At 38.3% G+C, this 144,179-nt stretch overlaps 1 protein-coding gene and 2 pseudogenes across 2 annotated transcripts; 2 read left to right on the plus strand and 1 right to left on the minus strand.

Moving 5' to 3' along the window:
• The first annotated feature begins 11,922 nt into the window (after nucleotides 1-11,922).
• Nucleotides 11,923-59,938, plus strand: LOC104098627 (uncharacterized). 2 transcript variants are annotated; one of them, XM_070188536.1, is made up of 3 exons: nucleotides 11,923-14,013; nucleotides 58,666-58,769; nucleotides 59,462-59,938. In XM_070188536.1, exons 1-2 carry the CDS (start codon nucleotides 12,456-12,458, stop codon nucleotides 58,758-58,760), a joined length of 1,653 nt encoding a protein of 550 aa, XP_070044637.1. In that variant the 5' UTR covers nucleotides 11,923-12,455; the 3' UTR covers nucleotides 58,761-58,769; nucleotides 59,462-59,938. The 2 variants fall into 2 exon arrangements, 1 of the variants encoding a protein (XP_070044637.1); XR_011412214.1 differs by lacking the exons at nucleotides 58,666-58,769; nucleotides 59,462-59,938 and adding an exon at nucleotides 14,910-15,244 and having other exon boundaries at nucleotides 11,923-14,219.
• On the plus strand, nucleotides 48,223-52,555 carry LOC138900822 (uncharacterized; annotated as a pseudogene).
• A 1,854-nt stretch (nucleotides 59,939-61,792) lies between the features above and the next one.
• Nucleotides 61,793-64,176, minus strand: LOC104098628 (subtilisin-like protease SBT3; annotated as a pseudogene).
• Between the last annotated feature and the right edge of the window lie 80,003 nt (nucleotides 64,177-144,179).

Here is a 144,179-nt window from a genome sequence, read left to right on the forward strand (position 1 = left end):
AAGGAAGTGCACGGCATCACCATTCGTGCTTTTACTCTCAACCTCACCATAATAAATAATAGGAACGGCACGACATCGCCCTTCATACTTTTAGCTCTCTCATTACATGGCACAACATGCAGTAAAAGAAAGTGCACGGTATCACCCTTCGTACTTTTACTCTTAACCTCACCACAAGCAACAGTAGAAATGGCACAGCATCACCCTTCGTGCATTATCACTAACTCACAAAATATTGCACGGCATCACCCTTCGTGCTTTGACACTCTCCCTCACCAAGACAATGAACAATAACAACAGGGAGATAGAAATATCAAGAACAAGCCTTACTTCAACATTGAGTTCCACATTACTAACCTCAACTTTGAATCAATATCCAATCAATACTAAATTCCGTAAAACATGATAAGAGTTGTTCAGCATAACGAATAGCTAGTCTAATCATGAAAAATATGATCAAAGAATACCACAATTTCAATAATAAGACTCACTCGCATGTCATGACTCGACAACAACGCATATGTACTTGTCACCTCACCTATCTGTTGTACTCAACATACCAACACGTAGCAAATAGGCACATAATACCTAATCCCTCAAGCCAAGGTTAACCACGATACTTACCTCGCTTCGAAGGCCACTCAATACTCAATCACAACTTTTTCTCTAGAATCCACCTCCAAACCACTCGTATCTATTCAAAAATGACTTAATAATATCAAATATTGTTAAAGGAATCAATTACATTGCATAAATTTAGATTTTTCAAACTTTCCCCCAAAAAGTCAAAAATCGACCTCAGGCCCGCTTGGTCAAAACTCGAGGTTCGGACCAAAATCCACTTACCCATTCATCCCCGAGCCCGAATATATAACTGGTTTTGGAATCAAATGAGGTCTAAATCCCCATTTTTTCAAATCGGTAGTTTCTACCCAAAAATCCCAATTCTACCATGAAACTCTAGATTTTTTGGTTTAAAATTCATGAAATATAATGGGTAATTGAAAGAAAGTGGTTTAGAATCACTTACCAATACTTTAGGGAAGAAAATGTCTCTTGAAAATCTCCTCTAGACCGCCTAGCTTTTAAACATTTGAAGGAATGGCTTAAGTCCCATTTTGGGACTGTTTTATGAACACGACAGTGTTTATCGTGCTCGCGAGGATACTGTCGCGTTCACCAAGGGCAGAGCTTGCCAAACTTACGCGATTGCGAAACTCCTATCGCGTTCGCGAAGGTTACGCCCCCTGACCTTCGTGTTTGCGAGTCCTTGCTCGCGTTCACGATGAAGAGTGACTGACCCCTTCACCCAAGTCCCAAATGCTACGTGTTCGTGATGAGCCAGTCGCGTTCGCGAAGGGTAAAACCCTCATCACTCGGCATTCGCGACCAGGCCTTGTCGTTCGCGAAGAGGAAAAACAAACCCTGACCAGCTTACCCTTCGCGTTCTCTAGAGTATCTTCGCGAACGCAAAGAAGAACACACCAGAACAGCTGCTGCAGCAAAAATACCAGATTTTCTAAGTCCAAACATCTCGTAGCCTATCTGAAATTCACCCGAGCCCTCGGGGCTCCAAACCAAAGCTGCACACAAGTCTAAAAATATCATACGAACTTGTTCGTGCGATCAAATCTCTAAAATAACACCTAGAATTACAAATTTAGTACCAAATCAAATGAAATTCTCAAGAACACTTTAAAATTTCTATTTTCACAACCGGACGTCCGAATCACGTCAAACGAACTCTGTTTCTCACCAAATTTCACAGATAAGTCATGAATTATATTGGAACTATACCGGACTCTGGAACTAAAATACGGACCCGGTATCAACAAGGACAAACATCAACCAATTCTTAAAACCATTAAATTTTCAGACTTTTAATTTTTATCAAAAATTCATAACTCGAGCTAGGGACCTCCGAATTCGATTCCGGGCATATGCCCAGGTCTCATATTTTGATACGGACCTACCGGGACTGTCAAATTATGAATCCAGACCCGTTTACCAAAAATATTGACCGAAGTCAATTCAAATGAAGATTTAGATAAAAAATCTTATTTTTATCAATTTTCAACATAAAAGCCTTCCGGAAGGACGTCCGGACTGTGCACGCAAATTGAGGAAGGCTAAATAATAATTTTTAATGATTCGGATCACTGAATTAGGTTCTAAAATAGAAGATGACCTATCGGGTCATCACACGGTCCCACCGATGCGCATCCCCGTTATCCCGAGGCCTAGTGGTGAGCTGCCTTCCCTGAGCCGTTCCGCAGCACCTAGTGTCTCTCTCTTTGTATTTGTATTCTGTCTATTTTATGTTCAGACATTATTTTGAATTTTGTATAGTCTACTAGATGCTCATATACTTATGACACCAGATCTTGGCACGCACTTTAGTAGAATTGTGGGTGGAAAATTATTATTTTGATTTTATTTAGACTTTTTATTTTTCTTAAATCTTGCAATTAAGGAAAGCTTTATTACTCGAAAATTTAGTAAAAGAGAAAATAGATGTTTAATCCACTAGTTGGCTTGCCTAACGGTGATGTTGGGCGCCATCACGACATATAGGTGAAATTGGGTCGTGACATGAGGTTAGGAAAGACAAAAAGAATGTCCATTGAGTTTCTCAACATTAGTAAATGAAATAACCGTCTATATTCCTATTTCTAATGACTACAAACTCTTGATATTTGTTATTTATTAGAACGTAAGTTTATATTCTTGTACAAATGTTTTATATAGGAGTTGTGTTAGATTGAAGGGTAAAATTGTCACTCAGTTTTTGATGGATAAATTTGTAAATCAACTTTTAGCTTGGGATGTTCCCACTTTTAATATAGTATGATGATCCGATGATATGATATATATATATATATATATATATATATATATATGATATGACGGTGATTACTTTTGGGTTAGGCTAAAAAAAAAAAAATTGTTCATTTTATTGTGAAAAGATAAACTTCTTTGTAGCTTGATGGTAGTGAAACAACCTATAAAATTTTAGTTAATGCGGAGCCTACTTATAACCTTATTATTGTTGTTACTAAATTAAACGATAAAACTAGTATGAGCAAAATATTTTAAGAAAGTTATATACTTACATTCGTGCCTAAAATTTGCCCAAACTTAATCAATTTAGAAGTAATTAAATTATCAAGACATCATTTAAATTATGAAAGAAAATTTATTGTGAAATTAATTGATTAAGTTATATAATTATTCTAATTCATTTGCACAAAAGCTTCCATATACAGTAAAAAGGAAAAGGATCTCACACTAGGCGCTCGTGACATGACTTCTACATTGGAAGAAAAACGTTTCTTTTGCCAAGTGGAAAATAGCACTTTAAGCTATAAAGCATTTAGATCAAAATAAACTACTACCTTGAATTTGAAACTGAGATATACAAACTTCTAAACAAGTTTATTGTTTCATTTTTTATCAATGCAAGTCTTTAACAATGCTTATGAAGTGAAAAGTAGAACACTTTTACATGCTTACTAATCGTGAACAAGTAATCTTAAATAGTCCAGCAGTTGAACATATTCAAAACATCATCATTTTAATTCAAAGATTTGCATTACAGAGCTTGGAAGTTACCTTATGTTGTAGAAAAATATGGAAAAAACATCAGCGCAAAATCCGGATAAATCCTTAATCAAACGCAGCAAATGACAGCAAATAGCAGCACGACCAGGAACAAATTCAACACCCGAAATGAACTCGAAAGTTAACCCAGAGAATCAGCAATGTGTTTTACACCAAAAACAAAAAGGAAACCAAGACTCTTGATGTTTCTTTTCCCTAAAACCTATTGCAAATGCTGAAAACTCTTTGTAAAATTGTCACTATCCGAAATTTTCACATTCGGGACCGTGATAGCTCCTAACATTTCACTTGCTAGGCAAGCCAACGTTAGAATAATTTTAATCATTTTTTTTAACAATTTAATTTAATTAATAATAAAGAAACTAATAACTGGAATAAAATCTGAAATAAAGTGAGTAAACCATAATAATAGCGATGTTTAAATACCATCCCAGAACTAGTGTCACAAGTATACGACCTACTCGAATAATACAAATAAGGGTTTGAATGAAAATAAAGCTACCTGACAAAATACACAACTAAAAAAAAGCAGATGGGGACTTCAGAGGTGCGAACGCCGTGCAGCTATACCTCAAGTCTCCTGTGGATAGCTGAATACGAGCAAATCTATTGTACGCCGCTGGGACCAACTCCGGTATCTGCACAAGAAGTGCAGAGTGTAGTATTAGTACAACCGACCCCATGTACCCAGTAAGTGCCAAACCTAACCTCGACGAAGTAGTGACGAGGCTAAGGAAGGTCAATTACATTAACCTCTACGCAATAATAATAATAACACAATATAGGAGAACATGAATAAAAATTAAACCGGTAAATCATATCAATAATCAAGCCAACTCGACAGTCATAACCAATTATTACTTAAATCACTTTCCGATGCGGCGTGCAACCCAATCCCACAATATATTCATATTCAATTATGTTGCTGAGTGCAACCCGAACCCACAATATATTTATTTTTATTTAATTCCATTGCGGCGTGCAACCAGCTCCTCCAATATATTTTCACTTTTAATCAATTCTGTTGTGGCGTGCAACCCGCTCCTCCAGTATATTCACTTTCATTTCTGTTGTGGCGTGCAACCCGCTCCTCCAGTATATTCACTTTCATTTCTGTTGTGACGTGCAACCCGCTCCTCAATAATATAATTTACCAATTATAATAAAAGAAATTATTCCAATAAATACAACAATTAATATAAAATTATAAGACAACAAGCATATAATAATTATTATTTATTTAGAAACAAGTGATGACAAGTAGCAATTGATTGTGAAAATTAAGGAGGAAATAAGCAAATTAATATTTAGTATGCTAAATGTCAAGTAACAATTAAGTCACATAAATCAAATAAGCATGTAGCAAATATATCATGGATTCAAGGCATAATATTGAGCAAGGAATATGAGAGAAATAATTAATATAATGACTAATTCATAATTTAAAATAATTTATGATTTTCAGATAAATGTGCAAACAATCAATTTGACGACGTATAGGCACTCGTCACCTCGCCTATACGTCGTTACACATGAAATTCACGTAACAATAATTCAAGGGTTCTATTCCCTCAAGTCAAGGTTAACCACGACACTTACCTCGCTTCGCAACCAAATTCAAGATTCCAATAAACCTTTGCCTCGCGAATTTGATATCCAAAAGCTTCAAATATAGTCACAAACAATTCAATATTCTCAACAGATCGTAGGAATTAATTCCATATGAAATTATTAATTTTTCGGATTAAAATTCAAAATTCATTTAAAAAAATGATAGTGGGACCCACGTCTCGAATCCCGAAAAAAACTCACAAAATCCGAACACTCGTTCCGATACGAGTTTAACCGTACAAAAATTAGCGAATTCCGACATCGGATTGGCTTTCAAATCATAATTTTTTTTTTTTGGAAGATTTTATAAAAATCTGATTTTTCTTCCATAAATTCACAGATTCATGATGTAAATGAGTATAGAATCATGAGATATAACTAATTTTGGCTAAAGAATACTTACCCAACTCAAACTCGTGAAAAATGCCTCCGAAATCGCCAAAAACCGAGGTCTAAAACTCTAAAGATGAACAAAAACGTCGGACTCTGGACATATATATTCTGTTCAGGCAAGTCGCATCTGTGAGATGCGACTTGTCTCAACATTTTCAAGCCAAAAATTGCGGTACCAGCTTTCAGTCAATCGATCATAACTTTATGTATAAATGTCCAAATAATGAATGGTTTATCTTTCTGGAAACTGGAATTAAAGGGCTACAACTTTTCGATTTTTATAATTCCCAGATTTCTTATAGATTGCGAGATATAAGTTTCCAAAGTCAGCCTTATGCATCAAAAATTTCTGGCGATGCACAGTGCCAGGCAAACAAAAACTGCATTATTAGCCTTTAGTTAATCGATCATAACTTTCTGTACAAATATTCAAATGATGAATGGTTTGTCTTTTTGGAAAATATAATCAAAGAGCTACAACTTTTCTGTTTTGATAATTTTCAGATTCCTTATACATTGCGATATATAAGCTTCCAAAGTCAGCTCTGCGCATCAGAAATTTCGCACACTGCTGTAAAAAACCAGCAGTTAAAAATGACCTAAAAATTATCCGAAACCACTCCGAAACTCACCCGAGCCCCTCGGGACCCCGTACGAATACACCAACAAGTCTCAAAATATATTATGGACCTACTCGATGTCTCAATTCACACACAACAACTGCGAAACTACAAATCGCGCGTCGATTCAGACTTATGAGTTTATAAAATTTTCAATTCTATAACTCGCGCCGAAACATGCCAAATCAATTCGTAATGAACTCAAATTTTGCATGCAAGTCAAAAATAATATAATGGAGCTGTTCTAATTTTCAGAATCAAATTCTGACCCCGATATCAATAAAATCAACTCCCGGTCAAACTTTCCAAAAATCTTCTATTTTCCAATTTTCGCCAAAATGCGCCGAATTGTCCTACAGACTTCCAAATCCAAATCCGAACATGCGCCTAAGTTCGAAATCACCATTAGAAGCTATTGGAATCATCAAAATTCTATTCTGAGGTCGTTTGCTCAAAAGTCAAATCTCCGGTCAAACTTTAGAAATTCAAGCTTTATAAAATAAAACCTTTAAATTTCTTTCAAAAACTAATGAAAAACATGTCTATGTACCTCGGAATAACTTCAAATTTTGTACATAAGTCATAAATATTGTTACGAAGCTGATCGAACTCTCAGAATCTAAATCGGGATCCGGTATCAACAAAAACCCAATTACGACCAAATTTAGGAATTCTTAAACCTTTAAATTTCTAGTTTCCGTTAAATGCCGATAATTTGAGCTAGGGACCTTCGAATTCGATTCCGGGCATACGCCGAAGTCCTAAATTATGATACGGACCTACCAGAACTGTCAAAACACTGATCCGGGTCCGTTGTCTCAAAATATTGACCGAAGTCAACTCTGACCGAAGTCAACTCAGTTGAATTTTAAAACTCTATTTCATATAAAAACTTTTTAAAAAAATTTACGGACTACGCACGCAAGTCAAGGAATGTTGAATAGTGCTTTTCGAGGTCTCAGAACACATAAATGAATATTTCAAATTAAAGATGACATATTGGGTCATCACATTCTCCACCTCTAAAACAAATGTTCGTCCTCGAGAGGAGTTAGAAAAATACCTGAGCTGGTGAAAAGGTGGGGATATCTACTCTGCATGTCCGGCTCGGACTCCCAGGTAACTGCCTCAATTGGCTGACCTCTCCATTGCACCCGAACTGAGGGATAACGTTTAGACCTCAACTGTCGGTCCTGCCGGGCTAGGATAGCTACCGGCTCCTCCTCATAAGTCAAATCTTTGTCCAATTACCTGAAATCTAACACATGGGACGGATCACCATGATATTTCCGGATCATAGATACATGGAACACTGGATGATGAACTGCTGATAAACTAGGTGGTAGTGCAAGCTTTTAGGCTACTTCACCCACCCGTTCAAGAATTTTAAAGGGTCCGATATACCTAGGGCTTAACTTGCCCCCATTTCCGAATCTCATTACACCTTTCATAGGTGAAACCTGGAGCAATACCTTTTCTCCAGTCATGAATGCAACATCATAAACCTTACGGTTGGCATAACTCTTTTGCCTAGACTGAGATGTGCTAAGTCGATCCTGGATAACCTTGACCTTATCTAAGGCATCCTGTACCAAATTAGTACCCAACAACCGAGACTCTCTGACGAGCCCAAAACACACACCTAAATATGCTCGCTAGTCGAATATAATAAAATATAATATTGTATCCACATGGATTGGCGTTAAACAGTATTATTGTAGCTTGTAACTAGATTGCTATACAAGATGATCAACAATTGAGATTATATGATTAAGAACTAATATTAACTAAGATTCTATATCTAATTGACTAATGACAACTGAACAAAATTAAGCAAATAAGATATCAATCGGAGAAAATATGGGTTGATTGGATAGGTGCAAGATAATTGTCTGGGATTTAACTCTCGTTAATTCACTTCTAATGTTCAAGTGAGTCTCTCGAATTCACTCGATTATTAGTTCAAACGTTTAGTAGAAAATCCTCTCTCGATTAAGTCTCAACCTCACAATATGAACCAATTTATGATCAGTGAAGATATGCACGAATTCGTAGTGGATTGGTCTTTAGGAGAACCTCTTACGATTATTCTCCTAAGTAGGTCTAAACAATAACTGAACTAGCCTCTTTGGATTACTAAGAAGAATCAATGAATTCAACCAAAATACCCACCTTCTTCCTTGTGCTTTGGCTTGAGTGAGGATTGAATGATGAATTCCTTGTGCTTTGGCTTCTCCACCTTCTCTCTAGCCTCCTTAGGTCTTAGATGTGTCAAAAGTCCCCAAAATACCATTTTTCCATATATTTATACCAAGTTGGATCGGGCCCAAATGATATCACCCTTTTCTAGCCGAAATAGGAAAACTTGCAAACTTATTGTATTTCATGTGTCGCACTGCGCGTCGCCCAGCACATCGCATTAGTGCTTTTTCCTGACATACCCCAAAAACCCAGTCTCTGAAGTTTGATCTGCAAATGTTTACACTGATGTGTTGCACTGTGCGTCGCCTAGTGCGCTGCACTAGTTGGGAATTTGGGAAAATGCAAAAAAAGCAAGATGTAGCCCATTGAATTATCTTTCCAATGATATATTGTGGAGCCCAAACGGAGTTCTGAGAGAAAAGTTATATGCCTTTTACTGGACACTACGCAATATATCTGCTCGATTCTTCGTTTCGTTCTTAAAGTGCGGTATCATCCGTTGATCCCCGAACACGATCCCAACTTAATCCTTGGACTTTTACTCAGACTTCAAAGATCTAGAATAGCTTGAATTCATTCCATAACATCTATATAGATCGGAATCAGTTCTACAAGGTATAAAACACACAATTAGTGCAAAATACTAGCGATTAAAGCTCCAACTCAATTAAAGTACAGTAAATTAGAGTGCGATAAGCGACTAAAACATGAGATTATAGCCTACCATCAATACCCAACACTTAAACCATTGCTCGTCCTTGAGCAATCAAACTATACTTCATGTAGACACGACCTTTTTAAACAACTCTCCTAATTCATTACACCCAGAATATTTAGAATAGACTAAGCACAATAGTGTAACATCTTCACCTCAAGCTTTGACTCAAAAGTACCATGCATTATTTACAACTTACTCACTTACTCTAACATAGAGGTCAAGCATTGCCTTTCCTTCGTGAATTAAGTGCCCTCACATAACAACAGAATGTAGTTCCACACACAATAGACATTAAGAACAACTAGGAACTCAAGATAGAAAGAATTCACTCACTCTCAGAAATAACATTCATATGCCAAAAAAGATTAACCATAGGCTTGCCCGTAGTGTACTACTCTACTAATTGAGCTCATTCAGTCAAGGATCAAGTAGGACTTTAATTGGTTGTAATATAGGCTGCGGGATGGGTACGATACATTTAGATAGAAGAGTGACTACACCTCCCTAAGCACTTTAATACATACAAGTAAACATTCAAAACTCCACACTTATGTCAAACCATACTCCACATTAACATCAATATGCATTAACTCCCTTCTTCTTTAAGCACAATTATATCAAGAGTTACCACTTATCAAAGATCATTTTTCACAATCATACAACTATATTTTTCATTCTTTTTCAATTCAAGTGGCTCTTACTTTTTCAAAATCGTGCACCTTTCTCCTTATTTAATTTGTTCCACTCATACAAATATCCCCCACCCCACACTTCAACTTGTACAACATTCATAATGATTTCAAGTGCTCAAGAGACGTACAAGGTTCAAATAGATGGTCAATTCAAACAAATGGGTAAGGCTTGTAATGTGGTTGCCAAAGAAACAGGATTATAGGCTCAAAGGGGTTAACTAAAATACGTAACAATTAGGTGGGTAAAAGCATATAAATCTGACTCAACAAAGAAACGCCTATATCACTTCCAAGACTGAATAAAATTACTATTTTGCTTTGTAAATACATGGGGCAAGTTCTAGACATCAAATGCAATGCACATAATCATACAAACCTCACACACACATGGAACATAACTCACTCAGGATTGGAATCATCAAGACACTCTAGTTAAAGTAGTTAAGCAAAATTAAGATCATACAATTTAAGGTATTTATACAAGAGTCAAAAATTGAGCTTAAGCGTCACAACTAAAGTACTCCATATTCTAAAGGAATAATAAAGTTAAAGGATATTGCTTCCAATTCAAATCATAACACAGGGTTTCCTACTCCTAACAAAAATAAAAACTAACTACACCCGATTTAAACAAAACCCTTGGAAAAGAACCGTGTCACAAAGAAAAACCAAGGGGGAATTATTATACTACCTAACAAAATAAAAGCTTTTTGTATTTCACTTTCGACTTAAATCCCTCAAGAAACCTGTCGAATGATATCCATCGTCAGGAAAAGTCAAAAAAATTTAAATTTTGATGTTTGTTTTTTCAATTTTTACAAAACAAAAACTAAAACTAACATACATATAACATACAACATATAATTATCCCCCTACCCCACACTTTAAGTTGTGGCATGTTCCCATGACACACAACTAAAAGTATAAGGTAAAGAAAACATCCTTGAATTTTCTTCTTTTTCGAGCTCTTATGAACTCCACCCCTAATTCTGAATTCATTCCTCGTTTTCGCTCCTTGGGATTTTTTATGGAGCTCATTAAGCCCAATTCTTCTAAGGATACCTGGAAGACCCGCTCTTTTCTTTCTTTCTTGTCCTCATCTTAAGCGGTGATTGCTCGTTCATGATGATCCTTACTTGTTTCTGCATTCTTTTATAGGATCAATCCATATATATTCCTGTAAATCCCCCAAAACAAAATCCACACGATCAAGGTTAGAATAAGAAAACAAAGAAGAAAGGTCAAGTGAATATTCCTCTTGTATGTCCAAGACTATTTGTTTCCCATTCTCTTCTACCAAATGTTGCAAATGTGGAAAGGTGGATGGGGGTTTGAACTCTTCTTCCGTTGCTTCACACTCAACCATAACCTTATTCTCAATCATCTCAGTTGAATCAGAGTCCTCTTATGCCGTGAAAATCTCCCTCTGTAGATGCTCATCCTCTTGAAAAGGCTCATTCTCGCAGGGTATCTCCTCCATATATTCTCTATCACAACGCAATGAGCTTTCTAAAAGTGTATTTACTATTTGGTTTACTTGCATTGTTAGGTTGTTTATGGCTTCATCATCTTGTTTAAATCTCTCTACCGGTTTATTGATGAACTTATACATAAGCTCTTCCGAACTACCATTCTCCCCTTGAAGTGATTGTCTCACTTCGCTTCCATTCCAGTTATAATAAAGGTATTCATCCCACCCATCTAGAGTCAAGATTGTGCGCATATGAATCCTCATACCTGTATGGACTAGAAACAGAGCGAGACTGTTCAATATATGAACCATAGGAGGAATACATACCTGCTTGACAGTCAACCCATAGATGATTTCCACCGCATTTGAAACACATAGCAGACCGTTGATAATATTCAGCTCCTAACTCTTCAACCGTTTTCTTAGGCTAGTTGCACTCCATCTTCACAATATTTAGAGTTCAATATCTATAGTATCTTCTCCAAATTATTAGGAAACTACAAAACAAATCTTGAAAAGAAGTTAACCAATAAAGAAAACAAAATAGAAAAGGAAAATAAAAAGAATTAAAAACCTAAAACCTAATTTCTGAATTAGCACTACAAACACATAACCATGAAATCAAATTGTCCATAGCAGTTGTGAACAGTAATGCCGCCACTGTTCAAGCGCTATAACTCCGCCGTCCGGTGGTTAAAATTCACAAGATTGGTCTCAAACGAAGCTCTTACCCTTTGTGCACAATCCCCAATTGGTTTCATCCTCAAAATCGTACCAATTTCTATAAATTTGATGATTAGCGTCACAGTTACTGTAGCGCTATAGCAGCTTCCATGGTTGCCATCGTCTCTCCCCAGCTCCAAGCTGTGGGAGAGTCCATTCAAAACAATAATGAAACACATCCTAATCATAATCCAAAACAATCATATGCATCGCAGCTCATACCAAAACAATCTACCGCAAAATTGTCAAAGGTCGAGCTATATCCGGTAACGTTTGAGCATGGAGAACCAACTATAGCATTTACCATGGATGAGGTTAATGCGTTTACAAGAGAAGAAGGACTGCATCAAGCAGTTTTAATGAAGTTTTCATACGGAAAATCTGAGCTACAGGAATTTTGAAAAATGTTTTTGTCGCAATTCGATGTTCAAGGTCGCTGCAATATTGGACTGCTGGAGTATCGTCATCTGTTGGTTAGATTTGATCTCTACAACGATTATGTTCAGTTATTATCAAGATCAACCGGATATGTCAAGGCAAAAGGTAATGAATTCTTTTTCAGAACTTTTCCATGGACGTTAGGATTCAATCCAAAAGAGGAAACGTCCATGGCAGTTGTGTGGATCTCTTTTCCAGGTTTGCCGCCTAATATTTTTGCGAAGAGGTCGTTATTGTCTATTGCTTCTGCTATGGGTAAAGCTCTTGCTGTGGACATGGAAACACAAGAGAGAACTAGACCTAGTGCAACGAGGGTAAGGGTTATACTTGATCTTTTGGACAAACATCTTAAAAAGGTTAAGCTACTTATTGTGGATAGAATTTTGGGTAAAACTATCATGCATTACCAGGAGGTGGTGTATGATAATCTTCCTACATATTGCACTTATTGCAAGCATCCAGGACATGATGAAAATGTTTGTCGAGTGATGAAGGAACAAGCAGGAAAGGAGGTGAGGGCAGAGGAAGTAACAGTTGGCAGTAATCTGCCTGTTGTAGAGGTGACCAATTCTGACAAGTTACAAGGTGATGCTAGGGACTATCTGAATGCCAAAAGAATGAATCAAATAGCTATGGAAATAGCAGGTGGTAAGCTGGTTGATGAAGCAACAAAAAAGGTTTTGGTCGAGCAGCAGGTTTTGCAAAATGAAGGAGGAAAACAAATTGTTAATTTGAACAATGAGAAAGTGATGAGTCGAGAAGCTAATGGTATATCAGTATGTGAGACCTCAACGATTGATAAGGGTCCATCTAAACCTACACGAGATGTTCCTGCTACAACAGCCTTATCAAGGATCTTTAATGTTGTGAACCCAGTTGTGCAAGCTTTTGATAAGACAAAGGATCGAGTTGCTAGTGGTTTGTCAACTGATGCAGGCCTACCAAGTTATGCACTTTTGAATAAGGAGGACTTAGCTGGGCCAGGAGTGTCCAGTAGTACTCAGGCTGCTGGTGCATTGAATACAAATGGGAAATCTAAGGTGCAAGGTATTGTCACTACTACTACTGCTTTGAATAGGGATGCTGCAAGGGTTAATGCAATGGAAAAACATGGGCATCTTCAGCAGATGATGGATGCTAGTGCATTAGCTGCAGCAGTTCAAAATAATGCAAAAGTAGCAGGTGCACAAGTTGATACATCTGCCAATGTTGAATCATCTTTACAAGCAGCTCGTATAGATGTTGTTGTCACTATTGGATCAGATGTTGCAGGGGTTGGCCAAACTTCTAATGACCAACGAAAATCTGAGGATCAACAGGTTACTAAAGTAGCCTCTAAAGCTAATGATGCTAACAGGGAAGGACAGGAAAGTGGCAAGAGAGATGTTGTTACTGGAGACTGTGGAACTGCTGAAGGTTCAAACTTAGAGGATGCTGATGCATTGAAGACAAATGGTGATCGAGCTACTGCTGGGGTTGTGCAACCTACAGCTGCACATGCTGATTTAATTGAAAAATCATCAGGTCCAACATCATCTCTTCAACTATTGGATCAATCAAAAATAATAGATTGGACAGTAGTAAACCGTACACAATCCTACAAGGATTCCAACGTCAACAACCTCAATCCAACGAGATTTTTTAGCACCTTAGCAACGTGAGATTTTGCGATTCTAAGGGAATACGGTACAATCTTTATCAAGAGTATCATCGAATTTTCCCTACTCCAGGTATGTTAAGTGTATCCCTTCTTTCTTTTGGCATGATCCAAATAATACAAATGGAACGAGTAAAATACGCAACTTTCATAAATGATTATATTCATAGAAATACTAGGGGTGTCTATATTCTTGATTCCCCATGTGTCTTATTACTCTATCATCTATTCATGGGTCTCGAAAAATACGTAATTTGATAAATTTATTTTATGACATTAATCAAAGGTATAATGGTCCTATGACGTTCCGAGAGATTTTATTGAAGTATTTCATATGCATTTTATTCATTTACACATGCACATTGACCCATGACCAGATGGAGTTATATATGTATATATATGTATATTATATGTATATGGGATATAGGAAAAGGTTACGGCGTTATATACGCACCACCACCTGATCAGCTGGTATATGTTGATGATTTTGCCCACAGTGGCCGAGATGATATGATGGGATGCCCTCAGAGGCTTGATGATATTATAAACGCATATACCTATGCATAGTATGACATTTATACGCATATGCATGAAATTATATAAAATGAAATGATTCACAGAGCTATGCAGACATACATGTTGAGTCTTTTACTTTATGTTTCTCCCATGTCTATTATTTACTGATTTTCATTCCTTACATACTCGGTACATTATTTTTACTGACGTCCCTTTTGCCTGGGGACGCTGCATTTCATGCCCTCAGGTCCCGATAGACAGGTCAAGAGCCCTCCAAGTAGGCTATCAGCTCAGCGGAAGATGTTGGTGCGCTCCATTTTCTCCGGAGTTGCTTGTTTGGTCAGTATGATTTAGACATGTATTGTTTTGTATGACGGGATTCTGTTCCGACCTTTATGACAATTATGTATTCTTAGAGGCTTGTAGACAGATGCCATGTACGTAAAAAATTGTATGGCCTTGTCAGCCTATGTTCAGTGTACGAGTGGTTATTTTGGTCTTATAGGCCCGTATGTCTTATGTATAAATTGGTATTACATGTTGTATTCTACTTATATCACGGCAGCCTTTTTGGCTGAGTTATCTATGATATTATGATATGAAAAGATACGTTATGTTGGTACTCGGTTGAGTAAGGTACCGGGTGCCCGTCGCGGTCCATCGGTTTGGGTCGTGACAAAAGTGGTATAAGAGCAGTTCTGTCCTTGGGAGTCTACAAGCCGTGTCTAGTAGAGTCTTGTTTATGGGTGTGTCGTGCACCACACTTATAAGAAGAAGGCTACAGGGCATTTAGTACTGTCACTCTTTCTTCTTACTCTAGATCATGTGGTAGAGCTCAGTTATAAGAACTCGATTTCCTAAACTCTATCCTATTCATAATACTACGACGCCTACATCCAGAAAGGCAGTTGGTAAGAGATTGAATTTGGCTATGGAAGAGTTGAGTCAGAGGAACTCGATTTTGCATGATGCTTATGATGGATAAATGTAAGGTCTTCAGCAGATCATGTGTGTACTAAGACGTGTAAGCCTTTTGATAAGGGGCCTTAAGGCAGGAATATCTATCCACCCCTATGGTGAAAAGCAATGAGAGATTCAGAAGATAGATACAAGTTTCAACAAGTAAAAGAAGCAAGATGAAGAAGGGTACGGGGTGCCCAACTAATGAAGATTATTAGTATTTACAATTCAGGCAGAGAAATATAAGCCTTTTGAGTTACCTGCAACAATAACAGAGGTATGTATAATTGGCCACACCCATCTCAGTTATACCCTATTGGGGGCTAACAAGTGTAGTTTAAGAAAAGGACGGGATATCAGGATCCGGCTGGGGTTGGAGTAACCCAAAATGGTGAATGGATTATTTGTGTTAGTTGACATTTCCGAAGGATATTACAAAGGTGCTAATAGATCTCCTTGTGAGACACCCAGATGGTACATTCTAAAATAGTACAACTAGATATGAGTACTACAAAGATAAGCACTGAAATCCTGGAAAGGATAAATATTACCTTAGTGTGGCTCCCGTCCTTAGTAGGGAAAGGATGTTAGGAAACCCAAACAACCAGTAGATGGAGCAAGGGGAGCTAAAAGCAAAAGAATGTCTTGTTCGAGTTTTCAGAATAAAGTGATAGACATAAATGTTAGGGGGAAATAAGAAGAGAGTTAATGAAGCATTATGAGTAAGATATGATACATGGATGACAACGGTAGATCAAAAAGATGACTGTATTACCGAGTCTATAGTCAAGTGAAGGAAAGGACGAGAGGTGACAGGCTTTGAGACAACAAAAGAGTATAGGCCATAAAGTCATATCCTCATTTTGAGAAATAAGTCTGTGACTCCAACGCGACTACCAGAAGGAAAAGTTAGACCTAGAGTAACAGAAATCAGTATGGACTGGTGAACAAGATAAACTAAACATGAATTAGGGACTGAGTGATTTGATAATAGTCGGCATCATGAGAGATTCAGGGATTGCATTCCGATAATAATAGAATAGAGGCATAAGAATAACCCTTAAAGGTCATTCAGGAAGACGATACCCTAAAGCAAGCAATGTGAGCAAAGTTAAGCGTAAGGGAAATTTGTTATCCTTGGTACAGAAAGATTACCACGAGGCGAGTAAGGGCCATCGATGATGTGAAAAGATGTCAAAGATGAAGAGGTAAAATATCTATACGTAGATCATTGTAGCACTAAATCTTAGTGCTCCCCTAAAGGGGGGAATATAGTGTGATGTGGCATTAAGTCAGAATTAATTGGTTCTAGTAACTATGGAATGGTAAAGGAAGAATTCAATAAAAAAATGAGAAAGGGATGAGACTGCACTCATTCAAATCCTACAGATATGCTATGATTCTAGAACACTATGCAAGCACGGCATCAAGGAGAGGAAGTAAGGGTTCATACCTTAGATATTATTGATAGATAAGGAACCAGTGCGAGACGTAAGTTAAGACAAAGGAAATAACCCAAGAAAGATTATGCGAAATATTGATATGAGAATGGGCCAACGAGTAGTTAGTAGTTGATTCAGGAATAGCCTAGTTATGGCTAAACAAGAGGACACAGACAAATCAACAAATTGTGCAAGACGAACATAGTGAACCCCAACATGGGGAATTCAGTCTCGCAGATACGACATCGTGACCCTTGGGAAATATTTAGACAAGAGTTGGGGTAGTTAAAGGTACCGTATGAATGTTATGGAAATAAAAAATAGTCTCACTGGGAAGACAGTCAAAACTTCAGTTCAGGAGCAACCCTACAAGCACAAGTGCATGGAAATAAGTAACTACGGATTATTATAGGGGAGGAAGAACATCAAAAATTCCGTCAAGTATACGATGTAATAAGCTCGCAACTTTACAAGAGTCACAGGGTCCTCACTAAGTACGACAACGAAAGACTAGTTGAGGAAATAAGGAAGAAGGCTTCAACCTAAGCATAGTAACTTGAAGAAGAAATGGTCTTGTAATAACAGTCTCACTATAACATTGTATGCACTCCATAAGAAAGTGGCACCTATAGGAACTAATGAGCAGGAAATGAAACCAAAAGTAATACTTGAGATCGTATGAGTTGCACGAAAATTCTGGCATGCGTGGGAACTAAGATAAGCTAAGTAGGCACGCAACAAGCGGCAGAACGACCAGAAGAAGTAATAGCTTACGTTTAAAAAAAGCTGAGAAGGAACAAAAGGAATTATTCGATCAATTATCCAAAGTTAGATCCACTTAAGACTTCGGAGTATTATCCATGTAGCATATATGTTGACAATCATACAGCCGTAGAAGACCCCGGTATAAGTTAAAAGAGAGAATTGAGACCAGGGCATAAACAAAGGATTAAATTATTACAAGATTGTATCCTGGATATTCCATAGCGTCCATGAAGGGTTAAAGAAATAACTAATACCATGAGCCGGAAGACAGTTTAAGAGTACATAAAGGTTGATCAAAAGGAAGAGGAAACTAAAGAATTACATCAACCAAATAAATCAGGAATCTGATTATTGGCCCAGACAATTATAGAAATCATGATTGAGAACCTTGCAGGATCATCCTTAATATCAGAGGCATAATAGATAGTACAACAAAACCACCATATTCTATAACGGCCCTACGATAGAGCCAGTTAGAAGAGCACCAGCCTCGTAAAAAGTCAGCATGGAGCTACCACCAGATTGTGTATGCACCAAAGGTGCAAGTATTATAAGAGAGCTTCAAGTTAGGGATGTGAATTATACCTGTGTGAAATTGAGGTATCATGAAGGAGATAGAAGATGTGATGCGAGACTTTAAGGTAAGTAAGGTAAAGGTGAACAACGTACGAGATACTCAAATGCAGAAGGTTGTGAATAGTCCATACTTCGGATAAAAGGTTAGAAGTGTGGGGATTCAATATCCAGGAATGATAGCGGCATCATCAGTGGTATATCTTGCAGCCTATGGTTTCTAGGTATCGAGAGGTCTAGTTAAGAGAGTAAAAGAAGAGTTAGAGATGATGTGATCTCTCGCTTGATGTTCCAGAATAACACAAGGAAATCTATGGTGCAAGCAAGTTGAAGGAAGGTTGCGAATAATATAAATAGATATATATAGGTCGCAAGCTAAAGTATGGTAGAGCGACAAGGTTTTAGAAAGACAGGAGTAAGGATAAGAAAAGGCAAGTAAGAAGGTGACGAAAATGGATAAGTCATCGGGGTTACTCCCATGAAAACAAGAGAGCTGATGGTTTCTCTAAAGTTATAGATAGCTTAGTATAGCCTGAATAAACTCAAATAAGTCTAAGACTAGTAGCATTTAGAAGAAATGGAATGCTGCCCTGATAATAGAATGAGGGTATAATTGTGACAATTAAAGGATGACGTTTGGGTCTTCGATTGAGTAATGATTTGAAGAAGAAAAAAAAGGGATTTCATGAATTGTACATGATTAAAATACCCACGTAAGGTAAATCACATTGGGATTCTATGAAATATGATTATGGAAGTATAGTATAGTATCGCCCCCAGGTGGATCAGGAAAATCACCTTAAATGTTCTATGATGCAACGTGAACCCTAGCGATTACGTAAGAGGTTTCAAGTTACTAGTGGTAGATTGTAGATCAATATTGAGGTGAATCAACAATGGATGGACAAAAGTCACAAAGTATGAGATGAGATTGGGCCATCAGTCTTAAGATGAACAGTAATGGATAAGCGTTAAAGGACTTAGATTTATACATATGGGATGAGCAACGAGAATAACCTGGAGTATGGTAGCAGGCCTAGTAACAATGAATCGAAGTAAGAGTTATGGTATATTATAACCTACCTAGATGCAGTAAAGTCACACGGATGGATAACCGGGGCTATGAAATAAGATATAGCAATAGCTGTAAGTTCAACAAAGTACCGAGCGAAGGACTTCAGTATACCTATAGATGCCCAGAGGGACATCTTGTCAAGTTCTGTATATGTTCACAAAGTGAGGCCTAGAGATTAGCTAAAAGCTGAAGGAAAGAGTCGCATAGGCGCATTTACAAGGTTAGAGTCGTACAAGCTGCATGATAGAAGGTAGCAACAGTTATGAGATTCGAAGGATTCCGACCACAAGTCGTGGTGTGACAAAGAGGCCTAAAGGGAGGGGATGCCCTGGCCTTTGGAGGTATTCACAAAACAGTTGCCTAGATGGCAGGGAGAGTACTAAAGTATTCGAAAGATATAAGTTATGATAATGATAAGTGCATCAGTCAACATTCGAGGACGAATGTTCCAAAGAGAGAAATGATGTTACACCCCATGTTTTCGTACGTGAAAGTATGCCATAAGTGAATTGATGAAAGCTCGGGAACGAGATATTACATCCCGTATTTTTGTACGTTAAAATTTCGTCATAAGTTAATCGACGTGAATTCGGTAATGAGGTTATTTTGAAATTATAAGCATTATGCTATTTCAAACACGTGATGAGTAAATTCATGAAGGAGAAAGGGTAAGCAAATCGAAGAAAATAAATTTTGTCGAAGTTTGATATTTTGGGATAAAATACGGCCCGAGCTAAAATACCCTGTATTTATGGACTAATACCATATAAGGTACCACATGGCCATGATAGTGAGGTGTATAAAGTGTGTTAAAAGTGAGTAGTATTTTAAGTAATTTATGATAATTCTAATTATGTGGGTAATTGGTTAATTATTAGTTTAATAGGAGATTAACCATATAATTAAGGAATTAAGTGGATAAATGTTGGATAAGCCTAAAGGGCTCAACGTGGCAGCAAATCAAATTGGGAGATAAATGACTCTTTGGTTTGCAAACTAAGTGGCATAATTAGAATAATGGTTGGCTAAGTCATCCACATAATGTGGGGCCCACATCATCTCAAACATTAAGATTTTGTAAGTAAGATTCTGTAAGTAACATGAGTAATTCATATATGCATCTGCATATATCACGTAAGCACATAAGACCTTCAACCAATTCCTGCAAGGATTCCAATGCCAGCAACCTCAATCCAACGAGATTTCTTAGCACCTTAGCAACGTAAGATTTTGCGATTCTAAGGGAGTACGGTTCAATATTTCTCAAGAATATCATGCGAATTTTCCCTACTCCAGGTGTGTTAAGGCCATCTCTTCTTTCTTTTGGCATGATACAAATGATACGAATGAAACGAGCAAAATACGCAACTTTCATAAATGACTCTATTCATAGAAATACTAGGGGTGTCTATATTCTTGATTCCCCATGTGTCTTATTACTCTATCATTTGTTCATGGGTCTCAGAAAATACATAAGTTGATAAATTTATTTTATGACATTAATCAAAGGTATAATGGTCCTATGACGTTCCGAAAGATTTTAATAAAGTATTTCATATGCATTTCATTCATTTATACATGTACATTGAACCATGACCAGATGGCATTATATACGCATATATATGTATATTATATGTATATGGGATATGAGAAAAAGTTATGACGTTATATACGCACCACCACCTGATCAGCTGGTATACGTTGATGATTTTGCCCACAGTGGCCGAGATGATATGATGGGATGCCCTCAGAGGCTTGATGATGTTATGAACGCATATACCTATGCATAGTATGGCATTTATATGCATATGCATGACATTATAAAAAATGAAATAATTCATAGAGCTATGCAGACGTACATGTTGAGTCTTTTACTCCATGTTTTTCTCATGTCTATTATTTACTGATTTTCATTCCTTACATACTCGGTACATTATTTGTACCGACATTCCTTTTGCCTGGGGACGCTGCGTTTCATGCCCGCAGGTCCCGATAGACAGGTCGAAAGCCCTCCAAGTAGGCTATCAGCTCAGCGGAAGATGTTGGTGTGCTCCATTTGCTCCGGAGTTACTTATTTGGTCAGTATGATTTAGACATATATTATTTAGTATGGAGGGATTCTGTCCCGACCTTTATGACAATTATGCATTCTTAGAGGCTTGTAGACATACGTCATGTACGTAAAAGATTATATGGCCTTGTCGGCCTATGTTCAGTGTACGAGTGGTTATTTTGGTCTTATAGGCCCGTATGTCTTATGTATAAGTTGGTATTACATATTGTATTCTACTTATCTCACGGTAGCCTTTCTGGATTAGTTATCTATGATAGTATGATATGAAAAGATATGTTATGTTGGTACTCGGTTGAGTAAGGTACCGGGTGCCCGTCGCGGCCCTTCGGTTTGGGTCGTGACAACAAGTTATGCCTCTCTCGATTACATGAACAAGTGAATATAGATGTAATAATTAAATTACCCAAAATAATTCAATACATAAAAACTAGAGTTAATATCCACAAACAATCATCAAAACACCAAATCCATCAATCCCTAAAGAGAACTACTCCATAGATATGGAGTATTTCAACATAAATATAAAGAAAAGCATTAAATTATCCAAACTCTTGTCTTGAGTAAGGATTGAATGATGCATTCCTTGTGCTTTAGCTTCTCCACCTTCTCTCTAGCCTCCTTAGGTCTTAGATGTGCCAAAAGTCCCCAAAATACCATTTTTCCATGTATTTATACCAAGTAGGGTCGGGCCCAAACGAAATCACCCTTTTCTAGCCGAAATAGGAAATCTTGCAATCTTATTGTATTTCATGTGTCGCCCAGTGCGTCGCATTAGTGCTTTTACCCGACAGACCCCAAAAACCCAGTCTCTAAAGTTTGACATTTTCTGCAGATCTTTACACTGATGCGTCGCACTGTTCGCTGCACTAGTTAGGAATTTGGGAAACTGCAAAACAAGAAAGTTGTAGCCCATTGAATTAGCTTTCCAAAGATATATATTGGAGCCCAAACGAAGTTCTGAGTGAAATGTTATGTGCATTTTACTGGACATTGCGCAATATGCCTGCTCGATTCTTCGTTTCGTTCTTAAAGTGCGGTATCATCCGTTGATCCCCGAACACGATCCCAACTTAATCCTTGGGTTTTTACTCAGACTTCAAAGCTCCAGAATAAATTGAATTCATTCCATAACATCTACATAGATCGGAATCAGTCCTACAAGGCATAAAACACACAATTAGTATAAAACACTAGCGATTAAAGCTCCAATTCAATTAAAGTGCAGTAAATTAGAGTGCAATAAGCGACTAAAACATGAGATTATAGCCTACCATCACTCTCCCAGTTCAAACCAGCCAACTGGCTAACGGTATCGCCTCCTGTATAATGCTTCATACGGAGCCATCTGAATGCTTGACTGGTAGTTGTTCTTATAGGCAAACTCTTCAAGTTGAAAGAATTAATCCCAAGAACCTCCAAAATCTATAATATAAGAGCGAAGCATATCTTCCAATATCTGAATAGTGCGCTCTTATTGTCTGTCTGTCTGTGGATGAAATGTTGTACTCAACTCAACCCACGTGCCTAACTCACGCTGCACATCCCTCCAGAAGTGCGAGGTGACCTGCGTACCTCAATATGAAATAATTGACACGGGCACACCGTAAAGGCGGGCAATCTCACGAATGTAAATTTCAGCTAACCTCTCTGAAGAATAGGTAATTGCCACTGGAATGAAATGTGCTGACTTGGTCGACCTGTTCACAATGACCCATACTGTGTCAAACTTCTTCTGAGTCCCTGGGAGTCCAACAACAAAATCCATAGTGATACGCTCCCAATTCCACTCAGGAATTTCTAACTTCTGAAGCAAACCACCAGGTCTCTGATGCTCGTACTTAACTTGCTGACAATTCAAACACCAAGATACATATGCAACTATATCCTTTTTCATTATTCTCCACCAATAATGTTGCTGCAAACTGTGGACTTCCTCAAGAATCAATTCACGAAGCCCATCCACATTAGGAACACAAATATGACCCTGCATCCGCAGAACTCCATCATCTCCCACAACAACTTGCTTGGAACCACTATGCCACACCGTGTTCTTAAGGACAAGCAAATGAGGATCATCATATTGTCGCTCTCTGATGCGCTAATATAAAGAAGACCGAGCGATTGTGCAAGCTAGAACCTGACTGGGCTACGAAACATCTAATCTCATAAAACTGATTGGCCAAAGTCTGAACATCTGTAGCTAGCGGCCTCTCACCAACTGGAATATACGCAAGGTTGCCCATACTCACAACCTTTCTACTCAAAGCATCGGCCACCACATTGTCCATTCCTAGGTGATACAAAATGGTGATATCATAGTCTTTCAACGGCTCCAACCATCTTCTCTGCCTCAAATTGAGATCTTTTTGTTTGAATAGATACTGTAGACTATGATGATCTGTGAATACTTCACATGACACGCCGTAAAGGTAGTGCCTCCAAATCTTCAGCGCATGAACAATGGCTGCTAATTCTAAGTCATGAACATGATAATTCATCTCGTGAACAATCAGCTGTCGTGATGCATATTCAATCACCCTTCCATATTGCATCAATACTGCACCGAATCCAATACGAGATACATCACAATACACCGTGTACGATCCTGAACCTGTGGGCAACACCAACACTGGCACCGTAGTCAAAGAAGTCTTGAGCTTCTGGAAGCTCAACTCACACTCGTCTGACCATCTGAATGGAGCACCCTTCTGGGTCAGTCTGGTCAATGGGTTTGCTATAGATGAAAACCCTTCCACAAACCGGCGATAATAACCTGCCAGACCCAGAAAACTCTGAATCTCTATAGCTGAAGTAGGTCTAGGCCAGTTCTGAACTGCCTCAATATTCTTAGGGTCCACTTTTATGCCTCTGGCGATACAACATGCCCCAAAAAGGCTACTGAGTCTAAACAAAACTCACATTTTGAAAATTTGGCATATAATTGATTATCCCTCAAAGTCTGAAGCATAATCCGAAGATGTTGCTCATGCTCCTCTCGACTGTTAGAGTAAATAAAGATGTTATCAATGAATACAACCACAAAGGAATCCCGATAGGGCTTTAACACCCGGTTCATCAAATCCATAAATGTTGTTGGGGCATTTGTCAGCCCAAATGACATCACTAGAAATTCATAATGCACATATCGAGTCCGAAAAGCTATCTTAGGGACATCAGATGCCCTAATCTTCAACTGATGATAGCCAGACCTCAAGTCAATCTTCGAAATTACCTTGGCAACGGATACTTGTTCTTGATAGTAGCCTTGTTCAACTGCCAATAATATATACACATCCGTATTTAACCATCTTTCTTCTCCACAAACAACATTAGTGCACCCCAGGGCGAGACACTAGGTTTAATGAATCACTGATTAAGCAATTCTTGTAACTGCTCCTTCAATTCTTTCAACTCTAGTGGGGCCATACGGTATGGTGGAATAGTAATGGGCTGAGTGCACGGGGCCAAATCAATACAGAAGTCAATATCTCTGTCGGGTGGCATCCCCGACAAATCTGTAGGAAATACTTCTGGAAATTCACGAACAACTGGTACTGAGTCCATAAAAGGAACATCCGCACTGGGATCGCAAATATAAGCAAAATAGCTAGACACCCCTTCTCGACCATACGTTGAGACTTCATATAAGAAATAACCCTGCTGGTAGAATGACCAAGAGTTCCTTTCCACTCTAATCGAGGTAACCCCGGCATGGCTAAGGTCACCGTCTTGGCATGACAATCCAATATAGCATGATAAGGTGACAACAATCCATACCCAATATGACATCAAAATATACCATGTCGAGAAGTAGAAGATCCACACTAGTCTCAAGGCTCCCAATAGTAACCACACACGAACGATAGACATGATCTACCATAACAGAATCTCCCACCAGCGTGGACACATATACAGACGCACTAACAGTATCACGAAGCATAACCATATATGAAGAAAAGTAGGAGGACACATAGGAGTAAATAGATCCTGGATCAAATAGAACTGAGGCATCTCTATGGCAAACTGGAACAATACATATGATCACGACGTCGGATGACTCGGCCTCAGGCCTAGCTAGAAAAGCATAGAATCGGGGCTAGGCCCCACCAGTCTAAATTATATCTCTAGGACAGGCCATAGCTCGCTGGCCTCCACCTCTAACAGTCTGACCTCCACCTCTAGCAGTCTGACCTCAACCTCTAACAGAATGACCCCTGCCCATAGTTGGTCGGGCGAGCGGTAGAGCAATCGGTGCCAGTATGATGCCATGAGAATTTTGCTGAGATCTATTGCTCAACAACCTAGGGCAATGCCTCTTGACATGACCAATATTCCCACACTCATAACACTCATCCTGCTGTCGTGGCTGCTAAAGCTGACCCGAACGGGTCGAATAGCCGCCATAGTGACTCTGGAGTGGTGGTGCACTAATAGGAGCTGAATGTGCACTAAATGCTGGCTGTCCAGGGTAAGGAACATAAGGACCTTGACTCCCTGAAGCACCATGAGAAGTCTGAAGTGCTGAGTAAAATGTCCTGGGAGGATGACCCCTACCATATGTACTCCTACCTCTAGATAAGGCGCCTTTGAAATTATCGGAATGACGGGGCCTCTTATCTGACACTGGCCCTCTCTCCTGTGAAAGAACTATCTCGATCCACCTAGCGACGTTAGCAGCCGTCTGAAAATAAATCTCTCGGTCTCCTTGGCCATCTGTAGCTTGATAGGTTGAACGAGTCCATCAATGAACCTCCTCACCCTCTCTCTCGGTAGGAAGCAGAAGAAGAGCATGACGGGCTAGATCCATAAAATGGGTCTCATACTGAGTGACTGACATACTGCCCTGCTGGAGACGCTCAAACTGCTTGTGGTAATTCTCCCTCAGTGTGATAGGAAGGAACTTCTCCAGAAATAGCTGCAAGAACTGCTCCCAGGTAAGTGCAGGCGAACCAACTGGTCTAGTAAATACATAATCTTTCCACCACCTATTGGCGAAACCAGTCATCTGAAACACAGCAAAATCAACCCCATTGTTTTCGACTATCCCCATGTTCTGCAATACTTCATAGCAGCGGTCAAGAAAATCCTGTGGGTCCTCAGAAGGTGTACCACTGAAATGGATTGGAAATAACTTGATAAACTTGTCCAACCTCAACAAAGCCTCAGAAGATAAAGCAAGCCTTTCACCAGCCTGTGTTGCAATAACTAGTTGAACTACCCCAACTGGATGGGCTACTGGAGCCTGATACTGGGGAGTTGTCTACCCCGGAGCGGGAGTAGTGGGAGTTTGTGCTCCTCCCCTAGCCTGTGAGACGACTGGTGGCACTGGAAATGTACCATTTTGTGCCACACCTTCCATAAGACTCACCAAACGGACTAGAGCGTCGTGAAGTACTGGAGTAGCTATGAATCCTTCCAGAACCTGAACTGGTCCAACAGGTACCGTCTGAGCTGGAACCTCCGCTTCTAAATCCACCTGAGGTTCTATAACAGGTGATGTTGCTCGAGCTCTAGATTGAGCTCTGCCTCTACCTCGGCCTCTGGCACGACCTCGGCTTCGGCCTCTGCCCCTAGTCGTAGCTGTCACTTGGGGCTCTGGCTCCTGTCCGACTGTAGACGCAGTACGTGTTCTCGCCATCTGTGAGAGGACAAGAATAGAAGAGTTCAATCGTCAATGATAGAATAAAATTGCACGTCGGAGTATAATAGAAGTGAAATTATTCCTAAACTCCATAGCCTCTGGAAGATAAGTATAGACGTCTCCGTACCGATCCGTCAGACTCTACTAAACTTGCTCGTGACTCGTGAGACCTATGTAACCTAGTGCTCTAATACCAACTTGTCACGACCCGCAATTCTCGCCTTCGGGACCGTGATGATGCCTAACAATGCAGTTGCTAGGCAAGCCAATGTTAAAATAATTTTAATCATTTTTTTAACAATTTAATTTAATTAATAATAAAGAAACTAATAACTGAAATAAAATCTGAAATAAAGTGAGTAAACCATAATAATAGTGATGTCTAAATACCATCCCAGAACTGGTGTCACAAGTGTACTAGCTACTAGAATAATACAAATAAGGGTCTGAATGAAAATAAAGTTGTCTGACAAAAATACACATCTAAAATAAAGTAGATGGGGATTTCAGAGCTGCGTACGTCGTGCGGCTATACCTCAAGTCTCCTATGGATAGCTGAATCCGAACAAATCTGCTGTACGCCACTGGGACCATCTCCGGTATCTGCACAAGAAGTGCAAAGTGTAGTATGAGTACAACCGACCCCATGTATCCAGTAAGTGTTGAGCCTAACCTTGACGAAGTAGTGACAAGGCTAAGGCAGGTCACTTACATTAACCTATACGCAATAATAATAATAACAATAATAATAATAATAATAATAATAATAACAACAACAATATAGGGGAACATGAATAGAAATTAAACCGGTAAATCATATCAACAATCAAGCCAACCCGATCCCACAATATATTCATTTTTATTTAATTCCGTTGCGGCGTGCAACCCGCTCCTCCAATATATTTTCACTTTCAATCAATTCTGTTGTGGCGTGCAACCCGCTCCTCCAATATATTCACTTTCATTTCTGTTGTGGCGTGCAACCAACTCCTCCAATATATTCACTTTCATTTCTGTTGCGGCGTGCAACCCGCTCCTCAATAATATAATTTACCAATTCTTATAAAAGAAATCGTTCAATAAATGCCACAATTAATATGAAATTGTAAGACAACAAGCATATAATAATTATGATTTATTTAGAGAGAAGTGATGACAAGTAGCAATTAATTGTGGAAATTAAAGAGGAAATAGGCAATTTAATATTTGGTATGCTAAATGTCAAGTAAAAATTAAGTCACATAAATCAAATAAACGTGTAGCAAATATAGCATGGATTCAAGGCATAATATTAAGCAAGAAATATGAGAGAACTAATTAATATAATAATTAATTCATGATTTAAAATAATTTATGATTTTCAGATAAATGTGCAAACAATCAATTTGACGATGTATAGGCACTCGTCACCTCGCTTATACGTCGTTACACATGAAATTCACGTAACAATAATTCAAGGATTCTATTCTCTCAAGTCAAGGTTAACCACGATACTTACCTCGCTTCGCAACCAAATTCAAGATTCCAATAAACATTTGCCTTGCGAATTGATGTCCGAAAGTTTCAAATCTAGTCATAAACAATTCAATATTCTCAACAAGAATCGTAGGTATTAACTCCATATGAATTTACTAATTTTTTGAATTAAAATCCGAAATTCATTTCAAAAACCGGCAGTGGGACCCACGTCTCGAATCCTGAAAAAACTCACAAAATTCGAACACCCGCTCCGATACGAGTTCAACTATGCAAAAATTATCGAATTTCGATATCAGATTGTCTTTCAAATCTTAAATTTTCGTTTTTGGAAGATTTTATAAAAATCTGATTTTTCTTCCATAAATTCAAGGATTCATGATGTAAATGAGTATGGAATCATGAAATATAACTAATTTCGGATAAAGAATACTTACCCAACTCAAACTCGTAAAAAATGCCTCTGAAATCGCCCAAAACCGAGGTCTAAAACTCTAAAAATGAACAAAAATGTGGGACTCCGGACCTATATATGTTGTCCAGGCAAGTCGCATATGTGATATGCGACTTGTCTCAAAATTTTCAAGCCAAAAATTGTGGTACGAGCCTTCAGTCAATTGATCATAACATTTAGTACAAATATCCAAATGATGAATGATTTATCTTTCTGGAAACTAAACTCAAAGGGCTACAACTTTCATGTTTTGATAATTTCTAGATTTCTTATATATTACGATATATAAGCTTCCAAAGTCAGCCCCGTGCATCAAAAATTTCTGGCGATGCACACTACTAGGCAAACAAAAACTACATTGCTAGCCTTCAGTCAATCAATCATAACTTTCTGTACAAATGTCCAAATGATGAATGATTTGACTTTTTGGAAACTAGAATCAAATGGCTACAACTTTAATGTTTTGATAATTTCCAGATTCCTTATAAATTGCGTGATATAAGCTTCCAAAATTAGTTGTACGCATCAAAAATTTCGCACACTGCTATCAAAAACTAGCAGTTGAAAATGACCTAAAAATGGTCCGAAACCACTCCGAAACTCACCCGAGCCCCTCGGGACCCCGCCCGAATACACCAACAAGTCTCAAAACATATTATAGACCTACTCGAGGTCTCAAATCACACACAACAATGGCGAAACTTCAAATCGCGCGTCGATTCGGACTTATGAGTTGATGAAATTTTCAATTCAATAACTCGCGTCGAAACATGCCAAATCAATTCGGAATGAATTTAAATTTTTCATGCATGTCATAAATGACATAATGGAGCTGTTCCAATTTTCAGAATCGAATTCCGACCCCGATATCAATAAAGTCAACTCCCGGTCAAACTTTCCAAAACTTTTCTATTTTCCAACTTTCGCCAAAATGCGCCGAATTGTTCTACGGACTTCCAAATCCAAATCCAAACATGCGCCTAAGTCCGAAATCACCATACAAAGCTATTGGAATAATCAAAATTTTATTCCGGGGTCATTTTCTAAAAAGTCAAATCTCCGGTCAAACTTTAAAAATTCGAGCTTTATAAAATCAAACCTTTTATTTTTTTCAAACACTAACGGAAAATATACCTACGTACCTCGGAATAGCTTCAAATTTTGTACATAAGTCATAAATATTGTTATGAAGTTGATCGAACTGTCGGAATCTAAATCGGGACCCGGTATCAATAAAAACCCAATTATGACCAAATTTAGAATTTCTTATACCTTTAAATTTCTAGTTTCCATTAAATGCCGATAATTTAAGCTAGGGACCTTCGAATTCGATTCCGGGCATACGCCCAAGTCTCAAATTACGATACGGACCTACTGAAACTGTCAAAATACTGATTCGGGTTCGTTGGCTCAAAACATTGACCGAAGTCAACTTAGTTGAGTTTTAAAGCTCTATTTCACATTATAATCAATATTTCATATAAAAACTTTTCAAAAAAATTTACAGACTGCGCACGTAAGTCAAAAAATGCTGAATAGTACTTTTTGAGATCTCAAAACATAGAAATAAATATTTAAAATTAAAGATGACATAGTGGGTCATCACAAAAATGCTCTCAAATTTTTCTATCTTAAAGATGTGTCAAGTGTGTCCTTAAAGTGAGGAAAGACCTCTACTTTTATAGGAGAGGAAGCAAGACATTTGTCATTGAAAAATTTAGAAAAGGGTCAAAAATACCCCTAATATTTTAGAAATAGTTTAAATTTGCCCTCTTTCCACCTATTAGTCTAAAAATACCATCAACGTTTATTTTTGGCTTGAAAATGCCCCTCATTTTCAGAAATATGAGATGGCATGTATGGATATTTTAGTTAAATAGGTGGTATTGATTTATTGGTCCACATGGATATTAGACCCACCCATAATTAACTTGACCCATTCGGAGTAAAGCCAAAATTGGGACCCTTTTCTCCTTATTGAAAATTGGCGGATATCTCACACTGTTAAATTTTCTGACGAATAGTAATAGGGTGCAAGTTTGGGATGGAGAAGAAAATGGGGGGAAAATAATACTTCAAAGTCACGAAAATGGGTAAGGATTCACCATTGACAACCATGTAAAATCTTCATTACCTTCAAGAAACCTAGTTAGCAGAAAAAGAAAATCACCAGCATATTCTCCATTATCTTGGAGACGACCTTATCCCTTAACAGAATGGGTATTCTAATACACAATTGTATCAAACTTGCGGTGACCATATTAAATACTAACACACCTACACCTTGCAACTTGCATAGAAACCAAATAATTTGGCGGAAACACATCAAACCCAAATCCTATTTTCCTCAATAATCCATGAACCTGCATTCCTCGCTTAACAAAAAAAACTCTTGAACACGCTTTCAAAAATATTGATAACAAATACTCTTCCACAAAATACCCAATTTTCAAGCATAAAACAGAAAATTTCAAAAGTATTATAGGGGTCACGTGAAATTGACTTCATTATCACATTTTCCAGAAATGAGTTTTTTTGGTTTAACTTTGAACAAAAGAAATTATCAGATAAGAAGAGAAAACGGGCAAATTCAAATATTTTTTGTTTCCCCACTTTCTTCCCCATCCCAAACTTGTACCCTATTACTGTACGGAAAATTTACCGGTGCAAGATGTCCGCCAATTTCCAGTAAGGTAAAAAGGGTCGGAATTTGGATTTACTTCAGATGGGTTGGGTTGATTATAGGTGGGTCTAATATTCATGTGGACCAATAAATCAGTACCACTTATTTAATTAACAACCCACATATTCCATCCCATACTTCTGTTAAACTTAGGGGCATTTTCAATCTGAAAATAAACGTTAGGGGTATATTTAGATCAATAGGTGGAAGGAGAACAAACTTAAATTATTTCCAATATGTTAGGGGCATTTTTGAACCTTTCCGTTAAAAATTAGTCCAATACTATTCAAAGGACAAAGTTTTCACCAAAAATCTGTTCAATACTATTCAAAGGATAATTCTTTGATAAAAGATTTGTCCAAAGAACTGCATTCCTACCAAATGTGGACAGTACTTTGGATTATTGTAACTCCAAAACAGTCTCCAAACAGTATAAAGCAAACCAAACATGTACCCTACTTCATCATTCACCTTCTACCCTTCACAAGCTAATATTAAACCATTCCAGCTGATTCAAATTAGTGTAAGACAGAAAATTCAGCATTCAATTACCCCGAAAAATAATCCATACCAGTGCAACCAATCAGAGAAAACCACCCTTTAAATAAGCAAAAAATATGTATTAACAAGGAAGTAATTAATTACAAATATACTAATTGAACGATGACGTAATCAAAAATAAATTAAACGAGACAGAACGCAAGACTAAGAAACTAAAATCAATCATAAAGAAAATAGAAGATTAACGATGGGAAGAAAGGGATTAGGATTTTAGCAATTACAGAATTCAAGTCCCCAAGATAGTGGTGGGATGCCAACTCGATAGCAATGTGAACTTCGAGCATGATTTTGTTGTTGATTAATCGTGGCCGCAAACTTAGTGAGCCGAATATCAGTCGCGATATCATCAACAACAAAGTCGTGCTTTGAGTTTGAGGTTGGCCTAAACAGAGGCGTGGTGGTGGTCGGAGCTTGATGAATTGCAAAAGAAAAAGGGGATAGGGATTTAGATTTGTCTAGATTAAGGGAGATTGGTGAGGATTTCGGGGATTTGGGGTTTGGATACGGGTAGATGATGAAGAGATGGGGAGATTGATGTAGGTTTGAGGGTGTTTGGTGGTGGCCAGATGCCGCCGCCTCCGTGGAAGAGGTGGCGGAGGCGGCAAACTAAGGAGAGAGGGATGAGGGAGGCTAGGTTTAGGTTTTGGGGTAAAATGAGGCAAAATTTCTGATTTTTCTAGCTTTATATATGAAATGAAAAATTAAATCAGGGCCATTGGATTGAAGAAGATCTAGTGGCTAGGATTGACCCTCTGTGACTTTACCAAAATGACATAGTTTGGGTTTAAAACTACGTCGTTTGAACACTATCCTGGCAGCCATTTAATTGGCATTGAAATTGCACTCTTAGCCACCTAACCATTCCAATTTTAGCCCATTTCCTTTAATCCTATCTTATTAAACTACAATCTAATTAACCTAAATACCAACCAATAAAACAAAACCTAATAAAACTAATTACCTAACAATTGAATTAATCATATGAGAAATCAATTTGATTAACTTATCAAATAATTAATCAATTAGAAGAGAACACACAAAAAGACAATATTTTTTTGGTAATTCTGTGACAAGTAAAAATGAAATAAAAAATAATTAAAAATCAAGAGAGAGAAAAGAAAGAAATGAATAAAGAAAATAAATACTTATAAATTTTGGAGATGTTAAAATAGCGCAAAATTAGGTATTCACAGCGAGAGTTCCTGAACGGTTTCTGACACTTGAAATGACGCAAGTCTTCTCGCATTTAATGACCCAAACAAGTGTTATTCCGCGGAAAATATTTCCGCTTGTTTTCGACATAATCATGACCATGATTTTTGCCGTCTATAAACTTCTCCACTACTCATCACTTTTACCCTTCACTTTGACAAATCCTTCTTCTTCTTTGAATCTCCTTAGAAGCCTACTGTAAAATTCATCTTTCTCAGTACAATTTCACTGCTCAAATTTCTTATAATCAACATGCCTTCTAACTCCGATGTCCTCTGAAACACTAACCTTCTATTCGTTGGAGGCCCTAATAAGAACAAAACGAAGGAGGTCGAGGTTGACTCCGAATCTCCTACCGTAAATATCATTATTCGTCTCCAACTTGACTCCCAGCTGGATTTTCAAGTCCAAAAAGAACCTATTAATCTCAAAAGAGATAGACACCAGCTTGTTCGCATGTACTCTTCTTTCATACGTCCTGCTAGCATTCCCGTCATGAAGAAAGATTGTGATTGGAAGGACATCGACATCATTGGCCCAAACGAGGTAGAAATGGTCACCTTCTCCAAACCAAGGTTCATGTATGTTTATACATACCCCTTCACTATGGGATTTTGTAAAGAAATTGACGCCTATAATTTCAGAATTCTACCATCGATATCAAATATGCTTGGCTCAAGTAGGTCCATCAATTGGGCGTACTGTGGCTTGCCTTCGAAAATTGTCCTCCGAGACCAGAGAAACCCTCACTCTCGCACACATGAGCAATCTCTACTCTCCGAAGATCTTTCATGGAGGTGTGTTGAAGCTAAGAAAATGCGGCCCGCCCTTCTCACTAGTTTTGATGATGACAACGACCGTGGCTGGATGAAATGGTTTGTTGTTATTGCTATCAGGGATATTCTCTCGACAACAATGCCTGCTATTACTGAATCATGGAACCTTTTTCGTAAGTGTTCGGATATCTTTTTCTTTTAGTGTTTTGAAAAAACTTTTCTCCTTTGTAAACTTTGTATTTTTCTCATTTCAGCTACTCATTGGGAACTACCACAGGTTAAGAACCAGGCCAAATAGGTACAGAAAAATTTGTACATTTCCACATCGAACTCTCGAAAGTTGAAATAAATGGCTCCCAGATTTAATTGGAAAGCCAAAAATCATGGTAAGTAAAAGTTTTTTCTTCCTTCTTCAATCTTTCAATATGACTGTTCTCTTTTCCGCAATACATAGGTTTTCCGAAAGGATTTCCCTTTGCCTCCCCCCCAGGTTCTCGATGGTTCATCATCGTGTATTATAAAATGTCATCGATGGAAGAGAGCTCGTGAATCCTCTCTCGTTTTAGATGAGGGATACTCCTCCCGGGGTCCCCAGCCCAAACACAAGAAACCAAAAAGGAAACGTACCTCCTCGGCTGGGACTCGGGAGAAGACTAAAAATGAAACACCAGCCAGACCAGCCACAGTGGTCCTTGTTGATGAAGGAACTGATGATGAACCAGTTCCTCTTCAAAGAAGAAAAATATCTTCATCAGCTCAACAGGATGCTCAACAGAGTGAGCTGAAAACTCCAACACCGGAAGAAGCTCAAGGACTCTTCACATAAATGGGATTGGCCGAAAATGCTTCATCTTATTTTCGAATCCCCATCGTTGCTTCTGCCCAAAGGAGTTCAATCCTTGACATTTCTCCGCCATCATCTTCTAAGCATGTTGTAACCGCATCACCTTTTACACCAGCTGCTACCTCTCCACTAGCTCCTTCCGAATTTATAGAAGATGTTCCTTCCCCACGGTTAGCCGTCTATTAAAATTTGGGGAACACTTACCCGGAACCCACTTAGAACCCTAACAGAAAATGGATTTTCATTCTCACTGTTTCAAATGAGTGCCACGTACTTTCCAAGCCAGTGGAGCTTGACAACTATCTGAAGTCGCTGGCCACAGAAAAAGATTGGAGAAAGATGAACTCTCTTTCGTCTGAGTGTATGCTAAACAATATTATGCACTGTTTGGCACAGGTATCAATCTAACTTTCTTTTATCCCCCATTTTATTTACCATAACCATAACTCTAACCTCTTCAGGCCAATCCTCTTGCTTCTGAGGGCCTGCAAAGGTTTATTTTGGATAAACATGAACTTACTACGAAAAGAAGTCAACTCTAGGCCGAACAGAACCAGCTTGCTGAGCGCCTCCTTGTTTCGGAAGCAAGAATTGCCCAAATGGGCAAGCTCGAGGATCAGATGAAGCAATACGAGCAAGATAGAATGATCCACGACCAAGAAGCCACTCAATTACATGAAGATCTTAAGGAGGCGAAGGCTAAGTGGGATGAACTGCATGATGCCGTGACTGTTGTGGCCGAGTGTGAGTCCGCCTTTATGGAGCAAATCAATAACTTAGAGGCTAACTTACGCTCCAAAATCGAAGAGGCTACCGTTACTGAGGAAAGGAGAGCTAGAATGAAAGAAAGACTCAAAAAGGTTATGGAGCAGAACCAGCTTCATGCAACAACCAACATCGAGCTTGATTCCAGAATCGGCATTATGAGAGCCGAAAATGACAAACTCCAATCAAAAATTGAGAAACTCCAAGATAAACTCTAAGACCAGGAAGATTCTATCCTCTTCGAGAAAACCTACGCCATTTATCACATGAAGAGAAAAACCTTGGAGGAGTACGAAGAAGGCATTGCAAACATCGATGATTGCATTGCTAAAGCTCTTGAATTGGAGATAATTGCTCTCGAGAACCTCCTTGATCGGCCCGCTGCCTCTGATTCTTCAAAAACTAGCTCTAAATATTCGAAAATCGAAGAAAAAGCTGAAGAAGAAGAAGAAGAAGAAGAAGAAGAAGAAGAAGAAGAAGAAGAAGAAGAGGAGGAGGAAGAAGAAGACAAGTGTGAAGGCCTCGAACCGGAAACGGAACAACCTTCTCCCGAAAAGAAAAATGAAGACTCTTCTCTCCCTTCAGCCTCTGGCAGCAAAAATAATTGATGTTTAAATTTTTCTTTACTTTTGTAATATGCCAAACTTCTTTATTGAGTTTGGCATTTTGCGTAATGAAAGAAATTTGTTTTCTTAAGTCTTGTGCAAGAAATATTCTTTTTTTCTTCTCTAACAGATAAAGCTCAGGAATTTTTCTTACACCCGACAACGTTTGATCGCAGGCATTCACACTTCCAAAATCCTTTGACTATGAGGGTTTATAAGAGAGGGCCCTTATGTTTATAGTGCTCTTGAAAATGATGTCTCCTGTTCATTCTGGCACAAGCATTTGAAGTTTTAATTAACTTTCAAACGGAAAATAATTAAACATAACATGTGGACAAGAAATAGGATAAAAACAAAAGGACTTTGATTTATTCCTTCTATCTTTAAAAGTACATTTTCATAAACATTCTTTTCTTAAATAAATAAAGCTTCCAATACACGTGGCTAACTTGTACAACTTATTTCTACGGTTTTGATCATGCAATCCCCGGTCCTATTAAAATATAGATCCCGATTCTAACAATCCCCAGTCTTCGCGAAAATTTTAGTGCCTCAATATGTAATAGACCCCATAGTGTTCAAATGCGAAGTATGAGAATTCAAATACTGGAAGTCTTGTTTTCGACGATGATCCTTTCTTCATAGTACGCTTTACATTGTTGCCACATTAAAAACCTTGCCAGAAAAATCCAATTGGGACAAAAACTGGACGAAGGGAAAAAGAGTATAGCGCATACTTTCCGCAAAGATCTTCAGCAGTAGTACCTTTTGAGGTGAGTCACGTTCTAATTTCTTGGCAATTTAACTCCATCTTAATTCTCCAATTGATATGAGCATTTTCCGGTTATAGTAGAAATCTGATAAGGTCCTTCCCACATTGGTCCCAGCTTCCCGGCATTGACTTCTCGAGTACTTTGAGTTACCTTTATCAAAACCAAATCTCTGACTTTAAAATATTGAATATTTGCTTTGCTCTTGTAATATATTTCCATTCTTTGTTTTTGTGCCACCATCCTCACATACGCCAGATCTGATGCTGAAAATTCAGTTTAACCAGCAATGCTTCATTATTTGCCTCTTCGTTTGCTCGGTAATACCTAAAGGTCAGTTCCCCAACCTCCACCGGATTAAAGTTTCTGCATTGTATACAAGTGAAAAGGGTGTTTCACCCGTGCTCGATTTCGTCGTTGTTCGATATGCAACACACCTGGTAGCTCATCTGGCCACTTGCCTTTTGAATACAAGTATGGAAAATACGGTATATAATAGTCTGAGACCAAATACAGTAAATGAGAGGATAGGGAAGGAGATGCAAGGTCTGCGAAATACGGCAGCTACCTCAGAATCTCCAGAAGATTAACTGTGCGAGAGAATTAGCACCCGCTATGTCCGAAAATAACTAGATTTGCACAGAAAGTACATGGTGTAGTATGAGTACAACCAACTCAGCAAGTAATAATAATAACTAAGGAACTGGAGATAATGACGAGCTACACAGTTATAGTTCACTTTCAGTAATTCCAGCAAAGAATAGGCATGCTTTCAAATCCAACAGTTTAAGTCAAATCAATTTTATACAGTTCAAGTTCATGTAATCCGGATATAAAATCATTCAGAGAGTTCACAATAATAACAGATAGAAACTAAGTGCATCAACAAATGAAAAACAAGTACAGCCTTTCAGGACAACAATCACTCACTGGGCTCCCAGCCCTCAGCACTCACTGGGCTCCCATCCCTCAACACTCACACTCAATGGGTACCCGCACTCATTGGGGCCGTACAGACTCCTGAGGGGCTCCTACAGCCCAAGCGCTATAATCTTCATGGACAACTCACGTGCTGCACGGCCAAATCACGTGCTATAGTATAATATATGGATCCGCACGGTCAACTCACATGCTATAGTATAATATAAGGATCTGCACGGACAACTCACGTGTTGCACGACCAACTCGCGTGCTATAGTATAATATATGTATCCGCACGGCCAACTCACGTGCTATAGTAATATATCTCACAATCAGGCCCTCGGCCTTGCTCAGTCATAAATCTCTCCAGTCTCTCGGGCTCTCAGAAATCATGAAAATCAGCCCAAACAACAATGATATGATGCATCAATAATGAACAATAGAGACTGAGATAAAATAATCATGTAAATTATGACTAAGTACAAACAACAATTAAGCAAATAGTTCAACATGTACATGACCTCTGTGGGTCCCAACAGTACTAACATATAGCCTAAACATGATTTCTAGTCAAATTTCCACAACACATAGAGAGCACATAGCTAACAACAAGTTATTCAACTTCACAGTCTCACGGGGCGGATCAATTCACAATCCCCTCGGTGCACGCCCATACGCCCGTTACCTAGCATGTGCGTCACCTCCAAAGTAATCACATGATTCCAAATTCTGGGGTTTCATACCCTCAGGACCAGATTTAAAACTATTACTTACCTCAAACCGTGAAATTATTTACTCTGCAATGTTTTTTCCTCGTGAATTGGCCTCCAAACGCCTCGAATCTAGCCACAAATAATTTGATTCAGTCAATAAAATTTATTGAAATTAATTCCATAAGCAAATGCAAGTTTTTCGCAAAAATCCGAAATTACACTCCAAAAATCGCCCGTGGGGCCCACATCTCGGAACCCAACAAAAATTACAAAATCCGAAATCTTATTCCATCACGAGTCTACCCATACCAATTTTTCCAAAATCCGACCTCAACTGGACCTCCAAATCTTCAAATCTATTTTTCAAATCCCTAAGTTCAAATCCCCGATTTACACCTCAAAAACATGTAATCTAGTCGAATTATTCGATGATAATTCAATATTATGGAGTACAAATGATCACAAGGGACTTACCTCGAGTTTTCTCGTGAAAACCTCGCTCAAAAATCGCCCAACCCGAGCTTGAAATGCCCCAAAATGGCAAAAGCTCGGAACCCCTCTGTTTTTGTACTGCCCAGTGGTTTTCGCACCCGCAGTGATTTCTTCGCACTTGCGGCTTCGTACCCACGATAAAATTCTTAGCACAACCCGCGGCAAAATTTTTCGCACCCACGGTGCCTGGCCAGCCCATGCATTTTCTGCTTCCGCGACTAATTCCTCGCATCCGTGAGCTCGCACCTGCGGCCCTTTTTCGCGTAGGTGCGATCATACCAGATGCCGAGATGCTTCAGCTCCTCCTCCAAATCCAAATTCGATCTGTTAGGCATTCGAAAAACTCACCCGAGGCCCCCAGGGACCTCAACCAAATATACCATCAAGTCCTAAAATATTATACGAACTTAGTCAAATTCTTAAATCACATCAAATAACATCAAAACGACGAATCGCACCTCAAATCAAAATCTATGAACTTTGAACTTTCAAATTCTATATCTTGTGCCGAAACAGATCAAATCAATTCGGAATGACTTCAAATTTTGCACACAAGTCATAAATGACATAACTGACCTATTCAAATTTTCAGAATCGGATTCCGACCTCGATATCAAAAAGTCAACCCCCCGATCAAAGTTTCCAAAAATTCAACTTTCGGCATTTCAAGCTTAATTCCACTACGGACCTCCAAATAATTTTACGGACATACTCCTAAGTCCGAAATCACCATACGGAGATATTAAAATTATCAAAATTCAAATCCGAGGTCGTTTACACATAAGCCCATATTCGGTCACTTTTCTAACTTAAAATTTTTAATTATGAGACTAAGTATCTCATTTCACTCCGAATTCCTTTCGGACCCGAGCTAACTAATCCGGCAAGTTATAAAATAACTGTAAAGTATAAATTGAGTAATAAATGGGGGAACAGGGTTATAATACTCAAAATGACCGGCCGGGTCGTTACAAGAGGAAAGGTAGGATCCAAACTCAGCTTATGGACAACCATTTCCAATGGAATACCTGTCATGTCTGAATGCGACCATGCAAAACAATCGACATTAGCTTTTAGAAAATTAATAATTTTTAACCTGAGTTTGGGGCTCAACCCTGTTCCTAAGTGGAAATTTCTTTCTAAAAACTCCGTAAATAAGGCCACTTGTTCGAGTTCTTCAGCAATTGATTTGGTCGCGTATGTTTCCTCCGGTACCTAAAAAGATCTCGGTACCTGCTAAAAATCTTATGACTCCTCTTCTCCAATATCTTCAATCGGAGTGGAAGAGGGCACCGACTCCAATAGTTGATATTTTCCTATTTCGTTCCCCTTGCTACTAGACAAGGTAACTGTGTTTATCTCTCTTACAGCCGACTGACCTCTGATCTGCTTGACCCCTTTCGGAGTGGGAAATTTTAGCAGTTGATGATATGGTGATGGTGCAGCCTTCATTTTATGTATCCAAACAGAGTGGTCTTTGTTACGCCTTCGGCATGCGTTGGCAAAAGGATCTCTCCTCGGGTTGTGACACTCGTTAGGTTAAACCCAGCCAGAATCTTTGTTGCCGGAACTTTGTTTCTGGTTAACTTTGTTTGCTCCAAAACTCTCCATTGTATGATGTTGGCTGAACTACCTGGATCAACCAACATATGTTTAATTTTCAAATCTAAAACATTAAGAGATATTACCAGAGCATTGTTGTGTGGTAGAATAAGTACATCAACATCTTTCTCTGTAACGGTGATGTCGTCTTCTGAAACTTCACGAACCCTCTTGCCATGAGTTATTGATATCTTCGCCTTCTTTACTGCCGAAAATGTCACCCCATTTACTTCGTCACCACCAAATATCATGTTAATCGTCATGCGAGGTGACCCTGCAGACGGTTTTGATAGTTTAGCAACATCTCTGCTTTACCCATAATTATTCTTGGCCCGATCACTTAGAAATCTCTGAGGTGGCTATTCTTGAACAATGCTGCCACCTCTTCCCGAAGGTATCAACAGTCCCCAATCCTGTGACCATGAGTTCCATGGAACTCACACCATAGATTAGGATCCCTTTGGCTAGAATCCGATCGGATTGATTTCAGAAACCTAGACTTCTTAATATTCTTCATAGTCGACACCAACTCTACCAAGCTGATGTTAAAATCATAGTCAGATAACTGGGGATATGCTGAATCTCGTGACCCTGAAGATTCCTTCTCCCGTAAAGCTCTATTATTCTGAGCAAGATTCGCTCTTCTATTGGTAGCAAACTTGTCTCATGACTGAAATCCTTTACTTCCATGCCCCTCAACCCTTTCATAAGGATGAAAGCGACTCCTAGAAGACCTCCAATCTACATCGAAATTAGTTTTGAATTTTTTCTAATTGCGATTACGACTACATCCTTTGAAAGACATCAACGAACTCAATTGATCATCTTCTATTCTAATCTTTGGCTTATAGCGATTATGGACACCCATGTGGTTGCCTAAAATTCTAACAAGCTTTCCTTCAATTTTCTGGAGGCATCAGAGCTCAAGAGGTTGAGACCTTTTATCAATGCTTCAACTGCCCACCCATGCGGTACCGCAGGCAACAACATCCTTTTCTTCTGAAATCGGATCACGAACTCTCGTAATAGTTGGATTCTCCTTCGGCGATTCTGAATATGTACGCCTTTCTAGCTTGGACATTCCTTGCCCTAGCATGATCTTAAATGAAAGAATCTACAAGCATTTTAAAAGGGTTAATGGAATGCTCAAGTAAAAGGGAATACCATGTTAAATCACCCTTCGTTAGGGTTTCTCAAAAATTCTTGAGTAAGACAGATTCGATCTCGTGTTAGGCCAAGTGATTTCCCTTCACAGCCATAGTTTAGGTCGTGATATGCTCCTGTGGATCCGAAGTCCCATCATACTTCAGAATATCCGTCATCTTAAACCTTTTCAGAATCAACTTTTGGGCCGCACTTGGTTTGAACAGCAACTGCATATATTCTTGGAATCTGCCAGCGGCGCTCCCGAGATCTGATCCATCCGAGCATGAAATTATTTAGTGTTTTGGTCCATTCTTTCATTAATCTCCCTCATGAATATCATGAGTTCAGTTTTGAAAGGATCGTTAGCATTGCTGTCATTCCCGGATCCACTACCGGCACCACCCGCTTTATTTTTATTAAACCTGAATCCCTCTCTCGGAGCAACGTTATCGGTTCTTTGCATTGTTTGATTCCCAGGCACGCTGGGAGGAATCCGAACGGCTCCATTGGGGTTATTAGAAGCAACCGAAAATGCCTGCTTCAATTATGTCATCACTCGGTCTTGCCTTGAGAGATGCTTCATAATTTTCCTTTGTTGCTCTCTCAGGATTTTGACTGTTTCCCGAACATGTTCATCATTCGCATCATTAGGAGTTGAACTTCTCACATGGTGAGGATTTTGCTCTTCGTGAACCGAAGTTGCCTCATCTCCATCGTTGCGAGTTTCACTAATTGAATCTTCCTACTGGAACACATCCTCTCGCTCATTGTGTGTTCCAACATTGTAGGCATTGTTCACATCATAGCTGCCATATCTGATTTTTATTTTGCTAAGAAAGGGATCAAAATTTGTTAGAAACATATGAATATATCAAAGAAATTAAACAATTGTCTATGCCCCACGGTGGGCGCACAACCTTTGTTTACACGTAAAACAGTACAGTTGAATTTGTAACATGGTTTATAGATACGTGAATTAATTTGACCTAGAAATATGAAATAAATAAGAATAGAAATAAGATTATAAAATAAACTTGGAGGAAATACGAGCATGGATATGAATCTAGCTTCTCCGGTAGCAAAAACAATAACAATATTAAGAACAAAGTAAAAGAGCAATTTTATAGAATGAGAACTGATTTTTGCTTTTGTGTACATAATGTTTCGTGTCCTACTATGGATCCTAATTCTCCTATCTTTAGCCCTATTTAGGGAGACAAGATACCCAGATCAAGCTCCTCTTGAATGAGAATAAAATCGCCATTGATGGCTGCATAACGGTTGATCATAAATACAGAGATTCCTTGTAGCGGTTGCTCATTGAATGTTGTGCTTTTAAACCGATGCCTTACTTTCAAATTTTTGTTTTCGGATTCGATGCCTTCGGGATTCGCTCAGCACCAGTCACATGCTTGTATTTGGTGCCAATTATTTGCTCACTCACATCTTACCTGTCTTTTGTTGCACGTGTCATCTCGTCATTCGTCCAACTATCGCTAACTAATTTTACCACAACAACCTTCATTCGCAGCATAACAAGTGAAAGTGAGATTTTCATTAAAAAATACAAGTGTAAAAAAAAGGTTCAGTAAAGGTTCCCAAAGATTGAGTTTTAAAGCTTGTACATAAGAATATGCTCTAAGAATGACATGACTGAATGTTTTAAGACAAGTCGGGTTTTTATCTAGAGTTAAGCAAATTTTAACATTCCGAACCCATATTGTTCATGTAAATAAAGAAAATTTGAATGTTATTTCTTTAGTTCGTATTTTATACTCTCTTTGTTTCACTTGACATGATAATATTCTACTGATTGAGAAATCAATGGTTTTCTCTTCTAGTACACTTTTTTTCCTACTGTTTAAGAAATATTTTTAATTATAAAAAGTAGTGACTCAATTAAAGACGGTTTTGCAAAAATCGAAGATGTCTAATAAAAATAAATATGTTGTATTTCTTTTTTTGGTAATTATCTTTTTGTATTAATCACCAAGAATTATATCTTTACAAAGCCATAGCTAACTAGACTTGTTAGCTATCATAAAGAAAAACAACTCTATCTGTACTGTACACAAGCTCTAATTTTCTATAAGATGAAACTATGGATCAGATTTCTAAGTCCAGTTGGAGCTCGAATACTGCAGACACACGCAATTTCTTTAGCTATCGAATCCCATTTTCTACTGCTTTTCTAAAATATTCTCATATTTCTATCGATCCAGATATTGTGTACAACTTCTGTAGAGACCCTTTTGAAAATCTGGGCTTTTTGTGATGTCCTTTGGCTCTATTGATCACTTCTTGCACAGGTTATTTTCTGACAGTCATATTGAAGGTTTGATCTTGTATCCATTGTATTAATCTATTCAACATGTCTTTTAGCAAACTCACACTCCATAAACAAGTGCTCACTTGTTTCATCAAAGTTCTGGCACATAGCGCATTTGAATTAACCACAACTCCCCATCTAGTTAGCCTGTCAGCAGTTACTAATTTGCCTTGCATTTGCAGCAGCCATAGAGTGAACCTGGCTTTTGGCCTAGCAGGGTTCTGGAAGACCAAGGATTTCCATGGAACTCTAGGTTGATCTCGAACATATATCTGTCTCGTGATACTCTTTCCAGCAATGTGTTGATATTGGACTTGATTCAGTACATTCTTTGCTTCCATAATTTTTCTTACCATCCAACATGCCTATTGTGGTACATGCATACCCTTCAGTTGCTTCCCTTTAATGTAGTACGTGTGAACATTTTATCCTCAACTTATCTTCTTTGTGAGCTAGATCCCAACATATATTAGTTGTTGCAGCTTTATTCCATATATGCAAGTTGATCAAATTCAGTCCTCCAACACTCTTGGGAGTGCATACTCTATCCCATGCTACTAATACTTTTCGTGTAATTATGTTACTTCTAGACCATAAGTAGCTCCTGCAGTATGCATCAATAAGTTTGAGTACTTTAGCAGGCAGCACAAGCCCAATATGCTCGGATTCCAAACAAAATTAATTGTATTAGTTGAGCCCTTCCTGCATAGGATAGCTTCTTAGCCATCCAAGATGAGATTTTTATAACTATCTTTTCAATTAGAGGTTGCTACTGAATCAGGGATAACTTCTTTGTAGAGAGTGGAATACCAAGATACTTGAACGACAATTCACCACTAGAGAACCCCAAAAGCTGAAGAATTCTATCATTTTCTGCGATATCCCTCCTAAATATATAGAACTCTTTTCAAGATTTGCTTGCAATCTTGAAGCTGCAGAGAATTGTATGAAACACTGATGTAAAGCCTTGACAGAGGGAAGATCACCCCTAACAAAGAGAATAAAGTCATCTGCAAAAGATAGGTGTGTAATACCTAACTTTGCACACCTATGATGATAGTAAACTCCTATTTTTTTATTAGCCCGAGTAAGTTTCTACTAAGATATTCCATTACTATAACAAAAAGAAAAGGGGACCTAAGATCCCCTTGCTTGAGCCCTTTAGCAGCATCAAAAGGTTATGATGACTCCCTATTAACTAGGATGATATATCTAACAGTCTTTACACATTTCATGACCCATGCTGTAAACTTAGAAGGGAATCCCAACTTTGCCATTACTTGCTCCAAGTAGACCCATCCTACAGAGGCATAAGCCTTTTGGAGGTCAATTCTAATCATGAACCGGGAGAAATATGTTTTCTTTGTATAGGATATAACTAGTTTATGAGCTAGAATAATGTTATCACCTATTTTCCTCCGATGAACCTAGCCTATGCATTACGTACTATATCTGGAACAACCTTTTGAATCTTTGCTACTAACACCTTGGATATTTACTTGTATAGAATAATGCAACAAGCAATTGACCTGTATTCTTTGACAGTAGTTGGTTCTCAGTTTTTGGTATTAGAGTAATAGATGTGCAATTTATAGCCTTGTAAATCTTGCTACTAGTAAAGAAATTATGTGCTGCCCCTATTACCTCCTCCTTGATAATGTGCCAAGATTTCGTAAAGAAAGTGGCATTATATCCGTCTATACCTGGTGTTTTGTCATCCCCAATAGACTCTAAGTCTGCCCGAATTTACCTCTCTGTTACTTCATGATGTGTGGCTATAATTCATAGTTTAGCATATTATTTGCCTTGCATTTTTATACGTTTTAATGACAAAGTACACCTTATTTGCATGTAATAGGGTCTATTTTATGTGTAGGTGAATTGGAGATGAAAGTAGAAGAAAAAGGAGACCTACAAGTCAAAAGCGTGTGCGGGAGCATTGAATGAGAGAACCTGGTGATGCCAGGCTTGAAGCTGGTGTTGCAAGGCAAAGGCCAAGCTGAAGCTGGCTTTAGGCTGGCGTTGCAAGGCAAAGGCCAGGCTGAAGCTGGCATTAGGTTGGCGTTGCAAGGCAAAGGCCAGGCTGAAGCTGGCGTTAGGCTAGCAACGCCAGGCCTGGGGCCAGGTCCAATCCGAGTTTTGAAGACTTAATTCATTTTCGGGTTTGATTAGGACTTGGCCTACACGTTTAGGTCTTTTCCTACACATATAAATAGACCTAAAAACGCCACTTGGATGGAATTGTTGGCGACCGGAGGCAAGAATATCACGTGGACAACTTTTGGAGGAGAAAATCATCGAGTTCTTCATCCCTTTATTATTTCTTTGTAGTTTGTTTATGCAACATACTTGAAAAATTGTTACTACGATCATGTGTGGCTAAAACCCACAGTTTTGGGGTTGTAATTTAGCCATGAATATTGTTATTTTACGTTGACTTAACCTTGATTACAATTCAATAATATATATTATTTCTTCAATTCTGTGATTAATTGCTTAATTGTCTGGCCAACAGTTAGGTTCTATTTACTATCTATGCTATGCTTGGGAAAGCCGTGTTTAGATTAGAGAAGAATTGAAGAGAGCACGATCTTAACTCTTGGGGGGGGGGGGGATTTGTGGTTAGGATAGGAATATACCTAGTCACCGTGCTTAATTAAATATCGTAATCTTAATGCATTTTTGATAGATTGATTCCATAGGAATATAGGCGTTAATCTATTTTGAATAGGCGAGTAGTACTTCGGGAGAAGGCTGTGAGAGCAATAGTTCGATTAATTAGCAACCATGAGTGAATTGTATGAAATGGAGGGTTAACTAGAACACAATAGGATTGGTGAATCGATCACAACCCTGGAATATTTGTCTCTACTGAATACACCACAATTATTTTGCTACTTGATAATTTAGTTATTAATTAGAATGATAGTTTAGTATAATCACATCATTGAACTCGATTTTGGCTTGACTGAATAACAATCTTGGTAAATTTAGTGGGTAGTTGATACAAGTCTCTGTGGGTTCGATACTCGACTTATCATTTTATTACTTGTACGACCACGTAAACTTACGTGTGCGTTTGGGAGCAATGGGAGCAACAAGTTTTTGGCGTCATTGCCGGGGACTTGAATATAGACTACTTTCTAGTTTTTTCTTTAATTGTTTATTTCGTCAAGTCTAACGTTACTTGATTGTTGCTCTGGTCTCAGGAACTTTGATTGAATGCGTAGGGTCAGAAGCCAGGACAGACTTCAAGGCTTTGACCCCGAACCTGAGAAAACATTTCATAAGAGGTTGAGGGAAGCAAGGGATACAAATAATCTTCAAGCACTCATTCAATTTCATGTGAACGTGGCAGAGGAGCAACACATGGCTGTTCAGGAGGTGGCAATGCCCAGCATTGCTAATGTCACCTCCAGCATCGTGAAGCCCAGAATCACTGGGCACTTTGAGCTGAAACAGAGCATGATCCAGCTACTTCATGCGAATGGGCAATTTATGGGTCTTCCACATGAGGATCCACAACAGCATATAGCTCACACTTTCATAGAAGGGCTACATCCTGAAACAAAAATTATGGTAGATGCTGCAGCTGGAGTTCAAGTGTTAGAGAAAAGCTTTGACGAGATATATGCATTATTGAAGAAATTCTCCAAAAGCAATCCGGATTGGCAAGGATAAATGGGCAGACACACGGTGCAAATATCTGCAGGGGTTCTCGAGTTAGATGTCATCTCGGCATTATCAGCGCAAATTTCTACACTGACCAACCAAGTCAATCAGATGACCTTGGTTATTAACAAGCAGCAAGCTCAACCAGTGCAACTGGTTCAAGTGTTTTGTGAAGTATGTGGAGAGGGTCACATGAGTGACTTATGCCCAGTAAAACCAGAGTCTGTCTGCTTTGTGGGTAATGCAAATAGGGGTCAGGCGAACCAATATGGGAACACTTACAATCCCAACTGTAGAAACTAACCAAACTTCTCTTGGGGTGGAAATCAAGGTGCTCAAAATCAATACCGACCACAAGCACCTCAACAACAATATAGACCACCTCAGACTGAACAACATGCAATCTCAACAAGTTATATTGAGGAAATGATGAAAATATTGATGGCTGACCAGCAAGCCCACACCGCAAAGATGATAAAGAAAGTGATGGTTGACCAGCAGGCCCAAGCCACAACAATGAGAAATTTGGAGCGCCAAGTGGGACAACTGGCTAGTGCCCAAAATACTAGACCAGTTGGAGCTCTTCCAAGTGACACTGAAGCTAATCCTAAGGCATCCATTAATGTCGTGTCATTGAGGAATGGGAGACAATTAGAAGAAGTCTAGTCGAAAAAGAGAAAACATGTGACTTTTAATGAGAGCCCAGCCACTATAGAATCAAAATCAGAAAAATCAAAGGAGTGAGAGAAGCCAGCTGAAGAGGCGGTGGCTGAGCAACCCCCACCATTGGTTGCGAGGCCACCACCTCCATTTCCACAAAGATTGTAGAAAGTGAAGGATAATGCAGCGTATAAAAAGTTTCTTGATATTTTGAAGCAGGTGCAAATTAATATTCAATTGGTAGACATCTTGCAAGAAGTGCCCAAATATGCAAAATATATCAAGGACATAGTGGTAAATAAAAGAAGGCTGACCGAGTTCGAAACTGTGGCACTCACTGAGGAATGTAGCTTAAGAATTCAAAGCAAGCTACCTCAGAAATTGAAGGATCCGGGTAGTTTCATTATCCAAATCTCGATTGGTAAGCATGCAGTCGGGCGAGCCTTATGTGATCTTGGAGTGAGCATCAATTTGATGTCGCTATCTGTGTCCAGACAGTTGGGGTTGGGTGAACCATGCCCAACAACGGTAATCTTACAGTTGGTTGATCACTCTCTTGCTCATCCTGAAGGAGTAATTGAAGATGTGTTAGTTCAAGTGGGTTCTTTCATATTCCCTGCTGATTTAATTATCTTGGACTACGAGCCTGATCAGGAAGTCCCATTTATTTTGGGGCGTCCATTTTTAGACACGGGTCAAGCTATTATTGATGTTTGCAAAGGAAAGATAACGATGAGAGTAGGCGATCGAGTGGAGGTATTCAATGTATATAAAGTACTCAGATTACCAGCCCACTATGAAGAGCTATCCATGATTTCTGTGATGGAAAGTGATGCTAAATCATTAGTGCCTTATATGAGCCCTATAGATCCTCTTGAACGAGCTTTGATTGGGGATGAAGAAGACATCGAAGATGAATTGACGGGAGAAATTGAGCAAATACTTGATATCTCCTGCAATTATGTCCATGGGTTTGAAAAATTTGAGGAGTTGGATAGGCATATCACTCTAACCCCTCCTAAGCCATCTATTGAAGAAGCTCCAAAGCTAGAACTTAAGCCCCTACCAGTACATCTGCGCTATGCTTATTTGGGGAACTCTGAGATATTGTCCGTGATTATCTCATCCAGTTTGACTAATACACAAGAAGAAAAATTGCTCAAAGTACTTCACGAGAATAAAAAGGCTATTGGGTGGACAATTGCTAACATCAAGGGAATCAATCCATCATTTTTCATGCATAAAATCTTCTTGGAAGATGGACACCGCCCTAGTGTTGAGCAGCAAAGGAGTTTAAATCCAATTATGAAGGAGGTCGTAAAAAAGGAAGTAATTAAGTTGCTCGATGCAGGTATCATCTTTCCTATTTCTTACAGCAATTGGGTAAGCCCAGTTTAATGTGTGCCCAAAAAGGGGGGATGACTGGGATTGCGAATGAGAAAAATAAGCTAATTCCTACTTGCACTGTGATGGGGTGGAGAGTATGTATCGATTATAGAAGGCTCAACAAAGCAACCCGCAAGGACCACTTTCCACTTCCATTCATTAACCAAATGTTGGACAGATTAGCGGGGCATGAATATTATTGCTTCCTTGATGGTTATTCAGGATACAATCAGATTGTCATATGCCCAGAGGATCAGGAGAAGACCACTTTTACTTGTCCTTATGGCACTTTCACCTTCAAGCGAATGCCGTTTGGTCTTTGTAATGCACCAGCTACTTTCCAGAGATGCATGATGGCTATTTTCACTGATATGGTGGAAATATTTGTGGAAGTTTTTATGGATGATTTTTTGATCTTTGGGTCTTCTTATGATGATTGTTTGAAGAATTTGAGCAAGGTGTTGGTCCGTTGTGAAGAAACAAATCTGGTATTGAATGGAAAAAATGCCATTTTATGGTGTAGGAAGGCATTGTGTTGGGTCACAGAGTGTCTAGGAGCGGCATTGAAGTTGATAAGGTGAAGGTGGAGGCGGTTGAAAAATTACCTCCACCTATTTCTGTGAAGGGTGTCTGAAGTTTCTTGGGACACGCGAGATTCTATCGACGCTTTATTAAAGATTTTTCTAAAATTGCTACTCCTTTGTGCAGGTTGCTTGAAAAAGATATAACTTTCAATTTTGATGACGCCTGCCTCAAGGCATTTGAAGAACTCAAAAAGAAGTTGGTGGATGCTCCCATTATTGTGGCACCAGATTGGTCCTTACCATTTGAACTTATGTGTGATGCGAGTGACCATGCTATTGGGGCAGTACTAGGCCAGAGGAAAGACAAGCTATTTTATTCCATCTACTATGCGAGTAAGACTCTTGATGATGCACAACTGAATTACATCACCACTGAAAAGAAGTTGTTAGCCGTTGTGTGGGCCTTTGAGAAATTTCGGGCATACTTGGTGAGAACAAAAGTCATAGTCCATATCGATCATGCAGCAATCAGGTATTTATTTACAAAAAAGGAATCTAAGGCTAGATTGATGCGCTGGGTTTTGTTGTTGCAGGAATTTGATGTAGAAATACGAGATCGAAAGGGCACAGAGAACCAAGTAGCTGATCATCTATCAAGGCTGGAAAATCACGACCACATGTAGGAGGGAGGCCAAATTAAAGAAGTATTTCCTGATGAGCATCTTTTTGCTATCACCCAAGACCCTCCCCCATGGTACGCAGACTATGTGAATTATCTTGTGAGTGGGGTACTTCCTCCTGAAATTGAATCTGAAGCTAGAAAGAGGTTTCTACATGATGTGAACATCTACTATTGGGATGAGCCATATTTGTACAAGCAATGTGCTGATCAGTTGATGAGGAGATGCGTTCCAGAAAAGGAGGTAGAATTAGTGTTGTATGATTGTGATGCATCACCTTATGGGGGCCATCATGGAGGAGATAGAACAGCTGCAAAGGTATTACAATCCAGTTTCTTTTGGCCAACTTTATTCAAGGATGCCCATGCATTTGTTAAGAAGTGTGACCAGTGTCAGAGAATAGAAACAATCACTATGAGGCATGAGATGCCTTTGAATAACATCCTGGAGTTTGAGATTTTTGATGTATGGGGGATAGATTTTATGTGATCATTCCCATTGTCCAGGGGAAACAAATACATTTTGCTAGCAGTTGACTGCGTGTCAAAATAGGTAGAGGCGATCGCATTGCCAACAAATGATGCCATGGTGGTAGCTGTGTTTGTGAAAAATAATATATTTTCGAGGTTTGGGACTCCACATGCTTTGATTACTGATGAAGGGACACACTTTTGCAATCGGTTGTTGAATAACCTTCTAGCTAAATATGGAGTCCGCCATAGAGTTGCGACAACATATCATCCTCAAACAAGTGGACAAGTTGAGGTGTCTAATAGAGAAATAAAGCAAATCTTAGAGAAGACGGTGAGTGTGAATAGAAAAGAATGTGCTACAAAGTTAGATGATGCCTTGTGGGCATATAGAACTGCATACAAAACGGCAATTGGGACGTCGCCGTAGAGGCTAGCTTATGAGAAGGCATGTCACTTGCCTGTTGAACTTGAACACAAAGCATATTGGGCCATTAAGAAGTTAAATATGGACCTTGAAGCCGCGGGCGAGAAAAGACTTTTGCAGTTGAATGAGTTAGATGAGTTCAGGCTGCACTCTTATGTAAATGCTAAGCTTTACAAAGAAAAGACAAAAAGATGACATGACAAGCATATCAAGCCGCGTCACGTCGAGCCAGGCCAACAGGTATTATTGTTCAATTCTAGACTAAAGCTATTTCCTGGGAAGTTAAAATCGAGATGGTCATGCCCGTTTGAGGTAGTGAGAGTAACTCCTTATGGTGCAATTGAGCTGCGAACTTTGAATGGTGAAAGAAATTTTTTGGTGAATGGACACAGAGTAAAGCATTATTGGCGAGGAATAATTGATCGTGAGAAGACCAAGGTTGTACTCGTTAATGAGTAAGCGAGATTCTGAGTCATGCCGCGACGTTAAATCAGGCGCTTGTTGGGAGGCAACCCAGCTTTACTGCTTTCTTTTATTTTTGTTTTTATTATATTATTTTGTAGTGTTTGTTTTAATTTTATAGGATTATAATCATAGGAGGCAAAGCTATTGGAAGAGTGCAAAAGCGAGTTAGATGGTGAGAACTAAGTGTGGAGTGCCACACAAAAGATCATACATGGGGAAAGTCTGAGTACCTGTGAGCCATTATTGCTTCGTCCTTTGGCCTTTCAGGGAGTTTCTTGTCCACCTTCATTATTGTTTTGCTTATTTTTGCATTGGGGACACTGCACTCTTCTAAGTGTGGGGTGGGAGAATTTTCTAGATAATTAGTAGTGGATGTAGAAAAATGTTAATTTTTTTTCCCGAAGTTGTGTATTATTTAAGAAAAAAAAAAGTAGAAAAGTTTGACTTCTCCCGACGATGGATCTCATTTGACATGTCTCTTGAGGGATTTAAGTTGAAAGAAAAAAAAAACAAAAAGATTTTCTTTTGTTAGGTAGTGTAATAATTCCCCCTTGGTTTTTTTTTGTATCGCGGTTCTTTTTCAAGGGTTTTATTTGAACCCGGTGTAGGTAGTTTTATTTTTTAGGAGTAGGAGACACTGTGAGATGAAGTGAATTGGAGCAATATCTCTTGACTTTGTTATGCCTTGAGAATAGTGAGTACTTTGGTTGTGACGCTTAGGCCTAATTTTTGACTCTTGTATAAGTAGCTTAAATCGTATGATCTTAACTTTGCTTAACTTCTTTGACTAGAATCTCTTGATAAGTCCAATCCTGAGTGAGTTATGTGCCATGTGTGTGTGAGGTTTGTGTGTAATTCTGTGCATTGTATTTGATGTCTAGAACTTGCCCCGTGTGTTTGCAAAGCGAAATAGTAGTTTTGTTCAGTCTTGGAAGTGATATGGGTGTTTCTTTTTTGAATCAGTTATATAATTTACCCGCCTTATTGTTATGTATCGTAGTTAATCCCTTTGAGCCTGTAATCTTGTTTCTTTGGTAACCACATTACAAGCCTTACCCATTTGTTTGAATTAACCATCTATTTGAACCTTTTCACCTTTCATGAGCACTTGAATTGTTATGAACTTTGTAAAAGTTAAAGTGGGGGGTGGTTGGTTTGGCTTTTGAGTGAAACTAATGAAATAAAGAGAAAGGTGCACTGTTTTGAAAAAAATAAAATAAGAAAAGCCACTTGAATTGAAAAAGAAAGAAAAGAAAAAAAGAAGTCATATTGTTGTAAAAAATATTCCTTGATAGTGGTAACTCTTGATGTAATTGTGCTTAAAGAAGTATAGAGTTAATATACATTGATGTGAAGGTGGAGTTATGGTTTGACATAAGTGTGGGGTTAAATATTAAAGTGTATGTATTAAAGTACTTAGGGAGGTGTAGTCACTCTTATATCCAAATGTATCCTACCCGACCCACATCCTACATTACAACCAATAAAAGTCCTACTTGATCTTAGATTGAATGAGCTCGATTAGTCGAGTATTACGCTACGGGCAAGCCTATGATGCATCTTTTGTAGCATATGAATGTTATTTCTGAGAGTGAGTGAATTCTTTCTAACTTGAGTTCCTGATTGTTCTTAAAATTTTATTGTGTGTGGAACTACTCTCTTTTGTTGTGTGAGGACACTTGATTCATGAAGGAAAGGTAATATCATTGACCTCTATGTTAGAGTAAGTGAGTGAATTGTGAGATAAAACATGGTACTTGTGAGTCAAATCTTGAGGTGAAGATGTTACACCCTTGTGCTTAGTCTATTTTAAAGATTCTTGGCATAATGAGTTAAGGGAATTACTTAATAGGTTGTGTCTATAAGTGTAGTTTGATTGCTCGAGGACGAGCAATATTTAAGTGTGGGGTATTGATGTGTGGCTATAATTCATAGTTTAGCACAGTATTTGCCTTGCATTTTTATACGTTTTAATGGTAAAGTACACCTTATTTGCATGTAATAGGGTCCATTTTATGTGTAGGTGAATTGGAGATAAAAGTAGAAGAAAAAAGAGACCTACAAGTCAAAAGCATGTGCGAGAGCATTGAATGAGAGAACCTGGCGACGCCAGGCTTGAAGCTGGCTTTAGGCTGGCATTGCAAGGCAAAGGCCAGGCTGAAGCTGGCTTTAGGCTGGCGTTGCAAGGCAAAGGCCAGGCTGAAGCTGGCGTTAGGCTGGCGTTGCAAGGCAAAGGCCAGGCTGAAGCTGGCGTTAGGCTGGCGTTGCAAGGCAAAGGCCAGGCTGAAGCTGGCGTTAGGCTGGCGATGCCAGGCCTGGGGCCAGGTCCAATCCGAGTTTTGAAGACTTAATTCGTTTCCGGGTTTGACTAGGACTTGGCCTACATGTTTAGGTCTTTTCCTACACATATAAATAGATCTAAAAACGCCACTTGGAGGGAGTTTTTGGTGACCGGAGGAAAGAACATCACGTGGACAACTTTTAGAGGATAAAATCATCGAGTTCTTCATCCCTTTATCTTTTCTTAGTAGTTTATTTATGCAAAATACTTGGAAAATTGTTACTACGATCATGAGTGGCTAAAACCCATAGTTCTGGGGTTGTGATTTAGCTATGAATATTGTTGTTTTACGTTGACTTAACCTTGATTACAAGTCACTAATATATGTTATTTTTTTAATTCTGTAATTAATTGCTTAATTGTCTCGCCAGCAGTTAGGTTCTATTTACTATCTATGCTATGCTTGGGAAAGCCGTATTTAGATTAGAGAATAATTGAAGAGAGCACAATCTTAACTCTTAGAGGGAGGGGGGGGGGAGATTTGTGGTTAGGATAGGAATATACCTAGTCACTGTGCTTAATTAAATATTGTAATCTTAATGCGTTTTTGATAGATTGATTTCATAGGAATATAGGCATTAATCTATTTTAAATAGGCGAGTAGTACTTCGGGAGATGGCTATGAGAGCAATAATTCGATTAATTAGCAATCATGAGTGAATTGTATGAAAGAGAGAGTTAACTAGAACACAATATGATTGGTGAATCGATCACAACCCTGCAATATTTGTTGAATACACCACAATTATTTTGCTACTTGATAATTTAGTTATTAATTAGAATGATAGTTTAGTATAATCACATCCTTGAACTCGATTTTGGCTTGACTGACTAACAATCTTGGTAAATTTAGTGGGTAGTTGATACAAATTTCTGTGGGTTCGACACTCGACTTATCATTTTATTACTTGTACGACCACGTATACTTGCGTGTGCGTTTGGGAGCAACACTTCATTACATAGTTCAAGCCTCTGCTAGTGGGTGAGGATCTTGCCATTCTTCATTTTAAGTTTGTTAACTGCTGATAGTACTTGGGAAGTTGCTCCTATCAAGCTCCGGTAAAACTGAATAATTTCTTCTATGATATCTTCTTCTTTAGTAAGCCTGGATCCATCTAAGGCACTAAGCTCCCTTATTTGTTTCCTATGACTTCTTTCTTTGACCACAACAGTGAAATTCTTGGTTTTAGAATCACCAAGTTGTATCCATTTAGCTCTGAATTTTTGCTGCATGATAATTTCCTCCACCATTGACCATTTCTCTAGATCCTTGAGAGTAGTTTTTTCCTGATCTCTTAGCTTGTCATCCCATTGATGGTTCATATGTTCTTGGATTACCTTTAAGTCAGCTTTGGCTTTATCAATCTTCTGAGAAATAGCTTCGAACTCCTCCTTGTTCAATCGTTTAAGTTCTGTCTTGAGGACCTTCAACTTCATCCATACATTCCTCATTTTTTCACTTGCTAACTTCCTTTGCCATATATCTTTTACTATAGGTAGAAAAGTGCTATGACCAGCCCAAATACTGTAAATCTAAGAGGGACTATAACATTTTGTGTGAGCGGCATCAAGAGTGATTAACATAGGTGAATGATCAGAGATATTAGGTACATCGTACTCCAGCACTACTTGTCCCCAGTGCATCATCCATTCATAGTTACCAAATGCTCTGTCCAGTCTGCAGCAGATTCTATCAAGTCCATGTTGTTTATTTGTCCAAGTATAATACACCCCTTCCAAGATAGTTTATTCACCAGTAAATCATGTATGCATTCTGAGAAATCTTTTATTTTCGAGAATAGAACAGGGTTCCCAAAGATCCTATTTTATGGATATAAGGGTGCATCGAAATCTCCACAAATAAGCCAAGGTACAGATACTCCTTGCGCCACTTCTTTCAAAGCCTCCCAAAGGTCTTTTCTTTGTTCACATGTATTGAATCCATAGATGATAGATAACATACAGTCAATTCCATCATTCATGCCTTTAACCTGACAATGAATCATTTGAGAGGTTTCCTTATTAAAACCTTAGATGACAGATAACATACAGTCAAACATACAGTCAATTCCATCATTCCTGCTTTTAACCTGACAATGAATCATTTGAGAGGTCTCCTTAATCTTGTCTACTATATATCTTCTTGTATCCCACATAATCCAAATCCTGCAATTGCTAGCAATTTGATAATTAGTCAGTAGTCCCCAGCCAATTTGAAGTTGCTATCATTCAGTTTTGTGCTTGCTTGCACTTCTTTCCGCTACTTATCATATTTGTGGAACTCTGTGGACTTGTATTTAATTGTAGCACCCTTTGTTGCTGTTTCTGTGAAGGAACAATGCCTTGTTGCAGCTGACCTTGGCCATCTGTCTGATGGCAAATGGGGCGGTGCAGGTGTGGGTGCGGGGCAGTGCGGGTTTAAAGCTATGCGGTGCGGGTTTTTGGTTGCGCGGGGCGGGTGCAGGTGCGGGGCGGGTTGAGGTAAATTTTAAAAAAACTGATGCGCGGTGGGGCGGGTGCAGGGTCTATGCGGGTTTACACGGGTTTAAGCAACTTTTCTGATTGGCCTATTCTGCAAATTATCCAGCAACACAAAAACTAGATATAAGATTAAAAATGCGGTAAACTTTCTAATCAAAAGAGTGAAAGCTATTTAAAATTCTTAACCAAATTTAGTATTTCAAATTATCTTAGAGAAATGGGGTTCATTAGTGGAAACATTTCGAAACTTTTTTCAGCCAATGATTACAATATTAATTTTTTAACACCACATTCAGTAAATGAAAGAAGTGTATGAAACCGTTGGTTCTTCTTGTATTCTTTTTCTGCCTGATATATATGCCTACTTCAGTTTTATATTTTTTAAACGGCTTTTTTTAATTATTCAATGTGTATAGACAAAGAGTAGAATACTTGCTTGCAATTTCGTGATCAGATTAGAGAAAAAATTAATATATCGTGAATGATAAGATAAAGAGGTGGAGAAAAGGGGATAATAATATAGAGAGAGTTAATATCAATAGAAATAGTAATAATATAAAATACTACTTTACAATGAATAATAATACATTAAAAGGGCGATTTGCGGTTTTTACAATGAGCTGAAAAAACTTATTTTTTTTCTAATTGACTAATTCAGTACATGATCAATAAAAGATCTTGCATTTTTTTTTATTGAACTGAAAATTCCATCCAAAATCTCAAAAGAAAAAAAAATAACAAAATGAAGAAAAAAAAACTTATGCAGGGCGGGGCGTGTGGACGCGGGTGGAAATGCTATACTGGACGGTGCGGGCAGGTTGAAATCCTTGCGGGTTTGCCCCCGGAATCGCACCGTTTGCCATCCCTGCCTGTTGGACAGATTGTTGCTCTTGCATCTGACTAGGGCCTGCTTGCTCACTGATTCCTGCATTCTTTGACACCCATTGTTGCTCTATTCTCTTTGGACCTCTCCTTCTTCTTGCTTGCTCCAACTGTGGTTCCTTTTCCTTTTTTCCAGCTGGCCAATTACTTGGCATTTTTCACAGAATAATTGTTTCCAATCATACAAGATGGCATGCTGAAATGTTCTTCCATTTGGATCCATTACCGTAATCTCATCAGGTAAAGTCGTTGTAACATTAATTTCTATCAGTATTATTGCATAGGACACTCTTTTCTGCTTTGCTGTGTACTCATAAGCACGCATTGGAATTCCTAGCGCACTGGCAATCATGCTCAAAGATTTAGGCCCCCAGCAGTTCATGGGAAGTTGGGGAAAGTTGACCCACAATGGTATTTCAGTCGGAAATTCTTCATTGAAATTAAAATCCGCTGTCCAAGGCTTTAGAATAATGAGTCTATTGTTAATGGAATAGGGCCCTGAATAGAGGATCTCTTGCTTCATCATGCATGAACAAAGCTATATTGCTCCAATTAAAATCAATATATCTCCTCATAGAGTTATACCCTGGCATATCATTTTTCCATTTCAGCTTCAACTTCATCTTTGTCTAATTGAATTACAATTTGACCATTAACAACTGCAGGAGGGATGTAGGATAAAGCCATACCATTTTCAGCTGCTTGCAAATAGGTTCACCCATGGTTGAGTTGGCTGATTTGTCTTTGCAGGTAGTGCTTCAGTCCTAATCACTGTTCCATTGTAATTTTTACTCTCAATTTTTGCTCTTGGTTTCGCAATTACTTCCATAGCTTGCTGTTTCGTACTCACTTGCTCTCTGCTCCACTCATGGCTTCTATATTATTGGGTTTATCCTTCATGTTCTCATTTGTTTGTTCCTTATTGATTTCAGCTGGCTTCTTACCTTTAGATCCTTGTTCAGTTACAAGATGAATTTTCTTTGCCGCTCCGATCGTAGACGAAGTAGATCCGAGCTCCTTAGAATTCTTCTGCTCACTCGATTGTGCATTTGTGTTGTTCTCCGATTGCAATTTAGATGCTGCAGATTGTTGTATACTAGTTCCAATTGAGCTTCCGAAGGAGACAATCGGTAGCTTCTTTGGCTGGGGCAACGCCCTCGTTTTCCTTCTCCCGTCATGACGACCACCACGGAGTTGGTTTAGCTACCATGCGCCGGGAGCATGAGAGAGTTTTTCGATAGAGATTTTTTAACAGGTTCTGCTTACATGTTGTATTTCTACTCAGATTTATTTTTTTGTGATTGGAAATACGTGCTACAGAAACTAGAAATTCCCTATGTACTTCTTTCATAATTGATTAAGTAGGTGCTTTGATGAGTTTGATTGTGAAACTCAAGTAATCGGTCGTAGAAATTTTTTATCCATAAATCAGGAAGTTAGCATATATACCAACTAACAGAGTAATAATAATGTAATTTTAACTCATAATTGTGTATATGATATCACATACGCTTAGAAGCCAAGTTAGGGAATATCATTGAATTATCAGTTCTGTCCTGTCAAAGGATTAAACTTTAGACTTGCGACAACAATGGGACTCCTAACCACATGTTTACCTCCCTTTTCCACCCAGCTTAAAGAACCATTAAAACCAAAAATCATTCACTAGTTTTGGACATTCTCCCCTCAACTTGTAGCTTTTGCTTTTCATACTTTTCTTTGAAAACAAACTTTTCAGGGACACCACTAACTTTAAGTCCAGGCGTTGGAGTTACCTTGGATGTATATACTGACACACCATCTCCTACGTTAGTGACTGTTGTTCTCTGGAATTCTTGTATTCTCGTGGGATCTGACTCGTTAGTATTCTTGTTGAAATAGCCAATGAAATATGGATGGTTTAGGTCTAACGATGGGTTGGAGCAAAATTAAGAGGAGGACCTAGAGATGGCTTTTGCCTGTTTGGATGTGAAATTAAGAGCTTCTTTCATAGTTGGGGATTATAACTTCCAAAAAATTTCCGGTTAAGTGTAAATCCTCACGTCCATATACATTTTATGTACAGGCAAAGCAGATCTTCTATCTCCTAGTACTTCCAAGTTGTGCTCAGAGAAAACATACCTGTGGAATATGACATCCAAATAGGCAGTCATTCTTAACTGCAGCAGGTGCAGGAATATTACCAGCAATATTTTCCACCGGTGCCTGGTCTTGCAGTACATCTTGCCGAGCTGAGCTTGACCGGCTTAACTCTTTAAATGTCTATGGAACATTATTACATAATTCAAGAAAACTTATTCCTTTTAAATAATTATGTTCCACGTGTATACTCAAAATCTTGAGGCCATCCCACTCAGGGATTAGATAAAAGCAAATTAACTAGCATACAAGATACACACATAGCCTGTCTAGTAGTCTGTCAATTCTTTTCCATTACATTGAGGAAGGAAAAACTGAAAAGAAGAGTAAATAAACTTACCTCCAGTTATGAATGATGAATTTATGAGATGCCATACTTTAAAATCTGAGCTTGTGATGGGATACTGTTGCATCATGCAGTTGACGAACTCGAGTCTTTTACATATATAGAAGAGAGGAGAAGAGAACTGAAGTCTTGAGTTAACTTCTAGAATTTGTAGGTCTAAGGTGAACTAAGAGATCAATATAGTTTTCTAAGGTGAATTAAGAGATCAATATAGTTTTCTTTAACACTCTGATTTCCTCTCCGCTGCCCTCAACCTAAACAGTAGATATCAATCATTGCTAAAATCCTAATGGTGATCTTAGAGTCGTTAAATTTAATTAAAGGGGATGGCAGTGTGTTTAATTCGGCCCATTAATTGGAGGGGTCAAAGTCTATTTTGCTGCTTCATTGAGCCAGATCAACACCAGCAGATTAGTAGGGGTTTTTCCTCCTAATTAGGGGCTACTAATTTGGCTACTCATTCACAGTAGTTTTCTCTTCAATTGAAATAATTTCGGAGAGATGTAATTTTTCTGGTGATACAACCTGAAAAGACATGCTTATGTTTTACTACACTCAACATGATTGAATGATAATTTCCTTATTAACAAGAGATACTCAAGGGGCATAGGTGCCTTGTCTTGGATAAATATTTCCTCACATCTAATAGAAATATCTTTTTCTATGCTCTAAATTCATAATCTATCAACTACGTGTTATGACGAGTTAGATTGAATAATAAACGCAAGTAATCGTCATAGATAAACTTTAATCCATTAATCTGAAAATTCTTTTTCGAACTGACAGGGAAACAATATTGTGAACCATAGAATTATACTTCACAAACATGTTTTACATATCACGTTCTCAAAAGACATGCTTAGTGAATATGCAGTAATCAATGCTATCCTGACAAAGGATCAAACTTAAGATTTGTGGCGACAATGGGGCTCCTAACCACATGTTTATCTCCCTTTTCCACCCAGCTTAAAGAACCATGAACCAGAAAATCATTCATTAGTTTTGGACATTCTACCCTCAGTTTGTAGCTTTGCTTCTCATACTTCTCTTTGAAAACCAATTTTTCAGGAACAACACTAACTTTAAGTCCAGGCATTGCAGTAAGCTTGGCTGTATATTCTGACACACCATCTCCTAGATTAGTTGCTGTCCTCTTGAATTCTTGTATCCTTGTAGGATCCAACTCGCTGCTACTCCAATTGAAATAAGCAATGAAAGATGGATAGTTTAGGTCCAATGATGGGTTGGAGCAAGTATAAGAGGAGGACCTAGTGATGGTATTTATCTGTTTGGATGTGAAATTAAGAGCACAAAGAAGATTAACGTAATCTTCTGGTGTCGTATCATAGATGAGTCCAGGATTTAGTGCCTTATTAGGATTGATATGTCCAGCACCCATAGCAAGAGGTGTGGCAGCAGCATTCTCTTGACCAATGTCTTGAATTGGGTTTTGTGTGTTATCCAACACATCTGCTGTGGTCATCATGGCCGATCGGACGGCAGCAGGGCTCCATTCACGGTGTACCCCTTTCAGAAGAGCAGCTACACCAGCAGCATGTGGGCATGCCATTGATGTACCAGAAGCAAGGTTGAAGATATTGTAAAGTTCGGTCCCTGGACTCACCGATGATATTGGAGACCATGAAGCTAGTGTTAAGTCACCAGGAGCGATCAAGTCAGGTTTGAGGATGAAGGGGCACCTTTTTGATGGCCCCCTCGAACTATAATGTGCTACCACTGGCGCTGTTTCGACACCAATTAGTGTGCCTTGAAGTCCAATCCTTGCTTTTGGTGTAGAACTGCTGTTGATGTACTTCAAAACTTGATCACCATCTTGGAAATTCAAAAAAATAGCTGGGAAATCTGTTTTGAGGTATTGAATGTCTTTTGTTATGAAGATACCACCAGCAGCTTTCGAATATCTCACATTTGCAACTTGGTACTCAGTTAATGCCACTCTGTCATTGCAGACCACAAATTTGTCTGTAACATTTTGCAATTCCTTCGTATCTAAGCACGTCTTGACAAGGATAACAGAAATTTCCCTTGAAGAATTCCCAGGGTAGAGCGATAAACCAGTGACTGAAACTCCATTTCCAAGAGTTAATTTCCTGATAACATCACGGTCAACTGTACTAGCAGCAACAGTTAGAAACCAAGGTGCCTCATTGCGCAACGATTGATAGAAAGGCCCTTCATTTCCTGCAGCAGTGGAAACAAATATGCCTTTCTCCATCGCAGCAAATGAAGCAATAGAAATAGGATCTTCATATAGTGGAACTGGAAAAACTGAGCCTAATGACAAGGACAAGACATCCACACCATGCATCCGCAATTGCCTGATCCATTGCAGCCAGAATATCCGAGAAGGTACCATCTCCATCCCAGAGAGCCTTGTACACGGCCACATGAGCCTTTGGTGCCATGCCTATAGCAGTGCCAGGGGCATAGCCAAAGTAAGATGCACCCTCTACAGGACTTCCTGCAGCAGTAGAGGAAGTGTGAGTTCCATGTCCCTCTGTATCACGGGCACAATTCACTGTCATAGTAAGATTTTTCCCCCTAGCAAGTAGGCCTTTGTTGAAGTAACGCGCTCCAATGAGTTTCTTGTTGCACAAAGAAGAATTAAACTGAGTGCCACCTTCACATAATCCTTTCCACCTTGATGGAACTTCATTCATGCCGTCATCATCATAGCTTTTACTCTCTGGCCAAACCCCTGTATCAACTAAACCAATGATAACATCTTTGCCATAGTGCGACTTTGGCCATGCACCAGACATTGAGTTGAATCCAAGGAATTGGGATGTGCGGCTAGTCTGAATTTTAACTGTCATGTCCTTCATTGAAGAAACATAGCCTGGAAGATTTTTGATGGCATCATGCTCGGAAGGAGAAAGACTTGCACTAAACCCATGCATGGCATTAGTGTAAGAATAGACTAGTTTTGAGGAAGACTTAGTGTTTCTGCTACTGGTACTGTCTAATACAGAAGCAAGAGTAGTGAAGTACCAAGTATGAGGGCTAGAAAAAGCTTTTGGCATGGCTGATGCGTCCATATGGACGATATAAGTGTCTGACTGATCGGCCATTAATGATGGAAGTAAGAGAATTAAGATGGGAAATAACCAATGACACAAGGTGATAGGATTATTAGCCATATTTTTTAGCAATAGCTGGAGGAGGGGTGATTACTTTAACATAAGAGCTGTTTGCTTATATAGAGGGAGGTGTAGGAAGCCAATTACAAGTCAAGCCTTGACGTAATTTAATTATTTCTACGCCTTTAGTGTTAGTTTACTTATTGACTCCAGCTCCGTCCGAGCTTAATTTGTGTCTCCAAAATGTTAATTTCAATTTCTTTTTATTGAGTTAACATCCTTTTATGAATTTGGACTAATTCTGAATTTGTCTACGTTATCCATGCATGGGGACCATGCTAATCCCCCCGTTGTTCAATATTTACGATATCTCCAAAGAACTTTTCGAATTAACATCAAATTGCATTATAATAGTTGAGTTTCGAACAAATGTTTACTGAGTTAATGTCAAGTTATTGCAAAGTAGCGTAGTTCTCCTTACAAACACAGATGGGTTTATGATATATAAATGAAGTGAAAAGAAAGTGGAAACAGAATTGTTTATTAAATATAACATAAAGTATTATGTATCTCATAAAAATAATTGATTAAAGATACTTTTAAAATCATTGTCAAGTGAAGTTGTTTAAGTATGTAACTGTTTAGACACGGAAGGAGTACAAGCTACTCGAAAGATAATCCGTAATCTAGGAAGGATATTAAAAGAAAATGTAAATTTAAAATTAGCCAGTTCTTTGTGGCTTCCACTTTACCAAATCTTTTGTTGTATAACGTTTATATGTTTGATCTTTGCTTGTTATGAATTGTATGCAAATTTAGGGGGAAGTCTGATTAGTAACAGAACAGCAGTCGCTGGTTATGAATTCTTGGAATAAAGTTGGGTAACTAAAATTACAAAAGGGATTTTCTCATGGTTCTTAGCCTACTGAAAGAATAAAACGAGGTTAGTAAAACAGACGGAACAAAAAGAAGAGGGATAGTTCTTTTTGGATATTCCAATAAAATTGGAACCTTATCAAAAATAAAAATAATAATTATAAAGGATGTTGGTACACAAAGCTCTAGCTAGATATATGAATGTCATTTTGCATTTCTAAACTTAAGTTTAGAGTACACAATAGCAAAGAGAAGTTAGCCTGAGTAGAGGACCGAAAAATTGAAACCTTGTATTTAATGTTAAGTAAAGCGCGCAAATTTAAAATAGCTACAACAAGTGCAGCTAGGGTTAGTGCACCTGTTGTCTATATGCCAAAATATAAGTATATTTAAATTAGGTTGAACAAAAATATACATTTTATCACGATTCAAAATTCCACTAAAGCCAACATGCAATATAGATTCGAACCAACAAAAATAAAATATAATATGACTTAAATAATATAAATAGCAAAACTAAAGCTTCAACAATAGCTAATACAATGATACCATAACTTCAAATTTCCAAAACCAGGTAGTACGTCATGTGCTCTAAATATGAATACAAGGAAATGCCTCAATAATACAACATTGTCTCAATATATAAGTAACAGTATGAAGATAGAGGAAGGGGTCTGCGGGCGATCATACAACACTACCTTGAATCCTCTCTATCAGCAACAATGCTCACTCCTGAGATCCGCTATTGCCAGTGCCCGGATCTACACAAAAAATATCCAGAAGCGTAGTATGAGTAAGGAAAAATATGTACTAAGTAAGTATCAAGACTAACCTCGGTGAAGTAGTGACGAGGTTCAAGTCATGTGATACTCACTTGTCAAAGAACCTGTGCAGTTATAATAACTCGCAACAAGAAAAATGATCAAAGAGACAATATCATCAACAATCAAATCAGAGATACTCAACATGAATGATTCAATATTGGCTAAAAAGTCATCAACAAATAACAAAGGCATTGAGTAGCATGTTAGAATTCAGCATATAAGCACATAAAATACATAACAAGGTATAAAGGATTCACTTGCATGATCAAAACTTCCACCTTTATGCTCAAAACTCACCATCATTGGATTTTATATCAGAATCAACCAACATCAGTCAATTTAGCACAATCCGCATGTACGTGTCACGACCTAAAATCTCAACTAAGGGGTCGTGATGGTGCCTAACACCGCTTGTTAGGCAAACCATCATATAACATAAATAAAGGGACAATATTTGGCATAAAATTGCATGAAATCATAAATAAAGGACAAAGCTCGATAATGTATAACACAACCAAATCAACAACCGTCTAATACCTCCCAGAACTAGAGTCACTGAGTACACGAGCTTCTATAGAGTTACTAAATACAATGTCTGAAATAATAAATACACTGTTTGATACGAATAAATAGTAGTAAGTCTAAAAGATGGGCGACATCAAGGCCTGTAGACGAGAGTGCAACAGTAGCTCGAGTCTCCACAACAAGTGAGCTAGTCCGTCCTCTGTGTGCCACTAGGTCCGATACCAAAATTTGCATAAGAAGATAAAATGTGTAGTATGAGTAAAACCAACCCAATGTACTCCATAAGTTTCGAGCCTAACCCCGATAAGATAGTGACGAGGCTAAGACAAGACTGTCACGCTGCAAATACGGGAAGGTGAGACCAGCACCTGATGCCTTACTTGACAGAGCATACCAACTGAAACTTATGTTATATGACATATATGACTGCTTAGGCCGACAAGGCCACCATGTTGACATATGTACACAAAGGCATGTCTAGAAGCCTCTACAGAATACAACTGTATTATGTTTGGTACAGGGCCTCGAACTACCCATACTGTCTGAATATACAATAAAAACTGTAGACTTGGTAACTCCGGATGATGTGGAGCTTACCAATCAAGCTGTATACTGGTGTGCCTACTGCTGAGTCCTATCTCTCTGACTGTTAGAACCTGTAGGTAAAAAATGCACTGCCCCTGACAAAAGGGGTGTCAATACAAAATAATTCATCGAGCATGTAAGGAAACCGAATAACTGAAACTGAATTGATATACATGACTGAATGTTGTAATCTTAGGGATAAATGGTAATCTGGAAACATACTTACCTCTCACTGACTCATATCATATAAGTAATACCAAAAAATTATCTGGCCTCATATAGGGCTCGATGTATATATGTATAGCCCCATAGGCAACTGTATAGCCCCATATGCAATTGAATAGCCCCGTAGGCAACTGTATAGCCCTGAAGGTATGGCGCGAATCTGTCTAGCTCTGTAGGCATATAGTAATACATTAAATGATATATGTATACTCTCTATTTCTCAACTAGACATGGAACGATGCTAAACTAAATAGGAATTCCCAACAAGGGATAGTTACGTCACGAGTAAGATTGAATAACCCAATATGGGATCTTTACAAATGAGTTTTCTTGGTCATGCTATGTTAAGCTTATTCTATAATAAAATGGGCAACATCTCCCATGTCTCTTTTACAATCCTCAAGTCCCAAATAACAACAACAATAACAATAACGAGAAACTACACATTTAGCTTTTCAACCAACTTAAATGACACGTCTAGTGACAAGCTCGGGTTACAATTAGTAAAGCTACACTTTAAATCTTTCTTTCTTTCAAGGTACATAGCAATAATATTAACAACATACTCAAGTCTTACTTCATGATTTTTAGCCATAAGACAACATAAAACCAACTCCAAAACAGTCCAGCAAATACAACAAGCGATAAGAAAACTATTGTTAAGCTATGAAAACTAGAAATCGACACAAAAGGCGACAAGCTCTTCTACAATAATTTGGATAGCACCTCCCCTATTTTTTTCACTTTCCTCCAACCCAAACAATAAAAAACTACATATCCAGCGCATAACAGACACACACACACACACACATATATATATATATATATATATATATATATATATATATATATATATATATATATATATATAACACTAGAAATCGACACAAAAGGCGACAGGCTCTTCTATAATAATTTCGATAGCACCTCCCCTATTTTTTCACTTTCCTCCAACCCAAACAATCAAAAACTACATATCCAATGTATAACATATATATATATATATATATATATATAATATTTAAACCATATATCCATCATGAAAACACCATGAAATAGCCCAACACACCCCAATCACTTCATAAATAACTACCAAGTATTATCTTGCACTTTTCGATCCATACAACTTAGCTACGACTTAGATACACTTCAAATACAAGTGGGAGAAGAAGAATCTTACCTCACACAACAAGACCAAGCCTTTTCTTATGCTGCCGCAACATGGAAGAACAACCAACACAAACACAACGTGATAGAACTATGTTCTACTAGCACCACGAGATTCACGACGCTTGATTTATGTTATTTACCTTTGATTTTGCGCTTGAACTATGTGCTTGAATATTTAGGATCTGTTGGTGTCGAAAATGAAATGAGATAAGGAAGCCCCCGATAAATAAATCAAAAGGAGTTTCCCACCACCTATGTGGGCCCCAAAAGGGGCTGCCTGCACAGTCTTGCAAAAATGTGAATATCTCTCTACTCCGACAACGTATCGACGAGCGGTTTAATACGTTAGAAATTATACTCGTAGACCTTTAATTTGGTGGATGGATTAACCTGTAACTTCTGGTACATTGGGAGAAAAACTTAGTGACATCAGGCCCAATTTTCAATAAACATATGAGCATAACTTGCGATAACTTTTGCCGACTTTTATTTTATAACTCGCTTGACTTGAATACTTATCATATGAATATTATAAGATTAAAGTAACTCATCACAAGACCTTATTTGCATGTTAACAACTCCTAGTATTACCCCAAAAGTTTGGGTTATAACATTGGCCCGTACCTCAATATACGATTCATAAGTCGCTCCATAAGTCAGGAAATTTTGCTGAAACATATTCTTTTCGATTCAAGTAACTTATAACCTCTTCCAACATATAGTTTACACTTAATAAACATGGTATAAATACTTATAATCTTCAAATGCACTCTTATCCCCAGGCTCATATCTACTAGCTTACAACACAACTTAACGTATGATAATACGGGATGTAACATCCTCCCCCCTTAGGAACATTTGTCTTGTAAACTAGACTATAGCAAACCTGCCACGCAGCCAGAAAATATACCACATGCCACACAAGGCCATAAACAAGCTATAATATCTCATTGGACTCACATGGCCATCAAATATCAAATGGAATCTGCATAAGGAATAACTCACTTCATGAAAAAGTAACTCTATCTCTGTAGTTGCTATAATACCTCAACACTAGGGGCTACCTTCTGTCCGGAAGAAATAAAGATACTTGGATTTAATCTCTTCCTCAGATTACCACGTCATCTTTTCAACGTTTTTATTTCTCTATAATACCTTTACAGGAGTCACATCCTTTGTCCTCAACTTGTGGACTAGCCGATCTAGTATGGCCATTGGAACCTCTCCATAAGATAAGTTTTCTATAATCTAAATATCATTAACTAGGACAACCCAAGTAGGGTTTCTAATACACTTCCGCCTCATAGATATATGAAATATCGGATGGACATATTCTAGATCTGAAGGTAATTCTAGCTCGTAGGCCACTTGACCTATCCACCAAATGATTCTATAGGGAATAATGTATTCGGGCTAAGCTTTTCCTTCCCACTGAATCTCATGATGCACTTCATAGGTGAAACATTTAAGAATACCCAATCATCAACCTGAAACTCGAAGTCTCATCATCGCATAACTGAATATGACTTCTGATGACTCTGAGCGGTCAATAACCGCTCCTCGATAAGCTTCACCTTTAGCTCAGTTACCAATATAGAGCTTCTATGTCTCAGTATTGCACTTTAGATTATAATTCCTAATATTTTTGGATAGTTATCAATCACCTGGTTGTAATAACTGCCTACTGACAATTAGGACACTAAGCCGCAACTTTGCAAAATGTTCTTCTTTATGTCATTCCATCGATACATTCCTTTAATACCATGATACATTTTTATTGATCCAAGATTAATAGAGTATTTGCGAATAATGGACCTATGTCATATCCTATCCCGTGATCCTATTATATTTGGAATGCACTATCAGCCTTGGTGCCTGAAAACCCTATTTCTATCGATCTCAAAAGCTGTGGTCTCCTCTTGTTGAATATCTTCTTTGATTTTCCTAAAACAGGATCCTCATACTGTCGCTCCTTGACTAATAACACAAGGGATGATTCTTTTAGGTTCTGGCTCTTATCATCTGAATCTTTCAACTGGATTCCCAACTAGATAATTGATGCATCTCTTAGCCAACTTCTTTCCTTGGCCCCCAGATCAATCAGATCGCTAGTCACTAGATGGTTGGTTGCACTGGTTATAACAATAACCTTATCCAAACGGTATAGGATTATCTATATTGAAATTCTTTAAAATACTTAAGCCATCACCTCTATCATCAACTTAGCTCTGTTTAACTAAAGGTGTGCTTGAAGCTCTTATGGTTTATAGAATCTCAACATGTACACTCTATAGATAACACCATCGTATCTGAAGCGCATGTACCACTACGGTTAACTCTAGTTCGCGGTTCAAATAACCCTTTTCGTACATTCTCACTACTATTGGTCATAAATGATTTCCCTTTCTTGCTACCTCTGCCACTTGCACCATGTATATACTAATTTATTATATTTTTCTCCCATTTTTAAACCTCTGGTATGTACATAATCTCAAACATTTCTCCCTATTCCAGTTCTCCATGTCAATATACAATAGATGATGATTCGTTAACTTATTCCCTTATTTGGCACATATAAGATTCTAATGAACTTGACGTTGTAAGATGATGTTCCACAATATATGCATTCGAACATTGTACTTAGACCAAAAGCTTTTTCCTTGTCTCATGGTTAACACCTTTCGTCAATGGCCCTTGGGAAAGATTCCCTTGTTCTCGTTAAGCTTGTGAGCTCATTACATTATTTACCCCGTAGAATCTATGGTCAATTCGAATCATCTATCATCATCCTTACTTGCCCTTCACTTCGTCTTTTTTCTTATCTATGAACACAACTCTTTAATGACTGCCTTGTATCCTAGGCTAATTAGCCCCTTTTCGATCCTTCGTATGCTTATATTAAGCTTTACCCACCATTGCTCCTACTAGAATACCTTTTGAGAGTTGTGAATGTATGTGTTGTGGGATCAATACTTCGCACAATTAGATCCAATTCATAGTTTTGTATGATCTAATGACTCGTTTGAGTTTCCTTGTCTAGCCATAATTAGGTCTTCCATCAACCAATTGCTTAGTCGTTTTACCTTTACATCTCTTTTCTGGGTGACTTGGGGTGGTGTCTCTTGTCTCAATTTACTCCTCACACTAGCTTCCTAAGTATTGGAGGTTTGGCATTTCCAGCCGAAAAGTCCTTACTGTCTCTTCTCTACCATTGGTTCTTACACATTATTCCAGAGTAATCACATATTTGTGAAATCTAAATAACTACAATCTCATTCACTTCTATTCTTTTTGTTGTAATCCTTATGCATGTCTATCATTAAGCGAAACACATTTCTGCCTTGATACTTCATCATATCACTCAATACGCACTCGCTGACTATTCTCATGTTTCTTACAACCATCCTTCAAATATCCTGAAAACTCTTGCCGTCACTTGTCCCCAAGAAGATGTTCTCATCTAGAAGGTGTTGGAATTATAACATGTTGCATAATGCATCCAAAGGTCCTATCAACCCAATGCCTATGGCATACTTTAACTTACTAGTATCAATACATGTAATCCTTAATGAAAAGTGGTAATACAACTCTTTTACATATGGACGAAGGGCCTATGTGACCTCTTACTACTGCTTGGACGATCCAATCCTTGTAAATGACTTGGGAACCACTCTGGGTATGTCACCTTGCATGATTTTCTTAAACGTATTAATGGTCACCCGAGAGTCATCACAAGATTCTATTGTCCTAACCTATCTCCCCTCAATGATATTCTGGGGACAATCCCCCAATTCATCTTAGGCAGGATGCTTCAATTTGGGTCGTGCATATGTAGCGTATTCCTTCCATTTTTCTCTAGTTGATGAAGGCCACCGTGAAGCAGTTAGATTTTTTAGTTTGTTGAATATTCCAATGATGCCTTCCTCACCCTATCCTTACAACTTATCTTCAACTTATAATTCTCCCGCAAACCTGGACTTTCTTATAATTGTCGGGGTAACATGATATCGTAGGTTCGAGAACTATCTAGCTTATTTATGTGGGAGGAGAAAACAAATTGTATATCTATCACCATATTAGGTGAGGGCTCCAAATCTTATCAATCTGCTAGCGTACAAGTATGATCCTAATTATCGTTTGGACTGGAAGTTCCATTTTGGTTTCTACTTTCATATCCACAACTTATCTCCATTGGACTATCCTAACCCCACAATGATACTATGGAACCGACTACTAAAAGTGAGGTGTCAACACTACAGAACACGAAATAGGTCGATACTAATTTTGCGAGACGTAGATGTCTCAAAAAAGAAACCATTAACATACCTGCACGCATCAAGTCTCCTCAAACAGCACCGGAGCTCGAGGCTCAATCTACACTCCTATCTCTATCTCTACGACTCAACCTCAGACATCTCCGAATCATGTTACCTTTAACTCCGCATAAACAACAGCCCCCTATACTCATACTATCATGCCCCAAACTCATCCATGAATAAAGAGGAGATGCACTCCATTAATCAAACACTGAAAATATTTCATTAACAACTCCCAATTAATTTTCATTAGCAGCTTCCTTCATAATTTCTAAAATATTACAAGTTTATAGATACAATAAAAAACATGTTTGCTAAATACCAAAATCTTAGTTCGATTCCCCACATCAAACACCACCCACAACCTGTCTACGAAGCCTCTAAGTATAACAGAAGAGAAGTATGGAAGTGCCGGCAACAAGGCCCTGGCTATACCTCAAAACACAATTTACACCTCGAATAACATTAGGCCCGGAATAGAGTAGGGCTCACCAAAACCTGCTGAATAGAGAGTAACTGCTAACGAGGACCAAAGTTGCCCGCTGATGAACCACCTGCATCTATTGAAGATGCAGCGCCCCCGACAAAAGGGACGTTAGTACATATAGAATAGTACTAGTATGTAAAGCTAACTGTCCTCTTTCAAAATAGAATGCCAATGTAAGAAAGGAAAAACCTTAGAAACAACAATCAACAATCAATGATATCCAAATGCCAAGTTAAAATATAATAATTTCCAAAATATGAAGATAATATTATTTTTGGTTGGGAGATCTTTAGCACCGATATACCACTGTTCACAATACCATTGTACTTTTAGTACGGAGTCCGATCACGACCCGATCGGCTAGGCCGTCTCATCCGAGACATCATCCATAGTCACAATCTCGATCACAATTTCAATTATAATTTTTAGCACAATCACAACCATGTGTGCGGCATGGCGTCCGATCACGACCCGATCGGCTAGGCCATCTCACCACAATGCCGTATGGATCAACATTATCCTTTTCTATCAATCATCTCATCCCAATTAAGGAAAATAATGTTATCACATCAATATCATCCCAAATAAGGGGAATAATTTGATCACATCAATCTCATCCCAAATAAGGGAAATGATCACCACTCCTACACCGACACGTGTAATTTCGGGGTTAGGTTATTTCAACCTACCCTTCCTCGGTGACTATTGATACTCCCAAAAATATTTTTGATTTGCATACAAAGGAAACAACAATACAAATGCATTTACCTCATAACCTTTCACACCATTTATAGCCTCATTGACATTTTCATCCACTACAACATCATTATTTTATTGGCTCTCTTGGCCATACATATGATTCTTCATTTATGGCATAATGGCCATATTTCATATTCCACAGATTCATATCTTTCCTTCTCATGGGTCATCATAAAAAATATTAACAAATAGAATATTCTGGAAATCGCAACTTTAAGTTCATTGGTAATGAAGACTTTAAACATAATAGATTTGTTTTCAAGAAATGGAGTAAAATGATTGGCAATCGAAGCACAAGTTAAAATCATAAACGAGTAACACATCATTTATTCTTGAAATACTTTTCCCCCAAAAGGAAAATACATAATTTTCACTCACGAATATGTAAGAACGCAAAACACGTTGAAAATACTCATAAAGCATAGCATTAGTTAAAACAACCACATTGGGGCATGACTTGAGGACATAACCTTTTAGACAAATCTACTTTTAAAGTAATTTTGGAACATTTGAATCAAGGCTCATTTCATAATCTTTCTCACATCATCTCATTTCATGGGCACCTCTAGCCACAAGTATAGCTTTCATTCTTGGCACAATGGTCACACTTTATATCTTCAACTCACTTCTTTCATTTTTGACCTACCTTGGCACCATGAAACCTTAAATTCCTTTGCAAAATTTTACGGCGCCTTACACATATGACACGGACCGGCATGCGCCCAACCACACTGACTGCAAAGTGGCCGGGGTGGCCTCACTCGACTTGTACCACCCTAACCCTGGGATATCAATGCATGCGAACTCTGTCTCAGCCTTACCTGGGAACTCTGATCATGTGTACTCTGCCGCAAAGTTCTAGCATGCTAACCATACAACTGCAACTTACCACTACTCGGTAATCCTCTGTAGTCACCAACTATCCTGGCCCTCTTGGCCTGCCCATCACCCTCATCTAGGTTGAATCTTGTAAATATTGGCGGTCCCTGCCCAATGAACTCCCGAGGTTGTGGGCTCTCTGACCCTTCAAGGGATCTATCACTATCAGATACTCTAGAGTGACGCGACGCCTTGGAGGCAACCAACTGTGTCAATGTTGACGGTCAATTTTGACATTCCTTTTTAAAATTAATTTATTTATACTTAATAATTTACAATGAATGCTTTGAAGGAATTTTCTATCAATAAATACCTATTTTACAAAATTAACTAAGTATTAGTTTTGAAATTAATAATCTAGTATTAGTATTATGTAATTATAGATATACTTACTATTTTAAGATTATTAAAATAATTTTACTAAACATCACATATGCTTTATAATTAAATTAACGGATTACTCCTTAATTTCCAATTTACTAGATTATTATGCTAATAACTCAAAACTAGTGTTATAATTTAGAAAATTAAGTATTTTATAAATAATTAATTATAATAATAAGTAGCATATTTGATAGTTAAAATTTTATTATATTTTATTAAAAATAATTAAATTTATTAAAATTAATTTTGAAAGGGTTAAAAGTCAAAGGGCTATGGTTACATTTCTTTAATTAAATGAAGAGTGGCTATTTTCTAAATCAAAAGCTACCGAAATACAAGCCCAATCCACTAACAACCCAGTCCAGGTCCACCCTCATTTGCCACCTTGGCGATCCACGACCTCCTCTCTGGACCAATCTGCTAGCGCCACGTCACCCGTCACCCAACATCACAAAACAAGCACAACAAATCAAAGTCGTCTGTTTTTTAAATCGACGGCTCACAATTTATTTCTATTTTCCCCTTTAATTTTAAAATACATTCAGATCTCATCTCCACCATAAAAAAATACAACAATCCAACGGCAACAAAATTTTCCCAGAAAAACCTTTTAAACATCAAAATACCAGGATAGATCAACGGCCCAGATTAACCCCCTCATTCTTAATTCGGAGAAGCCCCCAATATCTTAACCCTAATTCATTTGCAACTCTCACAGTTGCCTCTCTTTCCTCTTTCGTCCTCTCTTCTCTCAAATCTCCATGAACATCAATCAACAAAATTTTTGCACAAATCCATGCAAGGTCATGAAATCACTTATCAAATCGTCATTTCCTACTTCCTTATCCACAAATACCGTTGACTTTCATTTTTGTTCGCCAAATCTGAAATGCCGGAACCTCGACCTTAAAATCAAATCACCATTTCGTCTTTGTTCTCAAATCCAACTGGCAGAGTCAATCGCCTCGTCCCTCGGCTATGAAATCTGAGATTTTATTTCCATTTTCCTTGATTGAGTTTCAAAACCCCTAATTCGAAACCCTAGACTAATCGGTGCAAGGTCGAATCCTCAGGGATTCTTTGTACTCTATCAAAATTGGTGGCATGCATGGCTATTTTACAGTATCATCATCATTATTCGTGGTCCAGAGATCAAGCGCAGAGACCTTTAGACATTGGGACTTTATCCGGTGGATTCCTATTCTCAATGGACAGTCCTCCTCTCTCAGGTAAAAACTATTATTATTCTCACCACTGTTATCTCTATTTTCACTTGAGTATGCTCACATCATCCACTATTCGTCATCTTCCATTATCCTAGTTTGAATGTGGAACCTTAAGCCATTAAATGGCACTATAAATAGAGCTTTAAATTCTCTCACCTAACAGACCTAACAAGAGCCTAAAATCTAATATGAGCTATCAAAAACCTTAAGATTTCAAAGCTTAGGTTCTCTCTGATTGATTTTTGTTCTCTTTTTGTTTTCCGAGTTTTTTCACTGCTAAAAAGCTTGAAGTTTTGACTCCTATACGGCTAAGTTGAATCCCTGTTTGGTCTGCTGCATATAAGGAGGTTGGTATACCTCCACTCCCTTTCTTTTGACTGTTTTATTCAAAACCATGAATCTACTATTGTTTTTCTATTGACTACTTTAGTTTATAATGTTGCCATTAGTTTATGACTGCTTGTTCTAGATCATAATGATTTATTACTAATTTATAATTGACTACTATGCTTTTATGAGTCTTGAACCAGTTTGATTGAATTATTATGTGACTTAGCTGACTGTTACTCCTAGTCGAATGGCCTATACCATTAAGCTCTTTAATGTGCCTTGATAGTTTCCTCTACTTGTTCTAACTTCTGATTCCTCTAGTGATCTGTTGTGATCTTCGTGCCTATTACTCTAATCTTGTTTAGTAAAATTACTATGATATCACTATTTTGTATCATCCGGGGAAGCCTAATGTGGTGGCCGATGCTTTGAGTCGCCGGGCGGAGAGTTTGGGGAGTTTAGCATATCTTCCGGCAGCAGAGAGACATTTGGCATTGGATATTCAGGTCTTAGCAGGCCATCTTATGAGATTGGATATTTCGGAGTCGAGTCGGGTGTTGGCTTGCGTGGTCTCAAGGTCTTCTCTTTATGACCGTATCAGGGATCGTCAGTATGATGACACCCACTTGTTTGTTCTTCAAGACAGGGTTCAGAGAGGTGATGCTAGGGATGTGACCATCGGTGATGACGGCGTGTTGAGGATGCAGGGCCGGATATGTGTGCTTAATGTAAATGGGCTTCGGGAGTTGATTCTTGAGGAGACCCACAGCTCACAGTATTCCATCCATCCGGGTGCCGCGAAGATGTACTAGGATTTGAGACAGCACTATTGGTGGAGGCGGATGAAGAATGATATAGATGGGTTTGTGGCTCGGTGTCTCAATTGTCAGCAGGTTAAGTATGAACATTAGAGACCGGGTGGCTTGCTTCTGAGGTTAGAGATCCCAGAGTGGAAGTGGGAGCATATCACCATGTACTTCGTAGTTGGGCTCCCACAGACTTCGAGGAAGTTCGATTCTATTTGGGTTATTGTAGATCGACTGACCAAGTCCGCGCACTTCAATCCAGTTGGCACTACTTACTCTTCAGAATGGTTAGCTGAGATTTATATTCGAGAGATTGTTCGCCTGCATGGTTTCCCAGTTTCCATCATTTCAGATAGAGGTACTCAGTTTACGTTGCAGTTTTGGAGGGCCGTGCAACGGGAGTTAGGTACTCAAGTTGAGTTGAGCACAACTTTTCACCCTCAAACGGACGGGCAGTCTGAGCGCACTATTCAGATATTGGAGGACATGTTGCGTGCTTGTGTCATTGACTTTGGGGGTTCATGGGACCAGTTCTTGCCGCTCGCGGAGTTTGCATATAACAACAGTTATCAGTCGAGTATTCAGATGGCTCCGTACGAGGTTTTAAATGGGAGAAGGTGTAGATCTCCGGTAGGATGGTTTGAGCCGGGTAAGTGTTACACCCCATATTTTCTTACGTGAAAGTACGCCATAAATAAATTGATGGAAGCTTGGAAATGAGATGTTACATCTCGCATTTTCGTACATTAAGGTTTCGTCGTAAGTTAATCATTATAAGTTCGGGAATGAGATTATTTTGAGATTATAAGCAGTATGCTATTTCAAACAAGTGTTGAGTAAATTCGTGAAGATGAGAGGTTAAGCAAATGGAAGAAAATGAATTTCGTCGAAATTTGACATTTTGGGATAAAATATGGCCTGAGCTAAAATACCCGGTATTTATGGACTAGTACCATACAAGGTACCACATGGCCATGATAGTAAGGTGTATAAAGTGTATTAAAAGTGAGTAGTAATTTGAGATAATTCTTATTATGTGGGTAATTGATTAATTACTGTATTAATGAGGGATTAATAAGTTGATTAAGCAAAGGGTGAATCTTTGGATAATTAAAGAACCCCAACGTAGGCAGAACCCCTTCCCATGTAATGACTCTTACAAGAGAGTGAAAGGTGGCACATTTAAGGGTGTTATGTGACACTAAGCTTGAAATGTGGGACCCACACCCATTAAAGCATAAGACCCCTCTAAATTCAAGAGAGGCGCGCGCTTATATAAAAAATGGTTAGCTACGGTCTTCAACAATAGTTCAAACACAAATTTCCTTATCATGCTAAGCAACGTGATTGAGCTACAAAAATTGTACGAGACTATGTAATGTTATAGCAACGGGATTGCAATCTTTCTCAAGAATATCATACAGATTATTCCCTACTTTGATCCTCCATTACGTGTTGTTGCAATTGACGTGTGTTAGAGGGATTGTCAAGAGAATCAACTCAGGTATGTTAAGGCTATCCCTTCTTTCTTTTGGCATGATCTATACGACACAAATGAAACGGGCAAATGCACAATGTCCATAAATGGCTCTATTCATAAAAATATTAGAGTTGCTTATGTTCTTGATTCCCCATGTGTCATATTATTCTATCATCTATTCATGGGTCTCAGAAAATACGTAAGTTGATAAAGTTTATTTCATGATATTAATCAAAGGTATAGCGGTCTTATGACACTCTGAAAGATTTTATTGATGTACTTCTCATGCATTACATTCATTTACATTGACCCATGGCTAGATAGTGTTATATACGCGTATATTATATGTATATGGGATATGGGAAAAGGTTACGACGTTATATACGCACCACCACCTGATCAGCTGGTATACGTTGACGATTTGCCCACAGTGGTCGAGATGATATGATGGGATGCCCTCAGAGGCTGGATGATGTTAGGAACACATACCTAAGCATGGTATGATATTTCTATGCATATGCATGACATTGTAAATATTAATGATTCACAGAGTTATTTAGACATATATGTCGAGTCTTTTACTCCATATTTTTCTCATGTCTATTGTTTACTGATTTTCATTCCTTACATACTCGGTACATTATTTGTACTGACGTCCCTTTTGCCTGGGGACGCTGCGTTTCATGCCTGCAGGTCCCGTTAGACAGGATGAGAGTCCTCCAAGTAGGCTATCAGCTCAGCGGAAGGTGTTGGTGAGCTCCATTTGCTCCGGAGTTGCTATTTGGTCAGTATGATTAGAACATGTGTTGATTGGTATGGCGGGGCTCTGTCCCAACCTTTATGACGTTATGTACTATTAGAAGCTTGTAGAGAGGTATCATGTATATGAAAGATTGTATGGCCTTGTCGGTCTATGTTCAGTGTAAGAGTGCTTATTTTGGCCTATTAAGTATAAGTTGGTATTTCATGTTGTATTCTACTTATCTCACGACAGCCTCTCCATCTCCGTTATCAATGATAGTATGATACGAAAAAATACATTATGTTGGTACTCGATAGAGTAAGGTACCAGGTGTCCGTCGCGGCCCATCGGTTTGGATCGTGACAAAAGGGGTATCAGAGCAGTTCTGTCCTAGGGAGTCTACAAGCAGTGTGTAGTAGAGTCTTATTTTATGGGTGTGTTGTGCACAAAACTTATAAGTAGGAGGCTACATGGCATTTAAGACTGTCACTCTTTCTTCTTACTCTAGATCGTTTGGTAGAGCTCAGTTGTAAGAACTCAATTTCCTAAATTCTATCTTATTCATAATACGACGATGCCTACAACCAGAAAGAAGGTAAGAGATATAGTTGTGGAGGAGTTGAGTCATTGGAATTCGATTTTTGCATCGTGTTTATGATGGCTAAATATGAGGTATTCAGCAGAATATGTGTACAAAGACATGTAAGCTTCTTGATAAGGAGCCTTAAGGCAAGAATATCTATCCACCATATGGTGAAAAGCATTGAGAGATTCAAAAGATAGACACAAGCTTTAACAAGTAAAAGAAGAAAGGTGAAGAAGGGTACGAGGCGCCTAGTTAATGAAAATTATCAGTATTTACAATTTAGGTCGACAAAATATAAGCATTCTGAGTTACCTTCAACACTAACAGAGGTATGTACAATCGGCCACACCTATCTCAGTGGGGTTAGAGTAACCCAAAATTGTGGTTGAATTGCTAGCATTAGTTGACATTTCCGAAGAATATTGCAAATATGCTAATAGATCTCCTTGTGAGATGCCCAGATGGTGCACTCTAAAATAGTACAACTAGATAGGAGTACTACAAAGATAGGCACTGGAAGCCAGGAAGGGATAAATATTATCTTAGTGTGACTCGCATCCCTAGTAGAGCGAGAACTTTAAGCAACCCGAAGAGCCACTGGATGGAGCAAAGGGGAGCGAAAAGCAAAAGAATGTCTTGTTCGAGTTTTCAAAATAAAGTGATAGACATATATATTAGCGGAAAATAAGAAAAGAGTTAATGAAGCATTATGAGTAAGCTGTGATGCATGGATGACAACGGTAGGTCCAAAGATGACAGTATTATAGAGCATATAGACAAAGAAAGGAAAACACGAGAGGTAACAGGCCTTGAGGCAACAAAACAATATAGGTCATAAAGTGACATCCTCTTTTCGAGAAATAAGTTCGTGACTCTAACGCGACTACCAGAAGGAAAGGTTAGACCCCAGAAATCAGTATGGACTGGTGAACAAGATAATCTAAACATGAATTAGGGACTGAGTTATTTGATAACAATCGGCATCATGACAATTTCAGATTACGTTCCGGCAATGATAGAATGGACGACAGAAGAATACCCTTTAAAGGTCATTCAGGAAGACACTTCCCTAAAGCAAGCAAGGTGAGCAAAGTTAAGCTTAAGGGTCTGTATATGCCAGTTACACTAAGTGTCACCCTCGCGAGTAAGGAATTTCGGTATCCTTGGTACATAAGGATTACCGCGAGGCGAGTAAGGATCATCGATGATGAGAAGGTAAAACATCTATACGTAGATCATCGTAGCACTAAATCTTAGTGCTCCCCTAAAGGAGGGAATATGGAGTGATGTGGTATTAAGTCAGAATTAAGTGGTTCTAGTAATTATGGAATGGTAAAGGAAGAATGCGATAAAAATGAAAAAAGGAATGAGCCTGCACTTACCCAAATCCTACAGATATGCTACGATTCTAGAACATTATGCTAGCACGACGTCAAGGAGAGGAAATAAGGGTTTCTGCCCGAGATGTTATTGATAAATAAGGGGCCAGTGCGATTCATAAGTTAAGACAAAGGAAATAACCCAAGAAAGATTACGCGAAATGTTGATATGAGAATGGGCCAATGAGCAGTTAGTGGTTGATTCAGGAAGAGTCTAGTTATGGCTAGACAAGAGGTTACAGACAAATCAACAGATCATGCAAGATAAACATAGTGAACCCCAACATGGGAATTCAGCCTCGCAGATACGACATCGTGACCGTTGAGAAATATTCAGAAAAGAGTTGGGGTAGTTAAAGATATTGTATGAGTGTTATGGAAATAAAAAAGAGTCCCACTAGGAAGACAGTCAAAACTTTAGTTCAGAAAGCAACTTGTGCGAGCACATGAGTGTGGAGGTAAGTAACTAAGGACAATTATAGGTGAGTACGAACATCAAAAATTCTGTCGGGTAAGCGATATAACAATCTTGTAACTTTACAAGAGCTAGAAGGTCTCCCTAAGTACTACAATGAAAGACTAGCTGAAGAGGTAAGGAAGAAGGCTTCAACCTAAGCTCAGTGACCTAAAGAGGGAATGGTCTTATAATAACAATCTCACAACAACATTGTATGCACTCCATAAGAAAGTGGCACCTACCGTGGCTAATGAATGAGAAGTAAAATTAGGAGTAATATTCGTGTCCATATGAATTTCACAAAATGCCGACATACATGGGAATTAAGATAAGCTAAGTATGCACGCAACAAGGGGGCAGAAAGACCAGAAACAGTAATTGCTTGCGTTTAAAGAAAGCTGAGATGGAACGAAAGGAATTATTCGATCAATGATCCAATGTTAGTTACGTTACGAATGCACTTAAGATTTCAGTGTATTATCCATGCAGCATATATGTTGACAATCATAAGGTCGTAGAAGACTACGGTATGAGTTAAAAGAAAGAATTGAGTCCAGGTCATAGACAAAGGATTGAATCGTTAGAAGATTGTATCATGGATATTCGATAGCGCCGATGAAAGACTAAAGTAATAACTAATACCAGTAGCTGTAAATCAGAAGATAGCTTAAGCCTACATAAAGGATGATCAGAATGAAGAGGAAACTAAAGAGTTACATCAATGAAGTAAATTAGGAGTCTGATTATTGGAACAAAAAGGTTATAGACATCGTGATTAAGAACAGTGCAGAGTCACTCTTAATATCAGAGCTACAAGAGAGATAGCGCAGTAGCCATATTCTATGATGGCTCTATGATAAAGCCAGCTAGAAGAGTACCAACCTTATAAGAAGTCAGTATGAAGCTCCCACCAGATTGTGCATGCACCTTTGGTGCAAGTGTTATAATAAAAGCTTCAAGTTGTGGATGTGAATTGTAGCTATGTGGAAGGGAGGTCATGAAAGACATAGAAGATATGACGCAAGATTTTAAGGCAAAGGTAAACAACATACAAGATACTCAAATGCAGAAGGTTGTGAACAATTCAAACTTCGGATAGAAGGCTAGAAGCATGGGGATTTAGTATCCAGGAATGATAGCGGCGTCGTCAGTGGCATATCTTCCAGTCTATGGTTTTCAGGTACCGAGAGGCCTAGTTAAGAGAGTAAAGAAGAGTTTGAGATGATGTGAAGATGTTCCATAATAACATAAGAAAATTTATGGCGCAAGTAAGTTGAAGGAAGGTTGCGAGTAGTATAAATAGATATGTGTAGGTCGCAAGCTAAAGTATGGTAAAGCGATAAGGTTTTAGGAAGAAAGGAGTAAGGATAAGAAAAGGCAAGCGCGAAAGTGACGAGAATGGACCTCGGGATTAAGCCCATGTGTCATGACCCAAACCGATAGGCCGCAACGGGCACCCGGTACCTTACTCAGTTGAGTACCTACGTAACCTATATTTCGTATCATACTATCATAGGTAAATGAGCCAGAGAGGCTGTCGTAAGATAAGTAGAATAAAACATGGGGAAAATACTCCACCTTGGATGACCCAACATATAATCCAAACTTATACGTATGACATACGGGGCCTATAAGGCCAAAACAATTACTCGTACACTGAACATAGGCCGACAAGGCCATACAATATTACATATACATAACATCTGTCTACAAGCCTCTAAGAGTAGATAGTTGTCAAAATGGTCTGGACCGAGGCCCGCCATACCAAACAATACACATCTAAATCATACTGACCAAACAAGCAATTCCGGAGCAAATGGAGTACACCAACATCTTCCGCTGAGCTAGATCGCCTACTTGGAGGACTTTCAACCTGTCTATCAAGACCTGCGGGTATGAAACGCAGTGTCCCCATGCAAAAGGGACGTCAGTACAAATAATGTACCGAGTATGTAAGGAATGAAAATCAGTCAATAATAGACATAAGAGAAACATGGAGTAAAAGACTCGACATGTACGCCTGCATAGCTCTGTGAATTATTTTATTTTTATAATGTCATGAATATGAGTATAAATGTCATACCATGCATAGGTATATGGGTTCATAATATCATCAAGCCTCTGAGGGCATCCCATCATATCATTTCGGCCACTGTTGGCAAATCATCAACGTATACCAGCTGATCAGGTGGTGGTGCGTAAATAACGTCGTAACCTTTTCCAGTATCGCATATACATATATACACGTATATAACGCCATTTGGTCATGGTTTAATGTACATGTGTAAATGAATGCAATGCATGAGAAGTATGTCAATAAAATCTTTCGGAATGTCATAAGGCCATTATGTCTCTGATTAATATCATGAAATAAACTTTATCAAATTACGTATTTCTGAGACCCATGAACATAAGATATAATAATAATTCACATGGGGAATCAAGAATATAGACACCCCTAGTACTTCTATGAATAGAGTCATTTATGAAAATTGTGCGTTTACTCGTTTCGTTTGTATCGTATGGATCATGCCAAAAAGAAAGAAGGGATGGCGTTAACATATCTGAGCCGATTCTCTTGACAATCCCTCTAACACATGTTAATTTTGGCAAAACACGTGACGGCATGATCGGAGTAGAAAAAAATCCGTATGATATTCTTGAGAAAGATTGCACCATACTCCCTTAGAATCGCAAAATCCCGTTGCTATTACCTTATGAAATCTCGTATGAATTTTTGTAGAAAATTCCATATAATCACTTTGTGAATTTGATCACAACTGTTGTAAGATGCTTATTGAAGCAATAATGTTAGAGTCTTATGACTTTTTATGAATTCCTTATCTTTGCAAATCTTGAATTTAAGAAGCCAGTTTTTTCAATTATTCTTTAAGGAGTGCCACCTTGCACAATTGTTCAAGAGTCACTTAATGACTCATGTATGTGGTTGCCACGTATTATTCTTAGTCTTTAGCCAAAGACTTTAATTCATCATCCATTAATCCTTAATTAACTGGGTAATCGCCCATTACCCAATAATTAATCAATTACTCAAATAATTACGAATTACCTCAACTTACTTGAAATACTACTCACTTTTACATATCTTATAAACCTTACTATCATGGTCATGTGGTACCTTGTATGGTACTAGTCCGTAAATAACGGGTATTTTAACTCGGACCGTATTTTTATCCCAAAATGTCAAATTTCGACGAAATTCATCTTCTTCGATTTGCTTACCCTCTCACCTTCACAAATTTATTTATCACTTGTTTGAAATAGCGTAATACTTATTATACCATTATAATCTTATTCCCGAACTTACGTCAACTAACTTACGAAGAAACTTTAACATACGACAATTCGGGATGTAACATCTCATTTCCGAGCTTTCATCAATTTATTTATGGCGTACTTTCACGTACGAAAATATGGGGTGTAACACCATGAAAATAAGAGAGCCGATAATTTCTCTAAGTTATAGAAAGTTCAGTATAGCCTGAATTAACTCAAAGGAATCTAAGACTAATAGCATCTAGAAGGAATGGAATGTTGTCCTAGTAGTGGAATGAGGGTGTAATTGTGATAGATAAAGGATGATGGTTGGGCCTTCGATTGAGTAATGATTTGAATATGATTTCATGAATTGTACGGGATTAAAGTACCCACGTAAGTGAATCACATTGGGATGCTAAAAAAATACGGTTATTGATGTACAGTATAGCCGCTAAGTGGATTAGGAAAATCAATTCAAATATTCTTCGGTGCGCGTAAGCCCTAGTGGCAAGGTATTACCTAAAAAGTTTCAAGTAATCAGTGGTAGATTGTAGATCAATATTGAGGTGAATTAACAATGGATAGACAAAAGTCACAAAGTATGATATGAGATTAGGTCGTCATTCTTAAGAGGAACAGTAATGAGGAAGTATTAAAGGACTTAGATTTATACATATGGGATAAGCAACGAAAGTAACCTGGAGTTCGGTAGCATACCTCGGTAACGATAAATTGAAGTAAGAATTATGGTATAGTATGACCTACCTAGATGCAGTAAAGTCATACGAATGGGTAATCAGGTCTATGAAATAAGATATAGAAATATTCGTAAGTTCAACAAAGTACTGAGCATAGAACTTCAGTGACATCTTATCAAGCTCTATATGTGCTTACAAAGTGAGGCCTAGAGATTGGCTAAAAACTGAAAGGAAAAAGGAGAAAAGAGTCGCATAGGAGCACATACAAGGAAAAAGTCGTACAGGCTGCATGATAAAAGGTAGCAAGAGTTATGAGATTGGAAGAATTCCGACTACAGACCATGGTGTGAGAAAGGGGCCAAAAGGGGGGAACGCCCTGGACTTTGAATTTATTCAAAGAACAGTTGCCTAAATGGCAAGGAGAATATTTAAGTATTCGAAAGACATAAGTTATAAAAATGATAAGTGCATCAGTCAACATTCGAGGACGGATGTTCCAAAGGGGGGAATGATGTTACACCCCATATTTTTGTATGTGAGAGTACGCCATAAATAAATTGATGGAAGCTCGGAAATGAGATGTTACATCCCGCATTTTCGAACGTTAAGGTTTCGTCGTAAGTTCGGGAAAGGGATTATTTTGAGATTATAAGCAATATGCTATTTCAAACAAGTGTTGAGTAAATTCGTTAAGATGAGAGGGTTAGCATATCGAAGAAAATGAATTTCGCCGAAGTTTGACATTTTGGGATAAAATATGGTCCGAGCTAAAATACATGGTATTTATAGATTAGTACCATACAAGGTACCACATGACAATGATAGTAAGGTGTATTAAAAGTAAGTAGTAATTTGAGATAATTTATATTATGTGGGTAACTGATTAATTATAAGATTAGTGGGGGTTAATATGTTAATTAAGAAAATGGTGAATCTTTGGAAAATTAAAGAACCTCAACGTGGGCAGCACCCCTTCCCATGTAATGACTCTTACAAGAGAGTGAAAGGTGGCACATTTAAGGGTGTTATGTGACACCAAGCTTCAAATGTGGGGCCCACACCCATTAAAGCATAAAACCCCTCTAAATTCAAGAGAGGTGCTTATATAAAAAATGATTAGCTATGGGCTTCAACAATAGTTCAAACACAAATTTCCTTATCATGTTAAGCAACGTGATTGTGCTACAAAAATCATACGAGACTACGTAATATTATAGCAATGAGATTTTACGATTCTAAGGGAGTACAGTGCAATCTTTCTCAAGAACATCATACGGATTTTCTCCTACTTTGATCCGCCATTACGTGTTATTGCAATTGACGTGTGTTAGAGGGATTGTGAAGAGTATCGGCTCAGGTATGTTAAGGCCATCCCTTTTTTCTTTTGGCATGATCTATACGACACAAATGAAACGAGCAAATGCACAATGTCTATAAATGACTCTATTCATAGAAATACTAGAGATGCTTATGTTCTTGATTCACCCTGTGTCATATTATTCTATGATCTATTCATGGGTGTCAGAAAATACGTAAGTTAATAAAGTTTATTTCACGATATTAATCAAAGGTATAATGGTCTTATGACACCCTGAAAGATTTTATTGACGTACTTCTCATGCATTGCATTCATTTACATTAACCCATGACCAAATGGGGTTATATACACAAATATTATATGTATATGGGATATGATGGGATGCTCTCAGAGGCTTGATAATGTTATGAAAACATATACCTAAGCATGGTATGATATTTCTATGCATATGCATGACATTGTAAATATTAATGATTCACAGAGTTATTTAGACATACATGTCGAGTCTTTTACTCTATATTTTTCTCATGTCTATTATTTACTGATTTTTATTCCTTACATTCTCGATACATTATTTGTACTGACGTCCATTTTGCATGGGGATGCTGCGTTTCATGCCTGCAAGTCCTGTTAGACAGAATGAGAGTCCTCCAAGTAGGCTATCAGCTCATCGGAAGGTGCCGGTGCCCTCCATTTGATCCGGAGTTGCTATTTGGCCATTATGATTAGAACATGTGTTGATTGGTATAGCGGGGCTCTCTCCCAATCTTTATGATGTTATGTACTCTTGGAGGCTTGTAGACAGGTTTCATGTATATGAAAGATTGTATGGCCTTGTCGGCCTATGTTCAGTGTAAGAGTGCTCATTCTAGCCTTATAGGCCCATTTGTCTTAAATATAAGTTGGTATTTCATGTTGTATTCTACTTATCTCACGGAAGCCTCTCCGGCTCAGTTATTTATGATAGTATGATATGAACAGATACATTATGTTGGTACTCAGTCGAGTAAGGTACCGGGTGCCCGTCACAGCCCATCGATTTGGGTCGTGACAATCGGGACCTACGGGCATGAAACGCAATGTCCCCAGGCAAAAGGTATGGCAGTACAAATAATGTGCCGAGTATGTCAGTAATAAAAATCAGTAAATAATAGACATGAGAGAAACATGGAGTAAAAGACTCGACATGTAAGTCTGAATAGCTCTATGAATCATCTAATACTTATAATGTCATGCATATGCGTATAAATGTCATACTATGCATAGGTATATGCGTTCATAACATCATCAAGCCTTTGAGGGCATCCCATCATATCATCTCGGCCACTGTGGGCAAATCATCAACGTATACCAGCTGATCAGGTGGTGGTACATATATAACGCCGTAGCCTTTTATTATATACATATATACTCGTATATAACATCATCTAGTCATGGGTCAATGTAAATAAATGCAATGCATGAGAAGTACGTCAATAAAATTTCTCAGAATGTCATAAGACCATTATGCCTTTGATTAATATCATAAAGTAGGTGAGACAACGCTTTGGTAGAGAGTGAAAACTTACTTTCTGTCTGGTTAGTAGGAATTTCTTGCCTGCTAAGGGATTAGTCCAAGTTAGACCGAGAAGTAAGAGTTTGTAATTGAAGTCGGGGGGCTGAAGCCATCGACCACACGCCCTAGCATAGCCTTTCCTGCAGGAACATCCACAATAGATCCAGTGCGCTTGACAAGATCTCCTTCTTTAATAGCAGTATCACTACCAAAGACAACAATCCCTACATTCTCATTCTCAAGATTCAAGGCTATTCTGTTAACACAGCTGGCAAATTCAACCATTTCCCCAGCTTGAATCGTTTATCCACATACGTATTTTCTGAGACCCATGAACAGACGATAGAATATTAAGACATATAGGGAATCAAGAACATAGGAACCTCTAGTATTTCTAAGAATATAGTCATTTATGGAAATTGTGCATTTGCTCGTTTAGTTTGTATCGTATGGATCCGGTCAAATTTCCCATATTATTTCAAGTGATGGACTTCTCTTCTTCTTACAACTTGCTACTGGGAAGGCCCTGGATACACATGGCAGGGGCTGTCCTGTCACGACCTAAACCGATGCGTCGCAACGGGCACCAGGTACCTTACTCAACCGAGTACCAATATTACATATCATTCTTACTGTACTGTCATCGGCAAATGGTCCAAACAGGCCGTCACGGGCTAACCAAAATAAACATAAGGGAATACTCAATATAAGATGACCCAATCTCACATAAAAACTTATACATGTGACATATGGCCTATAAGACCAAAATTTCACTGAACATAGGCCGATATGACCATACTATCTTCCACGTACACAACATATGTCTACAAGCCTCTAAGGATACATAAATATCATAAAGTTCGGGACAAAGCCCCGCCATACCAATCAACACATGTCCTAATCATACTGACCAATAGCAACTCCGGAGCAAATGGAGTGCACCAACATATTCCGCTGAGCTGATAGCCTACTTGGTGAACTCTCTACCTGTCTATCGGGACCTACGGGCATGAAACACAACATCCCCAGGCGAAAGGGACATCAGTACAAATAATGTACCAAGTATGTAAGGAATGAAAAATAAGTAAAACAGTAGACATGAGAAAAATATAGAGTAAAAGACTCGACATGTATGTCTGAATAACTCTATAAGTAAGGTAACGGGTGCCCGTCGCGGCCCATCCGTTTGGGTCGTGACAAAAGTTGTATCAGAGCAGTTCTGTCCTAGGGAGTCTTCAAGCCGTGTCTAGTAGAGTCTTGTTTATGGGTGTGTCATACACCATACCTATAAGCAGGAGGCTACAGGGCATTTATGACTGTCACTCTTTCTTCTTACTCTAGATCGTGTGGTAGAGCTCAGTTGTAAGAATTCAAATTCCTATCTTCTATTTTATTCGTAATAAGGCGATACCTACATCCAGAAAGACAGTTGGTAAGAGATTGAATGTGACTATGGAAGAGTTGAGTTAGAGGTACTCGATTTTTCATGATGCTTATGATAAGTAAATATAAGGTCTTCAATAGATCATGTGTGTACTAAGATGTGTAAGCCTCTTGATAAGGAGCCTTGATGAAAGAATACCTATCTACCTTTATGGTGAAAGATAATGAGAGATTCAGAAGATAAATACAAGTTTCAACAAGCAAAAGAAGCAAGATGAAGAAGGGTACGAGGCGCCCAGTTAATGAAGGTTAACAGTATTTACAATTCAGGCAGAGGAATATAAGCTATTTGAGTTATATTCAACAGTAACAGAGGTATGTACAATTGGCTACGTCGATCTTAGTTATGCCTTATGGGAGCTTACAGATATGGTTCAAGAGAAGGATGAGATATCAGGATCCAGCTGAGGTTAGAGTGACCCAAAAGGGTGGATGAATTGTTTGCGTTAGTTTACCTTTTCTGAAGGATAATACAAATGTGTTAATAGATCTCCTTGTGAGACACCCAGATGGTGCACTCTAAAATAGTACAGCTAGATATGAGTACCACAGAGATGGGCACTGGAAACCTGGAAGGGATAAATATTATCTTAGTATGGCTCCCGTCCTTAGTAGAGAGATAATGCTAAACAACCCGAAGAGCCAGTGTGTTACACCCCATGTTTTCATACATGAAAGTACGCCATAAGTAAAGTGATATAAGCTCGGAAATGAGATATTACATTCCGCATTTTCGTACGTTAAAGTTTCGTCTTTAGTAAGTACTCGAGGATGGTATTGTCTCGAGGTTATACGCATCTATGCTATTTATAACGAGCGATAAGTAAGTGCCATGAAGGATAAAGGGTAAACGAATAAAAAAAAAGAGTTTCGTTGAAGGTTGTCGATTTGGGATAAAATACGGTCCGAGCTACAATACCCGGTATTTATGGACTAATGCCATACAAGGTACCCCACGACAACAATAGTAGGATACGTAAAGTGTATTAAAAGTGAGTAGTATCTTAAGTAATTTGAGATAATTCTTGATTATGTAAATAATTGGGTAATTATGAATTTTTAGTGGGAGATTAACTAAATAATTAAGCTAATTAAGTAATTAAAGTTATGGATAACTTTAAAGAACCTAAACGTGGCAGCAAATTCCCTAAAAAATAATGACTCTTAGTTCATTAAGGTTAGGTGGCATAGTTAGGAACCTTTAGGCAATACTTAGCCACAAAGTGGGCCCCATAAGCTTACAAATTTAAGAGACTTTCTTACCTTATCAAGATGGGATACAAGATTGCTAAGTTACGGATGAAGGCTCAAATTTTGTGTTTAAAACTTCATAATATGCCAAGAACAAAGACACCCCTTTTCTTATGATTTAAATACAAAGACTTATAAGTAAGGTGGTAAGTACAAAACCTTTCATTTCTATTATTTGAGTACAAAAGTCTCCATATTAGAACTTAGCAACACTTCACTTCATAAAAGAACGTTAGCAATTCTTACAATTCAAGTTCTTACAAAGACATTAACAACGAGATTTCTTCAACCAAATCCAACGATGAATTATTAGAAGCTTAACAACGTAAAAATTTTATGGTTCTAAGAGAGTACGGTGCAACCTTTTTCAAGAATATCATACGGATTTTTCCTACTCCAGGTATGTTAAGGCTATCCCTTCTTTCTTTTGGCATGGTCCAAATGATACAAATGAAACGAGCAAAATACGCAACTTCCATAAATTACTCTATTCATAGAAATACTAGGGGTGTCTATATTCTTGATTCCCCATGTGAATTATTATTATATCTTCTGTTCATGGGTCTCAGAAAGATACGTATTTGATAAAGTTTATCCGACAGGCATATTATTTTTATGACATTCCGAGAAATCTTATTTGCGTATTTCTTATGCATTTCATTCATTTATTGACCAGATGGCGTTATATACGCGTATATTATATGTATATGGGATATGAGAAAAGGTTGCGATGTTATATACGCACCACCACCTGATAAGCTAGTATACATCGATGATTTTGCCCACAGTGGCCGAGATGATATGATGGGATGCCCTCAAAGGCCTGATGATGTTATGAAATTTGTACCTATGCATGACATGACATTCATATGCATATGCATGACACTATAAGTATTTCATGATTTACAGAGTTATCCACACTTACACGTTAAGTCATTTACTCTATATTTCTTCCACGTCTGTTATGTACTTATTTATGTGTCTTACATACTCTTTACATTATTCGTACTGACGTCCCTTTTGCTTGGGGATGCTGCGTTTCATGCCCGCAGGTCCTGATAGACAGGTCGAGAGTCCTCCAAGTAGGCTATCAGCTCAGCGGAAGGTATTGGTGCGCTCTATTTGCTCCAGAGTTGCTTATGTGGTCACTATGATTAGGACATGTACTGATTAGTATGGCGTGGCCCTATCCCAACCTTTATGACATTTATGTACTCTTAGAGGCTTGTAGACATATGTCGTGTACGTGAAAGATTGTACGGCCTTGTCGGCCTATGTTTTGAGTTTATAAATGATCATGTTGGCTTATTACGCCTGTATGTCACATGTATATGATGATGTAATAAGAAAGATAAGTTATGTTGGTACTCGGTTGAGTAAGGTACCGAGTGCTCACCGCGGCCCATCGGTTTGGGTCATGACAAAAGTGGTATCAGAGCAATTATGTTCTAGGGAGTCTTCAAGCCATATCTAGTAGAGTCTTGTTTATGGGTGTGTCGTGCACCACACTTATAAGCAGGAGGCTACAGGGCATTTAGGATTATCACTCTTTCTTCCTACTCTAGATCGTATGATAGAGCTCAATTGTAATAACTCAACTTCCTAAACTCTATCTTACTTATAGTACGACAATACCTACATCTAGAAAGACAATTGGTATGAGATATAGCTGTGGAAGAATTGAGTCAGAGGAAATCAATTTTTGCATCATGCTTATGATGGATAAATATGAGGTATTCAGCAAATCATGTGTATACTAAGATGTGTAAGCTTCTTAATAAGGATCCCTAAGGCAAGAATGCCTATCCACTCTTACGGTAAAAAGGAATAAGAAGGGAGACACATATTTCAACAAGTAAAAGGAGCAAGGTAAAGAAGGGTACGAGGTGCCCAGTTAATGAAGGTTAACAGTATTTATAATTCAGGCAGAGGAATATAAGCCATTTAAGTAACCTTCAACAGTAATAGAGGCACGTACAATTGGCTACATTGATTTTAGTTATGCCCTATAGGAGCTAACATATATGGTTTAAGAGAAGGACGGGATATCAGGATCCGGCTGCGGTTTGAGTAATGGTGGATGGATTGTTTGAATTAGTTGACATTTCCAAAGGATATTCCAAATGTGCTAATAGATCTCCTTGTGAGACACCCAGATGGTGCACTCTAAAATAGTACACCTAGATATGAGTACTACAAAGATAGGCACTGGAACCATTGAAGGGATAAATATTACCTTAGTATGGCTCCCGTCCATAGTAGAGAAAGAATGTTAGACAACCCGAAGAGCTAGAAGATGGAGCAAGGGGAGCTAAAAGCAAAAGAATGTCCTATTGAAATTTTCAAAGTAAAGTTGTTAGACAGAAATGTTAGCGGGAAATGAGAAGAGAGTTAATGAAGCGTTATGAGTAAGATGTGATGCATGGATGACAACGGTAGATAAGAAAATGATTGTATTACAGAGTCTATAGTCATGTGAAGGGAAAGACGAGAGGTGACATACCTTGAGACAAAAAAAGGGTATAGGCCATAAAGTCATATCCTCACTTCGAAAAATAAGTTCATGACTCCGATGCAACTACCAGAAGGAAAAGTTAGACCCCAGAATAATAGAAATCAGTATGAGCTGGTGAACAAGATAAACTAAAAATGAATTAGGGACTGAGTCACTTGATAATAGTCAGCATCATGAGAATTTTAGATTTGCGTTGCGGTGATAATAGAATGGTCATTCAGGAAGACACTTCCCTAATAGCAAGCAAGATGAAAAAACTTAAACTTAAGGGATTGTATGTGCCAGTTGCACTAAGTGTCACCATTGCGAGTAAGGGAATTTGTTATCCTTTGTACAGAAGGATTGCCACAAGGCGAGTAAGGGTCATTGATGTTGTGAAACGACGCCAAGGATGAAGATGTAAATCATCTATAGGTAGATCCTCGTGGCTTCAGCTCTTAGTACTCCCCTAAAGAGGGGAATATGGAGTGATGTGGCATTAGGTTGGAATTAAGTGGTTCTAGTAACTATGGAATGGTAAAGGAAGAATGCGATAAAAATGAAAAAGGAATGAGATGGCACTTATCCAAATCCTACAGATATGCTACGATTCCAGAACATTATGCAAACACGACATCAAGGAAAGGAAGTAAGGGTCTCGGCCCAAGACGTTATTAATAAATAAGGAGCCAGTGCGAGATGTAAGATAAGGAAAAGGAAATAACCCAAGAAAGATTACGCGGAATATTGAGATGAGAATGGGCTAACGAGTAGTTAGTAATTGATCAGGAAGAGCCTAGTTATGGCTAGACAGGAGGTTACAGATGAATTAGCAGATCGTGCAAGATAAGCATAGTAAAACCCAATACAGTGAATTCAACCTCGTAGTAATGTCATTGTAATACTTAAGATATATTCAGATAGGATTTGGGGTAGTTAAAGGTACCGTATGAATGTTACGGGAATAAAAGAGAGTGTCCCTGGGAAGACAGTCAAAATATTAGTTCAGAGGCAACCCTACAAGCACAAGGGCGTGGAGATAAGTATCTACGAATAATTATAGGCAAGGAAGGACATCAAAGGGTCCGTAACAAGCTCGCAGCTTTACAAGAGTCAGAGGGGCCTCCCTAAATACTACAATGAAAGACTAGCTGAGAAAGTAAGGAAGAAGGCTTCAACCTAAGCTCAGTGACCTAAGGAGGGAATGGTCTTATAACAACAATCTCACAATAACATTGTACGCACTCCATAAGAATGTGGCACATACTATGGCCAATGAGCGGGGAGTAAAACCAAAATTAATATTCGAGACCATATGAGTTGCACAAAAATCTCAGCATATGTGAGAAGTCAGATAAGCTAAGTAGGCACGCAAAAAGGGGGCGGAAAGACCGGGAAAAGTAATTGCTTACGTTTGAAGAAAGCTGAGATGGAACAAAAAGAATTATTCGATTCATGATACAGAGTTAGTTACGTTATGAACGCACTTAAGAGTTTGGATGTTTTATACATGCTGCATATACAGCCGTAGAAGATTCCGGTATAAGTTAAAAGAAAGAATTGAGCCCAGGTCATAGACAAAGGATTGTATTATTAAAGGATTGTATCGTGGATATTCCTCAGCGACCATGAAAGGATAAACGTAATAACTAATACCATGAACCGTAGATCGGGAGGTAGCTTAAGCCTAAATAAAGGCTGATCAGAAGGAGGAGGAAGCTAAAGAGTTACATCAACGAAGTAAATCTGAAATTTGATTATTGGACCCAGAAAATTATACAAATCATGATTGAGAACATTACAAGATCACTCTTAATATCACAGGTACCAAAGGGATAGTACAACAACCATATTCTATAAAGACCCTACGATAAATCCGGTAGTACCAGCCTCATAAGAAGTTAGTACAAAGCTTCAAGTTATGGACGTGAATTATACCTATGTGGAAGGGAGGTCATGAAAGAGATAAAATATACAAAGTACGAGATGAGATTAGACCATCATTCTTAAGATGAACAGTAATAAAGAAGCGTTAAAAAAGTTAGCTTTATGCATATAGGATAAGCAACAAGAGTAACTTGGAGTTTGGTCGCAGACCTCAGTAACAATAAATCGAAGTAAGAGTTACGGTATAGTATGGCCTACCTAGATATAGTAAAGCTAATGACACCCAGAGGAACAACTTGACATAATTTTGTATATGTTCACGAAGTGAGGCCTAGAGATTGGCTAAGAACTGGAGGAAAGAGGAGAGAAGCGTCGCATAGGCGCACATACAAAGTTAGAGTCGTACAGGCAGCATGATAGAAGGTAGCAACAGTTACGAGATTAGAAGGATTCCGACTACAAGTCATGGTGTGAGAAAGTGGCCTAAAGGGGGGGAATTCCCTGGCCTTTGGATTTACTCAAAGAACAGTTGCCTAAATGGCAAGAAGAGCTACAATGCCCGGCATTTATGAAATAATGCCATACAAGGTACCCCACGACCACGATAGTAGGATACGTAAAGTGTATTAAAAGTGAGTAGTATTTTAAGTAATTTGAGATAATTCTTGATTATGTGAATAATTGGATAATTATGAATTTTTAGTGAGAGATTAACTAAATAATTAATCTAATTAAGTAATTAAAGTTATGGATAACTTTAAAGGACCTAAACGTGGCAGCAAATTCCCTAGAAAATAATGACTCTTAGTTCATTAAGGTTAGATGGCATAGTTAGGAAGCCTTTAGGCAATACTTAGCAACAAAGTGGGCCCCATAAGCTTACAAATTTAAGAGACTTTCTTACCTTATCAAGATTGGATACAAGATTGCCAAGTTACGGATGAGGGCTCAAATTTTGTGTTTAAAACTGCATAATATGTCAAGAACAAAGACACCTCTTCTCTTTTAATTTAAATACAGAGACTTGTAAGTAAGGTGGTAAGTACAAAACCTTTCATTTCTATTCTTTGAATACAAAAGACTTTATATCAGAACTTAGCAACACTTCACTTCATAACAGAACGTTAGCAATTCTTACAATTCAAGTTCCTACAAAGACATTAACAACGAGATTTCTTCAACCAAATCCATTGAAGAATTATTAGAAGCTTAACAACATAAAAATTTTGCGGTTCTAAAAGAGTACGGTGCGGTCTTTTCCAAGAATATCATACGGGTTTTTCCTACTCCAGGTATGTTAAGGCTATCCCTTCTTTCTTTTGGCGTGGTCCAAATGATAAAAATGAAACGGGAAAAATACGTAACTTCCATAAATTACTCTATTCATAAAAATACTAGGGGTGTCTATATTCTTGATTCCCCATATTAATTATTATTATATCTTCTGTTCATGGATCTCAGAAAGATACGCATTTGATAAAGTTTATCCGACATGCATATTATTTTTATGACATTCCGAGAAATCTTATTAACGTATTTCTTATGCATTTCATGCATTTATACATATACATTGACCCATGACCAGATGGCGATATATACGCATATATTATATGTATATGGAATTTTGAAAAAGGTTACGGTATTGTATATGCACCACCACCTGATCAGCTAGTATACGTTGATGATTTTGCCCACAGTGGCCGAGATAATATGATGGGATGCCCTCAGAGGCTTGATGATGTTATGAAATATGTACCTATGCACGACATGACATTCATACGCATATGCATGACACTTTGAGTATTTCATGATTTACAGAGTTATCCAGACTTACAGGTTGAGTCATTTACTCTATATTTCTTCCAAGTATGTTATGTACTTATTTATGTGTCTTACATACTCGGTACATTATTTGTACTAACATCCCTTTTGCCTGGGGATACTGTGTTTCATGCCCGCAGGTCCTGATAGACAGGTCGAGAGTCCTCCAAGTAGGCTATCAGCTCAGCGGAAGGTGTTGGTGTGCTCCATCTGCTATGGAGTTGCTTATGTGGTCAGTATGATTAGGACATGTATTGATTAGTATGGCGGGACCCTGTCCCGACCTTTATAACATTTATGTACTCTTAGAGGCTTGCAAACATATGTCGTGTACGTGAAAGATTGTACGGCCTTATCGGCCTATGTTTTGAGTTTATAAATAATGATGCTGGCCTAGCTCGTATGTCACATGTATATGATGATGTAATAATAAAGATACGTTACATTGGTACTCGGTTAATTAAGGTACCGAGTGCCCGTCACGGCCCATCGATTTGGGTCGTGACACAGTGGATGGAGCAAAAGGGAGCTAAAAGCAAAAGAATATCTTGTTAAAGTTTTCAGATAAAGTGATAGACAGAAATGTTAGCAGGAAATAAGAAGAGAGCTAATGAAGCATTAAGAGTAAGATGTGATACATGGATGACAACGGTAGGTCAAACGAAGGAAAAGACGAGAAGTGACGGGCCTTGAGACAACGAAAGAGTATAGGCCATAAAGTCATATCATACGGATTTTTTCCAACTCCGATTTTGCCGTCACGTGTTTTGTCACAATTAACGTGTGTTAGAGGGGTTGTCAAGAGAATCGACCCAGGTATGTTAAGGCTATCACTTTTTTTCTTTTTGACATAATACAAATAAAACGAGCAAAATACGCAACTTTCATAAATGACTCTATTCATAGAAATACTAGGGGTGTCTATATTCTTGATTCCCCATGTGAATTATTATTATATCTTCTGTTCATGGGTCTCAGAAAATACGTAAGTTGATAAAGTTTGTTTCATGATTTTATTGACGTACTTCCCATAAATTGCATTCATTTACATTGACCCATGACTAGATGGCATTATATAAGCGTATATATGTATATATATGTATATGGAATATGGAAAAAGGTTATGGCGTTCTATAAGCACCACTACCTAATCAGCTAGTATACGTTGATGATTTGCCCACAGTGGCCGAAATGATATGATGGAACCCCTTTAACCTTTAATAAATCATAAAGAAGATTGGAAGGTGGCACATTTAAATGATTTATGTGACACAAAAGCCTTGTAAATGCGGGCCTACCTAAGAGTTAAAGATAACTTCCTAATTCAAGTCACTTTCTAGTCTCTTAAGAGAGTTTCGGCCAAGCACATAGAAAGGATACAATTCAAATCACTTTCTATTCCAAGGAACATAGCAACGTTAATTCACTTTCCAAATAGCAACGTTGTTACTAAGTTCTTAAGGAAAGGTTTCGGCCAAGATTTTCTTTGCATAGAAACGTGATTGCTTTAAGCTTTTCACACGACTTGTTCTGTGTTTTGTCGCAATTAACAGGTGTTAGAGGATTGTCAATAGAATCGACTCAGGTATGTTAAGGCTATCCCTTCTTTCTTTTTGGCATGATCTATACAACATGAACGAAACGAGCAAATGCATAATTTCCATAAATGACTATTCATAGAAATATTAGGGGTGTCTATATTCTTGATTCTCCATGTGAATTATTATTATATCTTCTGTTCATGGGTCTCAAAAAAATACGTATTTGATAAAATGTATCAGACAGGCATATTATTTTTATGACATTTCGAGAAAATCTTGTTAACGTATTTCTTATGTATTTCATGTATTTATACATGTACATTGACGCATTACCAGATGGCGTTATATATGCGTATATTATATGTATATGGGATATGGGAAAAGGTTATGGCGATATATACGCACCATCACTTGATCAGCTGGTACATGTTGATGATTTTGCCCATAGTGACCGAGATGATATGATGGGATGCCCTCAGAGGCTTAAAGATGTTATGTACACCTATACCCATGCATGACATGACAATTGTACGCATGTGCATGACATTATAAATGTTTCAGGATTTACAAGTCATTTAGGCTTACAGACGAAATTCTTTATTCCATATTTCATCTATGTCTTTTGTGTACTGATTTTTATGCCTTACATACTCAGTACATTATTCGTACTGACATCCCTTTTTGCCTGTGGACGCTGGTACAGGTAGACAAGAAGACGGTCCCCTTTTTAGGATCCTTAATCAGCGAGAGTTGGTGTGCTCCATTTGATCCGGAGCTGTTTTGGATTTTGGTACGACAAGTTTGTTTTACATATATGGGTATGGCGGAGCCCAGTCCCGTCCTTGTACAGTTGTATATTCTGTTAGAGGTCTGTAGACAGTCATGTATAGTTGGGCAGTATGTGGCTTTGGCGGCTTCCAGTTTTGGACATGTAGTTGTCTATATCAGCCTTGCTGGCTCGCCCTACATATTTAACCCGTATATGTATATATGTCTTTTGGACAGGTTTTCCTCACGCATGTTATTCTCGTAATTTAGCAGATGTTATTCATGTTCATATATTAGTCACATGCTTAAGGGTGTTCGACAGATAGTACTAGAGCACCTGTCGCGGCCCATCGGTTTGGGTCGTTACAAAAGTAGTATCAGAGCAGTACTGTCCTAGGATTGTCTACATACCGTGTCTAGTATAGTCTTGTTTATGGGTGTGTTGTTCACCATACTTATAAACAGGAGGCTACAGGATAGTTAAAAGGGTTACTTTTCCTTCTAATCCAGATTGTGCGATAGAACCGAGTCGTAAGTATCCACTCATGATCTTTGCCTTATTTATGTTTTTAGTGATGCCTATTACTACTAGATGACAAGCGCAAGCCGCTAGCACGGGTCAGAAGGCTACAAAAGTTTTAGAAGGAGATATAAGTTACACTATGGAGTCATATCCATCAGAGATCGTGTGTTCTATCGAGGAGGATCCATCTAAGTCATCCGTTCGAGCAGTTTCGATCTCGCATGCAGCAGATGGGGTGAGAGGAGTTCCAACCTCACCAAGGCCTTATCAGGGCCCGTTGCTCAGGGTATAAGGGGAGTGGTGTGCGGATTGGCACAATCGGGTTCCCCTCAGGCTCAAAACTATGTCAGGGTATTTATAGACACCAGCTCTTCTGAGGTTCCAGATAGTCCACAGTCTTGGGAATCCATCAATCAAGGTTCGTCTGTGTATATTGTGGGACATGGACAGGAGGAGGATAGCATTCGGGCCAAGAGGAGGAAAGTAACTGATAAGGATATGAAAATTCCGCTTCAAAGTGTGTCTGACCGAGGCTCTCATATAGGACGAGGCAAGAACCCTCAACTGTAGATTTCCTCCAGATGTCAGCTTTTGGTTGTTGAGCTCCACTTTTTCTTGGAGTATTACCAAGTCAAGGTTATAAATATGTTAGGTGTTTGTAAGGAGGTAGGGAGCCTTGTCCCGACTTATATATATTATGGTTATGTTTCTTAGAGGTTTTGCAGACAGTATCACGTGTATAGTTTTGGGTATGACATGTCTACGGCCTTGTCGACTCCTTTGTATATAAAATTTTTTCTAAATTAGTTATGCTAGTTATGTCTTAATATTGTTACTTATATAAATGGATGTGGCCCATAATGGCCCGTGATAGATTTGATAATAAACAAGGATAAGGTACGTGGTGTTCGGTTGGGTAGAACTTAATGTTATAATGGGTATGGATTGGTTGGCCTTTTGTTATGCTAACATCAAGTGTAGATCAAAGATGGTTTGATTTCAATTCCCAGGAGAGCCTCCTTTGGAATGGAAAAGTAATATGACAACCCCGAGAGGTAAATTTATTTCCTATCTCAAGGCAAGGAACATGATCAGAAAGGGCTATATTTATCACTTAGTTCGGGTAAGGGATGTCAAAGTTGAGTCACCAACCATTCAGTCCATCCCTATGGTTAATGAGTTTCCCAATGTTTTTGCCAACGGGCTTCCGGGTCTTCCGCTAGAGCGAAAAATTGAGTTTGCTATTGACCTACTACCAAATACTCATCCAATATCTATTCCTCCCTATAGAATGGCCCCCGCAGAGCTGAAAGAGTTGAAGGAACAACTAAAGGACTTACTTGAGAAAGGCTTTATCATACCTAGTGCATCACCGTGAGGAGCACATGCGTTATTTGTGAGGAAGAAAGATGGTTCCTTACAGATGTGTATTGATTATAGACAGTTGAATAAGGTGACGATCAAGAATAAGTACCCGCTCCCGAGGATTGATGATTTATTTGATCAGTTACAAGGTGCCAAAAGTTTCTCAAAGATAGACTTGAGGTCCAGGTACCATCAGGTAAAGGTTAAGGAGAAAGATATTCTGAAGACAGCATTCAGGACTAGATACGAGCACTATGAGTTTCGTGTTATGTCGTTCGGTTTGACCAATGGCCCAGCAGTATTCATGGATTTGATGAACCGTGTGTTCAGACCCTTTATAGATCTGTTCGTAATTGTATTTATTGACAATATATTGATTTATTCTCATTCAGAGGCTAAGCATGCAGATCATTTGCGTACTGTGCTCAGAGTTCTACAAAAAGGGAAGTTGTATGCAAAATTCTGTAAATATGAATTCTGGTTGAACTCTGTATCCTTCCTTAGGCATATCATTTTGATTGAAGGTATCCGGGTTGATACATAAAAGATTGAGGCAGTAAAGACTTGGCCTAGACCCACGACACCGACGGAGGTTCGTAGCTTTCTCGGTTTGGCATGTTATTACAGGAGATTTGTACAGGGATTTTCTTTCCTTTCAGCACCATTGACTAAGTTGACTCAGAAGGGAGCAAAGTTTCAATGTACTGATGCTTGCAAATGGAGTTTCCAGGCATTGAAGGACATATTGACTTCTGCATCGGTTCTAACGCTCCAAAAAGGGACCGATGGTTATGTTATTTATTGTGACGCTTCGAGCATTGGATTGGGTTGTGTACTGATTCAACATGGTAAGGTTGTAGCTTATGCTTCTAGACAACTAAGAAAGCACGAGAAGAACTACCCGACCCACGATTTAGAGTTAGCCACGGTGATTCATGCACTAAAGATGTGGAGGCACTACTTGTATGGCATTCATGTTGATATCTATACGAATCATAAGAGCCTCCAGTATATCTTCAAGCAAAAGGAATTGAATTTACGTCAAAGGAGATGGTTGGAGCTACTTAAAGACTATGACGTTGATATTTTATACCATTCGGGGAAGGCAAACGTAGTAGCCGACGCCCTCAGCCATAGAGCTATGGGTAGCCTGTCATATTTATAGCCAGAAAAGAGGGGAATAGCCCATGAGATTCATCAGCTAGCTAGTCTTGGGATTCGATTATTGGATTCAGGTGATATCGGGATTACTATTCAGGACACAGAAACATCCTTTTTAGTAACTAAAGTGAAGGAACGCTAATACGAGGATACTATGTTATCTCATTACAGGGATATCCCTACTTATTTCCTCCTTCAAAGAAGGGTCCGACTGAGACATCACAACTTTAAGGTACATGTATGGATTCTTGTGTTAGTTATTGTCATTGGTCGTGTGAAGCCATTGTCGCTATTATTGATTGCGGTCCTATGTGGCGTTGAATTATTGAGTTTCTAAAGGAAGAGTTAGTAGTAGTATTGTTACAAAGCCGACTCTGCCAAAGTTATATAGATCTCGGGGAGTTATTCTAAGGGAGGAAGGACGTTACATCTCGCGTTTTCGTATGTTAAAGTTTCGTCTTCAGTTAATCGACGTACACTCGGGGATGATATTATCTTGAGATTAACATATTTATGCTTTTTATAACAAGCGATAAGTAAGTGCCGTGAAGGATAAAGGGTAAACGAATTAAAGAAAATGAGTTTCGTCGAAGGTGGTCAATTTGGGATATAACACGATCCGTCCAATAATACCCGGTGCTTATGGACTAGTACCATACAAGGTACCATATAACCATGATAGTATGATGTATAAGATGTATTAAAAATAAGTAGTATTTTAAGTAATTTGAGACAATTCTTAATTATATGGGTAATTGATTAATTATTAGTTTAATGGGATATTAACCATGTAATTAAGGATTTGTGGATAATTGTAGGTGGGGACAATCTCCCCCCCCCCCCCCCACGTGGCAACAAATAGAGTAACACTTAAAAGACTCTTGCCTTAGACAAACTAATTAGTAGGCATGGACAACAATCTTAAGGCAATTACACGTAAGAAGTGAAATTATCCTAGTCATCTCTAGCTTATCTTCAAAAGATATCAAATTCATTTTTTGTCAAGGATTATACAGAAAGGAAAAACAAGGAATATAGGTAAGGGAATTTTTGAAGTTCATATGAGACCTAATGCTACTATAGTGATGGCAGTCTTAGATTTGTAAAGAAATTCATACGAAATTGCACTGCGTAATAACAACGAGATTTTGCAACTATAAGGGAGTACGGTGCAATCCTTTTCAAGAATATTATACGGATTTTTCCCTACTCCAGGTATGTTAAGGCTACCCCTTCTTTCTTTTCGGTATGATCCATACGATACAAACGAAACGAGTAAATACACAACTTCCATAAATGACTCTATTCATAGAAGTATTAGAGGTGCTTATGTTCTTGAATTCCCATGTATATTATTATTATATCTTCTGTTCACGGGTCTTAGAAAAATACGTATTTGATAAAATTTATCCGACAGTCATATTATTTTTATGACATTTCGAGAAAATCTTATTAACGTATTTTTTATGCATTTCATGCATTTATACATGTACATTGACCCATGACCAGATGGCGTTATATATGCGTATATTATATGTATATGGGATATGGGAAAAAGTTATGGCGTTATATACGCACCACCACCTTATCAGCTGGTACATGTTGATGATTTTGCCCACAGTGGCCGAGGTGATATGATGGGATGCCCTCAGAGTCTTGATGATGTTATGTACACCTATATCCATGCATGACACGACAATTGTATGCACGTGTATGACATTATAAATATTTCGGGATTTACAAGTCATTTAGACTTACAGGCGGAATTCTTTATTCCATGTTTCATTTATGTCTTTTATGTACTAATTTTTATGCCTTACATACTCAGTACATTATTCATACTAACATCCCTTTTTGCCTGGGGATGCTGCGTTTCATGCTCGTAGGTACAGGTAGATAAGCAGACGATCCCCCTTCTTAGGATCCTTAATCAGCGAGCGTTGGTGTGCTCCACTTGATCTGAAGCTGTTTTGGATTTTGGTACGATAGGTTTGTTTATATATAGGGGTATGACGGAGCCCAGTCCCGTCCTTGTACAGCTGTATATTATGTTAGAGGTCTGTAGACAATCATGTATAGTTGGGTAGTATGTGGCCTTGACGGCTTCCAGTTTTAGACATGTAGTTGTCTATAGCAGCCTTGCCGGCTCGCCCTACGTATTTCGCACGTATATGTATATATGTCTTTTGGACAGGTTTTCCTCACGCATGTTATTCTCGTAATTTAGTAGATGTTATTCATGTTCATATATTAGTCGCATACTTAAGGGTGTTCGCCAGGTAGGACTCAGGCACCCGTCGCGGCCCATCGGTTTGGGTCGTGACACTTTTCACCTAATCGATGACCCTTACTCGCCTTGCGTTAATCCTTCTGTACCAAGGATAAACAAAATTCCTCACTCGCGAGGGTGACACTTAGTGTAACTGGCACATACAGTTCCTTAAGCTTAACTTTGCTCACCTTGCTTGCTTTAGGGAAGCGTCTTCCTAAATGACCTTTAAAGGGTATTCTTCTGTTGTCCATTCTATTATTGACGGGACGCAATCTCTAAAATTCTCATGATGCTGGCTATTACTCAGTCCCTAGTTCATGTTTAGTTTATCTTGTTCATCAGTCCATGCCAATTTCTTATTACTCTGGGGTCTAACCTTTCCTTTTGGTAGTCGCGTTGGAGTCACAGATTTATTTTTTAAAATGAGGATATGACTTTATGGCCTATACTCTTTTGTTGTCTCAAGGCCTGTCACCTCTCGTCTTTTCCTTTACTTGACTATAGACTCTGTAATATTTTCATCTTTTCGATCTCCCGTTGTAATCCATGTATCACATCTTACTCATAATGCTTCATTAACTCTCTTCTTATTTCCCTGCTAACATTTATGTCTATAACTTTATTCTGAAAACTCCAATGAGACATTATTTTGCTTTTAGATCCCCTTGCTCCATCCCCTGGCTCTTCGGGTTGCCTAACATTCCCGTTCTACTAGGGACGGGAGCCATACTAAAGTAATATTTATCCCTTCAAGGCTACCAGAGCCTATCTTTATAGTACTCATATCTAGCTGTACTATTTTAGAGTGCACCATCTGGGTGTCTCACAAGGAGATCTATTACCACATTTGTAATATGCTTCAGAAATATCAACTAACACAAATAATCCATTCACCATTTTGGGTTACTCTAACCCCAGCCGAATCCTGATATCTCGTCCTTCTCTTAAACTACACCTGTCATCCCCCATAGGGCATAACTTAAATGGGTGTGACCAATAGTATATATCTCCGTTACTATTGAAAGTAACTCAGAATGCTTATATTTCTCTGCTTGAATTGTAAATATTTATAACCTTCATTAACTGGGTACCTCGTACCCTTTTGCATCTTGCTTCTTTAACTTACTAAAACTTGTGTCTACCTTCCGATTCTTTTATTCCTTTTTACCGTAAGAGTGGATAGACATTCTTATCTTAATGATCCTTATCAAGAAGCTTACACATCTTAGTACACACATGATCTGTTGAATACCTCATATTTATCCATCATAAGCATGATGCAAAAATTGAGTTCCTATGACTCAACTCTTCCACAGCTACATCTCTTACCAACCATCTTTCTGGATGGAGGCATCATCATATTATCAATAAGCTAGAGTTTAAGAAATTGAGTTCTTACAAATGAGCTCTACCACACGATCTAGAGTAAGAAAAAAGAGTGATAGTCCTAAATGTCCTGTAGTCTCATGCTTATAAGTGGCACAACACACCCATAAACAAGACTCTACTAGACATGGCTTGTAGACTCCCTAGGACAGAACTGCTCATCCACAACTTGAATCTCTATTACAATACTTGCACCTCTGGTGCATACACAATCCGGTGGGAGCTTCATACTGACTTCTTATGAGGCTGGTAATTTTCTAACTGGCTTTATCATAAAGCCGTTATAGAATATAGTTGTTGTACTATCTCTCTTGTAACTCTGATACCACTTTTGTCACGACCCAAACCGATGGGCCGCGACGGGCACCCGGTGCCTTACTCAACTGAGTACTAACGTTACATATCATTCTTATCGTACTATCATTGGCAAATGGGCCAAACGGGCCATCATGGGCTAACCAGAATAAATATAAGGGAATACTCAATATAAGACGACCCAATCTGACATAAAAACTTATACATGTGACATAGGGCCTATAAGACAAAAATTTCACTAAACATAGGCCGATAAGGCCGTACAATCATTTACGTACACGACATATGTCTACAAGCCTCTAAGGATACATAAATGTCATAAAGGTCAGGACAGAGCCCCGCCATACCATTCAACACATGTCCTAATCATACTGACCAATATCAACTCCGAAGCAAATGGAGCGCACCAACATCTTCCGCTGAGCGATAGCCTACTTGGAGGACTCTCGACCTTTCTATTGGACCTGTGGGCATGAAACGCAATGTCCCCAGGCAAAAGGGACGTCATTACAAATAATGTACCGAGTATGTAAGGATTGAAAATCAGTAAAACGATAGACATGAGAAAAACATGAAGTAAAAGACTCGACATGTATGTTTGAATAACTCTGTGAATCATTAATATTTACAATGTCATGCATATGTGTATAAATATCATACCATGCTTAGGTATATGCATTCATAACATCATCAAGCCTCTGAGGGCATCCCATTATATCATCTCGGCCATTGTGGGCAACATCAACGTATACCAGCTGATCAGGTGGTGGTGCGTATATAACGCCATAACCTTTTCCCATATCCCATATACATATAATATACGAATATATAACGCCATCTGGTTATGGGTCAATGTATATGTATAAATGCATAAGAAATACGTTACTAAGATATCTCGGAATATCATAAAATTAATATGCCTTTCGGATAAACTTTATCAAATACATATTTTTCTCAGACCCATGAACAGAAGATATAATAATAATTCACATGGGGAATGAAGAATATAGACAACCCTAGTACTTTTATGAATAGAGTCATTTATGAAAATTGTGCGTTTACTCGTTTCATTTGTATCGTATGGATTATGCCAAAGGAAAGAAGGGATATCCTTAACATACCTAAACTGATTCTCTTGACAATCCATCTAACGCGCGTCTTTTCGAAGAACACGTAACGACATATCGAATTAGGGAAATATCCGTATGATATTCTTGAGAAAGATTGCACCGTACTTCCTTAGAATCACAAAATCTCATGTTACAGCTCCGACCATTGTAAATCATGTATGCAATCTTTCTGACACGTGATACGTGCATCTTTTTATCTTAAGGGGGTAAGAAAACATTAGCTTGCATGTGCTAAAGTGAATATATTTATACAACTCATGTTCAGAAGGCTGAAGAGAATGTGAACCTTGTTATATGCTCTAACAATATGACACCTTGCTACATAGTGTCACGACCCAAAATCCCGCCACAGGTGTCGTGATGACACTTAATCTCTAAGACTAGGTAAGCCGATTATAATAATAATTCAAGTCATTTTTTTTAAAATATATAATTTAATACAACTGTCGAAACCAACAACGGAAATAATTACAAATATAACAACATCCCAAGACTGGTAATACGAGTCACAAACTCTAACTGAATACATGAAATGATCTCAAGGATCGAATACTCAATACTGTTTGACTAATAGTTAACAGTACAATAAAATGAAAAGACTTCAATGGACTGCGACGACCAAAAAGCTCTACTTTGAATCTTTGCGATCACACTTTAAATCTGTCCGAGTCCGATAGCTCCAATACCTGGCTCTGCACAAAAATGTGCAGAAGTGTAGTATGAGTAGACCATGGTCGGTACCCAGTAAGTATCAAGACTAGCCTCAGTGGTGTAGTGATGAGGTACAGTCGAGACACTCACTAGTCTAATAACGTGTGCAATATAGTATACAAAAATAATAGAAAACAAATAATAATAATGGCAACAATAATCAACCAGTGATATACACAACAAGGTGACAAGAACACCATAAGTATTGCGTAACAAATAATAAATACAAGTACAACCAATTAATCAAGTCTTTCTAATATAAATTTTTCGCTTATATGTTTTTCAAATAGAAATCTACAGGATAGAGTACTTTCAAATAAATCTCTTTCTTTCAAATAAAGTCATCTTGTGACACAGCAGTTCAAAATCATAAAATACGGGTCTCAGCCAACTTTCATATTTCCACGGAACATCGTGCCAATTTCTCAATCACAACCGCACGAACAACTCACGTGCCAAATATCATCATCATTTAACCACGGCACCTTGTTCCCACATTTCATATCACAACTGCACAGACAATTCACGTGCCAATATCATCATTATTTACTCACGGCACTTTGTGCCCACATTTCATGTCACAAATGCACGGACAGTTCACGTGCCAATATCATCATTATTTACTCACGGCACCTCGTGCCCACATTTTATTTCATAATCCGCCTGACAATAACCATAGGCTCCTAATTTCAACATAGATCAGACTATAATCAATTTACCACCAACAAGACAAATTGCACAAGTTATAAAAATAAACACAAGGAAAATCACAACATCACATGAAAATTACCAACGCAATAACCCCACATCATCACATATCATCCCTGACAATAGCCACCCTTATCTCTCCTATAGCCACCCGTATCACTCCTATAATAGCCTCCCTTATCCCTCCGCCCTGACAATATCAATAGCCACCCTTATCGCTCCTATAGACACCTTTATCCCTCATATAATAGCCTCCCTTATTGCTCTTATAGCCACCCTTATCGCTCCTATAGCCACCCTTATCGCTCAGATAATAGCCTCCCTTATCGCTCCGTTTAATAGCCTCCCTTATCATTCTGCCCAGATAATATCCCAACACACATAACAATAGTGAAATACCACCTTTATGCCCGCATAATGTCAACAATGGAATGCCACCCTTATTCGCCGCATTACAGTAACCCAAATCATACAACAATTCTCACAGAATATTATCACAATAGCACAACATCATCAACTCGTATTTACAAATTGCCCGTTGGCCACAACCATTCCAAAGGTACAATAAAGTCAATTAATTTCACAATAGATAGTCCACATCTCAACGCAATGTATATCAAAATCTCAAAAACAACCACAAGGATGGGAAAATAACTCATCATAGGACAACGCCTTAATTAATCCAAATTTTAGATAAATATATAAACACCTCAATTTAAACTTATTTAATTAATCATTCGCAGATGAAAAATCCATAATGTGATTATTTTCAAGAAATATCAAATCAACAAACACACGTACTTCACATAAACATCCAAGTGACAATCACACCAAATTATCATATAAAATACAAACTCGACAGACAAGGAATGAGGCATGACAAATCAAGGATTTAACAAGTTCCAGTAATTTTCCAATTAAATACATAAGGGCGTCTACGAATTTTAACCGATATAATTTGCACATATAAACCAAGTACGTACTCGTCACCTCGCGTACATTATTTTCAATTACACAATTTCCACATAAGACTTAATGTCCAAAGGGTAATTCCTCCACTCTAGGTTAGGCAAGATACTTACCTCGGTGAAACTAAGTCAATGCTTTAAATGATCTTCGCGAGTGAAGCCACCTTCGGACAGCTCAAATCTTAAATTCACCCTTTAATAAAACTACGATGGTCCACCACACTAAACAAATTTCAATCTACAACAATGAAACACAATTGCACCAACATTAGCGAACAAATTTCCAGATTTTTGGTCATTTAGGCATTTTATCAAACACCTAGAGTACATAGCATTTTACTACCTCTAGCAATGGTGTTTCTTCATCCAACAATCCCTCATTCCCACAAACAAGATATAATACAACATCCTTTGTCCAATAACTACCTTCTTAGCATTATTATAATCAGCAATGAACTCATATCTACCAAATTTTACTAATTAACTCATTACAAAAATCTATACAACACCTAATAATCCTGTTTTGTAATTATGGCTTCCAATCACCATCTTATAAGTGCTAGTACTTATTTCTTGCTCATATATTCACTAACAATCCAATCATGTAGGTTTAATGCTGAAATATTACCTCTTGTAGACCAAATCTTGAAAGTCAACTTTTGGGGTGTTCTTGAGATTTTGAAGAAATCCTATGGAATGAAATACTAAAATCTTGTTGTAACTAGTGATTGACAAGTGCAATCATCATAAAAACACACTTAAAAACTCACCTTAAGTGTGTATTGGAAGCCTTGGCTGGATGTGTGATGGAGAGAAAAGCCCTAGTCCTGAAATCCTTTTATTTTTCTGTCTCCCCCCTCAGGTATTAATAGGCTCATGTATAGTATTTTTTTTTCCACTGGTGCCTATCCCTGTGCTATAAGGCTTTAGCTCACTGGTTTGCTAAAATCAGGTACAGTATTTTCTACGGGTGCTATCCCTGTGCTATAAGGCTTTAGCTCACTAGTTTGCTAAAATTTTATGCTTCCCTCTTGTGCTATAGTTGCGCTATGGGGAGATAGCTCACTGTAATTTCTTTAGTCTTATTGCTTTTAAATTAACATCCAAGGGTTCCCCATTATTATAACACTCAAAGATTAATAAAATAATTATCCCTAAGTATCCAAATAACTTTATCCACTTCAGTAATTCTCATGTGGTTCGGGTCTAAATCAAATTGTATTCATATGCTCGAAATTGCTCGAATTAGAATTAGAAACTTACACATTAGCCTACCTCGACACCACAAACCTCGAGTTCTTGGTAAAATTTTACTGGGCATTACATTCACCCCTGCTTATGATCATTCGTCCTTGAATGAGAAGTAGAGTCCACCCCAAACACCTAACATAACACATCTCTTCTGTCACACATCTCAGGCTCCCAAATTTGACTAACTCCCAAATTTTTTAGAAATTTCGGCAGAGTCTCCTTTGTATTTGAGCCTATCTACCTGCTAGAGAAATACAAAAACCACTTCTAACAGCACATCCACAACTCGATAAAGCATTACGACATACCAATAACATAAATTTCAACATTATCGACATTACATTAACAAAAGTGGCATCTGGACATGATCTGTACTTATTTTAATCATAACACATAGAAGTACCTTTCGATCCACAATCATTTGACTATACAATCAAGCGTGAACATTTTCTTTCCTTAACAATTACGGCCTTCGAGGTGGCCTTCTCGACTCACATACTTCTCCATAACACTTGACAAAGGCAAATCTCAACTTTCGGACTTATCTATCAAGGATGAAAATTATGTACCTTTCATAGGCCAATTATCCATTTACTTCACCTCTACTAGCTTCCACCGGAATGATAGATAAAGGATTTCCAACTACCTTCTTAGACATAGACACATGAAACACCGGGTACATAGAGGACAATGATAGGGGAAACATCATGCTCATAGTTTGGCCTATTTTCTTCAGATTTCATAAGGTCTAATGTGACTACACATATTTTACCTTTATTAGCAAGTCACCCAATATATCCACAGAGAAAATCATGAGAATAACCCGTTATTTTTTATTTTTCAACTATAAATCTCTACGCCAAACACCCAAACTAGACCTTTGGCTACCTTCAACAATTACCTTAAGATCTGCTAGCAGGAATATGACCATAAAATATTCTACCCAATATATTTGACCATTGAATGATGATTCTTCTTTGACATGTCCGAGCCTTCAACCGACTGTAGCAACTCGTGCCTATGCACACATCATATGTATGCGCATAACCACATCCCTGGCCTTAATAGCTGTTCATAATCGATTACAATATCGCCAATTAACCTCATGTTAACTAAAATCTCTTTTCAAGCATTCACTTTACTAACAACGAGGCACGATGCATGAAGACCTCATAATTATTTATCTGAATTAACAAGTCATATTTAACGTCGTCTGGGCACTCACCTCGTAGGCTAACACTCAATATTCACACCACGAATATGGTTAAATATGCACAGAAAGTACATACAAGAATTTATCAAATAAGCCTAACGGGCATTACTCACTATTAATACTTACAAATTTTAATTTCATAGAGGGAGAAGTTTTACACCACAAGGATCTCATCCTTATATAATTTACACCGCGACTTGTAGCCCGATTTAAATATTTCACATCATATATAAAAATACGAGGATCTCGTCCTCAAACCTGAATCACAAGTATTTTGCACATTGTGCCAACTGAAATTTTTCCATTCCCTTTCTTTCTTCTTTTTAATACATTCCGTCAAAATATTTCACAATAAAAGTGAACCCCCATACCAATAGGGCATATAATTCATAAATTTTACCAAACAATCCCGAATTTATATTAAAACTCACTGTAATGGGTAACAGAAAGTCACTTTTGGACTCATACCCCTCAATAGTGTACAAAACAAAATGATAGACACGGGCTAACACCATCAAATCTCTCAACAGGGATAAACACATAAATAGGTTTCGGAATTACGAAGCTCACCCATAAGTGGAGCATAATAAGAGGACTCGCCTCGATACTCAGAACCGAATCAAACTAAGGAAAATATTCCTTTATAACATATCAGGATCGTATCTGTAACGATACCATCTAGTGTAGAAGCCTGAGCCATACCATATTAATTATATCAATGGGTCGAGCCTTCCCCACTAGGGCGCCCTCTACCCCCCTGTCCTCTACCCCTAACTGACTGTGGATATGGGGTAATAACTGGAATAGAGCTTGTAACCTGAGTATTCTGATAAAATCTGCCTCTCCCAAGTCTGGGACAATCTCTCATGATGTGCCTAGTATCACCATACTGATAACAACCCCTCTACAGATTTGGCTGCTCATACTAGGTCTGTGCCAGATAAGTAGAATAACCATTATAGGAACCATGTGTCGGTGGTGCATTAAAAGAACTTAATGGAGCACCCAGAGTATTCTGAAATTATTTCCATGAACCCGCTGATACTGAAATGTAGAATTATTAAGGACGCGGGAATACCGCAAGTCCCAGCATCATCCCATTCAAATCTCAGCTCTTAATCATATATAAGTTTCGGAGAACCTTTCAATACCATATATATATATATATATATATATATATATATATATATATATATATATATATATATATATATATACAGTCCAAAACTGATATAATACATGACCCTCCAATCTGATCGTTTTATAGTGGATTCCATTCACTTGGCGCGAAGCCATAGGACACAGTCTGATGATCCACAATACTAACCTTCATCGCTCGTACGACATCAATCATAAGACACCTCAAGCTCTTTATTTGGCGCATGTCATCCTTGTGATAGTTAGACTCGCTTCCTCCAGTGCCTTGGCTGGTAGTATGTACCCTTCGCTAAATAGAAATCCCATATGAACCACATAATCTCTAATACCACCAACTATCTTCGGATCTACATCCACCTCGTGACCCTACCACAATTGTGACGATTAGGCAACTAATTGAACCTTTTTAAGATCGTACTTATCAACCAGATATCCGAACTTGCTGCACCCCCATGTGCACAACTAAATGATCTCTCAATACTTCCACATCCTCGATTTGGACAACACGTTGTAACAATAGTTGAGCAACCCTGGCTCCCTTATAGACCCTATATAGTATCACGAATCGTTGGCGCATAGTTGATACCGATTGCGCAATTTCATACACGAGTGGATGCAAAAGAACATAAGATATATGCTTCAAGCTGAATAAATGTTGCACGATAAGGAATGCAAGAAGTGGAAATTTCCCTACTAGCTTTATAGCCTCTCGAAGATAAGTACAGACGTCTCCGTACTGATCCACAAGACTCTACTAAACTTGTTCATGACTCGTAGAACCTATGAACCTAGAGCTCTGATACCAGGCGTCATGATGACACGTAATCCCTAAGACTAGGTAAGCCAATTAAAATAAACATTCAAGCCATTATTTTAAATATATAATTTAATACAACTGTCGAAACTAATACCGAAAATAATTACAAATATAACAACCTCCCAAGACTGGTAATACTAAGTCACGAACTCCAACTGAATACATGAAATGATCTCAAGGATCGAATACTCAATGCTGCTTGATTAATAGTTAACAGTACAATAAAATGAGAAGATTTCAAGGGACTACGACGACCAAGTAGCTCTACCTTTAATCCTTGCGATTACACTTTAATTCTATCCGAGTCCGATAGATCCAATAACTGGCTATACACAAAAACATGCAGAAGTGTAGTATGAGTACACCACGGTTGGTCTTACTTTTTAGGTTGAACAATGCACCGTAAAGTGAAGGAAAATGTTTGTAAGAAAAATGCATTTGTGTGGTCCATTATGCGACCAAAGAATCACTCTGCGGGCCGCATAATGGCCGCAGAAGTGAGGCAGGAGAGGGCCAGTTTGGATGCAATTCTGCGGTCAACTATGCGACCGCATAACTGTTCTACGATTCATTATGCGACCGCAGAACAGGTCTGTGAGCCGCATAGTGACCGCATATACAGACAGATGTTTTCCAGTATTGGACACCGATTATGCGACCGATTTGCGGTCTGCATATCGATTATGCAATCGCATATGCGATCACAGACCTTTTTCCGGAGCTCTATTTTTGGGTTTTTTTAAAACCGGACCCTACTTCGTTAAATACACTCTTTGGGCCATTTTTGAGCTATAATCTGACATTTTAGAGTGAGAGAGAGTGCCATAGAGTGTAAAGGTGTTCTTCAATAATTGTTCTTCAATTCTTGCCCAAGTTTTGGAAGATTAAGAAGGGAAACTCACTAGGTCTTCATCCTAGAGGAAAGATTCTACACCCTAACCCTTAATTTTAAATTTTGCTTAGAAATGAGTAATTAACAAGATAATATTTGGGCATGGGAGTTATTTATTTTACATGCATGTGTTATTAAAGGGTGTAGAAAGATTGTTGAGCTAAAAATGGTAAAGATTGGGTTATGGGATGATGGAATCCTCCATAAAAGGACCTTGAAACCTTAATGCACACCTAGTGTTTGATAAAATGCTCAAATGAGCTAGAACCATAATCATCTTCCTAATTTTGATTCAATTTATTATATTTCTACAATAGATTAAAGTTGCTAAGAATTCCGGAACATTTTAGAGTTTAAGGAAGCTCAATTGAGGTATGTCGGCTAAACTCTTCTCTTAGAATTAGATCCCACGATATTCATATAAATTATGTAAGTCCCGAGTGGTTCATTATAAAATTGGCTATTCCGAGTAAGATTGGGTTGAAAGATATATGTTCAACAAGTATCTCAAGTGCTTTATTTATGTTACGTGTCACGACCCAAATCGATGGGCCGCGAAGGGCACCCGGTGCCTTACTCAACCGAGTACCAATATACCGTATCTTTTCGTATCATACTGTCATAGATAACTGAACTGGAGAGGTTTCCATGAAATAAGTAGAATAAAACATGAAATATCAACTTATGCATAAGACATACAGGCCTGTAAGACAAACATAACCACTCGTACACTGAACATAGGCTGACAAGGCCATACAATATTTTACGTACATGACATCTATCTACAAGCCTCTAAGAATACATAATTGTCTTAAAGATCGGGACAGAGCCCCGCCATACCAAACAATACACGTCTAAATCCAAACAAGCAACTCCGAAGCAAATGGAGCGCACCAATATCTTCTGCTGAGCTGATAGCCTACTTGGAGGACTCTCGACCTGTCTATCAGGATATGCAGGCATGAAACGCAGCATCCCCATGCAAAGGGACGTTAGTACAAATAATGTACCGAGTATGTAAGGAATAAAAATCAATAAATAATAGACATGAGAAAAGCATGGAGTAAAAGACTCGACATGTGTGTCGGAATAACTCTGTGAATCATTAATATTATAATATCATGCATATGCGCATAAATGTCATACCATGCATGGGTATATGTGTTCATAACATCATCAAGCCTCTGAGGGCATCCCATCATATTATCTCGGCCACTATGGGCAAATCATCAACGTATACCAGCTGATTAGGTGGTGGTGCGTATATAACGCCGTAACCTTTTTCCATATCCCATATACATATAATATACATAAATATGCGTATATAATGCCATCTTGTCATGGGTCAATGTAAATGAATGCAATGCATGAGAAGTACGTCAATAAAATCTTTCAGAGTGTTATAAGACCATTATACCTTTGATTAATATCATTAAATCAACTTATGTATTTTCTGAGACCCATAAACAGAAGATATAATAATAATTCACATGAGGAATCAAGAATATAGACACCCCTAGTATTTCTATGAATAGGGTCATTTATGGAAGTTGTGCATTTACTCGTTTCGTTCGTGTCGTGTAGATCATGCCAAAAGAAAGAAGGGATAGCCTTAACATACCTGAACCGATTCTCTTGACAATCCCTCTAACACACGTGTTTTGCGAAGAACACGTAACAGCGGATCGAATTAGGGAACAATCCGTATGATATTTTTGAGAGAGATTGCACTGTACTCCCTTAGAATTAAAAATCCCGTTGTTATTATGCAGTATCACTTCATATCAAATTCTTGAAGCAAATCACGTTGCTATTAAATATATGATCTTCGATGAAGAATTTACGTTGCTATAAAGATGGTTATATCTCTCTTTTGATTTTGATCCTAATTTAGTATAACGTTTATTTGCTGAAGTTCATCCATAACTTTTGAAGATGTAAGTATCTTATTTTGTGAATTAAAGAAGCTTTTAAGCCTTGGTGATGTGGCCCCTACTTTAATAGGCATGACTTGGCCACAAAGTCCTCAAAATGAGCCACCTATTTTAATGACTAGGAGTCATTACTTGGTCTTTAAATCAAGACCCCTTGGATGCCACGTTGGGAACATTTAACTTTATCCATATTATGCTTAATTAATTAGGTAATATCCCATTACCCAATAATTAAATAATTATCCACATAATTACGAATTATCTCAAATTATTTAAAATACTACTCACTTTTAACATACTTCATACACCTTACTATCATGGCCATGTGGTACCTTGTATGGTACTAGTCCATAAATACAGGGTATTTTTGCTCGGGTCGTATTTTATCCAAAATGTCAAACTTCAACGAAATTTATATACTTCGATTTGCTTACCCTCTCACCTTCATGTATTTACTCGTCACTTGTTTAAAATAGCATAATTCTTATAATCTCAAAATAATCACATTCCCGAACTTACGTCGATTAACTTACGACGAAACATTAACGTACGAAAATGCGGGATGTAGTAAATCATTTTCGAGCTTTCATCAATTTACTTATGGAGTGCTTTTACGTACTAAACCATGGGGTGTAACATCATTCCCCCCTTTGGAACATTCGTCCTCGAATGTTGACAGATACACTTATCATTCTATTAACACATAGCTCTTGCGAATACTTTAATATTTTTCTTGCCATTTAGGCCACTGTTCTTTGAATAAATCCAAAGTCCAGGGTATTCCCACCTTTAAGACTTATTATCACACCACGACTTGTAGTCGGAATCCTTCTAATCTCGTAATTCTTGCTACCTTATATCATGCAGCATGTATGACTCTAACTTTGTATGTGCGCCTATGCGACTCTTCTCTTCTCTTTCCTCTAGCTTTTATCCAATCTCTAGGCTTCACGTTGTGTTCATATATGAAATTATGTCAAGCTACCCCTCTGGGCATCATTAGCTTTACTTCATCTAAGTAGGCCATACTATACCATAATTCTTACTTCTATTTATCGTTACTGAGGTCTGCTACCAAACTCCAGGTTACTCTCGTTGCTTATCCTATATGCATAAAGCTAAGTCTTTTAATTCTTCTTCATTACTATTCATCTTAAGACTGATGGCCTAATCTCATCTCGTACTTTGCAGCTTTTACCCATCCATTGTTGATTTACCTCAATGTTGATCTACAATCTTCCATTGATAACTTGAAACTTCTTACATAATATATTGCCACTAGGGCTTACGCTACATCGTGGAACATTTGAAGTGATTTTCCTGATCTACCTGGGGGCGATACTATACTTTCATAACCATATTTCATATCATAGTCATTCCAATGTGATTCACTTACATGGGTATTTTAATCCCGTACAATTCATGAAATCCTCTTCAAATCATTACTCAATCGAAGGCCCAATCATCATCCTTTATCTATTGCAATTACACCCTCATTGTACTATCAGGGCGGCATTCCATCTCTTCTAAATGCCATTAGTCTTAGACTCTTTTGAGTTCATTCAGGCTATACTGAGCTTTGTATAACTTAGAGAAACCATCAGCACTTCTTGTTTTTATGGGCTAAATCCTGAGAACTTATCCATTGTCATCACCTTCTCACTCGCCCTTTCTTATCCTTACTCCTGTCTTCCTAAAACCTTGCCGCTTAACCATACTTTAGCTTGCGACCTACACATATCTATTTATACTACTCGCAACCTTCCTTCAACTTGCTTGCATCATAGGTTTCCTTATGTCATCCTGGAACATCAAGCAGACATCACATTGTCTATAACTCTTCTTTACTCTCTCAATTAGACCTCTGGATACTTAGAAACCATAGGTTGGAATATATGCCACTAACGACGCCGCTACCATTCCTGGATATTGAATCCTAGCTCTTCTAACCTTCTATCTGTAGTATGGATTATTCGTAACCTTCTACATTTGAGTATCTCATACGTTATTCACCTTTACCTTAAAATCTCACATCATATCTTCTATTTCTTTCTTGACCTCCCTTCCACATAGGTATAATTCACATCCACAACTTTAAGCTTTATTATAACACTTGCACTTTTGGTGCATACACAATCCAGTGGGAGCTTCATACTGACTTCTTATAAGGCCGGTACCCTTCTAACTGGCTTTATCGTAGAGCCGTTATAGAATATGGCTAATGTACTCTCTCTCTTGCACCTCTGATATTAAGAGTGATTCTACAATGTTCTCAATCATGATGTCTATAACTTTCTGGGTCCAATAATCAGACTCCTAATTTACTTAGTTGATGTAACTCTTTAGTTTCCTCTTTCCTCTGATCAACCTTTATGTAGGCTTAAGCTTTCTTCCAATCTGCGGCTCATGGTATTAGTTATTACTTTAGCCCTTCATGGACGCTATGGAATGTCCATACAATCTTATAACAATTCAATCCTTTGTCTATGACCTGGGCTTAATTCTTTCTTTTAACTTGTGCATTCATAACGTAACTCACTCTGGATCACTGATTGAATAATTCCTTTCGTTCCTTCTCCACTTTCTTTAAATGTAAGCAATTACGTTTCCTTGTTGTTTTGCCACTTGTTCCATTCATACTTGGCTTATCTTAGTTCCCACGCATGTCGAAAATTTCGTGCAACTAATATGATCTCTAATATTACTTTTGATTTTTTTTCCCGTACCTTAGCCCCGGTAGGTGCTACTTCCTTATGGAGTGCTTATAATGTTGTTGTGAGACTGTTGTTACAAGACCATTTCTTCTTCAAGTTACTATACTTAGGTTGAAGCCTTCTTCCTTATTTCCTCAGCTAGTCTTTCGTTGTAGTATTTAGGGAGACCTTCTAGCTTTTGTAAAGTTACAAGCTTATCATATCGTATACTTGACGGAATTTTTGATGTTCTTCCCCGCCTATAATTATCCGTAGTTACGTATTTACATGCCCTTGTGATTGTAGGGTTGCTCATCAACTGAAGTTTTGACTGTATTCCCAGTGGCATTCTCTTTTATTTACCTTTAACTACCCCAACTCCTATCTGAATATATCTTAAGGATCACGATGTCTTATCTGCGACTGAATTCCCATGTTGGGGCTCACTATGTTTATCTTGCACGATCTGTTGATTTGTATGCAACCTCTTATCTAGCCATAACTAGACTCTTTCTGAATCAACTACTAACTGCTCGTTGGTCCATTTTCATATATGTATTCCGCGTAATCCCTCTTGGGTTATTCCCTTTGTCTTAACTTACGTCATGCATTGGCTCCTTATTTATCAATAACATCTCAGGTAGGAACCCTTACTTTCTTTTCTTGACATCGTGTTTGCATAATGTTCTAGAATTGTAATATATCTGTAGGATTTGAATAAGTGCAATCTCATCCCTTTTCTCATTTTTATCGCATTCTTCCTTTACCATTCCATAGTTACTAGAACCGCTTAATTCTTACTTAATGCCACATCACTCCATATTCCCCCTTTAGGGGAGCACTAAGATTTAGTATTACGATGATCTACGTATAGATGTTTTACCTTCTCATCTTTGGCATCTTTTCACATCATAGATGATCCTTACTCGCCTCGCGGTAATCCTTCTGTACCAAGGATAATGAAATTCCTCACTCGTGAGGGTGACATTTAGTGTAACCGGCACATACAGTCCCTTAAGTTTAACTATACTCACCTTGCTAGCTTTAGGGAAGCGTCTTTCCTGAATGACCTTTAAAAGGTATTCTTCTGTCGTCCATTCTATTATCGCCGGGATGTAATCTCTGAAATTCTCATGATGCCGACTATTACTTAGTCCCTAGTTCATGCTTAGTTTATCTTGTTCATCAGTCCATGCTGATTTTTTATTACTCTGGGGTCTAAATTTTCCTTTTGGTAGTCGTGTTGGAATCACGAACTTATTTCTCAAAATGAGAATATGACTTTATGGCCTATACTCTTTTGTTGTCTCAAGGCCTGTCACCTCTCGTCCTTTCCTTCACTTGACTATAGATTCTGTAATACTGTCATCTTTTTGATCTACCGTTGTCATACATGTATCACATCTTATTCGTAATGCTTCATTAACTCTCTTCTTATTCCTCGCTAACATTTATGTCTATCACTTTATTCTGAAAACTCAAACAAGACATTCTTTTTCTTTTAGCTCCCCTTGCTCCATCTACCGGCTCTTTGGGTTGCCTAACATTCTTTCTCTACTAGGGACGGGAGCTACACTAAGGTAATATTTATCCCTTCAAGGATTCCAATGCCTATCTTTGTAGTATTCATATCTAGCTGTACTATTTTAAAGTGCACCCTCTGGGTGTCTCACAAGGAGATCTATCAGCACCTTTGTAGTATCCTTCGGAAATGTCAGCTAACGCTAACAATCCATCCACCACTTTGGGTTACCCTAACCCCAGCTAGATCCTGACATCCTGCCTTCTCTTATACTAATTCTGTTAGCCCCCATAGGGCATAAATAAGATGGATGTGGCCAATTGTACATACCTCTATTATTGTTGAAGGTAACTCAGAAGGCTTATATTCCCCTGCGATAATCTTCATTAGCTGGGTAGCTCGTAACCTTTTTCATCTTGCTTCTTTTACTTGCTGAAAGTTGTATCTACCTTCCGATTCTCTTATTTATTCCTTTTTACCATAAGAATGGATAGACATTTTTGCCTTAGGGATCATTATCAACAAGTTTTACACATCTTAGTACACATATGATCTGCTGAAGACCTCGCATTTACTCATCATAAGCATCATGAAAAATCGAGTTCCTCTTACTAAACTTTTCCATGACTATATCTCTTACCAACCGTCTTTCTAGATGTAGGCATCGTCGTATTATGAATAAGATAGAGTTTAGGAAATTGAGTTCTTACAACTGAGCTCTACCACACGATCTAGAGTAAGAAGAAAGAGTGACAGTCCTAAATGCCCTGTAGCCTCCTGTTTATAAGTGTGGTGCACGACACACCCATAAACATGACTCTACTAGATACGGCTTGTAGACTCCCTATGACAGAACTGCTCTGATACAACTTTTGTCACGACCCAAACCGATGGGTCGCGATGAGCACCCGATGCCTTACTCAACCGAGTACTAACATAACGTATCTTTTCGTATCATATTATCATAGATAACTAGGTCAGAGAGGCTGCCGTGAGATAAGTAGAATACAACATGAAATATCAACTTATGCATAATACATACGGGCATATAAGACCAAAATAACCTCTCGTACACTGAACATAGGCCGACAAGGACATAAAATCTTTTACGTACATGACATATGTCTACAAGCCTCTAAGAATACATAATTGTCATAAAATTTGGGACAGAGCCCCGCCATACCAAACAATACACGTCTAAATCATACTGACGAAACAAGAAACTCCGAAGGAAATGCATCAATGATACCAATACCAACACAAAGCGGCTATGCCGCCTCACCCAATATATATATGTGGGTGGTGGTGCCAAAACAATATCAAAACTATACACAAAGCGGTCGTACCGCCTCAACCCAATGTATGCTGGTGGAGGTGCAGTTCCCCAATACCATAATCCCCACATAAAGCGGTCATGCCACCTCACCCAATACATGCGGGTGGAGGTGTATAATAATCACAATCTCTATATAACTTAGCATAATAAATTTCACATATATCATGACTTGAAATTATAACATGTGGATACACAATCCATAGTTTGGAACATATCCTCAATTTATAATGCAATATGATAAGAGCATTTGAATCACAAATTAAACATATATCTTTATCACAAAACTTATCAGAATACTCGATTTGTAGTCAACATCTTGGAACTTACAAGGATAATGGGAATTCCAATTCTTAAAGAAGAGTTTAGCAAACATACCTCACTTGAGCTTCCTTACACTCTAAATGTTCCGGAATTCTTAGCCACTTCAATCTATTTTAGAAATATAACAAATTAAACCAAAATTAGGAAGATGATCATGGTTCAAGTCATTTGAGCATTTTATCAAATACTAGGTATGCATAAGGTTTCAAGATCCTTTTATGGAGAATTCCATCATCCCACAACCCAATATTTTCCTTGCTTAGTTCAACAATCCTCCTACACCCCTTGATATCACATGCATGTAAAATAAACAACTCTCATGCCCAAAATTTATCTTGCTAATTACCCATTTTTAGATAATTTCGAAATTAGGGGTTAGGGTGTAGAATCTTACCTCTAGGATAAAGACCTAGTGAGTTTCCCTTCTTAATCTTCCACAATTCGAACAATAATTGAAGAATAATTATTGAAGAACACTTTCTTACTCTCGGGCACTCTCTCTCACTCTAAAATGTCAAATTTTTGCTCAAAAATGGCCCAAAGCGTGTATTTGACGAAGTAGGGTCTGGTTTTAAAAATTCAAAAATGGAGCTTCGGAACAAGGTCTGCGATCGCATATGCAATCGTATAATCGATATGCGGACCGCAAATTGGTCGCATAATCGGTGTCCAACACTGGCAAACATCTATCTGTGTCTACGGTCGCTATGCGGCCCCTAGACCTGATATGTTGTCACATAATGAACTGTAGAACAGTTATGCGGTCGCATAGTCGACCGCAGAATAGCATCAAAACTGGCCCTCTGCTGCCTCACTTCTGCGGCCATTATGCGGCCCGCAAAGTGATTCTGCGGTAGCATAATGGACCGCATAAATGCATTTTACTGCCAAAATGCTTCCTTTACTTTTCGGTGCATTGTTCAACCCAAAATGAATAAGAAATGTATAACGCCATCTAGTCATGGGTCAATGTACATGTATAAATGCATGAAATGCATAAGAAATACGTTACTAAGATTTCTCGGAATATCATAAAATTAATATGCCTTTCGGATAAACTTTATCTAATACGTATTTTTCTGAGACCCATGAACATAAGATATAATAATAATTCACATGGGGAATGAATAATATAGACACCCCTAGTACTTCTATGAATAGAGACATTTATGAAAATTGTGCGTTTACTCGTTACATTTGTATCGTATGGATCATGCCAAAAGAAAGAAGGGATTGCCTTAACATACCTGAACCGATTCTCTTGACAATCCCTTTAACACACGTCTTTTTCGAAGAACACGTAACGACAGATCAAATTACTTCCTAGTTGATGCTCATGCACTTGTGACACTGGGTTTTTGGGGTGATTATGGGTGTCTTGTATTGCACTTCTTGAAAACATTATTATTTATCTTGTAAATTCCACCCTTTACTATTTAATTGAAGGAAAAATATGATTTTAAAATGTTAAAACGAGAACCAAATTGAGTATTTATTGTTGGCATGCCTGACAACGGTGTTCGGCGCCATCACGACCTTTAATGGATTTTGGGTCATGATAACATGGTATCAGAGCACTAGGTTCACTTAGGTCTCACGAGTCATGAGCGAGTCTAGTAGAGTCTTGCGGATCGGTATGGAGATGTCTGTACTTATCTTTGAGAGGCTACTGGGTTGATAGGAGCATTTCCTTCTTGATTCCTCATCGTGCGATTTGATTCCTTTGAGGCTTATGCCTTCATTTCCTTCCTATTCAATCTTGTGCGACGTGAAGCGCTTGTTATAAATTTAAAAATCGGAGAATTTTAATGGTACTGTGGATATGGTGCGGGATGTTTGCCTATGCGTATTTGATTGGGCTATGTCATCGCCTTGTGAAAGGATGTTCTATCATCTTAGCTCAGTAGCTGTATTTCTGATGATTTTGGGGCTATGCACCAATTGCTATGATGTTCATAAGTTGTTATCGCACAATATTAAATTAATGGTAGGATACTTGTCTACGTGTAGGGGAAGTGAATGAATTGAAACGAGGTTCTTCTCAATGCGTGATTCAAAGATTCAGTGTTTTATTTCTAGCGGAGGGAAAGACAATCGGACTAAGAATGTTCAGGTTGGATTGATGGAATAACGAGACTTGGTATTTTCATGTGTGGTGGAATCTTCATCCGAGATGTGTTGTCGTTGTCCTTGATTAAATATGTTAAGTTCGCCGGTGTTATAGCCTTCTTCAAATCGCCTTTGGGGTAGAGTATTGTGAATGGTGCCGGGGAAGCAGTTGTCAGATGTCGCAGCATGCCCTGATTCAGAATCAACTTGGTAATCCTAATGTTGATGGCTCAAGGAGGTTTAGAGTTGGCGGTGATCTATTGGTTCGGGTGCTATAGATATGGCTCAAGGCAACAACTGGGCAGCGAAGGATGAGGAAGGGCATGTGAGAGGTTTCTTGCGGTGGTTAAACTTCTAGAAGGCCAAGTGTAAGGAAATAGAAGTTGAGTAGTCACTTAGAAGAGAGGGTTTGACCAAAGTGAGAGAGTGGTAAAGCATCATACGGGTTCTGTGGTAGGAGAGCCACATACCTTGGGGGATGATAGAGTGATTTGGGATTTAAGGTGGACAGTGACTAGGTCTACGAGCTTTATTTGGAATATGGGCTGCTACATTGAGGAAGATTAGGTGTGACAGGAGGGAGTTGCTTAATCGAAAGCAGGATACAACACGACTCTGGATTGGAATGTATTGTCGCACCCTTAGTTGATGTCCATGAGGAGTGAATGGACTTGTACAGCTGGTGAATGAGCACGGGCTCAGGATGGTTTATTGGCTTCGTGGTAATTGTACTCGGGGCAGCGTTGTTGAAGGATATCGGCATGGAGTTTCCACAGGTGGGATATCTCCTGTGAGTAGGTTAGCGGTTGCGTGGTGTTGATGAAGCTTCGATGAAGAATTTTACTGGCTATCCAGTAAGAGGTCGAATATGTGAATGTGGCTAGTGATTCAGAATGTTCATAAAATGTTTAACATTAGGAATCTTGGTGGGTTCCAAGGTTATGCAATGGAAGCTTCAGGCTATATGGGAGAGCCCCACCGTCTGTGATTGGATTGTGTAGTTGTCAACTAGTGCGGTTTCCGGTTATCGGTGTATTGGTGGGTTACCATGATTAAGGAAAAGAAAACATCAGTGGTAGATCGAGCAAGGGATTTGAGGAATGTGTGCTATATTTGGCCTTATCGATTCATGTTCAGGTTTTGGGAAGAATCGGAGTCTATGCTTCATGTGGAAGTGGTGTATAAGAAAAGAAATTCAGCCGGTTGCTTCTTTGAGAGGGTGTTCATATGCTAACAGGGCCTTGGAGTTTGATTATATTTGGGGACAAGTCAGAGTGGGTGACTCTCAACAACGGTCCTAATGGATTCAAAGGTTAAAGTGTGGTGCCTAAAGATTTCGAGTCCGTAGTATGTATAAGTATCCAGCTGTTGCAGCAGATTATGAAAGATGGCTTGGAGTGTTCTACATTCTCTTCGGTCTGCGGTGTGGCATTTGAGGAATGAGAAGAAGTAACTTCGGATTCGCAAAAAGGGCCTTGCAGAATGGGTGTACCAGTTGGCGATGCTATTGTGCGCTTATGGAGAACATGGAACGGTTCATGGCTATTGAGACAATGTGGTCTAGTGAAATGGGGTCACTCAGGATGAGTGCGGATTTAGTTCGTTATGTTTGAATGGAGCTATTATTATTATTATTATTATTTCTAAGGCAAGTAGAGAATAAATTGGAAGAAGCGGGGTCGGTTAGTAATGGTTGAATCAGCATGATTGTGGCAGTGATCAGTTTCTTTAGCATGAAGTTTTATAGGTGGTTGTGGCGGTACATGCGAGGCTTGACGGCCGCCGTAATTTGATTTATTCAGAGGTATTCGGTTGTTATGGCATGTTATGTATAGATGGATCCCGGGAGGGACATGATGGTTTAGACCGCTACGTGGGGGTTGTAGTTTCTGCGATTATGTGAATTCAGTCACGTGTGGCAAGGGTTCTCCTGAAATGAGTTAAATAAAAGGTTTCCATATGATGAAATATGTACCCTATTGGTGGTTCGGGAGTTATGATGAAATTTGTGTACTCTTGCGTACTGGTATGTTAGGTGCAGTGAGCGGCATGGGAATTGCAGGTTGAGGATCAAGGTTGCAGTTGAGGTCGACAAGAATGTCAAGGGCTCGGATGAGCCAGGAAGAATTCAGATGCTTAGAGTAAGCTGGTATGGTTTTTTTTGCGTCACCTGAGATCGGTGTCCTGTGTAAGAGGCTTTGTGTAATGAGTTGCGGATTCTTGATTTGCTTTACAGCATTAGAGTGGCCGGCAATATGGAGGTGCATATTTGTTACCAGGTGCGGAAAGTCGTGGGAGTGCGTCTCACGGGAAGATTGTATTGATGTGACATGTAGTCACCTGATTGATTAAAGATTTAAAATCAAGTATGAAGATTGTGGTACTATCGCTAGTGTGAGAATTTATGCCTGAAGGGCACTCGGTTCATTTGATTGTGGACTATGGAAGTTTGTTCTGAATTGATGGTTGTTCTTGTGTATCATAGGAAAAAGGATTATTGTTCATCCTTGAAAGGTTATTAGCCATGTGCGGTACGATCTGAATCATCTTGAGGTCCGTGGATGGATCTATGTGTGAATGTGGGCTTTATATCAAGCCGGGTATGTTCATTTCAGCATACCGTCATTTTCGGAGGGGTCTTCGGCCTTGTATGTTATTTCTGTCGTCTGCTATTTCATGTAATACTCTATTGTTCAATGTGGGTTGTGAGACGGTTGGAATATTCGCACTCATATTGAGATCTCTATAGTTTGTGGTATTATGTGAGCAGGATGGCTCTCGAGATGCAAATCATATATCACATCTTATTTGTGCTTGGGTTTTATAGCATATGACACTACCCGTCTCCCCAGGATTTGCATTATGCACTTGGCGTGCTTATGGTTGATATTCGGGTATTTCGTGAGTATAAGCGCTACGGCTCGATGTGTGTTTTCTTTAGATTATTACATGTGGATCCGGTGGTACGCCGCCATGGGTATATGGTTAGATCGGGTGTCATGCCGCCATGGATATGTTGTTTGGATCGGGTGGCACGCCGCCACGAGTATCATGTATGGATCGGGTTGCACGTCGCAACAGTGTGATGTTGAGTATAGTTTCCCATATCTATCCATATGTGTTTTGTTTCTCATTTTCTGGGGAAAGTTCATAACTTCTTTTCGGTTGTTTAAATTAGCTACGCGGGTTGAGTAGTTCTTTCCACAGTTCGTTTTCCTTATGTATCGCATTCGAGTCCGTAGCTTGTTAGCACATTGTGGCATCATATGAGGCTTTTGCAGTGTCGAAGGTGGCTTATTGCCTGAGCAGCTTGTACTGGGGTGAGACGAGATTATTGGACCTGGGATCAGTGCGATCAGATTTTATATGAAGCATATTAAAGCGTAAATATTGTTATTCAGTCCATAATGAGGTAATGGATCTTGTCGGGAGGAGAGACTCCATAAATTGTAATTCGGCAGGTGGGTATGAGTTCTACACATCTTCTCTGTGATGGCAATATTGCGTGAGTATAAGCAAGGCTTAATTGGTCATGAGGTACACTACGGGCTTCGGTTAGTGGAAATTTTAGCTGATGTGTTTTGGAAAGACTACCTTGGGCAAATGAGTTATGTGGTTGATAAGTAGGGATTTTAACCTATTATTTACTCTCTTTTACTTGCGTTTTAGGCCAAAAATTCTTGAAGGTATTCCCGAAAACTAATGAAATATGCTTGTTTGCAGGAATTATTCAAAATGAGCCAAAGGAATCAAAATCAACTCACAAAGGAGTCAAAAGTTGAACAAAAACCAAGGCTGGGCAAAGAGGTCTGAAGTGCGGACCGCACATATATTGTGCGGTCGCGAAAGCCATGATGTAGCCGCGATCATAATTATGCGGTCCGCAAGAGAGAGATTCAGAGAGTGTAAATTTGGGCTAAATGATGAGCGCGGACCGCACCAGAAAAGTGCGGCCGCGAAAGTCCCTGTGTGGCCGCAATTGGAATTATGCGGACCGCGATGACTGAGATTCAGAGAGCTGAGAACTTGAGTAAAAGAGAGAAGTGCGGACCGCATCAGAATTGTGCGGCCGCAAAAGTCCCTTATGCGGCCACGATCGAAATTATGCGGTCCGCAAGATGAAGAATCAGAGAGTCAATTTCAAGCCAAACTCAAGCAAGTGCGAACCGCATCACTTTTATGTGGCCGCATAATCTGAAGCGCGACCGCACTTAGAATTATGCGGTCCGTGGAAGTTCAGCTCAACCCAGATCCAAAAGAGAAGAACGCGGACCGCATCAGAATTATGCGGCCGCCAAAGCAAAAAGGCGGCCGCACAGCCTCTGCAGGGGAATTTTCGTCAGATATTTTCAGCTTAGTATAAATAGAATGTTTTGTCAATTTTAGGGCAGGTTATGTTAGGTTATGTTTTGATGAGCACCTGAGACGGCTAACTTTTCTGTTTTCGAAAATTTTGTACTAGATTCACTTCTTAACATTAGATATTCATTCCATAAATTAATATTATGGATTTTATCTTCATTTCATCTTTAATTTCTGTTATTTCCATGAGTAGCTAAACCCTTAGCTAGGGTTGTGACCCAACCCTAGTATGGGTATTTAATGTGTATTTGATACTAGGGCTTGAATGTGAATGGGTTAGTGATATTTAGCCTAGTTCTTGCTTGAACTCAAGAATTAATGGTTGCAAATATTGATTCATGCCTTTATGACTTAGTCTCTACATAAGAAAGAGGGACTAAATCTAGGAAAACTAGGCTAATAAGGAATTGGGGTGAACTCAAGAAATTGATAGCCCCAATTAAAGGGTTAAACCTAGAGATAGTAACACCCAACTTGAGCTAATATCACTTGATTTGCATGAATACCCATTTGGACTTGAGAAAGCCAAATTGGGCAAAATCACTCAAACTACCGAGAGGTATAGAGTGAGTACCTGGGTGTAATATCTATATTACAATCCCAACTAATCAAGCTTGCCCTAGATTTTGCTACCCGTTAGATATCCACCTAGGTAGAAGTCACTACCCAAGTCTCTTTAAACATTTGAAAAACAACAACAAAAATATTGTCCTTAGTTTCAATTATTGCAATCTATAATGTAAAGTTGGAAGTAAAAATAAAACCCAAACTTGTGGAAGTGTAATTAGATTCAAAACTCGCATCTAGCTTAGATATAAATGTAATTCCAAACATTAACTCCCTGTGGATTCGATCCCAACCTAGTTGGGTTAAAACTGCATCGACTACCCTCGTTACTCAATAGTAGTGTAGCCTTGGACCCGATCAGTGGTGCATGGTAAGAATTCAGTGAGAGTGTACCATCATGTATTGGTACATCGTGTGGTGATTGAATCAGTGTTCATATGTTGAAAGCAGGATCGATGGAGAGTTCCTGATGTTGAAATTTGGCTTTAAGGCTTATATGATCAAATAAAAGGGAGAATCTTCAAATTGGCTCGAGCAAATGTGCTCATATGGGTTGTGTTAGCACGGATAGGTGCACGAGGTGTTAAACAATGATTTCAGACAACTCCAGAGCAGTTCTTAGCGCGTTCGAGGACAAACGTATGTATAAGTAGGAGAGAATGTAACGACCCGATTGGTCGTTTTGAGCTCTAGTGCGTCGTTCGGCAGTTTGAGGCTCTGAGAAGCTTCACTTCAGGTATTACGACTTGTATGCATGGTCATAATTTAATTTCAGGAAGTTCAGAGTTGATTTGGAAATAAAATTCTAATTTCGGAAGCTTTAAGTTTAAAAGATTGACTAAGGTGTGATTTTTGAGTAAATGACCTCGGAATCAGGATTTGAATGTTCCAACAGGTTCGTATGATGATTTTAGACTTGGGCGTATATTGGGATCGGGTTTTGGATGACCCGGGAGCATTTCGGTGCCTATTATGGAAGTTGGCATTTTGGATGAATTTCATTAATTTGAGTTGAAGTGCATTTCAATGTTATCAATGTCCGTTTGGGATTCCGAGTTTGGGAATAGCTCTGTATGGTGATTCCGGTCTTGGGAGCACGTCCGGAAGTGGATTTGGAGGTCCGTAGGTCATTTCTGGGTCATTTGGTGAAAGTTAGAAATTTGAAGGTTTTTGGAGAGTTTGACCGGGAGTGGACTTTTTGATATCGGGGTCGGATTCTGATTCCATAAATTGGAATAGGTCCATAATGCCAATTATGACTTGTGTGCAAAATTTGAGGTCAATTGGACGTGATTTGATAGGTTTCGGAATCAATTGTAGGAGTTTGATGTTCTAAAGTTCATTGAGTTTGAATTTGGAGGGTGATTCGTAGTTTCGATGTTGTTGGATATGATTTAAAGGCTCTAATAAGTTCGTAATGTATTTTGGAACGTGTTGGTATAATTGGTTGAGGTCCCGAGAGCCTCGAGTAGATTCGGGATGGTTAACGGATCGAGTTTGGACTTGGAAGAAAAGATGAGGCAGCTGATATCTGGTGTGATCGCACATGCAAAAAACGGGCCACAGATGCGAGGTCGCAGGTGCAAGCCAATGGTCGTAGGTGCGGTTTGGGCGAAGTTGGGCAGTGACCACAGGTGCGAAGGGTTGTCCGCACCTGCGAGGTCGCAGATGCGGAGGTACGTCGCAGGTGCGAGAGTGAGAGAAGAGTGTGGGAGCACAGGTGCGAGGGTATGTCCGCACCTATGAAGGCGCAGATGCGGAAGGGAAGGTGCAGGTGTGGAGTTGTGCTAGGCAGAGGTGCGAGGTTTTGCCTGCACCTGCGAGACCACAGATGCGACGAAGAGGCCGCAGGTGCGAAAGTCGGGCTGGGCAGAATGCATTTAAGCGGGGTTTGGGTTCATTTCACCCATTTTTCATTTTGGTTAGGTGATTTTTGGAGATTTTGAAGAGGGGATTTCATCATCTATTATGAGGTAAGTAACTCCCACCTATTCTGAGTCAAATACATGGTTTTTATATGGATTCAAGCATGGAAATTTGGTGGAAATTTGGGATTTTGAAGAAAAATCTAGAAACTGGTATTTTTGGATGTTGACCACGAATTTGGGCATGAAATTGAAAATAAATTATATATTTGAGTTTGCGAGGTCATGGGTAATAGTTATCTTTGAAAAATTTCGGAATCCGGGCACGTGGGCCCAAGGGTTATTTTTATCGACTTTTCGAGCGGAGTTGGAAATTGTTGTAAATTGATTATTTATGAGTATTAGAGCATATTTTGATTGGGTTGCATCTTATTTGACTAGTTTTGGAGCGACGAGCATCGTTTTGAGTTGTTTGAGCGGCTTTGGATCCGGTTATGGAATTGTGGAGCGAGGTAAGTCTCCTTTCTAACCTTGTAAGAGGGAATTAACCCCATAGGTAAATTGATTAAGTATGTGCTTCTATTTGCGAGGGTTACGTACGCACGAGGTGACGAGAGTCCGTACGTAGCTATTAGCTATGCCTATGTCCGGGTAGTTTTAGGTTTACATCATGCCTTGTTGATATTGTAATTTGATTTGTGGTTACTGTTTGCCTTGAAAAGAAGCAAGATTGAGGTTTGTGTATTAATTGTCTTGAGAAGAATTTAAATTGAGGAAATTAAACTTTCGAAAAAATTTCATTTGAACTTCGTATTTTCGAAAAGAAATTGAGGAACATTATAATAACTTAATAAATTTATATTTGACTGTGTCGCATGTATGATCCGCGGGCGGGGTAATAGATGCATCTATGGTTTGTGCCGTTCGACCCTCGGCAGTGCACAGTTTATATTTATATGTTGGATCGGGCCGTACGTGTAACACCCCGTAAATTCGGCTTAAGTATGGATGTGTTAAATGAGTAGTAATGTTATATTTTGGACATGTGAAGTTCTATCGATATGAGTATAGGTGGAAATAGTTATTTTAGAATCAAGAAGGAGAGTGAGTTGTATAAGATTCGATAAAATCTACTAAGTTTACGAAAGGTCAATATTTCAGCAAAATTTAGTGAAAATGTGTAATACATTTGGGAAAACGCAAAACACAAAAGTTCTAGGCCTTTGAAATAGCTTTCCACCTATACATTGTGGCGCCCGAACAGATATCGGTGGAAGAAGTTATGAGTGTTTTATAGAGCAGTGCACAATATGCGCTGCCAGGTGTGCGCCCAAAGGGTCACGTGCGCGGCCGCGCACTTGAGGCAGTGCTACTGCCATTTTGCACGGCCAGGTGCGCGGTCAGGCTTTCAGGTGCGCGACCTGGGGGTCATTTTTAAAGCCCTACTTCGTCACCCCAAAACACAAAAACTTGCTCTAGAAAGGGAAGCTCTCAAGAACGTACCTCCTCAAAGGTCCCTCCACCATCCATGGTAAGTTCTAATGGTGATTCTAAGTTGATTTCAATTCCTCAGCACCTTATTTATGTGGGTAAATCCTCCAAATCATTAGATATTTGATTGGGGCATCATTGTTGAGATAAGAAACACTAGAACTCAAATTCAAGAGGATTGAACTTCGAAAAGGTAATGTCTTCACACTCTAATTGATTATACCATCAGATTAATGATTGTACACTCTATGTTCATGAGATATGAGTTGATGGGTTTGATAGAAAAGCGTAAAAAATTATAGATTTGGTTGGTTGATTGTTGATTATTGGTTAAGGGTGTTGTTTATCTTATTAATGAAGAAGAATGATTTTAATTATAAGAAATTTGAGATTTTAGAATTTATCTAGGAGCAAGAGAATGGCTTGTTGGGTGTAGAAACACCATTAATAAGGACTATGAAGCTTTATGCCTACCAAGTATTTGATAAAAGGCCTTAGTGGCCAAAACATGAGTATTATTGCTAATATGAAATCCCTTTGAGTTGTATTGATATAGATTAAAGTTGAAAGGGTTGGAAAATATTATATTACGCTCAAGAGCAGGAAGTTAAAGTATGTGAGGCTAACTCTCTATGTTTGGGAATGTTAATGATTCTCCCTACACTACGTTTCTTTTACGACGTTACTAATTGCCTCAGAAATATCGTTAAGCCTAATTCTTGGAATAGTTGTAGAACTTCTATTCTCTAGCTTCGTAACTCGTTCATGACTTTCATTCTGAACGTTGTGAGCTCAGTGCATAATCAATATAGACTTGGGTTTAATGCCCATGAGTCTCAGTATAGATTACTTAGCATGTCATAAACATTTGAAGTTTCAGTTTTCATAATCAGTTCAACAATACATGTCTCAGTATAGTCCTATTCACTCGTCCAGTATCATATAACTCAATATGATTCAGTATTTCAGCATCACATATTGTAGTATGATTCTCAGTTCCTGAATTTAAATCCCTGAATGTTGAACACCTATATTTAGGCCTGAGGCAGTAGTTTATTTGCTTTATGCATGTTTGGGCCTGAGGCCGTTGTTATGTATACGTATACTTGGGCCTGAGGCCGTAGCTTGTGCACATATATTGGGCCCGAGGCCGTAGTTTATTCAGATAAGCAGGTTGTTCATCATTCAGAAGAGGGAGTATTCATATCCTTACTTTCTTTGTTCAGTTTAGTTATCAGTTATCATTTCATTTATCAATTATCAGTTAAGTTATCAGTTATCATTTCAGCTATCAGTTATCAGTTATCATTCAAATTTCAGTTTCAATGGTTATAATTTCAGTTATCCATAATTAATTCTCAGTTATCAACTTAGTTTTAGTTTCAGCATTTATAATACTTACTTTCAGTTGCTTTACATACCAGTGCAATACAAATGTACTGACGTCCCTTTTTCCCAGAGCCTGCATTTCACGATGTAGGCAATGATTTACAGGTTGACGATTCAGAGCGCTAGGATTCTCGTACCAGCTATTTGGTGAGCCCCAGTTCTTTTGGGGCATTATCATCACTTTGCAGTCTTTCAGTATTTATAGATAGTCAGTATTTTCAGTACTTCATTAGAGGCTTCACAGACTAGAGTAACAGTTAGACAAAGACACAGGCTTTTCATGTTAAGCAATGTTGGCTACAGACACGTTTTAGACTTATGTTAGTATTCCCGCACTTGATTTATATCATTCAGACTTTCAGTATATCAGCATGTGTTGGTTTATCTTCTGCGTTTAGTATGTTATGATATCACATGTTGATTCAGCCAGCTAGTTGGTTCGCTCGGTCACATGTAGTCAGGCACCGGGTGCCGTGTTACGTCCAGGCCTAGGTTCGGGGCGTGACAATACGACCTCGGCATGACTTGCACATGATTGTATTAATTGCTTTGGAAATTGTAATAATTGATACTGCTGCATTGGCCTAAGATATAAATTTTTAAATAAGGAAAAATGAATTTGGAAAAATTTCTTATTAACAAAAGAATTGTTTACTTATTTCATGATATTGGACTTACAGCCGTTCTACGTGATCCATGCTTAATTATATCATTGGTATATTGCGATAACACACATCAATTGCGATAACACACGTAACGGCGAGATAGAAGTAGGGAAAAATCTGTATGATATTCTTGAGAAAGATTGTACCGTGCTCTATTATAATTGCAAATCCCGTTACTATTACGTAGTATAACTTCGTATGAAATTTTGTTGAAGAAAAATCACGTTGCCAATCTATCTCAATTTGTAAAAGATTCATATGAAATCTTGTTTGAGACTTTCACCCGTTGCTTAGCAACATAAGTGTCACACTTACAAGATATATAAAAATCTCTTACCCTTAAGATTTGTGGGCCCCACTTTTGGGGATTATTTTTTCCAAAATTTCCATACACATGCAACATAATTATCAAGACCAAAGAGTCACAATGACCTAAGGCCTTTCTGCCACGTTGAAGATTATCCAAATGTCTTAATTAAGCTTATCCACAAATTCCTTAATTAACTTGCTAATCTCCTATTAAACTAATAATTAATAAATTATCCACATAATTAAAAATTATCTCAAATTATTTAAAATACTACTCATTTTCAACACACTTTATACACCTTACTATCATGGTCATGTGGTACCTTATATGGAACTAGTCCATAAATACAGGGTATTATATCTTGGACTGTATTTTATCCCAGATTGTCAAACTTCAACGAAACTCATTTTCTTCAATTCGCTTACCCTCTCACCTTCACGAATTTACTTATTACTTGATTGAAATAGAATAATACTTATAATCTCCAAATAATCTTGTCCTTGAACTGATGTCAATTATCCTACGACAAATTCAACGTATAATACTACAGGGTGTAACATCGTCATAATATAATACTACGGAGCGTAACATCGACGTAATACTGTGGGGTGTAACATCATTATAATATAATACTGTGTAGCATAACATCGACGTAATACCGCGGGGCGTAACAAGTGGAAATCATTCAGACTAAGAAAATGGAAGAGATTGAACAAAACCTGGGAATGCAGTCGACATATAGATCCAAAATAGCTATGAGGGAGATTATGAAATATGGATACAGGCCAGGAATAGGGCTAGGATCCAAGTCGGATGGATCACATAGCCAATTGAACCTAATGGGCATAAAGGAAGGGCTGGCATATGATATCAGCCTCTAGAAGGGAAATCTCATACCGGTAGCTCTGGGAAAAAGGTTTTTCTGCCAGATCATGTTTCAAGTCCGGGTAAGAGTTTTGTGCCAGAAAATGATATGATCGACGGTGATAACAACAAGGTTGGGGATCCAAACTAGAGTAATAATTTGAGAAGTAAATGCGGAAGCAATAAAAATAAGGAATTGAACAACTAGAATTAAAGTGCAAAAAATAAAGGATATGGGAAAATTCAAGGAAAAAATTCCAAGAAATTCTAAGAACGCAAGTTCTATAGCCTTGACAAGATCCAAGCAACAACATTTTGATTTATTGACGAAATCAAACGCCTTTACTTAAAAACAAATCAAAATAATAGATTCGGATCTTGACCCCTTTATGAGTAACTTGAGACAACAATTAATAACTCGTATTAATCGCCTTCTAAGAATACCACAAAGTAATCAATGATATCACAATAAAGAAGTTATCTTACTACCTTGAACTAAGAACTAGTAAAGGTTGAAAGATAAATCTTAAAGCATAAGTAATAAAGGTTCAAAAGAACTCTCAAAGTATAATATTCTTAATCAATAATGGAGTGCCTCAATGAATGAGAAGAACTCCTTATTTATAGGAGTAAAAGTCCTTAAAATTAGGTAGAGTGGCTGCTAAGAGATACAAAAAGTCATTAACATTAGGCAGGGTGGTTGCTAAGAAATAAAAAAAGTCATTAAAATTAGGTAGGGGGCGGCCACATCCCTTTGGGACAGATTTGGGCCTTAAAACTACTAGTTTGGGCCATTGGTTTTGACTCCAATTGGGCTCCTTTTCAAATACCCCTTTTGGACCTCTTTTAAGCTCATTTTGAGCTCTTCTAGGTGACCTTTTGCTGGATTTCAAGGGCCGATTTCGGGACCCAATCTTCCTCCTCTTGGAATTCAATTTGGGCCACCAAATAATTGTTAAACTTGTATAATTCATGTCCTTTGGGCTTGAGCTCGTCCTCTAATATTAAAAGCTTCTTTATTTGCCATAGAAATTCAACAACATTAGTCTGCAACTCTTTCGCTTGAGATCTTGTAAATGGCCTTCTTGAATCTTCCAAAACTCTACCCTTGTCCTTGATGCTATCATTCCCCTCTTCTTCAAAAGAATTCGTACACGAATTCGGTCCTACATCAAACAAAGACAAGTAAGCAACATTGAATGTAGCATTTACTTAAAACTCACCAAGATGGTCCAGCTTGTAAGCATTATCTCCAATCCTTTCAAGGACTTGAAATGGGCCATCTCCTCTAGGATGCAACTTTGAGTTCCTTTTGGAAGGAAATCTCTCTTTTCTAAAGTGAACCCAAACTAAATCTCCAGGTTTAAAAACAACTTGTTTTCAACCCTTATTCTTTCTCAAGGAAGTGTTATATCCCGCATTTCGTACCTTAAAGTTTTGCCGTAAGTTAATCAATGTAGGCTCGAGAATGAGATTATTTTTTAGGTTATAAGTATTTATGCTATTTATAACATGTGATAAGTAAGTGTCGTGAAGGTTAGAGGGTAAACAAATCAAAGAAATTGAGTTTCGTTAAAGGTTGTCAATTTGGGATAAAATACGGTCGAAGCTATAATACCCGGTATTTATGGACTAATGCCATACAAGGTACCACATGACCATGATAGTAAGGTATATAAAGTGTATTTAAGGTGATTACTATTTTAAGTAATTTAAGATAATTTTTAATTATGTGGATAATTGGTTAATTATTAATTCTTAGTGGGAGATTAACAAAGTAATTAGAATTTTTGGATAAGCTTAGTAGAGACCCAACATGGCAGCAAGGGATTTAGGTAACAATGACTCTTTTGGCTAGGGGCTAGATGGCATATTTAGGGAATTTGTTGGCTAAGTCATCACATAAAGTGGGGCCCACACTATCACGCCCCGAAATCGTGGAGTGCGACCGACGCTCAACCGATTAAACCCAGTCGAGCAAGCCTAATTTACATTAACCTCTCATCATTACTCATGCATGATTTACCATAACATAATAAGATCTTGACTTTCATATTAAATACACTTGGATCAATGGCCCATATTTTCCTTCTCGTGGTGGTTACACAGCTCTATAAATAGCTGTAAATACTGTGAACATAATTACATGACAAAAATCAAATCTTTAATTACATGGCCCACAGTGTACATGGAGCTTCTATGACAATGGATACGAACTAGACCAAAACACCCACTAGAACTGTAGCGGGCTCACCATAAGCTAAGTAGTGAAGAAGATCCCTATCAAAGATCTATATCATCCTGTAGAAGTATACCTGCATCAATTAAAAGATACAGCGCCCCCGGCAAAAGGGACGTGAGTACATGTGGAATAGTACTCGTATGTAAGGCAGTCAAAACAACATATAAAAATACGGTAACTCAAATAAGAGGCAAATAAAGTACATCAAGAAACTACGAAACATCCAATAAAATCACATTTCAAGTCTTATTATACTTACATAATTCTAACCTTCTTTTAGAATCAACTACGCCATATGAATTATACGTGAAATACATAATATAATGTAATTGTAACAACATGTACAAACAATGCCAATGAAAGTGGCACCTTCCTCCCTTAATTTACACATATACATTTCGTAGACCGTCCTTAGTGTTCAAATATCATATGATACACCTATGCATCTCATAGACCGTTCAAAGCGTTCACTTACACAACACAAATACACCTATTCAAGGGCTTGAAAATACAATATGAATATGATGAATCATGGAAACAATAAATGGGCTTAGATAGCCGTTAACGTCAAGCAAATTTATTAAGAGCTTCCATTCAAATTTATCGATATTAAGTCGAGGATCCTTTATAACCACCCTCACACAAAGCGGTCATGCCGCCTCACCCCAACATATGCGGGGAGGTATATCATGATACCACATCCTCTAAACAAAGCGACCCCGCAGCCTCACCCCAATATATGCGGGTGGAGATGTATCACCAAACCACAATCCCAACACAAAGCGGCCCTGCCGCCTCACCCCAATATATGCGGATGAAGGTGTATCACAATACCACAATCCCAATACAAAGCGGTCATGCCGCCTCACCCCAATATATGTGGGTGAAGGTGTATCACATAAAACAATCCCTACACAAAGCGGTCATGCCGCCTCACCCCAATATATGCGGGTGGACGTGTATTCCACAATACCACAATCCCTACACACAGCGGTCCTACCGCCTAACCCCAATATACGCAGGAGAAGGTGTATCATAATTCCATAATTCCTATAAAAAGAGGTCATGCCGCCTCACCCCAATATATGTGGGTGGAGGTGTATCACAATAACACAATCCCTACACAAAGCGGTCATGCCGCCTCACCCTAATATTTGTGGGTGGAGGTGTATTCCACAATACCACAATCCCTACACAAAGCGGTCCTACCATCTCACCCCAATATACGCAGGAGGAGGTGTATCACAATACCATAATTCCTACAAAAAGAGGTCATGCCGCCTCACCCTAATATATGCGGGTAGAGGTGTATTCCACAATACCACAATCCCTACACAAAGCGGTCCTACCGCCTCACCCCAATATATACGGGTGGAGGTGTATTCCACAATACAACAATCCCTACACAGAGCGGTCATGCCACCTCACCCCAATATATATGGGTGGAGGTGTATTCCACAATACCACAATCCCTACATAAAGCAGTCCTACCGACTCACCCCAATATATGCAGGTGGAGTTAGTCATTACATATAACGTCGTAATTACTCATATCATTGGAATACTTTATGTTCATGCTCATCATGGAGAAACACAACTAATTACATTAGCGCATGCATGGTAAATCAATAAGTCGATTTCAATGGCACATGGGCCCAACTCCTTTTCTTAAGGTTCATCATCATTTAACAAAGGAGATCTCCCTTCCATCTCATTATTCACTCCCTTGGCATCTTTAGGTCATTATCTAGGTTCATGACTCTTGGGGACTTAACAATCAAAGTCATTTACATATATTATTTCAGAAGCATACAACTATAGTTGAAACCTTTGGGACATACAACACTTTGAAATTCATACTATCACTTACTTGTACTTGCCATGGGTGATCATAGAACATTAAGAGCATTTAAAACATTTAGGAACATCATAGCCTTTACTCGCAAGAACGTAGGGGCTTATAACATATTGGAAACAAAAGTACAAATACGTACATCTCATAACCTTTCACACCCTATGTCACGTAATCCATACTTTCAACCACTTACAACATTATTATTTCATTGGCTCTCTTGGCCATACATATGATTCTTGTTTCATGGAACAATGGTCGTATTTCATATTCCACACTTTCATATCTTTCATTTCATGGATCATCATCCTAAATATCAATATATACAATATCCCGGAAATCACAACTTTAGGTTCATTAGTAATGAAGACTTTAAACACAATGGATTTCTTCTTGAATTACTTTTTCACAAAAAGGACAATACAGAATTTCCACTCACGAATATGTAAGAATGCAAAACACATTAAAAATACTCACTAAACATAGTATTAGCTAAAACAACCACATATGGGCATCACTTGAGTTCATAAACTTTTAGGCAATTCTATTTTCAAAGTCAATTTGGTAGCATAATGCGTTTGAAGTAGGATCTTGTGCGAACTCACTTGAAACTTTATCCCATCATAAAATTTTCAACTTGACTTAGCCTTGGGGATTTTCTTAGACCATAAACCATTCGTAATGCACATCATACATGATCAATTGATATCATTCATAAAATAGTCCTTGTCTACACACAAAATAATATAATTAGCGCATATCAACTTTCTTAATAGCGCTTAAGTACTTCAAAATTTTCCAGGGTGTTACACACACCTATGATAGAGACACCTACATATGTCATTAAAGGGAAATGTATATGTTTGTAAGGTAATGGATGTAGCTTCACCAAAAGTTTATATGAACCCTTATAAGGCTACAACAACGTGAGATGTAATTCTAAGAGAGCACGGACAATCTTTCTCAAGAATATCATACAGATATTTCTCTACTTCGATCCGCCGTTACATGTTTTGTCGCAATTGACGTGTGTTAGAGGGATTGTCAAGAGAATCGACTCAGGTATGTTAAGGCTATCCCTTCTTTCCTTTTGGTATGATCCATATGATACAAACTAAACGAGCAAACACAACTTTTATAAATGTCTCTATTCGTAGATGCACAAGGGGTGCCTATGTTCTTGATCCCCCGTGTGTCTTATTATTATATCTTCTGTTCATGGGTCTCAGAAAAATGCGCGATTGATAAAGTTTATCCGAAGAAATATTGATCTTATGACATTCCGAGAAATCTTATTAACCTGCTTCTTATGCAATTCATTCATTTATACATGTACATTGACCCATGACCAGATGGATTATATGTATATGGGAAAAGGTTACGACTTTATATATGCACCACCACCTGATATGTTATTATACACTGATGATTTCGCCCACAGAGGCCGAGATGATATGATGGAATGCCCTCAGAGGCTTGATAATGTTATGTACACATATACCTACGCATGATACGATATTTATACGCACATGCATGACTTTATAAATATTTCAGGATTCACAAAGTTATATAGACTTATAGGCAGATTCCTTTACTCCATGTTTCTTTTATGTCTATTATGTACTGATTTTCATGCCTTACATACTCGGTACATTATTCGTACTGACGGCCCTATTTCCCGGGGGCCTGCGTTTTATGCTAGCAAGAGCAGGTAGACAGGCTGACGGTCCCCCTTTTTAGAATCCTTGATCAGCGAGAGTTGGTGTGCTCCACTTGATCCGGAGCTGTTACTAGTTTTGGTACACTATTTTTGGTATGTAGATATGGGTACGACGGGGCCCAGTCCCGTCCTTCAAATAGTTATACACTCTATTAGAGGTCTGTAGACAGTCTTTGTATAGTTAGATAGTATGTGGCCGTGTCGGCTTCTTGATAGCATACTAGGATGCTCAAATCTATATAAGGACAAGGATGAAGCTTTGGAATCTCAAAGAGGGCCTTTAACAAGATGTCAACCAAAAAAGTTGCAAAATAAGGTCATTATACTTCAAGTGCAAATAAAGAAGTTGTTAATTGGGAGGAAGAGCTCAAGGATAAAGGATATGAATTGGCTAAGTAGTACAAATGTTTTAAGGCCCAAATTTATGTCCAAGAAGAGGAGTATTGGATCCCAAGAGACATCCTTTGAATAAGGTCCTAGTCAGTCCACTTTTGGACCAATTTGGCACCTAAAATGTGCCCAAACTTGCAGCCCCTGAAGACCTTCATAAAGCCACATTTTTATTACATAAAAAGGACTTACTTTATGTCCAAGAAGGGTACATAGGCGTGCTAGATGTTGAGTGCAAGTTGGTGCCAAGTTGCTTGCAAATTCCCTTCATGATTTTTAAGATTTGGCAAACATATTTTTCATTATACCTATAAACTTGTAATACTTTGGAAATTATGAACGAAGTTGCTAATGGAATGAATGGGAGTTGTTAATAAAATATTTTCAGTATTTGATTAATGAAGTGCATCTCCTCTTTATTTATGGATGAGTTCGGATAGAAGGAAATTTAACAGGCTTGCTCAGCTGGGT

The sequence above is a fragment of the Nicotiana tomentosiformis genome, chromosome 11 (assembly GCF_000390325.3).
Source record: "Nicotiana tomentosiformis chromosome 11, ASM39032v3, whole genome shotgun sequence".
NCBI lineage: Eukaryota > Viridiplantae > Streptophyta > Magnoliopsida > Solanales > Solanaceae > Nicotiana > Nicotiana tomentosiformis.

Coding starts and splice junctions, on each gene's coding strand:
- LOC104098627 (XM_070188536.1), top strand. CDS start 12,456: ATGTTTTTGTCGCAATTCGATGTTCAAGGTCGCTGCAATATTGGACTG. Junction 14,014..58,665: donor TTTAATTGAAAAATCATCAG/GTCCAACATCAT, acceptor CCTTTTTTCCAG/CTGGCCAATTACTTGGCATT.